General features: G+C 47.3%; 4 protein-coding genes across 5 annotated transcripts in view; 1 reads left to right on the top strand and 3 right to left on the bottom strand.

Moving 5' to 3' along the window:
* The window catches only part of METTL16 (methyltransferase like 16), a 37119-nt gene extending 31628 nt beyond the window's left edge, over positions 1 to 5491 (bottom strand). Inside the window, exons 1-2 of the mRNA XM_026657393.2 lie at positions 5220 to 5491; positions 3931 to 4130 (exon numbers count right to left, since the gene is read on the bottom strand). Coding sequence (XP_026513178.1) covers positions 3931 to 4130; positions 5220 to 5347 — 328 coding nt within the window. The 5' untranslated portion in view covers positions 5348 to 5491. The remainder of the gene's footprint in view (positions 1 to 3930; positions 4131 to 5219) is intronic.
* Positions 5492 to 23557: 18066 nt separating this feature from the next.
* Positions 23558 to 37897, bottom strand: TNFRSF1A (TNF receptor superfamily member 1A). Of its 2 annotated transcripts, none has more exons than XM_024202449.3 (10): positions 37704 to 37897; positions 29721 to 29895; positions 29062 to 29190; positions 28553 to 28699; positions 26553 to 26631; positions 26236 to 26318; positions 25897 to 26019; positions 25538 to 25584; positions 24523 to 24673; positions 23558 to 23947 (listed from the first exon to the last, which is right to left on the bottom strand). In XM_024202449.3, exons 1-10 carry the CDS (start codon positions 37740 to 37742, stop codon positions 23679 to 23681), a joined length of 1242 nt encoding a protein of 413 aa, XP_024058217.1. In that variant the 5' UTR covers positions 37743 to 37897; the 3' UTR covers positions 23558 to 23678. The 2 variants fall into 2 exon arrangements, with proteins under 2 accessions (XP_024058217.1, XP_024058218.1); XM_024202450.2 differs by having other exon boundaries at positions 25547 to 25584.
* Positions 37898 to 47971: 10074 nt separating this feature from the next.
* CTC1 (CST telomere replication complex component 1) lies at positions 47972 to 79297 on the top strand. The gene is made up of 24 exons (XM_026657417.2): positions 47972 to 48034; positions 48162 to 48319; positions 50266 to 50515; positions 57836 to 58035; positions 61391 to 61535; positions 61920 to 62213; positions 62398 to 62526; positions 62912 to 63141; positions 67983 to 68157; positions 68237 to 68437; positions 68721 to 68847; positions 69051 to 69165; positions 70142 to 70604; positions 71021 to 71110; positions 71687 to 71830; positions 72148 to 72218; positions 73952 to 74061; positions 75351 to 75516; positions 75852 to 75938; positions 76014 to 76191; positions 76746 to 76810; positions 77054 to 77219; positions 77351 to 77477; positions 78843 to 79297. The coding sequence occupies exons 1-24, from the start codon at positions 47972 to 47974 to the stop codon at positions 79004 to 79006; spliced, it is 3918 nt and encodes a 1305-aa protein (XP_026513202.2). The 3' UTR covers positions 79007 to 79297.
* Positions 79298 to 83303: 4006 nt separating this feature from the next.
* VTCN1 (V-set domain containing T cell activation inhibitor 1) lies at positions 83304 to 94999 on the bottom strand. The gene is made up of 4 exons (XM_024202436.1): positions 94936 to 94999; positions 90508 to 90855; positions 84591 to 84869; positions 83304 to 83425 (listed from the first exon to the last, which is right to left on the bottom strand). Exons 1-4 carry the CDS (start codon positions 94997 to 94999, stop codon positions 83304 to 83306), a joined length of 813 nt encoding a protein of 270 aa, XP_024058204.1.
* Positions 95000 to 107372: the final 12373 nt, after the last annotated feature.

The following is a 107372-nucleotide window of genomic DNA, read 5'->3' as shown; positions in this document are numbered from 1 at the left end:
GCGCTGACACGTGCGGCTCAGACTCCCTCTCCCAGCGCAGCAGCCGCTCCACTTCTCCCGCCTCCCAGGCTTGCAGCGCCAATCAGCTGTTTGGCGCCGCAAGCCTGGGAGGGGAGGAGATTTAGAGCGGGGGCAGCATGCTCGGGGAGGAGGCAGAGCAGAGGTGAGCTGGGGTGGGGAGCTGCCGCACGGCTCCCCGGGGGGGGACGCGCCTCAGGGCAGAGGGGGAGGGAGCTGCTGCGGGGGGGGGCACCTCCGGGGGGGGGGGGGGCGGGGGGCCGGCACAGGGCGGGGGGGGGGGGCGAGCAAGGTGGAAGTTTTGCCTAGGGCGCGAAACTTCCTTGCACCAGCCCTGATCTTGCTGCTGTGATTTTCGACAGTAACAACAAAGGGGTGTTCCTCCACAAGGCAAAGGATACAAAAGGCCCTGGAATCCCCTCCATTTTGTCTTCAATCCTGCTTCTGACCTCTGGAGAAACTTTGCTAAAAACTGAAGCTCTGAACAAAGGACTGAGGACCCATCCAAATCTGTAGATGTACTCCAGAGATTTGATTTGAGCCTGCAGTTTATTCCACCACTGCTATATGCCTGAACCAAGAAGTCTGCAATGGTTGTATGTATTTGATTCCATTTAACCAATTTTAACTCTCATCTATATTTCTTTCTTTCTATGAATAAACCTTTAGATTCTAAAGGATTAGCAACAGCATGATTTGTGGGTAAGATCTGACTTGTATATTGACCTGGGTCTGGGGCTTGGTCCTTTGGGATCGGGAGAACTTTTTTTCTTTTACTGGGGTATTGGTTTTCATAATCATTCATCCCCATAATGAGTGGCATTGGTGGTGATACTGGGAAACTGGAGTATCTGAGGGAATTGCTTGTATGACTTCTGGTTAGCCAGTGGGGTAAAACCGAAGTCCTCTCTGTTTGGCTGGTTTGGTGTGCCTTAGTAGTGAAGGACCCCCAGCCTTGGGCTGTGACTTCCCTGCTCTAAGCAATTTGTCCTGAATTGATACTCTCAGTAGTGTCCCGCCAGAGACTGCTTTGTTACACTATCTCCAGCTCATTTTCTTGCAAATATTCTCAATACTTGGTACCAGGGTCAAAACTTAACTGCTGAAGAAGAGGAGTTGGCTATGACATGGACATCCAGCAATCATCCCTACATAATGCCAACTATAATAAACTTCAGAGTAAGGGTGAACCATTCAAGAAATATGTTTGCTGATGATGTTTTAAAGAAAGTCACACCAGTGAACTGGTGGAAGTCACTTAAGCACTTGGATTCAGAGTAGGGTGACCAGATGTCCCGATTTTATAGGGACAGTCCCGATATTTTGGGCTGTGTCTTATATAGGCGCATATTACCCCCCACCCTCATCCCGATTTTTCACACTTGCTGTCTGGTCATCCTAATTCAGAGTCTGTTGAAGTGATAATCTCACTTTTAACAGCAGTAGCTTCTTCCGATGGTGTAGAAAGAATGTTTTCTTTCTTTGGACTAATTCATTCCAAATTGAGAAACTGTTTGGGACCTGAAAAAGCAGGAAAGCTTGTTTTTCTTTTCCAGATTATGAACAAACAGGAAAATGAAGGTGAAGCGACTGAGTTAGCTGCAGAAGCCAATATTTTAAGTTTCTCATGTTGACCTGGCTGACAGTCAATTTGATTTTAGTTTTTTAAAATATTTCATTTAACTATTTTAAACAATTTTAACAAAAACAAACCTGATTTTAAAAAAACTTGAATGGTTAACTAAACTCAAAAATTCATATGCTTGTTTTGTTAAAATATTATATGTTTGCTGTTGAATAAAAAAAAAATCCAGAATACACAATGTTGTTGTTTTAGTTAAATAAAACAATTTAAATGTCTGTCTGGTGATGTTCTCCTCCTAATACAGCATGGCAAGAAAATCCACCAAATATTAATGATTTACCTGTTGAATTGAAGATATTTATGAAGTCATTGGGAGGTGAACTATCAATTACCTTTGGTAAATGAAATAACCAATCATTCATTTTCCTGATATAGCTGTAAAACTAATCTGAAAAGTTTTCAAAATAAATCACTTAAAAATGTATAGCAGGGGTAGGCAACCTATGGCACGCGTGCCAAAGGCGACACGTGAGCTGATTGATTTTCAGTGGCACTCACGCTGCCCGGGTCCTGGCCACCAGTCCGGAGGGCTCTGCATTTTAATTTGATTTTAAGTGAAGCTTCTTAAACATTTTAAAAACCTTATTTACTTTACATACAACAATAGTTTAGTTATATATTATAGACTTATAGAAAGAGATCTTTTAAAAACGTTAAAATGTATTACTGGCACGCGAAACCTTAAATTAGAGTAAATAAATGAAGACTCGGCACACCACTTTTGAAAGGTTGCTGACCCCGATGTATAGTGTGTACCTTCTAAAAATGAAACCTACATCTCTGAGTTGTGAAGAATATGTATTAAGGTTATAACAACTAACGAGAATGCACTTTTATGTAGAAATCCATGATTAAATCGAATCTTCCTGACTAGTGATTTAAATCAGTTTGATTTAAATCAAATCCACGCTGACAAATACAAAATAAAGTTAATAAATTGTGGAAAAAGAAACAAGACAACACAAAGACAAGACAAGACAAAGAAACAGACAAGACAACACAGTAACTAGTAAATGCCAGGAGAGCACTGAATTCACTGTTAAGAGAAAGTGAAGTGGATACTGAATTACTAAATAGAAACCTTGAGAAAAGCATGAATTTTAGCCTTCTTTCAAAGATGAAATGCGAAGAGACAAGATATGAATCAAATAATGTTGGATAGATATCCAGAGACCCCATATACTTTTCTCAATTTGGTAACGTGCTTCCTCCAGTGCAGGACTACTTTCAAAAAAGAATTCTTCCAAATTATAGAGGAAAGATTTAACTAATGACAAAACCAAAAAGGAATACAGATGCTAAACTATAACAAAATGTACCTGTCCAGACAGATTTTAAAATATTTGTATAGAACCTTTAAAAACAACATTAAAATCTTTCTTAACTGATTGGATTAAGCAGTAGATAAATCAGTAGACCAAACAGGTTTTATTGCTGGCAGACATTTGACAAATAATTTAGGGAAAGATTTTTTTGTACGTTTGATCTCTATAGATATAGAAAGTCTGAACAGATATCAATATGCAATTTTACTAGTATTTTCCTTGACTTCTGTTTAAATCCCCTTTGTAATTTAGCACCAAAAAGGGCTCTGAATTGAAAAGTCATTTGACACTAAAGAAAGCAAATGAGGCCTAGCTACCTAAAAAAAAATACATGTAGAAGTGAGAATCTGGATTCAAGAAGAGTAGATTGATCAAAAGGCAACACTAAAATTTGTTACTATGCAACATGTAAGGAATCTGATTCACATGTGCAAAAGCAATATAAAGAGTAAAGAACAACACCTTGCACACCTCAACTCAAAGCTAGGAAGCACTGCAATCTAATGTTAAGTTATTTGAATTAAAAGGTTTCATTTGAGTACACTCACAAACTCAAAAGCAGATCTTTTTCCAATTTATTAACCAAAAGCACAATTCAATACAATGAATAATCTAAGTTCAGGAGAGTTCAAGGATGGGAAAGGTGGAAAGCAAAGGTGTTGCATGTCAGAAGTGAGCTGCATTTATTCACAAATCTGTGGGAAGAAGTTTAGTCCAGAAAGGAGCCAACCCCAATAAGGCTAGAGACTGGACAACCAGTCTCTCACAAGCACAAATACTTTTGTTGTTTGGAACATTTAATTCCCCCCCCCCCCCCCCCAGCATATCAATGGATATAAAGCAAAATCTATTAGTTAATGTCATTTCCAAACTCTTAAACTGAAGAACCAGACAAACCTGGTCAAACAGAAAGTTGTCTAATCCCCAGCATATGACACATACCTATGTCAATTCCTCTTCTAAGAGCTTGTTTATCACCATCTTGATGACCAATTAGATCTTCCACCCAATGGATATAGTTAAGCCTCAAGGGAACAGTAGGAATGAGCCTCTCTAATGGTATATCAATTGTAAGTCCAAAGTCTTCTTTCAAGAGAGTGCATGTCAGAGCTCTCACAGCTTCTGGATCCTTGAAATTTAGGCTGCAAGGCATAAAATGCAATTAACAGAAAGAATCCTTGCAGTATAGTTGGCACCAAGCACCATTATTTAGTTTTATGCATTACTGTAACAAGTGTATTGTCAGCATTAATTAAAACTATTGTGAGGAGAAAATCATAAGCCACATATTCAAAACAAGAAATATCTCCTTAAAATTGGATGGTTCTGAAGAAAACTTGTTTCTACACATAAAAACAAAATCCATCAAAAATCATTCAGTTTCAGCAACAAAACTCAAGCTGACTACATAAGACTGTTTAGGCAGTATTCCTTGGAGTCTGAGAAAGAAAAAGCCTTAAGTGCTGGTTCTGGGACAAACCCAACCCCCAAAACACACGTCCTTCTCTGTACCATCTACTGGCTCTACCACAATCATTAGATTATGACAGAATTTATTTCCTCAGTTTGTATTTTAAAAAAGTAAACATCTACATAAGGAAAATGTTGCAGTTGCAAAGGCAAGCACTCAAAATAGGGACACACCAGTACAACCGGAGCTCGGTCCCTAGCGCAGGGGTATTTTGATTGAGTCTAATCACATATTGTTTTCCCCACAGGATCCCCGGCTCATTCCGTGCAAAGTATGGACGGTGTTGTGGGGATGACTAGTGGTTGTGTAGCAAGGGAGGCTAAGCCCATGTCTACACTTCAGAGCCACAGCTGTAGCACATGCCCTTCTCGGTACAGCAACCCCACCTGTCAGAGCTACACCGACGTACGCACTTTTCTGTGGCTCGGGAAGGGGTCGGGGGTGTTTCCCAGCGATGCTGGCTAGACGGCGGAAAGGGTTGTTGCCGGGACAGCGGCGCTGGAGGCGAAGATTGGAGGGGGGCGCGCCTGGCACGGTGATGCCGGCCCACAGGCCGCTGGCGCACGGCGATGGCCGGAGGGGGAATTGGGCTCGCCCGCAGTGGCACAGACCCAGGCCTCCCCCATGTGTCCGCGCCGCCGCTCAGCTGCCGCCGCGGCGCTCTGTACAACGGCGGCGGAAAATCCCAGTCCCCTGCCGGCCGCGCCCGCCGAGACCCGTCAGAGCTCCCCGCGCCCCTCCCCCGGTGCCGGGGACCCACCTGGCCCGGCCGGAGAGGCTGGTCTGCACGTGCTGGCGGAAGGCCGGGTACCTGGACGCCAGGTAAGCGAAGTCCGGCGGTTTATCCCGATAGCGGTTTCTCGCGTGCATAGACTTGTTCAGCGCCATGGCGGGAGAGGGGGCGGGGCGGCGACTCGGGGCGGGGCGTCACGCGCGCAAACCGGGCTGCGGCTCTGCAGCCGCTCGGAACCAGTCACGCGCGCGCTGCGAGGGGAGCGAGCTTCCTCCCCGGACGGGCCTCTCTAACTGCACATGCGCCCCCTCCCACCCTGCACTACGGGCAGCCCGCGCAGCCCATTGGCTGGGAGCCATTAGCCGCGTCTCCGAATCCCTCCCTCCTCCCAGGTCGCAGCTTCGCCCCCTGGGGCCGGCTCCTGCTGGGAGCGCGCGGGAGACTCCGGGCAGATGGGCGGGACGCGCGACTGTAGCTGGGGGCGGAGCGGTCACCGCCTCCCTCTGCCCTGCGCCCCATGGAAGGCGGCACCCGCGCGGGGAAGGGCGGAGTCTGAGGCGCCTCCCCGCGGAGGGGGGCGCACGCACGTAGCAGCTGCGGGGGCTTTGGGAGGGAGTAAAACGGCCCCCTCCTGGAGCCCCAATTTCCGGCAGCCGCCGGGCCCAGACTGACTCCGCCGCTGCTCTCCTTGCTAGAGGCGTCAGTTTAGCTCCCCCCGCCCCGCTCCCTCGCTCTCCTTTCTGCCCCGCCCGCACATTGCCCCACAGGCTTCAGAGTCTGATCATCAGGCGCTTCTTAGGCAGAGGGGGCTGTGGCGTCGCGCAGAGCAGGCTCAGGCTCGTCCCAAGGCAGACCACAGTGATTAGAGCTAGGGCTCCTACACCCTGCTCTCCTCCTGAGAACCCGCTCTGCTCGGCTTTGAAACTGTCCCCACGAGGGGGAGGAGGGCGGCAGGATGGTAATTTTAACCTGTAAAGATGGTTTGTAGGATTCTTACTGGCTCTGTTGTTTCCCTTCACACTTGCAAACCACGTGTGTCTAAAAGAATGACAGATTGGGGGTTTCTCTACGATGCCTGGTGAGATTCCAGATTGTTTTAAGAACAGGAGTACTTGTGGCACCTTAGAGACTAACAAATTTATTAGAGCATAAGCTTTCGTGGGCTACAACCCACTTCTTCGGATGCATATAGAGTGAAACATATATTGGGGAGATATATATACACACATACAGACAGCATGAACAGGTGGGAGTTGTCTTACCAACTCTGAGAGGCCAATTAAGTAAGAGAAAAAAAACTTTTGAAGTGATAATCAAGATAGCTCAGTACAGACAGTTTGATAAGAAGCAAGTGTGAAAATACTTACAAGGGGAGATAGATTCAATGTTTGTAATGGCTCAGCCATTCCCGGTCCTTATTTAATCCTGAGTTGATTGTGTCTAGTTTGCATATCAATTCCAGCTCAGCAGTCTCTCGTTGGAGTCTGTTTTTGAAGTTTTTCTGTTTTAAGATCGCCACCCGCAGGTCTGTCATAGAATGGCCAGACAGGTTAAAGTGTTCTCCCACTGGTTTTTGAGTATTATGATTCCTGATGTCAGATTTGTGTCCATTAATTCTTTTGCGTAGAGACTGTCCGGTTTGACCAATGTACATGGCAGAGGGGCATTGCTGGCACATGATGGCATATATCACATTGGTAGATGTGCAGGTGAACGAGCCCCTGATGGTATGGTTGATGTGATTAGGCCCTATGATGATGTGACTTGAATAGATATGTGGACAGAGTTGGCATCGGGCTTTGTTACAAGGATAGGTTCCTGGGTCAGTGTTTTTGTTCAGTGATGTGTGGTTGCTGGTGAGTATTTGCTTTAGGTTGGGGGGGTTGTCTGTAAGCGAAGACAGGTCTGTCTCCCAAAATCTGTGAGAGTAAAGGATCATCTTTCAGGATAGGTTGTAGATCTCTGATGATGCGCTGGAGAGGTTTTAGTTGGGGGCTGAAGGTGACAGCTAGTGGTGTTCTGTTATTTTCTTTGTTGGCCCTGTCTTGTAGGAGGTGACTTCTGGGTACTCGTCTGGCTCTGTCAATCTATTTTTTTACTTCAGCAGGTGGGTATTGTAGTTTTAAGAATGCTTGATAGAGATCTTGTAGGTGCTTGTCTCTATCTGAGGGATTGGAGCAAATGCGGTTATATCTTAGAGCTTGGCTGTAGACAATGGATCGTGTGGTGTGTCCTGGATGGAAGCTGGAGGCATGTAGGTAAGTGTAGCGGTCAGTAGGTTTCCGGTATAGGGTGGTATTTATGTGACCATCGCTTATTAGCACAGTAGTGTCCAGGAAATGGACCGCTTGTGTGGATTGATCTAGGCTGAGGTTGATGGTGGGATGGAAATTATTGAAATCATGGTGGAATTCCTCAAGGGCTTCTTTTCCATGGGTCCAGATGATGAAGATGTCATCAATGTAGCGCAAGTAGAGTAGGGGCGTTAGGGGACAAGAGCTAAGGAAGCGTTGTTCTAAGTCAGCCATAAAAATGTTGGCATACTGTGGGGCCATGCGGGTACCCATAGCAGTGCCGCTGACTTGAAGATATATATTGTCCCCAAATGTGAAATAGTTGTGGGTGAGGACAAAGTCACAGAGTTCAGCCACCAGGTTAGCTGTGACATTATCGGGGATACTGTTCCTGATAGCTTGTAGTCCATCTTTGTGTGGAATATTGGTGTAGAGGGCTTCTACGTCCATAGTGGCCAGGATGGTGTTTTCACACTTGCTTCTTATCAAACTGTCTGTACTGAGCTATCTTGATTATCACTTCAAAAGTTTTTTTTCTCTTACTTAATTGGCCTCTCAGAGTTGGTAAGACAACTCCCACCTGTTCATGCTGTCTGTATGTGTGTATATATATCTCCCCAATATATGTTTCACTCTATATGCATCCGAAGAAGTGGGTTGTAGCCCACGAAAGCTTATGCTCTAATAAATTTGTTAGTCTCTAAGGTGCCACAAGTACTCCTGTTCTTTTTGCGGATACAGACTAACACGGCTGCTACTCTGAAACCTGTCAGATTGTTTTAGTAGCTAGCTGAGCATATTGCTCTTAAGCTGAGAGGAGATGGAATCAGCCTGTGCGATAATTGGATATTTGTGCTGCTTTGGCATTATCATAAGGGCCATCACGGCTGTTACCACCGCCATCACATGCTGAGACCTAGTGGCTTACAATTTTATCACCAGTTATATCTATCTCACACTTACCTTGTATCGCAAAGTCCTCTAGGGCAGGGGTTCTTAACCTTTTTCTTGCTGAGGCCCCCCTCAACATGCTATAAAAACTTCAGGGCCCAGCAGGGGCTGGGGGGGACCCTTGGGCATAGGCATAGTTTTACTTCTATTTATGGGGACCTCACAGGGTCCAGGGACGGAGTGTCACCTCCACCTCCTGACTCACTCAGGAGGCAACCCAGCCTGTCTGGGCTATGGGGGACGCAACCAAAAAATATTATTTAAAGGAGGGACTCAGTTCAAAAAGTTTGAAAACCACTCAGGGTGCAGGGGATAGCTAGGGGCTGTGTGCGGGCAGGGGGGTAGTTCAGGGTGCAGGCAGGGGGTAGCTAGGTACTACATATGGGGGGCTCCCAGGGTTGCTTCCAGCTTTGGGGGGGGCGATGGGGCTCCCAGCTTCAGTGCCCCCCACTGCTCCTGGCTTGTGGGGGTACACTGGGGCTCCCGGCTTCAGCCCCACACCTCTCCCGGCTTTGGGGGGTGCTGGCATCAGCCCTGTGCTGCTCCTGGCTGATGTGGGGGGGCACCGCCTTTAGCCCTGTGCCGCTCCCGGCTTTGGGGCAGGGGGCCGCCGGCTTTAGCACTGGGGCTAGGGGCCAGCCACGGGGCTCTGCAGACCCCATGAAAGGGCTCGCGGACCCCTGGTTGAGAACCGCTGCTCTAGGGACATGGCTGTTGAATTTTTCATGGAAGGCACTGAGATACAGTGATGGGCACCACTATAAAACTCTAAGATAGAACCCATTGTTGAAGTGAGCATCTGTCCACCTTAGATTGTAAGCTTTTTGGGGCAAGGACCACTTTTTGTGGTGCTAGGCACTGTGAACATACCATGGGACCCCAATCCTGAGTTTGGCTGCTAGACACTACCACGGTGCAAAAAATAACCACTACCACTACTAAACCTTCTTGTTCCTGATCCTGGGGTGAGGGAAGTAGATAGTATCAACTATGTGATGAGTATGAACAGAGTGAATTTAAACATGGGGTTAAATACGAAACAATTACAAATAATTAAGAGACAGAAGAAACACATAGTATTGCATACTCTTCCTTCTCTTTTGTCAATTTAGAGCAATGGCCTTATTTTTTATTTGTATTCCAGTAACACCTAGAGGCCAACCAGGCCAGGGCCCGATTGTGCTAAAGTGCTGAAAGCAGAGATGGCAAGTGACAATGCCTGTCCCAAAAAGTTTATAAATCTAAAGAGACAAGACACAACAGGTGGATGACACAAGTGGGCAAGGGTAGAATGAAATAAAACAAACAAAAGGATAGGCACAATTCTTAGCCAATGAAAAGGGGGGATAGCTCAGTGGTTTGAGCACTGGCCTCCTAAACCCAGGGTTGTGAGTTCAATCCTTGAGGGGGCCACTTAGGGATCTGGGGCAAAAATCAGTACTTGGTCCTGCTAGTGAAGGCAGGGGGCTGGACTCGATGACCTTTCAAGGTCCCTTCCAGTTCTTTGAGATAGGTATATCTCCATATATATATATATATTAGGAAAAAAGTAGTGATCGCCATTTGTCCAGCCATTATCTGTTTGTACTTTCCTGCAAACATTACAGAAGAGGTGAGTTCTGATGAGATGAATTCTGACTGAGCACATTTCCCACTTCCCACAGAAGTGCTTATCAGAGTAGAGAACTGAGTTTTGGGGGCTGGCATCACTGGTAGAGGTAAGACAGACATGAACCTTACTGTAAGATATAAGGTCGGATAGGTAGGGCAGAGTTAGATTGTGAAGGGCTTTGAGAGTACAGACAAGAAGTTTGAGTCTGAGGCCTGGTCTACACTACGGGATTAATTCGGATTTAGCAGCGTTAATTCGAATTAACCCTTCACCCGTCCACACAACGGAGCCATTTAGTTCGAATTAAAAGGCGCTTTAAATCGATTTCTGTACTCCACCTCGACGAGCGGAGTAGCGCCAAAATCGATTTTGTTAATTCGAATTAGGGTTAGTGTGGCCACAAATCGATGGTATTGGCCTCCGGGAGCTATCCCACAGTGCACCACTGACCGCTCTGGACAGCAATCTGACCTCGGATGCACTGCCCAGGTAGACAGGAAAAGACCCAGGAAAATTTGAATTTCATTTCCTGTTTGCCCAGCGTGGAGAGCACAGGTGACCACAGATACCACAGATACCTCAGCTCATCAGCACAGGTAACCATGCAGGCTGATAATCGAAAAAGAGCACCAGCATGGACCACACGGGAGGTACTGGATCTGATCGCTGTATGGGGTGAGGATTCAGTGCTAGCAGAACTTCGTTCAAAGAGACGAAATGCCAAAACTTTTGAAAAAATCTCCAAGGGCATGATGGAGAGAGGCCACAATAGGGACTCAGATCAGTGCCGTGTGAAAGTGAAGGAGCTCAGACAAGCCTATCAAAAAACCAAGGAGGCAAACGGTCGCTCCGGGTCAGAGCCGCGGACATGCCGCTTCTACGCAGAGCTGAATGCAATTCTAGGGGGGGCCGCCACCACTACCCCACCTGTGATCGTGCAAACCGGGTCTGGGATAGTCTCTACACCTGAGGATTCTGAGGATGGGGAAGAGGAGGAGGAGGAGGAGGAGGATCTTGCAGAGAGCACCCAGCACTCCGTTCTCCCCAACAGCCAGGAGCTTTTTCTCAGCCTGACTGAAGTACCCTCCCAAGCCAGTAGCCAAGACCATGACCCCATGGAAGGGACCTCAGGTGAGTTTACCTTTTAAAATATAAAACATGGTTTAAAAGCAAGGTTTTTTAATGATTATTTTGCCCTGAGGACTTGGGATGCATTCGCAGCCAGTACAGCTACTGGAAAAGTCTGTTAACGTGTCTGGGGATGGAGCGGAAATCCTCCAGGGACATCTCCATGAAGCTCTCCTGGAGGTACTCCAAAAGCCTTGCCACAAGGTTTCTGGGCAGTGCCGCTTTATTCCGTCCTCCATGGTAGGACACTTGACCACGCCAAGCTTGCAGCAAGTAATCTGGTATCATTGCCTGACAAAGCCTGGCAGCGTATGGTCCCGGTGTTTGCTGGCATTCAAGCAACATCCGTTCTTTATCTTGCTGTGTAATCCTCAGGAGAGTGATATCGCTCATGGTAACCTGCTTGAAATACGGGAACTTAATTAAGGGGACAGAGGTGGCCGTTCCTACTGGGCTGTTTGCCTGTGGCTGATAAGAAATCCTTCCCTGCAGTTAGCCAAGCGCGCAGGGGGGGGGATTGGCCCAGAGCTTTTCGCGTTTGGCTAGCAGGGATCTTCCCTGATACCAGCTACGCTGTGGGGGGAAGGGTAAAGCGATCATCCCAGGGAATTCATGGCGGGGGGGGCGGGGGGGTTAGTTTGGTTTCTGCAGGGATCTTCCCTGTTACCAGCCACGCAGTCGGGGGAGGGGTACATTGATCATCCCAGGGAATTCATGGCGGGAGGGTTAGTTTGGTTTCTGCAGAGATCTTCCCTGATACCTGCCACGCGGTGGGGAGAGGGATACAGCGATCATCCCAGAGAATTGGATGTTGGGGGGGTTAGTTTGTTTTCTGCTGCTGAAGGTTAACAGGAAAACCTCAGCAGTCAACAGGCTTTGATTGGTATGTTGGAAAGGAGGGCGCAGAAGCCGAAAGACAATGGCTTACCATGGCTGCCTGCAAGCTGAATTCTGTTGCCCGGACCTGCGTCTGTGATCTCTAACACCAAAGCCACAGGCACTCAATAAGATGGAAAATGCGACCTTGTACTGAAATCACATGTGCTATGTAATGTGAATAGTGTTCACCATGAAAGAGTATAAGCATTGTTCTGTAAAATGTATCATTTTAAAAACTTCTCTACTTTTTTTCAACCCTCCCTCCAGCAGCTGCAAATGTTTCAAGCCTCCCTTCTGCGTCCAGAAGGCTATCTCAGATAAGGCGTCGTAGAAAGATGACGCGAGACGACATGTTCACAGAAATAATGAAATCCACCCGCAATGAAAGAGCTCATTTGAATGAGTGGAAGGACACTGTATCTAAATTTAGGAAAGATGCCAGTGAACGTGAGGTCTTGAGGGACGCTCGAGATGAGAGGTGGCAGGCTGCAACGCTGGGGCTGCTGCGTGAGCAAACGGACATGCTCCGGCGTCTGGTGGAGCTTCAGGAACGGCAGCAGGATGACAGACTGCCGCTGCAGCCGCTGTATAACCTACCTCCCCCCTCACCATGTTCCATATCCTCGTCACCCAGACGTGTAAGAACGCGGGGGGGGGGGAGGCTCCGTGCACCCTCTCACTCCACCCCAGGGGACAGCCCAACCAAAAGGCTGTCATTATATTGAATTTGATCAGTGGCCTTAGACTTCCCTCCTATCCTCCTCCCAAACCTCACCCAGATTACCTTCTTGGTTCTCTCCCTATGTTTATAATCACTTAATAAAGAATACATGATTTTTAAACGATAGTGACTTTATTACCTTTGAAAGAAAGCTGGGGGGAGGGTGGGTTGCTTACAGAGAATGAATGAGTCAATAAAGGGGGCTGGTTTTCATGAAGGGAGAAACAAACAGAAATTTCACACTGTAGCCTGGCCAGTCATGAAACTGGTTTTCAAAGCTTCTCTGATGCACAGCGCTTCCTGGTGTGTTCTTCTAATTGCCCTGGTGTCTGGCTGCGCGTAATCAGCAGCCAGGCGATTTGCCTCAGCCTCCCACCCTGCCATAAAGGTCTCCCCCTTACTTTCACAGAGATTGTGGAGCACACAGCAAGCAGAAATAACAATGGGGAGATTTCTTTGGCTGAGGTCAGAGCGAGTTAGTAGCGATCTCCAGCGCGCTTTTAAACGGCCAAATGCACATTCTACCACCATTCTGCACTTGCTCAGCCTGTAGTTAAACAGCTCCTGACTCCTGTCCAGGCTGCCTGTGTATGGCTTCATGAGCCATGGCATTAAGGGGTAGGCTGGGTCCCCAAGGATAACTATAGGCATTTCAACATCCCCAACGGTTATTTTCTGGTCCGGGAAGTAAGTCCCTTGCTGCAGCCGTTTAAACAGATTAGTGTTCCTGAAGACGCGTGCATCTTGAACCCTTCCCGGCCACCCCACGTTGATGTCGGTGAAACGTCCCTTGTGATCCACCAGTGCTTGCAGCACCATTGAAAAGTACCCCTTGCGGTTTACGTACTGGGTACCCCGGTGCTCCGGTGCCAAGATAGGGATGTGGGTTCCATCTATCGCCCCACCACAGTTAGGGAATCCCATTGCAGCAAAGCCATCCACTATGACCTGCACATCCCCCAGAGTCACTAGCTTGTGTAGCAGCACCTCAGTGATTGCTTTGGCTACTTGCATCACAGCAGCCCCCACAGTAGATTTGCCCACTCCAAATTGATTCCCGACTGACCGGTAGCTGTCTGGCGTTGCAAGCTTCCACAGGGCTATTGCCACTCGCTTCTCAACTGTGAGGGCTGCTCTCATCCTGGTATTCTGGCGCTTCAGGGCAGGGGAAAGCAAGTCACAAAGTTCCATGAAAGTGCCCTTACGCATGCGAAAGTTCCGCAGCCACTGGGAATCGTCCCACACCTGCAACACTATGCGGTCCCACCAGTCTGTGCTTGTTTCACGGGCCCAGAATCGGCGTTCCATGCCTATAACCTGCCCCATTAACAGCATGATCTCCAAAGCACCGGGTCCCGCGGTTCGATAGAATTCCATGTCTATATCCTCATCACTGTCGTCACCGCGCTGCTGTTGCCTGCTCCTCTCCGCCTGGTTTTCCAGGTTCTTGTTCAGCATAAACTGCACGATAAGGCGCGAGGTATTTACAATGTTTATGACTGCTGTCTTGAGCTGAGCGGGCTCCATGCTTGCCGTGGTATGGAGTCTGCAGTGTTCACCCAGGAAAAAAGGCGCGAAATGGTTGTCTGCCGTCCGTTGCTTTCATGCAGGGAGGGAGGGAGGGAGGGAGGGAGGGGTGAGGCTGTACCCAGAACCACCTGCGACAATGTTTTGGTCCCATCAGGCACTGGGATCTCAACCCAGAATTCCAATGGGCAGGGGAGACTGCGGGAACTATGGGATAGCTATGGGATAGCTACCCACAGTGCAACGCTCCAGAAATCGACGCTAGCCCCGGTACATGGACGCACACCGCCGAATTAATGTGCTTAGTGTGGCTGCATACAATCGAATTTATACAATCTGTTTTACAAATTCGAATTATATAAATTCGGATTAATCCCATAGTGTAGACATACCCTGAGACAGTGGAATAAGGGAAGCACTCAAAATTAGGAAATGCCAGTGTAACTGTTGCTTTGTCCCCAGCATATGTATATTTTGATTAAGTCCATTATTCCTTTAAGGTGGGGTGGGCAAACTTTTTGTCCCGAGGGCCACATCTGGGTATGGAAATTGTATGGCAGGCCATGATTGTTCATGAAATTGGGGGTTGGGGTGTGGGAGGGAGTAAGGGCTCTGGGGTGGGGCCAGAAATGAGGTGTTCAGGGTGCAGGAGGGGGCTCCTTCTGGGGATGTGGGCTCTGGGATGGGGGTGCAGGAGAGTGCTCTTGTCTGCGACCGAGGGGTTTGGAGGGCAGGAGGGGGATCAGGGCTGAGGCACAGGCGGGGGTCAGGGGTGCAGGCTATGGGTGGCGCTTACCTCAAGCAGCTCCCGGAAGCAGCAGCATGTCCCTCCTCCGGCTTCTACGCAGAGGCATGGCCTGGCAGCTCTACGCGCTGACATGTCCGCAGGTGCCATCCCTGCAGCTCCCATTGGCAGTGGTTCCCGACCAATGAGTGCTGCGGGGGTGGCGCTAGGGGCGGGGGCAGCGTACTGAGCCCCCTGACTGCCTCTACACTTAGGAGCCAGAGGGGGGACATGCCGCTGCTTCCGGGAGCCACGGCACATGCAGAGCGGGGCAAGCCCCCAACCCTGCTCCCTGGCGGCAGCTCAAGGGCCAGATTAAAACGTCTGAAGGGCCGGATGCAGCCCCCAAGCCACAGTTTGCCCACCCCTGCTTTAAGGGAATAATATACAATCTTATTACCTTAAATAATTATTCAGACACTTCACTTTAAACAGATTGGATTAGATAAAACAGTAAAACAAATTTATTAACTACAAAGAGAGAGCTTTTAAGTGAGCATAAATAATGAGCCATAAAAGTCAGAAATGGTTACAAGAAAAATAAACATAAAATGCCTATTAGAGTTCTTTGAAGGGGTCAACAAACATGTGGACAAGGGGGATCCAGTGGACATAGTGTACTTAGATTTCCAGAAAGCCTTTGACAAGGTCCCTCACCAAAGGCTCTTACGTAAATTAAGTTGTCTTGGGATAAAAGGGAAGGTCCTTTCATGGATTGAGAACTGGTTAAAAGACAGGGAACAAAGGGTAGGAATTAATGGTAAATTCTCAGAATGGAGAGGGGTAACTAGTGGTGTTCCCTAAGGGTCAGTCCTAGGACCAATCCTATTCAACTTATTCATAAATGATCTGGAGAAAGGGGTAAAAAGTGAGGTGGCAAAGTTTGCAGACGATACTAAACTGCTCAAGATAGTTAAGACCAAAGCAGACTGTGAAGAACTTCAAAAAGATCTCACAAAACTAAGTGATTGGGCAACAAAATGGCAAATGAAATTTAATGTGGATAAATGTAAAGTATGCACATTGGAAAGAATAACCCCAACTATACATACAATATGATGGGGGCTAATTTAGCTACAACAAATGAGGAAAAAGATCTTGGAGTCATCGTGGATAGTTCTCTGAAGATGTCCACGCAGTGTGCAGAGGCGGTCAAAAAAGCAAACAGGATGTCAGGAATCATTAAAAAGGGGATAGAGAATAAGACGGAGAATATATTATTGCCCTTATATAAATCCATGGTACACCCACATCTTGAATATTGCGTACAGATGTGATCTGCTCATCTCAAAAAAGATATACTGGCACTAGAAAAGGTTCAGAGAAGGGCAACTAAAATGATTAGGGGTTTGGAGAGGGTCCCATATGAGGCGAGATTAAAGAGGCTAGGACTTTTCCGCTTGGAAAAGAGGAGACTAAGGGGGGATATGAGAGAGGTATATAAAATTATGAGTGATGTGGAGAAAATAGGTAAGGAAAAGTTATTTACTTATTCCCATAATACAAGAACTAGGGGTCACCAAATGAAATTAATAGGCAGCAGGTTTAAAACAAATAAAAGGAAGTTCTTCTTCACACAGCGCACAGTCAACTTGTGGAACTCCTTACCTGAGGAGGTTGTGAAGGCTAGGACTATAACAGCATTTAAAAGAGAACTGGATAAATTCATGGAGGTTAAGTCCATTAATGGCTATTAGCCACGATGGGTAAGGAATGGTGTCCCTAGACTCTGTTTGTCAGAGGGTGGAGATGGATGGCAGGAGAGAGATCACTTGATCATTACCTGTTAGGTTCACTCCCTCTACGGCACCTTGGCATTGGCCACTGTCGGTAGACAGGATACTGGGCTAGATGGACCTTTGGTCTGACCCAGTACGGCCGTTCTTATGTTCTTATGTAACTTAGTTGCAAAGCAAACTTTCTACCACATGTTCCAGCAAATTATTGACCAAATCTTCAGGTCAGAACCCTGCCCCCAGAGTCCAATAGCTGTTTTATCTGCTCAGGTGCAGAGGATGAGGTGGACAGGAGGAGAGAGAGGGGTGCCTTAGGGTGTTTCTCCCTTCTTTTTGTAGTTTCAGTCCCCCTCTTGAAAAACATTTCCAGCTGAGACCCAGGAGACAAAGAGTCTATGTGGAAGGATATTCCCTAATGTTTTTTTTCACCTGTTTGAACTTCCTTTGTTTTCCCTCCTGCTTGATGACGCTGTTTACTGCTTAAATACAAATTAAGGGAGGCACACATTCATTTGTTTAGGATAGACCTGTTCGCTGACTTCTACTTGGGCAGGGCTGTGGTGTTTGCAACAGGTATTAATATCATACAGAAAAATCTTATAACTTCACATACAATGTTGTCACACATATTTTATCAGAATGATACCAGCAAATTATGAGTTTTCAAATGATAACTTACAAGGCAGACCTTGTACAAAGATTATTACAATAGCGTGTAGGGTATGAATACAGGGGTGTGTTCTGTCACACCCTCTTTCTCAGAGCCTAGCTACTACTTGGACTTCTTGAGATACAGAAGAACTGGCGATGATTAGGAGAAGATGGTGCTTTTTCTGCCTCAGCCTAAAGGGGGGTTGGTATCAATGTACAGTCACATGCCCCCTACTGTAACTGCTCTAAAAAGGTTTTGTGACTGTTATAAAGCTTCTTAGGGCACCCAGAACTGTGAGACACCTTGTCACCACCTGCCTCCAGCATGAGGGGGCCTTGCTTGTGCTGGCTGGGTGTTGGTCCCCTAACACAATCAGCCTGTCAGCAACTCAAGCACTATCCTCTGAGCTACACCAGCTCTGTCTTTGCCTTGTAGGTTGACACAGATGCCCCCCAGACCATGAGCCCATTCAGAGTGTCCCCCTGTATTATCCATCCGCTGATCATGGGATATCCACAGAAATCTCAGATCCTCTGTTTCCCAAGGAACAATGTACCTCAGTTTCACCTTACACCCTTGCTCCTGTGTTATGCATGGCACTTGAGTTCAGTTATAGAAAAAAGAAATAATAGAGATTAAATTAAAATGCAGTGTAAGAGATGGGAACCTATGGTAAATATAAAACAACATCACAACATGCATTCTAAAGCTTAAACTTAACTAACAAGTTATCTTCCTATCTTAAGAAGTTTATCCCACCAAAAGTTATCTCCAGTGTTTCCAACCAAGCCTGGTTGAAAAGACCTCTTCTCATAAGATGAAGTTTGCTGGCAGCTTGTCCTCACAGATTGAAGAGATCACTAGGGGTTCATCTGCATGCCAGATATAGTTTCAAAAGTTCATTGTCTTACCCCTAAACACGATAACTCCTGCTGCTCTTCCTGTTAATTTCACAATCCTTCATTAACATTTGGCTGCTGCAGGTGAGTGGATGCCCATTGTGAAGCATACAATGCTCAACATGCACATGACCAGCCAGAGAGAGATAAGCATCTTTCCCCCCTCTTGCAGTTACTAAGGAGAATGGGAGACAGTCCAGCAAGGGATCCATTCTCCCAGAGAGCCAGGAGCTGTTTGTAACCTCCGGAGCAGTTCAGCCAGTCACAGAACAGCATCATGGCCAAGCGTGATGCTGGAGAAGGCACCTCTGGTGAGTATGGCAAGTCCAATTAATATTTGGAGGTCACATATTCTTATACTCTGTTTAATTAAAAAAAAAATGATGAGGTACAGTATCTATTTGCTTCCCAGTAGCTGCACCAGGTAGGCAGAGAGTGCCCCATGAAAAAGGTTGTTTATGTGCACAGGGATGGCCCGGGAATCCTCCATAGAGATCTACCATATCTCTTTTTCTTCTGTTATGAATGGTAGCAGATATTGTAATCAAGAAGAGTAATTAAAGAGAAATTGCTTCTAAAGTTGGCATCTTTCAGTCACTTCTCTGACAGTCAACTGAACCATGTAAAATGGCAAATATGAATCAAAAACAGAGCAGGGATGATGTGAAAAAAAACCTTTTATATTGGCTTGAGCAGGCATTAAATGATGCAACTGTAAGTGTTCAGGACTCTGGAAATACACAGCAGTACAGTTAACTGTATTCAGAAGGATTCTGGAGATACATGGCAGTACAATTATAATTTGTACCATTAATTACTTGTACCTTACTGATTACATTAAGCAGTGACCAATGTATTTTAAAATCTAAATGTTTAATATGATTACCACTTTAGATTTAATTCATGGAATTGCAATGCATTGACAATTATGCATTGACAAAAATGTTGGGGTCTGTGATTTGGTTCCCTCCCCCCTTTTCTGGAATGGTCAATGGCATCAAGAATGCATCAATCATTGGTGTAAGCCAGTGGTTCTCAAACTTTTGTACTGGTGACTCCTTTCAAATAGCAAGCCTATGAGTGCGACCCCCACCTTATAAATTAAAAACACTTTTTTATATATTTAACACCATTATAAATGCTGGATGCAAAGTGGGGCTTGGGATGGAGGCTGACAGCTCATGACCCCCCATGTAATAACCTTGCGACCCCCTGTTTGAGACCCCTGGTGTAAGGCATACCTGTGCTTATATGTATCATGTACTAAATGTGATAATGACTTTCACTGTGCGAAACAGTCTTAAGACTGTTCTATGGTACATTTTAACTATTCAGAATATGTGTGTGATTTCTGTTACTTTAATATATTAAGAAATTGTCTTGATGACAACAATATGTGTTTTTTTTACTGCTTTTAGGGCTTTTGGTTTACTTGTGTACTTACCTTAACATCATTTGATTTTAACAAATTAAGTGCATGCTTGGTGTAAAAGAATCTTGTAAAATTCAAAGATCATAGCAGTAGTTGCTTTAAACAATCCTGAAAATTTTCTTTCCCTTATAAATTTTGTTTCCTTGTCTTTGAATATCTAGTGTCATAGAATCATAGAATATCAGGGTTGGAAGGGACCTCAGGAGGTCATCTAGTCTAACCCCCTGCTCAAAGCAGGACCAATTCCCAACTAAATCATCCCAGCCAGGGCTTTGTCAAGCCGGGCCTTAAAAACCTCCAAGGAAGGAGACTCCACCACCTCCCTAGGTAACGCATTCCAGTGCTTCACCACCCTCCTAGTGAAATAGTGTTTCCTAATATCCAACCTAGACCTCCCCCACTGCAACTTGAGACCATTGCTCCTTGTTCTGTCATCTGCCACCATTGAGAACAGCCGAGTTCCATCCTCTTTGGAACCCCCCTTCAGGTAGTTGAAGGCTGCTATCAAATCCCCCCTCATTCTTCTCTTCTGGAGACTAAACAATCCCAGTTCCCTCAGCCTCTCCTCATAAGTCATGCGCTCCAGACCCCTAATCATTTTTGTTGCCCTCCGCTGGACTCTTTCCAATTTTTCCACATCCTTCTTGTAGTGTGGGGCCCAAAACTGGACACAGTACTCCAGATGAGGCCTCACCAATGTCGAATAAAGGGGAACGATCACGTCCCTCGATCTGCTGGCAATGCCCCTACTTATACAGCCCAAAATGCCGTTAGCCTTCTTGGCAACAAGAGCACTGTTGACTCATATCCAGCTTCTCGTCCACTGTGACCCCTAGGTCCTTTTCTGCAGAACTGCTACCTAGCCACCCGGTCCCTAGTCTGTAGCAGTGCATAGGTTTCTTCCGTCCTAGGTGCAGGACTCTGCACTTGTCCTTGTTGAACCTCATCAGGTTTCTTTTGGCCCAATCCTCTAATTTGTCTAGGTCCCTCTGTATCCGATCCCTACCGTCTAGTGTATCTACCACGCCTCCGAGTTTAGTGTCATCGGCAAACTTGCTGAGAGTGCAGTCCACACCATCCTCCAGATCATTAATAAAGATATTAAACAAAACCGGCCCCAGGACCGACCCTTGGGGCACTCCGCTTGACACTGGCTGCCAACTAGACATGGAGCCATTGATCACTACCCGTTGAGCCCGACGATCTAGCCAGCTTTCTATCCACCTTACAGTCCATTCATCCAGCCCATACTTCTTTAACTTGGCAGCAAGAATACTGTGGGAGACCGTATCAAAAGCTTTGCTAAAGTCAAGGAATAACACATCCACTGCTTTCCCCTCATCCACAGAGCCAGTTATCTCATCATCCCTATAGCAGTTGATTGTTATATAGTTGTATGTTTACAAGTAAAGGTTAGGTTGTGAAAAGGATAAAAATGCTTTGTGCTGAGCCTACTAAGGCACTTACGTCGACCTAACTCAAGTGTCTATACTAAAATGCAGCTCTCACCGATGTAACTCACCCACTACACTGACTTAATAACTCCACCTCCGCGAGAGGCGTAGTGCTGAGGTCGATTTAGTTAGATCGACGCAATGTCAGTGTAGATCAGTGATATACAGACAGAGGCTCGCGAGCCACAAGTGACTCTTTAATGTGTATCCTGTGGCTCTTTGCAGCACATGATATTAAGACACGGTGTGATTTAATTATTAACCAATCAGAATCCTTTTACTATTATTAACCAATTGTAGTTGATAAAATAATAATACTTCGTCAGTCATTTTGCTGTGAGAACTATATATATACTGTTTAAATATGAATATGTAGTACTATAGTAAATGAAACAATGAATTCACACTACTTCTTCTGGGTAATGTGATTGATCGCTAATTTGGTTCCTGAACTACTGAGGTCTGAGTATCACTGGTGTAGACACTGTGTTGCTTACACTGACTGTTGCTACTTTTCAGAAGCTATCCTGCAATACCCCACTCTGACAGTTAAATTGGTGCAAGCACTCCTGGTGAGGACACAAGAAGCGTAGTGCAGACATGTAAAACCGATTCAATTACAGCAGTGGCTGTACATCAAAGTAACTTAGGTAAACTTAATTTAGTAGTGTAGACTTTGCCTAAGTTAAGTCATTTGATTAAAAGAACTGGCCCCAATTGAGATGAGCGAGCAGGGCTAGTGAATAGAACATTGGACTGAGATTTAGGAGATCTGGGTTTTATTGACGCACTGCCTCTGACCTGTGCAATGACAAGCAAGTTATTTCACTTCTATGTCCCAGGTTTCCCCCCCTGTAAATAATAATGATACTGACCTTCTTTGTAAAGTATGTGGAGATCTACAAAAATGTGCTATATGAGAGCACATTATTTTTATTATAGAGCTTTAAATAGAAAGGGGATCTTAACATTAACTATAGAGGAGCTGCCTCTTCACTATAATTATTCCCTGTGCTTAATCAAAGAGATTTTACTATTTTTTTAATATTAACTGTCTATTGTTTGCAAGTTCACTTAAAATTTGCTGGCACCTCATTAACAAACTAATCCTCCAAATGTCTTGAGGCCTCCATTCACTCTTTTCCCCACTCGCAACCAGCCAGCTCTCCTCCAACTTCCCCAAGTCTTTGGGACAATTGAATTCTATGTACAAAAGAGGAGATCCTTGATTCCACAAATCCAATGTTCCATCTCTGGCTACGGCCCATGCTGGTTGCTTCTGGGGTCCCCCTGGCTCCTGTCTTTCTCTTCCAGTGGTATGCAGGAGAGGACTAAATGGACAAATGCAGACTGGAAGCAGGGTTACAAACTGGGCTTTTATTTCAGAGCGTTTAGTGTATTTACAAGAGTTTAAAAAAGTCCTCCTGGCCCTCTGCAAGAGACAGAGAATGCACGTTCAAAAGGTGTGAGGATAATTTGAGCCCTTAGCTACTCCACACCTCACAAGGGCTAACACTTGGAAGAATGTAACAGTGAGCGCTCATGGGATGGAGACTGGGAAGTAGTGTGAAATTATTCAGAAGTCCCTAACAAAATATATGCCATCATATTTGCAGTTAAATCAGATTAAGCAAATCATCCAAAGACAGATACACATATGAGGCCACAGTCACGCATGCCTGCCTTGCCTGAGTGTAAGCAGAGATGTGCAGATGCACTCATGCCACCATATGTGCATGCACTTTTCCATTCTCAACCAGTCATTCATGTATGCACACAGGCAAACACATTCAAAGCCACACTCACTCCCATCCATGCACACTTGCTCTTGTCCATGCACACACGCACAGTGACACACATACATGTACTTTGTTAATGCTCTTTTACATGCGTTTTAGGTACAGAAAAGAGCTATAGAAATAGCACCAATCTCACCTGACTTATCAGCACCCGAGAAACCCCATTACTCCCCTCGAGCAATAGAGGAACAGGAAGCTAACTTCTCCCTCTTTCTTGTGGTGGCACCATCCAACCCCTGAACACCCATGACTGGGCCCCAATCAGTGTTCCCTTTCCAGGGCTGGGAGTTTGGGTTCTGTGTTATAGGTTGGCCTCCATGTTTTGGTCACAGAATCAGTCTGTTTTGTCTTTTCGGAGGTGCTCCCCTGTGGCAGTTGCTGTAGGACTTTCTCTTGGTTTGAAGGCATAAGTGACTTTGTGGTTCACTGAAAAGTGATCATTAACCTTCCACCAGCATCACCTGCTGCCAACCCCAACAAACATACCAGAGGGGGTGGAGACGCACAAGAAAGAAAGAGTGGATTAGAATCCTCTCTGAAGAGGAGGGACAGAGCTAGAGAAGGGAGCACTAAAGCAGAAGAGGTTAGAGTTGCCTGTGCAGGAGGTATGAATGGGGGTTAGGGCTGCCCGGCCAGTGCCTCCTGGATAGCCTCGCTGCAACCACTCAGCTCCATCTGGTTGAGGACGTAGCTGATGCGCTCCACTGTGGCACCCTGGCCCATCTGCAGCCTCCATTGTCTCAGCATCTCGTATTGGGCATCCCGCACGCGCCGCTGCTCCAGCTCGATTCGCTCAATCTCATAGTCACTCAGCCCCAGGCGTCGCACAAACTCCTTCCACCGAGACAGCAGCACATGGTCCGCCACAGTATAGAGAACAACAGGGTCTGGTGAAAGAAGCAAGGGGACATCAGCAGCAGGGTCTGGGGAAGTGGAGGGGGGATGCAAATTGCACCAGTGTAGTCTGAGGTGAGAAACATGATGGTGCCATGTAGGGAAGCACCTCCCCCAGATCAGGTCTTGCACCCCTCTGAGCGATCACACAGACACATGTCACATCTGGGTCTGAGCCTATCTACAAATGAATATGGGGGACCCCGCAAGCTTGTTCACAGGAATGGTCTTGCGTACACATGCACACACATGCCAGGCCATTCTTGTAAAGATGCTTGCACTGTGTCACTGCCATACATTCACACAGTAAAGTACAGCAAGCCATAAACTCACCAAAACAAGACTGTCCAAGACTGGACACATGCAACAGGCCACTCTCGGCTGGCCTCAGGCAAACACCAACACATGTGAACTCATATGTACTAGATCTGTTTGGGCACAGGGCTGCAACTGATGTACAGAGTTGTCATGCACATATGCACACAGGTGCACATGCTGCACAGGCACATGCACATCCCACCCCCACGTGCATGCAGAAATCCTGTTTCTCAGGGGAAGCTGCACTCACTGTCTGGGAGTTGAGTCTTTCCAGCAGGTCTGACACAATCTGGTAGCTCCTGTTCAACCATTGACCTTGGCACAGCATTGGCTGTCCACATATTTTCGATCTGGGGTGGTACCGGAGCAAAGGTGGCAGCTTTCCTCTCGTTTATCACAACCTGTGAGAGACAAGTATTTACTCTGGAATCACCGCTGGGGCAGGCCAACACCACTATATCTGAGGGGAACAGCTGCCACTGCACACTTAACAGGGTAAAGAGAGATGTGGATCAGGGACTCAGGAGTTAAAACTTCCCCATGAGGGAGGGGAACCCCCCACAGACACCTTATTTGTGAGGATGGAGTCAAACATTTCTTACTCGCACAGCAAGAGGGTTAAACTTTCTCTTGGCATCAGAAAATGGGGGTCTAAGAGGAAACATCTACAGAACTGAGTCATGCCGGGAGCCCAGCTCAGGGCCCCATGCTCTCAGAGACCTCAAACGAGTTCCAGAGGAGGGAGGGGACAGTCCCTCTTTATACAGTCTTGAGGAGACCCCGATACTGCGCTCAGCTCTGAGCTCCTTAATCCCAGAGAGGTAGCGACAAATTGAAGGAGCTCAGAGAAGAGCCACAGAAATGCTCAGGGAGCTGGAGGGATCAAGTTCTGAGGAGAAATTCAATGAGCTAAATCTTCCAGGCTTGACCAAGCCAGGCATAAAGGATGGATGTGTATGTAGGGGGGCAGGGTGGGACATGAGAGCCATCTGCAAGTGTCTGAGAAGCATGAATCCTGAGAGAGAGAACGGGGCAAGATGAAGCCTGGGGATAGGAACTCAGGAACTATTCCTCACTAGTCGGGGGGTCTGTGAAACTGAGAAGTTGTCTCTTTATATATACAGCCCAGAGCCCTAATGCTCGGGACGTTCAGACGTACGAACCCTGAGAACAGGCTGAGGGGAAGAATATTGCCCTGGGCCCCAGGCAGGTGGAATGGGACTGAGGGGAATGATAATCTGAAGGTAGGTTTCTGCACTGAGTACCTTGCTTACTTCAGATACCGGCTCCTTCTTTGGCTGCTGCGTAGAAACTGAAAAAAAAGGAGAAATTGTTTTCACTTCCTTCCCTCCAAGATATACAGAAAAAGCAGCTCAAGCCCATGGGTACCTCCACAGCTCTGACTTCACTCGAGGGATTGTGGTGAAATGCACAAATCCCAGCAACGAGCTCATGGGAGGGATTCTCATCACAGGCGTGAGAATAGATGCAAGACTGTAAGAACTGCCAAAATCAGGACAATGAGCTCATCTACTCTGGCCGACCCCCATATCTCCCTCCCTCCCCTCCCCCACCCCCCCAAAATCCGCCCAGCCGGTATCACCACAGAGACTGTTGTACTCACCACATGAGTAAAAAATAGCCGTTGTCACTCTTTGACGGTATTGCTTGATCAATTTAACTGCAAAGAGCAGCCCAAGGCTAGCTGCAAGCACAACAACGAGGCCAATGAGTAAGTTGGTATGACCTAGATGAGGGAGAGAGATCGAGTGAGTAACGGAAGGAAGGGGAGAGGGTGGGAGTAAGGACAGGAGCAAGACTGGAAAGGGAACATGTGAAGATGGGGAGGGGAGTGAAAGCAGAGGAAAAGTGGGGAGAGAGGAGGATGGATAGGGCAGTCATAGGGCAGGGGTGATGGGGTTGGTAGTGAAAGCAGAAGCAAATGTTGGAGAAATGCCAATACCCTGCGTACTCCAGTAGTCATTCTTCACTGAGGGGGAACTCGGTATTGCGGCACAGACCTTCTTACATTCTTCTTCATTACAGCTGAAAGAGGGAAACAGAAATCTGAATGATGTGGGGAGTGAGGGCACCATGTATCAAGTATTCCCAGGGACTGCCCCATTTCACAGCTCCTTGCAAATCTGCCTGGTGACAGCACTGGGGGCAGCCTGAGCCTGGAAGATAAGGTTATTCAATCTGCCTGCAGAAGGTCAGTGTCTAATGGAGTCCACTCTCACTGTTGCACAAGTAGGGGGAGCATAGGAACAGGAAACCAACCTGCTGCAAGGGTTGCAGTTATTTTTGTGTAGGAAGTATCCAGGGTGACATACACAGATCGTGTCACTGTCCTTTGCACCTGTAGAGAAAAGAGGGAAATGTCAGTCCCAGGGGAGATGACGGAGAAGGAAAATCCCTCTAGGGTGGGGAGAGGATAATCTCTCTTTGGGGGTAGGGAAATTGTTGTCAGGAAGGTGAATCACTCGATGGCACGGGTGTTTGAGAGGAGATGGGGGCAGGTGTGACACTCCCCGGTAGATGGTGGTTGGGGAAAACTGTTCCAGAGCAGGGGGATCACTCTCGGGCACAGGACAGAGGGAAACTGCTCCAGTGTAGCAGAAACTGGGTTGAAGGATGGAAATAGAGAAGTACACAAGGGAAAATATTCACTACAGAGCAAGCAGGAGGGGAAGGAGAGGGAGAAGTGGCTCCAGAGCAGCAGGCATGGGTGAGGAAGCCAGTCAGGACAGGGGGGGGAGGGGGAAATAACTCTGAGGTGTGGGATGTCATGTGTGGGCAATATCTATAAGGAAAAATGCTCTAGTGTAGTTGTGAGGGAAACTGCTCAAGGGGAAGTCACACCATTTTAGATGTGGGAGGGAGGGAACCAGCTAAAGGCAGGGCAGGGCAGAGAGAGGCAAAACTCACTTGAGGAAAGGAGGGAAAATGGCTCCAGAACTCATAGGGGGGATGGGGAGAGCACTAGGGGGAGGAGGGAGGGAAATAGCTCTAAGTCAGAGGAGAGGGAAGGAAATTGCTCAAGGGCAGGGGGAGAAGGGAAGTCACTCTAGGGCAAGTGTGAGTGTGTGCAAGTGTGAGAGAGAGAGAAGCCGGAATGGGAAGGGGCAGGGCAGAGGAGTGGACTCGCCTAAGGGGCAGGGAAATTCATACCAGGGAAGGTGTGAGATGTGGAAGGGGAAAATTGCCAAGGAGAGGGAGACTAGCTTCAGAACAATTGGGGAGGGAGCTGTACTATGGGAAAAGAAGGAAAACAGACTACAGGAGAAAGGGGATGGAGGGGATACAGGAAGTGAGTCTAGGTCAGGAGGGAGGTGGTGCAGAATTAAGGCCTGGTCTACACCAGAAAATTAGATCGGTTTAACTATGTTGGTCAGGGATGTAAAAAATCCACACCCCTGGCCTGAGTGGCATAGTTAAGCTGACTTAAGTCTCTGTGTAGACAGTGCTAGGTCGATGGAAGAATTCTTCAATCAATCTAGCTACCATCTCTCAGGGAGGTGGATTATCTATGACAATGGGAGGCATTCTCCCATCAACATAGGTAGTGTCTACACTGAATCGCTACAGTGGTGCAACTGTAGCATTTCAAGTGTAGACAGACCCTCAGTCTCTCCATAAGGAGAGGGGTATGGAAAAATCACTCCCAAGTCAGGGAGAGGCTGGAGGAGAGAACTGCCCCATGCAAGGGAGAGGGAAATCAATCAAGGACAGGGGGAGCAGAGGAGAAAGTGTTTCTACGGCAGTGTGGGAGTGCATCACTCCAGGACATAGGAGGTATAAAACTGCTCCAGAGTGTATGTGAGAGTAGGATCCTTCCAGGGCTTGTTGAGGGGAGTGGGAAGACATTGCTCCAGAGCAGCAGGGGAGAAGTATCCACACCAGAGCAGAAGGAAATATTTACTCAGGACAGAGAGGACTGGCTCCAGCACAGGCAGGGTGGGAGGAATTAATATGAAGCAGGAAATTTCTCCTGGGTATATGGAGGGGGGGAAAAGTTCACTCTGTGGTACAGGAGAGAGATATAATCTGTGATGGGGGAGCAAAGATTGCATGGAGGCAAGGAGGAGTAGCGAAGACTGTAGAAGGTGAAATCATTCCTGGACTCAGGGAAATACAGTAGGAGGGAAGGAACAAGAAATTGCTCCAGGAGAGAAATCACACCAAGGCAGGGGATATGGCTCCCCCAAGGCGAGTGGGTGGGAGGAAGGGGTGCTATGTCCTGCCCTGGCAGCAGTAGCAGCTGTCTGTGTTACACTCACAGTTTTTCAGGATGGTCCCGTTGTGGCATGGGCTGCAGTTCTTACATTTGAATAAAGTATTGGGTTCGCTCTGAAATTGGTTGGGCAGACAGCCACAGACTGTATCCTTCTTTTCAGTGCACTTAGACAGTGTTATCTGCTGTAATTCTGAGAGGCGACAGAGAGGGAGAGAGATGATTCCACCCTCTTTCCACCACTGGGTCCTCTTCATGGTGACAGCACAGGCCGGAAACAGACATCATCATCCTCTGTTTTCCCCAACTAAGAGTTGGTACCAAAGAGCCTGACGATCACTCCCTACAAGCTCATGTCCTCATCAAAACACCACCACTCCATTGCAATTACCAACACTGTCCCTATCCCTTTCCTCCACTGTTCTTGTCCCCATCCACCCACCTCCACTCTATCCTCATTCCTCACTGCCGTATCTCCATGTCCACTCCTGCAGTCCCTGTCCCGCCACCACCACCCGCTTCCCCCATCCCCATCATCCCACGGGTGAGACTCACCTGAACGGCACCGTTGGCAACTAATGCATTTCCTCAAAGTGTTATCCGTAGCCGTGAACGTGCCCTTAGGACATGGCATGCAGTTGGGCGCAAGACTGTCTGACTGACAGTCTTCTGCCAAGTAAGTCCCTGAAACAGAATCACCTAACAGGGATCTGACAGGCATAAAGAGACATTCCCCTAGGGCAAATGAGAGCCAGGTACACTGTAGGGGACAGGGGAACCCAGAGCTGAGAGGCTGCTCTAGCTATAGGCAAACTAGACAGTTGCCTAGGATGGCAGCTTTCTGGGGGGTGGCCTCCCATAGCATTGCCACCTGGCATGCTAAAGGGTGGGGTGATTTTGTAGTGGGAGGGGGCAGGGGTGAGGGGCACGTACTGAAGTTTTGCCTAGGCAGCAGATTGTCTTGAGCAGCATCTGGCTGAGAGTGCAGGTAAATGGTATGTTTCCTTAGCCCCAGCAGGGGATGCACTCACCAGGGTGAGGGGACAAGGGGAGAGGAGATCCCATGACTAAAAGTACATGTCTCCTTTACTCCAGGATGTGGCATTCTCACCAGGGATAGCTGGGGAACAAGAGATATTTGGACTGAGAGTTCAGGAAACAGGAATGCCTCTCTGGCCTTAGCAGTAAAGACTCAGTGTTACACTCTACTGTACCTGCGTGGCATCTCATGCAGCAGTGGGTCCTGTTGGAGTGTAGGTATGCTCCCACCTGACACTTTGGCTCCCTCTTCTTTCTCCCCAGGGCTGTCCCATGGATTTGTTGGGTATCTGGGTTTGGGGCTACTCCCAAGCATTCCTCAGCCCACACCCAGGCCAGAGTTAGAATGAGCTGGAAAGGGAAAAGACCACTGTGAGAAAACATTTCCTTGGGTAGAATTCACAGCTGAGCCTAGCACCAGCCTGTCATGACAATGAGACCAACTGAACTGACCTACTGTTTGAAGAGAGACTGTAATGGATATAATGTCTATGGACTAATATGACCCACGTGGAATTTTAAGGAAGGACTGAAATCCCTTCACTTGAGTCATGCAAAAGGCAACCTGATTCCTGATGAAATCTTTTTTTGTAACACATTTCACTGTTTAAAAACTAATATGCTCCAGGACTACAAAGACAGACATCCTGAGACTTTCAAAACTGTCTAGAAAGCTTCAGAGCAATGTAACATCATTACAGCAACTCACTCATCTATAATTATAAGAGTATTCCCCCACCTCTTTATTTTAATGTTTTTGTTTTGTCGGTGTTTGGTTGTGGGAAATTGCTTTAACAGAATAATTTATAAAGCTGTGAGCTGAAAATATTTTTGACTGCAGTCTTATTACTATTTCCATCCGTAAAGAAAAATTATATTTTCCTTCCTCATTTAAAAACTTTTTTACTTTGTATGTTACCTCACACAGATTATTGAGAAGTTAAGCACTGGGCTGTGAGAAAAGAAAGAACACCCTATGTGAAAAGTTTTTAATGCACTACACATCTAAAAGCTAATATTTCGGTGGCTTATATAGGCATAATGAGTTAAATAACATTTTTCCCTTGTACCTGGGGTGGGCTGACTTCTCAATGAGAAGTGTGCTGTGAGAATGTACTTGTTTTGCTTTGCTTCTGTGAAATTGTTTTGATCTTTGTTTTTATAAGTTCTTTGTAATTTTATTTGAGTGCAATGTTTTCCTAACTTGCTCTTGTGAAAGGGATTAGTACCAGTTGCAAAGAAATAGACTTTTTTCTGATGTGAGAACTCTAGCAAAGTGAAAGCTAAACCAATAAAGATAAAAAAGTGTCGTGGTTGTGGGTTTAGGAAAAGATAAGCATACAAAGATGCCTATTACAGCTGTATGCCATCCTATTCCCCTTTCAAAAGTTAGTCGTTTTTAAGAGAAAGTTACACATGTGAAAGCCTTTCAAAACTACAGAAATGGTAGGAAAATGAAACTCTGGCAAACAGGGGGACCTCCTCTCTCCAAAAATGTCAGAGAGCTATGAATTATAAATAACAGATAAGAGACTGTCAGCTCTTTCAGTTGCCACAAAACAGTCAAAGAGAGACAAAGAATGTATTTAAATGCACATTTATGTGATATATTGAACCAGCTTGTGGGTACTCCAAGGCTCAAGTCCAAAGATGTTTGCAAGAGGGACTTGAAAACTGTCAACATCAACACTGCAAGCTGGGAAGATGCAACTAGCAACAGGCCATACTGGAGTGCTACAGTGCACCAGGGACTCAAAGAGGCTGAAGAGAGGTGGTTGAGAGAGGAAAGTACAGCAGGCCTCAAGAGCTAGTAGTGTGCCAACTTTATCTTCTTGCCCTGTGCCTTATACCCACATTATCTGTGGCAAGAATAGTCACTCAAGAATTGGTCTTTTTAGCCACCCACAATGCTGTAGCACGACACATAGTAACTGAACTGCTTTGGCACTCATATCATCAACTTTCAAGATGGACAGTTGCCATTAACCAACTCACATGGAAGCAAGATGGATTCCACAGTTCCAAGGGTAAGCCAGTTAGACAAAAAGAACTGATTGCAGCAATTGATTATTTGCTGGAAAGAAAGTGGAAGAGCATTTATGCAGATGGTCTGATAATTATGAAGCTGATGTTCTAGCCAAAGAAGCAGCTTTCAACAAGATACCATGGGAATTTATAAACATGAACCAAGGTGTAAATAAAGTACATAGTATAAATATAGGAAATACTAGAAAAGCCCAGGCCAAGCATACAGAACACAAGGTCATGTAAGTTGATTACTCTGATACCACATCTTCAGGCATAACAGACAAAGGGACAGGGATGAATCAGATTTTGTGAAAGCAGTTACAAGACAGTCATTTCTAGGTTTTACAAATACATAAAAGGCTAATAAGTTTTATTACTGATCAAGATCTGAGGAATAATAAAGAACTATAAACCAAAGATGAACCAAAACGAATGACTCAGCCTTTTAAAAAGACTTTTACACACACAAAATGCCATGATAACTAGTTCCCAAGAACTATTAAGGACTTTTGTTAATGCATATCCATGATGATTTCTATAGAAGTAGTCATTTAGGAATCCATGACAGCTACCAAGCCCTGAAGTAAGCAGCATACTGGCAAGACATGCATGAGCTTCTTTGAAAGAGGTTGTTACACTCCATAAATAGCAACTCACCAGGACAAGGTTCAGACATCCTTTGCAATCCAGAGAAATTGCTTTCTCTTGGTCAGATTTACAACTTGACTTTAGTGGACCCATTCCACAGATCAAGATGGGATAAGTATATGCTAACTAACACCTGTTTGTTTACAAAATGGATAGAATTTATTCCCCACATTAAACAATAGTTCAAACCACCAAACCACAGCATGTGTGCTGGTGAATCATGTTTTTAGTCACTGAGGCATACCTTGGGGAACAAGAATCAGAAAGCGGTTCAAGCTACAGGTCTGTCTCATCTTACGCTGGGGTTACGTTCCGCGGTCAGTGCGTAAAGCGAAAACCGCGTATAGTCAAAATTACATTGAGTTGAATGGCGGGCGGAATCGCCCGCACTACAGGTACAGTATTAAAATTGGTATTTTTCTCTTTTTTGTTGGTTTTTATTTTTGGTTTTTGCCGACCGCGTAAAGCTGAAATCGCGCATGTTAAATGCGCGTAAGATGCGACAGACCTGTCTGTTTCTGAGACCATGGCAGCTATATGTAAAATACTGGGGATTAAACCCAAAGTTACACATTGCATACCATTTTAGTTATCTAGGCCAGACCCCCTCTACTGTACTGCATTTTGCTGTTTCATCAAGGAGCCAGTTCTAGCTCTCTGTTCCACATTTCTGCCTCCTCAGGTAGCTGTCTGCACCTGTTGCAGTGCCTGTCAGTTGGGATGGGGAGGGAGAGCACATATATATGCCCATCCCCTGCATGTGCTGGTGGTGATACAATGCACAAGCCTCACCCACCACAGCTATAGGCTGGTGCAGGGAGGCATTGAGAGTCCCCCTCCCTGGCCATCTTCAGCCTGGCAAAACCCAAAGCCACCACCTCTGCAATTCACACCCTCACAGGCACTCCTGCCTAGCCTGAAAGTACTGTAGATGTCTGCAAGTGAGGGGGATGTGAGCAAGTAAGAGGAACAAGGTGAGGAAGAAAACAAGAGAGAAGAAAAAGAGGGAGCAAATTGGGGAAGAAAATAAATAGTTGCAGAGGGGAATAGAGGGGCTGTTGGTGAGGACAAGTTGGCTACAGTATTGGAATTAGAAGACAGTGGCTAAAGTACTGAAATAATCATAGGCTAATCATTATCAGTTTGCTGAGTTTTTATCTCCTTCAGGAAGAAACATTTGAGTGAATATTTCAGGGGAAAACAAAATTTTACAACATAGATGCTTTATTAAAATGTAAAGAATAGGTAAGCTCACTTCCTCTATTCTGTGTATTTTAATGTGTCATTCATCTGTGTTATACAATAGTTTGCCCCCAGACATATTCATTCCAGTGTTTTAATGTTTGTGTTCTAGAACAAACATTTGTGTAGCATCTACACTAGAATTTACGGTCACGTTACAGTGTTAAATAACATGTTAAAACAACTAAAAATTCAAGTGTAAACAAGCCCTTATGTGTACAAGTACACCAGCTTTTATGGTATAAATATAGCACATGATGCTACTGGGGACTTTTGGGAGGAGGGGAAATTCAAGCTCATCTGTGGACCCAGCTGCTTGTGCCCCTGCACTTTTAGATTAAATTTTTTCCACTGGCTGTAGGCTAGTTTCTCTGTGCTAAATGTTTGTAAAGCAAGAATACAAATATTTAATTGGTGAACGCAAGCTTCAGTGTTGCCAACTCTCATGACTATTTCGCAAATCTGAGTCACGCAATTACATGAGAATCTCAACTTTCTTTTTTAAAAGAGGGAAGTTACTGGCCCTCAGAACTGCAGAGAAAAAAGCTTGAAAACGTGACTCAAGTGCTCCCTAAAGACTCAAAAGCCAAAAATCAAATAAAGAAACCCAACTTGTATTTTTTTTTAAATATTATGATTTTGGGGGGCAGGAGTCATGATGCTTTAATAACATATCCCCCAGTACCCACTGCCCAAACATGGTGTTAGTGGGTGCTATACTGCACAGAAAACCATGGGTGAGTCAGAAGGGAGCACTCTCTCCTTTGAGTCAGTACTAACTCTCATATATAGGTTTTAGGGGGTAAATGCCACTTAATCCTTCCCTCGGTAAGGCAGTGGTTCTCCAGTGCTGCTTAGGAGAGGAGAGATTCCTTTCTTTCTGACTAATCCCAGCAACTGAGGAGTTAAAGTCTCCAGGCTGGCTGGCAAGTCTGGAAAGCAACTGCAATTCCTGTAAATCCAACCTCTTGCTGAGCCAGGGACAGATTAGGGAGGCAGCTCATTAAAAATGAATTGTTTCTGCTATGCCAGGAAGTCAGGAACAGAGAAGAGAGGCAGCTGCCTGGGGCCCTGGGGAGAGAACACCAGAATGACACAGTAACCCCTAGAGTCACTGAATACTAAAGAATCCTTCTCCAGGAATACTCCCCTGGAATATAAAGCCCTGTGGAAACCCCAAAACACAGCTTCACAGGCCCCCATGGAGAACCCAATTCAGGTTCCCTGGAGATTTCTCAAATTGAACTATCCCTCCAAGAGTCAGGGTGAATAAAGCCAGACAGGGAGCACTGGAGAGGCAGGGGAAACTGGAGGTGCTGAAGGGCATTGACTACACAAGATGAAAGATCAGAGGGCGCCATTTCAGGTTGGGGGGGGAGGGGCAACTTTACGTTGTTTTTTGTAGATAACCTAGAAATTAGCTGATAGGACCACTGTATCTAATTTCTTTATAAAGAAAGAAAAATATATACAAACACCAATTAAAGCCATATATTAAGTTTATATGTAAATTTAGAACAATCAGGGGATAGTACAGCTAGATATTCCCAATCCCAAGCGTTGAGGTATCAGTTCTGGAACCTTAACACAGATATCAGAAACACAAGTTTGATACTTTGTACACTATCTTTAGTAGAGATAAATAAAAATAAATAAAATCTGCTTACTTTCTCTAACAGACACACTCTGTGTTACTGCTATTATCTACTCTATTTTAGTCAATTGTTTTTCACTCCACTAAAAAGGTATTTACTTAATTAGTAACATATGTGATTAAGTTTTTTTCCCCTCTTTTATTAAGAATGCAAATTTATTTTTCTAATTATTTTGGCATTTATGTTTACCAATCACAATCATGTACGTGACTTACTAACATTTGACTCCATCATTACTATCAGACTTGGAACCACATTTATTCTCATATAAATTTTAAGTTATTTTACAAATATAATTAAAAATACAATTTGAAATACTTCATCTGCACAGTGTCTAAAGTTATGTGTTTAGCTTATTTTAAAAACAACTGGCACAGCTAAGGTGAGTACAAGCTAAATTTACATTCTAGAAGGATATTATTTGATTGTACCACTTTAAATAATGAATGACAAAGCACAATATGGTAATAAAAGTAATAATGATAATTACTCCAGCCAGGACAGGTTAGGCATTTTAGAACTCACTACTCAAAGAATTAAATTTAAGCATAAGAGAGAAATAAAGTTATGAAATGCACAGACCAGTCAAAAAAACTAAAATAACAGAGAATAAAATTACAGAGAATATATGTGTATTGCGCATTTCAACAGGAAGTACCAAGTAGTAACAACAACAATGATAATAATAATACAAGTGTGTGAGAGAGTGTGCACGCGCATTGGGGGAGACTGTGTGTTAGTGTCTCTGGGGGGAGACTGTGTGTGAAAGAGTGGGAGTAAGAGACTGTGCATGTGTGTGTTGGGGAGGATTGTAGGGGGGCGACTGTGTGCATGTACCTGAGCTGTCTCTAAGCCATGCACTCAGGAGACTGAACGCTCCCACTCCTGAGCCAGAGGCACCAGCACAGACAGGTTTCCTTTCCCTCCATACCAGCTCAGCAGAGACCCACTCAGGCATGGCCACCTCTAGCATTGGTTGAGGTCCCCCAGCACCTTGCCAGCCATGGATCAGTTTCCCAAAGAAGGGGAGACTGCCAGGGCCATGGTGGCAGGAGCTGGGTGGCTGGAGAGCAGCAGCTGCTGGCCAGGCACCTAGCTCTGGAAGGGGTGGTTACAGAGGGCTAAGGAAAATAGCCACCCACAAGCCCCCCGCCCCCATAACTCCACCCTTATTCGTAAAATTATAATGTGGTATGAAACTGGGGGGGGGGCATGTGCCCCCCCCAAATGGCACCCCTGGGAATGGGAGGGACTGGGGGAGAATTGGACACAGGAAATGGGGCAATAGGAATTACTGAAGAGAATTAGATACATAGGGACAGGAAACACAACATCCATTATCCAAATTTGTGGAACTGGAGGGTATTGGATATGTAGATGGTGGGAGGACTGGAGGGACTGTTAGAGCACTGCATTTGCAGGAGGAAGCAGAGATGTTGTAGGATTGTGGAAGTGACTGGGGAACCTCAGGAGAAGCATCTCCTTGATAGTTGGATTAAGTGTTATTTCCTGTGGTGTGACAGTGGGAGAAAGCAGCCTCAGGTCACTCACCAATCCAAGTGGGATATGGCTAACCTTCAGCCTAGTTTATGTAAGGGAACCCCACCAGAGGAGTGCAAGCTCACGGACTCCCATCAGGTGTATGCAGTGTTATTGTAGCCATGTTGGTCCCAGGATATTAGAGATAAGATGGGTGAGGTAATAGCTTTTAAAGGACCAACTTCTGTTAGTGAAAAAGACACGCTTTCAAGACAAAGCTCTTCTTCAGGTCTGGGAAAGGTAGAAGAGCTCTGTGTGGCTGGAAAGTTTCTCTCTCTCACCCACAGAGAAAAATATATTACCTCTACAACCTTCTCTCTCTAGAACTTATCAAGGACAGGAGCACAGTCTTTCTAGGGCAGAAGTCGCCAAACTGTGGAGTGCACCCCTAGGGGGCTGCCGAGGAACATTGGGGGGGGGGCGCAGCTGGGGCCCAGGCCAGCCCCTACGGGGGGAGCGGCACCCAGCTCCACTCCTGCCCCGCCCCCAGCTGCAAGCCCGGTGCCCCGCTCACAGCCCTGCGCCCTGGATTCCGGCTGTGGGCCCAAGACAGGGTCCCTGGCTACCGACCTCGGCCCCCTCCCAAGGCAACGCTCCCCAGCTGTGGCCCCAGCCTTGTCCCCCTTACTCCTGTCCACGCCCCTCCCTCCAGGAGCCATGGCCCAGCCCCAGCAGGGGGGGTGCAAAGTAAAAAATGTGGGGATCACCAGTGGAGGAGAGAGCAGCTCACGAGGGGAGGCAGGTTATCAGTACCAGCCTACTTCTACAGAGGGGGAAAAGGAGACCGCAAAATGGAAGGGACTCACAAAAGGCACATCAGAAAATAAAACTCAGATGGCCTAACTCTCACTCTCCTCCCAATTTTAACCCACCAGACCCCACAGCCCTCCCAGACCTGGGGATACAACCCAGGAGACTTGACTCCCAGTCTTCCTGCAGTCACCAACCAGACCCACACCACTCCCAGCTCTGTGCTCCCATTAACCCGACTCTCCAGCCTGGTGACTGACTGTTGGGAGTTAGGCACTCATCCCAAGTGTTACTCACCGTAGCCACCAAGGCAGGGGAAGGCTCCGGATAGGCCATAGTTCTGTCGTCTCCTACGTCCCCATGATAAGACCCCCGTCTACAGAGAAGCCCCCCAAGGCCAACGCGAATCTAGCACCAAGAGACCGAACACAAACTGAAACTAGTAAGTTCCGCAACTTCCTGCCAGCAAAGGGTGAGAAAGCAACAGGAAAGGGGGGGGGGCAGACGAGGGAGGCAACATGGAACTGTAAAGTTAACCCTCCCCTACCCACAGCACAGAGACCAAGAGATTCAGCCCTTACCCCATTCACTCTCCCCTCTCCATGGGACAAAAACTCAGTCGTTCTCATTAACGCCAACCCTTCCCTCAGGGTAGCAGACATCCATCTTCCCTACTAATCTTCCTCATTCTTGTGGGACAAGACAGACCCATCCCTTCCACCTCATGGGTCAGAGAGAAACCCAGAGATCAATCCCCAACCTCCTAGTAAACCCTCCACAAGACTGAGAGCTTGTCTCTCTCACCAACAGAAGCTGGTCCAGTAAAAGCTATTACCTCTCCCACCTTGTCTCTCTAGACATGAGACTCAGCTAACCCGTTTGTTAAGAGCAGCATTCAAGAAGCCATTTGCAGTGTAAAACTCTTATTAAACCTACTATGAACAATGCTACATATATATATGCCAGTAATTGGTGCTTTTTATATTATCTACATATATATTTATATACAGGTGTTATTATAATCGAGAGGTTATTTAGGTTATTTTGCACTTTCCATAAAAGATTCTTGCAACTTTTTTTAACAGCTCTAACACCTCCATTATTTGCAGCAGGACTTTGGAATCTGGAAAGGGGGCATGGCTTTGAATAGCACTAGTCATATCGGTGAGCCAGCACTTTGGTGGGGTTTTTTAGGGTGCTTGTTCTCCGTAATCCCAATTTAAAAACAAGAAGTCTTCTAGTTCTTATGGTTACAAAGAAGACCTTCAAAAATATAAAGCAAGTGTAATGCATCCTAATGCAAAATCCTTATGAGCAAACTCAACAACGGCAAAATATAACATTACCCATGTTTGGACTGTGTGATAGTAGGATTGTATTTTCTCAATGGACAACCAACCTAATTCTCAATTACTGAGGGACAATCTTCACTTATTGATATATTTTGCTTTCCACAACCAAATCTCTGTATAACTTTTCATGAGTGATGTACCAAGTATTTGGATTCTAATAACTAAACTGTATTGTTAAATCTATTCACCTAAATTTGGGTTTTGGCTGATTATGTACTCTATGCCAGTGCATATGACTTTTAAAAACAAACTTTGTATTTGTGGATAATCTAGGCACTATACCCAGATGTACAAAACACTCTTTCCCCAACCTATGTATTATATAATTTTTTTAACATTAGCTTTAATAAAATTTTTAAAGATGTGCCAGTTTCTTGAGACAATTAATTAGGAAGTCAGAGTTAAGGTTTTGTGACAGGAAGCAAGTTTGATTAAGTTGAGGTGCACACTGCTTTGATGTATGTCGGACGTACATGGAGTATGTTGCCAATGGAAGTGAATGCCACATGCACTGTATTATCATCACTGAACATGGCAATAAATGCTGGCCTTTTACTTTTATTTCCACCCTTTTAAAATTTTGGGTTAACTGTCATTAAACCACGGTTTGGTTGTATTAATAATCAAGAAACAAACCAAATAAGAAAACCTCCTCTGGTAGTGGAAAGGGGAGTGCACTAACGAGCGGGTCACAATTTTCCAGCTGTGATCACAGAACTCCAGAGTGTTCAGTTACTGGGCTATACTGAGGGTATGTCTACACTACGGGATTATTCCGATTTTACAGAAACCGGTTTTTGAAAACAGATTGTATAAAGTCGAATGTATGCGGCCACACTAAGCACATTAATTTGGCGGTGTGCGTCCATGTACCGGGGCTAGTGTCGATTTCTGGAGTGTTGCACTGTGGGTAGCTATCCCATAGTTCCCGCAGTCTCCTCCGCCCATTGGAATTCTGGGTTGAGATCCCAATGCCTGATGGGGCCAAAAACATTGTCGCGGGTGGTTCTGGGTACATCCTCCCTTCCCTCCTGGAAAGCAACGGCAGATAACCGTTTTGCGGCTTTTTCCTGGGTGAACAGTGCACACGCCATACCACGGAAAGCATGGAGCCCACTCAGCTCAAGACAGCAGTCATGAACATTGTAAACACCTCACGTGTTATCGTGCAGTTTATGCTGAACCAGAACTTGCAAAACCAGGCGAGGAGGAGTAGGCTACGGCAGCGCAGCGACGAGAGTGATGAGGACATGGACATGGAATTCTATCAAACCACGGGCCCCGGCGCTTTGGAGATCATGCTGTTAATGGGGCAGGTTCATGGCGTGGAACGCCGATTCTGGGCCTGGGAAACAAGCACAGACTGGTGGGACCGCATAGTGTTGCAGGTGTGGGACGATTTCCAGTGGCTGCGAAACTTTCGCATGCGTAAGGGCACTTTCATGGAACTTTGTGACTTGCTTTCCCCTGCCCTGAAGCGCCAGAATACCAAGATGAGAGCAGCCCTCACACTTGAGACGTGAGTGGCGATAGCCCTGTGGAAGTTTGCAACGCCAGACAGCTACCGGTCAGTCGGGAATCAATTTGGAGTGGGCAAATCTACTGTGGGGGCTGCTGTGATGCAAGTAGCCAAAGCAATCACTGAGCTACTGCTACCAAAGGTAGTGACTCTGGGAAATGTGCGGGTCATAGTGGATGGCTTTGCTGCAATGGGATTCCCTAACTGTGGTGGGGCGATAGATGGAACCCATATTCCTATCTTGGCACCGGAGCACCAGGGCAGCCAGTACGTAAACCGCAAGGGGTACTTTTCAATGGTGCTGCAAGCCCTGGTGGATCACAAGGGACGTTTCACCAACATCAACGTGGGATGGCCGGGAAGGGTTCATGACGCTCGCGTCTTCAGGAACACTACTCTGTTTAAACGGCTTCAGCAAGGGACTTACTTCCCAGATCAGAAAATAACAGTTGGGGATGTTGAAATGCCTATAGTTATCCTTGGGGACCTACTCCTTAATGCCATGGCTCATGAAGCCATACACAGGCAGCCTGGACAGTAGTCAGGAGCTGTTCAACTACAGGCTGAGCAAGTGCAGAATGGTGGTAGAATGTGCATTTGGACGTTTAAAAGGTCGCTGGCTATCTTTACTGACTCGCTCAGACCTCAGCCAAACCAATATTCCCATTGTTATTGCTGCTTGCTGTGTGCTCCACAATCTCTGTGAGAGTAAGGGGGAGACCTATGGCGGGGTGGGAGGCTGAGGCAAATCGCCTGGCTGCTGATTACACGCAGCCAGACACCAGGGCGATTAGAAGAGCACACCAGGAAGCGCTGCGCATCAGAGAAGCTTTGAAAACCAATTTCATGACTGGCCAGGCTACCGTGTGAACGTTCTGTTTGTTTCTCGTTGATGAAAACCCACCCCCTTTATTGACTCATTCTCTGTAAGCAACCCATCCTCCCCCTTCGATCCCAGCTTGCTTTCAAAGGAAATAAAGTCACCATCGTTTAAAAATCATGAATTCTTTATTAATTGATTATAAAAAGAGGGAGAGAACTGAGAAGGTAGCCCAGGTGGGGTTTGGGAGGAGGATAGGAGGGAAGGAAAACGCCACTAAAAAAGTTCAAAGTAATGACAGCCTTTTGGTTGGGCTGTCCACTGGGGTGGATTGGGAGGATGCATGGAGCCTCCCCCCCACCCGCATTCTTACACGTCTGGGTGAGGAGGTAATGGAGCATGGTGAGGGGGGAGGGAGGTTATACAGCGGCTGCAGAGACACTCTGTGCTCCTGCTGCCGTTCCTGAAGCTCCACCAGACGCTGGAGCATGTCCGTTTGATCACACAGCAGCCCCAGCGTTGCAGCCTGCCACCTCTCATCTCAAGCGTCCCTCCTGTCCTCACGTTCACTGGCATCTTTCCTGTACTTTGATACCGTGTCCTTCCACTCATTCAGATAAGCTCTTTCATTGCAGCTGGATTCCATGATTTCCGAGAACATTTCGTCTCGCGTCCTCTTTTTTTTACGCCTTATCTGAGATAGCCTTCGGGACGGAGGAGGGAGGCTTGAAAAATTTGCAGCTGCGGGAGGGAAGGAAAAAAGGGAGAGAAGTATTTAAAAATATACATTTTACAGAACAATGCTTATACTCTTTCACGGTGAACAACACTATTCACATTACATAGCGCATGTGATTTCGGTACAAGGTCGCATTTTGCATCTTTTAATATTGAGTGCCTGCGGCTTTGGAGTTAGAGAGCACAGACGCAGGTCCGGGCAACAGAATTCGGCTTGCATGCGGCCATGGTAAGCCATTGTCTTTCAGCTTCTGCAGCTTTCCTACAAGCAGCGCCCTCCTTTCCCACATACCAAGCAAAGCCCCTTGAGTGCTGTGGTTTTCCTGTTAACGTGCAGCAGCAGAAACCAAACTAACCCCCCCCCATCCAATTCTCTGAGATGATCGCTTTATCCCTCCCCCCACCGCGTGGCTGGTATCCCGGCCCACTCCCCCCCTCCCCCCCCCGGCCGGCTTCCCCCCCCCCCCCCCCCCCCCGGCTTGGCTAACTGCAGGGAAGGATTTCTTTTCAGCCACAGGCAAACAGCCCAGTAGGAACGGCCACCTCTGTCCCCTTAATTAAATTCCCGTATTTCAACTAGGTTACCATGAACGATATCACTCTCCTGAGGATAACACAGTGAGATAAAGAACGGATGTTGCTGGAATGCCAGCAAACACCGGGACCATACGCTGCCAGGCTTTGTCATGCAATGATACCAGATTACTTGCTACTCGCATGGCGTGGTCAAGTCTCCTATCATGGAGGACGGAATAAGGCTGCACTGCCCAGAAACCTTCTGCAAAGGCTTTTGGAGTACCTCCAGGAGAGCTTCATGGAGATGTCCCTGGAGAATTTCCGCTCCATCCCCAGACACGTTAACAGACTTTTCCAGTAGCTGTACTGGCCACGAATGCATCCCAAGTCCTCAGGGCAAATTAATCATTAAAAAACGCTTGCTTTTAAACCATTTTTTATATTTACAAAGGTACACTCACCGGAGGTCCCTTCCATGGCCTCATTGTCTGGGGGTTGAGAGGGTGCTTCAGTCAGGCTGAGAAAAAGATCCTGGCTGTTGGAGAGAACGGAGTGCTGTGTGCTCTCCGCAAGCTCGTCGTCGTCCTCCTCCTCCTCCTCTTCCCCATCCGCAGAATCCTCAGGCATGGCTGAGATTACTCCCTCGTCGGAATCCGTGGTCAGAGGTGGGGTAGTGGTGGCGGCCCCCCCTAGAATTGCATGCAGCTCAGGGTAGAAGCGGCATGTCTGAAGCTCTGACCCGGAGCGACTGTTTGCCTCCTTTGTTTTTTGATAGGCTTCTCTGAGCTCCTTAACTTTCACGCAGCACTGTAGTGAGTCCTTATTGTGGCCTCTCTCCATCATGCCCTTGGAGATTTTTTCAAATGTTTTGGCATTTCGTCTTTTGGAACGTAGTTCTGCTAGCACTGAATCCTCTCCCCATATAGCGATCAGATCCAGTACCTCCCATACGGTCCATGCTGGTGCTCTTTTTCGATTCTCGGACTGCATGGTTACCTGTGCTGATGAGCTCTGCATGGTCACCTGTGCTCTGCATGCTGGGCAAACAGGCAATGTAATTCAAAAGTTTGCGGGGCTTTTCCTGTCTACCTGGCCAGTGCATCCGAGTTCAGATTGCTGTCCAGAGAGGTCACAATGGTGCACTGTGGGATAGCTCCCGGAAGCCAATACCGTCGAATTGCGGCCACACTAACCCTAATCCGAAATGGCAATACCGATTTCAGCGCTACTCCCCTCATCGGGGAGGAGTACAGATATCGATATTAAGAGCCCTTTATATCGAAGTAAAGGGCTTCGTTGTGTGGACGGGTGCAGGGTTAATTCGGTTTAACACTGCTAAATTCGAGTTCAACTCCTAGTGTAGACCAGGCCTAAGATGTACACAAACCCTGGTTCACTTTGGTTGTTTTTGTGCTGTTTATCCAAACAAGAGTTATTTTAATTTTTTTTTCCATTAAGAAATGAGATAGGACCTGCAGAAAAAACTAGTATGAGATCCAGTAATCAAAGACTGTTGTAAAACCGAAACACCAGGAGGTAGACTTAAGGTTCCCATTAAATCTTAACTGGGACATATTCTGACTTCTGGGTGCTTCATTAGGCAATGTTATTTTAATATATTTTTGGTATGGAATTACGTATGGCTATATTTAAAAACAGAAACTAGAGAAAACTGATAAGTCTCTTCACGATCTGCCTAAACAATTTGGCAAGGAAGCGCAAAAATGGCTAAACGTACTATATCTCCTGCTTTATTTAATGTGCCTTAAGAGAATGAACTAAATGACCTGAAGAAGAGCTCTGTGTAATGTTGAAAGTTTGTCTCGCTCACCAACAGAAGTTGGTCTGATAAAAGATATTACCTCATCCATCTTGTCTCTCTGAACTAAAAGAGAGTAATAAAAAACAGTGGTAAAAAAAGAATATGAAAACAGCATGGTTTAAGTGGCTAAATGATAAAGAACTCTCTCATTTAGATGTTGTCCCTTCAGTTTGTAAGTTCTTTGAGACAAGGCCCTTGTATAAAAGTTCCTTTCTTTACTCCAAACTGGGATCATGCTTTCTTTGGCCCAAGGTTTATCAGGGTTGGAAGGGACCTCAGGAGGTCATCTAGTCCAACCCTCTGCTCAGAGCGGGACCAATCCCCAACTAAATCATCCCAGCCAGGGCTTTGTCAAGCCTGACCTTAAAAACCTCTAAGGAAGGAGATTCCACCACTTCCCTAGGTAACCCATTCCAGTGCTTCACCACCCTCCTAGTGAAAAAGTTTTTCCTAATAGCCAACCTAAACCTCCCTCACTGCAACTTGAGACCATTACTCCTTGTTCTGTCATTTGCCACCACTGAGAACAGTCTAGATCCATCCTCTTTGGAACCCCCTTTCAGGTAGCTGAAAGCAGCTATCAAATCCCCCCTCATTCTTCTCTTCTGCAGACTGAACAATCCCAGTTCCCTCAGCCTCTCCTCATAAGTCATGTGCTCCAGCCCCCTAATCATTTTTGTTGCCCTCCGCTGGACTCTTTCTAATTTTTCCATATCCTTCTTGTAGAGTGGGGCCCAAAACGGGACACAGTACTCCAGATGAGGCCTCACCAATGTCAAATAGAGGGGAATGATTACGTCCCTCGATCTGCTGGCAATGCCCCTACTTATACAGCCCAAAATGCCATTAGCTTTCTTGGCAACAAGGGCACACTGTCGACTCATATAGCTTCTCGTCCACTGTAACCCCTAGGTCCTTTTCTGCAGAACTGCTGCCTAGCCATTCGGTCCCTAGTCTGTAGTAGTGCATGGGATTCTTCCGTCTTAAGTGCAGGACTCTGCACTTGTCCTTGTTGAACCTCATCAGATTTCTTTTGGCCCATATGATATGCTCAGCAGGAAGAAAAAAGCAGGGAAAGCTCTTCCCAGGTTGCACCCAGCTGACAGTAGAGATGGAAAAGGCACGTTAGGTCTTGTCTAGCTTATCTACTTCTTTGAACATGGCCAATACAGGATTGTTCCCCACAGAAAAAAATTCTAATATACTGATGTAATAACTCATGTGGACGACGAAGTCACACCCTCATAAAGAAAAAAAATCACCAAGTTTTTCTCAAGTCATTATGGTAGTGGATGAGGTTTACCCCTACTGCCCTAGACGTCAACCTCCAGAACCAATAGATCTCCCAAGATCCATGCAGATTTCAGAGGATTCCCTAGAGCAGTGGTTCTCAAAGAGGGATACACGTAAACCAGGGGTTATGCAGAGGTCTTCCAGGGGTTAAATCAGCTCATCCAGATATTTACCTAGTTTTATAACAGGCTACATAAAAAGTACAAGTGAAGTCGGTACAAACTAAAATTTCATACAATGACTTGTTTATACTGCTCTATATACTGTATCAGCAGTTCTCAAACTGTGATTTTGCTTTATTGGGGTTACCAGGGCCAGCGTTAGACTAGCTGGGGCCCAGGGCAGAAAGCTGAAGCCCAAAGCCCGAGTTTTTAAGTGAGGTGAAACTTGGGGTATATAAGGCAAATTAGACTCCTGAAAGGGGTACAAGTAATCTGGAAAGAACCACTGCCATAGAGGCCTTCACATCAGCAGTCCCTCCCCCCTGCCCCACCCATGCTTTAGCTTTCCCTGATTGTATCTGTTCCTGGAAACCCCTTTAGAGGTTGCTTATACAATAGGGCATAGGGGGCCTCCATACAGTTGTTAATGCAGCCTCAAGATGCACTAACTTCCCAGATTTACCACTGGGTGGGAAAACACACCTTCTCCCTCAGCCTCTTCCCTAGATCAGCTGCCAGCCCTCTGTGGAATGGACTCTGCTGGACCTTCAGAGTCTTCTGACAGCTTGGCGCAACAGAGGAGGGGTCACAGAGGGGAATGAGACCAACACATGAACCCTGGGGAAGAAATATCTTCTCCCTCCTGCTAAGCATTTGCATTTAAAAATAAAGTCACCACTTTAAAGCACCACCAGGAGAATCACCAGATCAGACACCTTTTCCATAGACCTCTCCCCTGGCCCTTTCTCTCTCTCTCCCCCCAATTCCAGCTCTCTGTATAGGACAGGGGTAGGCAACCTATGGCACGCGTGCCGAAGGCGGCACACGAGCTGATTTTCAGTGGCACTAACACTGCCCGGTCCTGGCCACCGGTCCGGGGGGCTCTGCATTTTAATTTAATTTTAAATGAAGCTTCTTAAACATTTTAAAAACCTTATTTACTTTACATACAACAATAGTTTAGTTATATATTATAGACTTATAGAAAGAGACCTTCTAAAAACGTTAAAATGTATTACTGGCACGCAAAACTTTAAATTAGAGTGAATAAATGAAGACTTGGCACACCACTTCTGAAAGGTTGCTGACCCCTGGTATAGGGCATCAATGGGCAGAATGGTCCCAGAATCCCACACTCCCTTCCCAAATGGGCCACAGATCTAGCCCTACTCCAATTCACCTGCCTGCTGTGGGACACTATTTCTCATTTTACCTTCCACAGAGGTCCAAGTCCCAATATGACCTCCCCCCCCTTTCATGTATGCAGTGCAGCTGTAGCTGTGTCCATCCCAGCATATTAGAGACAAGGTAGGTCAGGTAATATCTTTTATTGGACCCACTTCTGTTGGTAAGAAACACAAGCTTTCGAGCCACACAGAATTCTACTTTTCACAGACCTGAAGAAAAGTTTTGTATAAGCTTCAAAGCTTGTCTTTTTCGCCAACAGAAGTTGGTCTTCAGGTCCGGGAAAGACACTCCCCTTCATGGCAGAGATCCCAGCAGTTCTTATTTTGACCTCCACATGTGGCTGAGTCCATCTTAATTCCTGGCCTTTGCTATAGAAACAAAACTAGTACACGCATTTCAGCAGCTAGCAGACACAGTGCAGCTGTACCAATGATAGCAAGGGTGTAAGTACTCGCATAGGGCAGGAGCAAGCAGGTTTTTGAGGTGAGATAAAAATGCATGCCCCTACTAGCAGCTTGGCACCAGTGCAGCTGCCATGTTATTGGAAGACAGGTATTAGCTTTGCTAGGGTAGATGCACCACTGTGAGGTGAAGAATCCCATCTACCCCAGCCATCCTCCACACAGAGGCTCTACCCCTTAACTTCCTTCACGCGCTGCAAGACCCTACCAGTCCCTCGCCATCTCCCCCCCTCGGGCCTGCTTCGCGCACCCTAGTCCGGCCTGGGCTGGGATTTTCTACCGTAGCCCCGCGGCTGCGGGCGAGTGACACAGGGGTCGCGGAGCCACACAGCGGTGTAGCCCGCTCGTCACTCCCTTGCCCGCGTGGGCCGCGCTGGTTAACGGGGCCGAGCTGGCGGGGGGACGGGGGAGAAACTCCCCTCGCCGCCTCAAGCGGCTCTGTGAAGTCGGAGCCTGCCCCGCCCCCCATCTGGCAGCGCTCAGTCGCTACCCGGGGGCGGAAGGAAACTCCTGAACGGCGGCGCCGGCTTGGCCGGCCGGGCAGGCCCCCGCATCCGGTCCGGCGCTCACGCGGCAGCTGCCAGCATCGAGCGAGCGTGCGAAGGGGGGGAGGACCCGGTCTGATTGGGCCGGGAGCCGGCACTGCCTGTAACGTCATACCCGTGATGTCCCGCGGCTTCCGCCCCCGCGTTCCTATGGAGACGCCCGGCCGGGCGGGCGGGAGCCGCACTGTGTGCATGGAGGAGCCTGGTGGGGCTGTAAGTGACCCACGCGCGCTCTCTCCCCCTCCCTACCCCCCTCGCGCGCGCGCTCTCCCCCCCGCCCCCGTTCCCCCTCGCGCGCCCTCCCCCGCCCTGCCCTGACGCTCCCCCCTCTCTCCCCCAGGAGCAGCGGTGGTCGCGGGCGGCCCGGGCCTTCGTCTGCGAGACCCTCTGCCCCGCGGGGCCGGGCGGCGGCGGCCCTGAGCAGCTGGCGGAATCGGTGATGCGGTGCCTGCGGAGCACGTGGGGTGCGCGGAGCGGGGAGCTGCCGCTGGGCTACAGGTAACAGGTGGCAGCGGGTCCCTGCCCGCCTCAGCTGCGCTCCCTGGTGCCCGCGCCGCCTGCCCCGGCACAAGGGCTGGAACTGGGGGCGCTGCCGAAGCCCCGGGCTTGGAGCGGTTTCCATCATATCCAGGCTTTACAGTTTGGTTCAGTGGCTCTCAGCTCCCCCACTGTATGAAGTGCCCTGGCGGGGCTCGTGTCTGTGCTACCCGGGGCTGCTGCCCCCCCCACCCGGAAATCAGATCCCTGCTCTGTCCCCACCTCAGTGCGGAGCATCCCCAACTCCCTGCTACACGTGGGGAACTGCAGGTCCAGGGCCCGTCAGCCCTGCTCCCGCTGCCATGATGTAACAGAGTTCAACTGGAATGATTATTTCACAAGGTCTGGGTCTGGCTGACTGGCCAGTGACAGCACTTGGCCCTTCAGGAGAGTTTGCTTCTCTGAAGTTGCTTGGCTTGTCAGACTCCAAAAGTGTAGACTTCTCTTGGACAACCCTACACGCCTTCTTGACTTAGTTGACTCCCACCACTAAGGCCTGCTGACCTACACCTGGAAGTTAGGACAGCCTAGGTGCATTGCTACCCTGTACAACGTAGTTAGTTTGACCTAGGCCCACACAGCTAAGTGGATGGAAGAGGGGGGTGGATTTATGGCTGTAGTGAGTGTCTGTGATACAGTGATACGTAGCGTACCTGCAGTTGTGCCATTGCAGCACTTGTGTAGACATGTCCTAAGTCCCTGTGACTCTACAGTGCTGCTAACTGCACTTCATCTGCACTTAGTGGGGTCCCTAGTGTAAACAACATTCCAGCATCACCACCCTTTCCAAAACTCTGTCAACGAACTGCTAGGTGCAAGTCCTGAGAACGACAGCTGGAGCGCTGTCTACACTTGAGCTTATAATGTTGGTGATGCTGGTGTTGACACTGGTGGGAACTTTTTTCTGAAATTCCCTAATGTAGACAGGGCCTATGCCTGTGGTGTGGGTATTGTTATTGCTAGGCACATATATTAAAATTAGCTGGGTTGGGAATGTACTGACAATGCTGCCCATGTCTCTCATACTTAGTGCCTTGATCAGTCTCAGCATTGTAGAATCTAGCTCACGTCTTTGCTCATTAACAGTACCTGATGGCGTGCAAAATTTCTCTTTATCCAGTCTTTTTTAAGCTTGGATACATTAAGCTTGGCTGCATTCTTACAGTTGAAGAAAAGAGCCTGAGACCTCTTTGATTTGGCATCTCTCAGCCTCACATCCTTTAAGCAAGGCCTGTTAAGATGAAGATTTAACTCTAAGGTTGGCAGCATTGTTTTGATCTGTCTCCCCATAAGCAGCACAGAGACTACAGTCAGCCACTCTTCTAGCTACAGGTCAGCACCTCCAAGCGCTTTGCTGGGGAAATGGGATCAGTATTGATTTAGAAAGGAGAGTGCCCCGTACAGAGTCATCCATATCACTCACTCCACGCTGTTTCCTTGGTCTTCTCATGGAATCTCCCATTAATATTCTGCCTAAACTGTGGGATAAAGCCCTCCCACATCTCCTAGAAAGGTTGTTCAGATGAATATATTTTTCAGTCTCTGTTCCTAAATATTTCTCCACAAGTCCTGTGTGTGCCCAGCCATGTGACCACAGTCCAAAATGGGTTGTGCTTCCTCTGAGGTACTCACGGGTAAATGTGCTCTCAGGGTAAATGTGGAAATAGATTGTGTTCCTGACACACTGGCCATTTCAGTGTTGAACCCTGTGTCATGCCATTGAAGTGAGTACATTCACCCCCAAGATTTCCCATATGGTGGCACAATCTTTCAGGGGACAACATTTAAGGCTGCATAACTGCACCTGTGCTGAGCCTGACCTGCTGCAGCAAAATGTCTAAATGTCCCTCTTCCTCCCCAGCTTCAGCCTCATCCCTTCATATTATCATTCTTTCCCTTTTCTCTAGCTTCATCTCCATCTCTGACCTCCAGTGCCAACAACGCACACCCTGCTGTAGTCACATGACCTGGAGCACCAGTGACTTCAAGAAATGGGCTCACCAAGGTGAGGTCATCTTGCCCAAACAGTGTGTTCTGCCACGGACTCACCTGATCCTGATTGGCTACCTGACGGATGGAAGAAGGCCGAAGGGGAAAGAGAAGCTAATGGATGGCAACCTATATGTGCAAGACAGCACTGGTTCAATTCCCTGTGAGGTATGGCAACAGGCAGCTTGAGGGATCCTGCTCTTGGTAACATTTCTGAGGGACCTTGCAGACAGCAGGAGGATTGAAACAATTTGCAAAAGATTGTGTAACTTGGGAGATCAAACATGTGTCTTGCGAGGGGAAGGCAGTGAGTTCAAATGCCAGGGAGGAAGGGTGAAATATGTCAAACCTTTCATTGCTAAAGAGCTAACTGTCAAACTTACTGGACTAAGGAATGACCGGAGAAGAGAGGCAGGGGAAGAAGGTTGTTCCTGTCAATTACCATTGAAGTGTCGTTTCAGTTACTAATTAAGTAATGGAGCAAACACTTTGAGAGAGAGACTCTGAGAAACTGATGGGACCAACAGCGGTAAGCTTGCTTGAATTACAGGCTATGGAGCTGAAATAACTGCAACAGGGGAATTATGCTGGGCTTTCGGTGAAGCATGTGATACAGTGTATCAAATCTTGGCTTGGATGGGGTGCTACCGTGCTGAGGCCTGCCTGGAGGATCTTGAATAAAAGAGGTCTAGGTAAATGGCAGCATCTGGAATTAGGGACAGGAGGTTGACACTAGTGATGGAGGCCCAGAGCTCTCTGTTTTGCCACTTATCAATAATCTAAGAATGGGGGAAGAGCACGTTAATTATATTCACAGAGAACACTGCATTGGGATGAGCTTCAAACACCGGTGAAGACAGAGAAGATTAGAAATATGGTCTGGAAATACCAAGCACTGCCAAAACTTAGGAGGCTGTAAATGAATCCCCACCAGACCCTGGAAGGGGAGAAACCTGGGCCCAGGGAATGCTATTCCTAGTGCCCAGCAAATTGCTACTCCTGGTGCAATTCTGCACCACTGCACATGTGCAGAAACACGTCCCCCCACAGATTCTCTCTGCTTTCCATAGAAAAATGCTTTTTGTGGGGGAAGTAAAGAGAAGCTGCACCAGTGCTCACTCACCCCTCCTGGCAGCATGGGCATGTCTGTTTGGGCAGCCGGGGGAGCAGTAAGTAACCACAGGAAAGAGGGTGGGTGTGTCTGGGGATGCCCGGGAGGGGGCGGAGGAAGGAGGACAGAGATGGAGTTCCCAACGGAGCTGCTGGGGTTGGTTAGATCAACCCACAGAAGCCTCCCCTGGCTACAGGAAGCTCTGCACTGTGGGGGAAGGGGAGCTTGGTGGTGGGGCCGTCTGGGTGCAGGATGTGAGGCTCAGTGGGGTGGAGGTCCCAGATGCACAGGGGTTGGGCAGACAGGCGGAGCAGCTCCCCGTACAATGACCCCTTCCCCCACTTTCTGGCTCCATCGCTCCTCAGCCATGAGGGATGAGGGTGTCACTGTACAGGGAGCAGCTCCCTCTGTCTGCCCAACCCCCGTGCATCTGGACCCCCGCACCCAACCTCCCTCACTGAGTCTCACCTACCCAACTGAGCCCCCCCATCTCAGGATCACCCAGACACCCCCCCCCCAAGTCTCCTGAACCCCCACTGGGCCCTCCTGCACCCAACTCTCTCTCCCCTCCCCCGAGCCTCACCCCCTTCATCAGGAGCCCCCCACACCCGGACTCCCACCCCACTGAGCCCCAACCAGCTGCACCCTGACCCCCCACCCACGAAGCCCCACTCCTCCAGCACCCAGACACCCCCGCTGAGTCCCCACACCCAGACTCCCCCCGGTGAACCCTAACCACCTTCACCTGGACTCCCCTGCAGAGTCCCATTCCCCCTGCACCCAGGACCCCACAATGAGCCCCTGTGTATCCAGATCCCACCCACACACCCCCACCAAGCTGACCGCAGCCATGTTGCGCCACACAGAACCCTGGTACTCTTGAGGGAATTCCACACCAAAAAATTAAAAAAATTTAAATTCTTCAAAGTTCTGCATATTTTATTTGTCAAAATAACACAATATAATCACACCATTTTCAATTATTTTGGTAATTTATTTCAAAATATTTCTCAGCAAATAATTGAAAATGGTGTGATTATATTGTGTTATTTTGACAAATAAAATATGCAGAATTTTTTGGCACAGAATTTTTACTTTTTTGGCACAGAATTCCCTCAGAAGTAAAATTGCATAGGAGTTTACAAGGCTACGTACAGTTTGGGGTTCTCTCTTGGAGCAAAAAGGGGTTTATTTCTCTACAGATCAGTCACTGCCACTGCTTGGGGAGCAACAAAATGTGCATCTTTCTAGGAACTCTGATCCCTGCTCTAAAATGAGCTGTGAGAACTTGTGCTGTGCGACGGGAAGGCTGGGCTAATGCTGTAAGTGTCTTAGGCCTGGTCTACACTATGAGTTTAGGTCGACTTTAGCAGCGTTAAATCGAATTAAGCCTGGACACGTCCACACGACGAAACCCTTTCTTTCGACTTAAAGGGCCCTTTAAACCAGTTTCTTTACTCCATCTCTGACGAGGGGATTAGCGCTAAAATCGGCCTTTGCGGGTCGGATTTGGGGTAGTGTGGACGGAATTCGACATTATTGGCCTCTGGGAGCTATCCCACAGTGCTTCATTGTGACCGCTCTGGACAGCACTCTCAACTCAGATGCACTGACCAGGTAGACAGGAAAAGCCCCGCGAACTTTTGAATTTCATTTCCTGTTTGCCCAGTGTGGAGAGCACAGGTGACCATGCAGAGCTCATCAGCACAGGTAACCATGATGGAGTCCCAGGATTGCAAAAGAGCTCCAGCATGGACAGAACGGGAGGTACGGGATCTGCTCGCCATATGGGGAGACGAATCAGTGCTAGCTGAACTCCGTAGCAGTAAACAAAATGGCAAAATATTAGAAAAGGTCTCAAAGGCCATGAAGGACAAAGGCCATAACGGACGCACAGCAGTGCCGCGTGAAAATTAAGAAGCTAAGGCAAGCCTACCACAAAGCCAGAGAGGCAAACGGAAGGTCTGGGGCAGAGCCACAAACATGCCGCTTCTCCGCGGAGCTGCATGTGATGCTAGGGGGTGCAGCCACCACTACCCCAACCGTGTGCTTTGACTCCGTCAATGGAGAAACGCAACAGGGAAGCGGGTTCGGGGTACGCGGAAGATGATGATGATGATGATGAAGACAATGAAGATAGCTCACAGCAAGGAAGCGGAGAAACCGGTTTCCCCAACAGCCAGGATATGTTTATCACCCTGGACCTGGAACCAGTAACCCCCGAACTCACCCAAGGCATGCTCCCAGACCCTGAGGGCACACAAGGGACCTCTGGTGAGTGTACCTTTGTAAATATTACATATGGTTTAAAAGCAAGCGTGATTAATGATTAATTTGCCCTGGCAATCGCGGCCAGTACAGCTACTGGAAAAGTCTGTTAACGTGTATGGGGATGGAGCAGAAATCCTCCAGGGACATCTCCAGAAAGCTCTCCTTCATGTACTCCTAAAGCCTTTGCAAAAGGTTTCTGGGGAGGGCTGCCTTATCCCGTCCGCCATGATAGGACACTTTACCACGCCAGGCCAGTAGCACGTAGTCTGGAATCATTGCATAACAAAGCATGACAGCATATGGTCCCGGTATTTGCTGGCATGCAGACAACATCCATTCCTTATTTCTCTTTGTTATCCTCAGGAGAGTGATATCATTCACGGTCACCTGGTTGAAATGGGGTGATTTTATTAAGGGGACATTCAGAGGTGCCCGTTCCTGCTCGGCTGAACAGAAATGTTCCCCGCTGTTAGCCACGTAGTGTGGGGGAGGGGTGAAGTGATCATCCCAGAGAATTGGGTGTGTGTGTGGGTGGGGGGTGGGGGGTGGGTAGTTGGGTTTGTGCTGCATGTTAACCCGGAAACCCCAGCCCCTCCTTTTACATTGCAAACCCATTTTAAATGGCCATCCCAATGGGTCCTTAGTATGGGAAATGAGGGCGCTGCTGTTTGAAACCATTCCCACATGTTATGAAAGTTAAAAAAAACAAAAGACTGTGGCTTACCATGGCTGCCTGCAAGCCGAATTCTGTTGCCTGGCACTGCGTGAGTGATCTCTCACACCAAACCGGCAGGCCCTCAATATAAGAGGAAAAATGCGACCTTGTAACAAAAGCACATGTGCTGTGTAATGTGAACAGCAAAATTTAACGTGAAAGAGTGTATGCATTGTTCTCTAAAAGTGTCTTTTTTAACCACCTCTCCCTTCACCACCACCAGCTGCAAATGTTTCTCCTTCGCAGAGGCTAGCGAAGATTAGAAGGAGAAAACGGCGGACTCGGGATGATATGTTCACGGAGCTCCAGATGGCCTCCCACGCTGAAAGAGCACAGCAGAATGCGTGGAGGCAGTCAATGTCAGAGTGCAAAAAAGCACAATATGAACGAGAGGAGAGGTGGCGGGATGAATCGCGGGCTGAACAGAGCAAGTGGTGGGCTGAAGATGATAGGTGGCGTCAGCTTGCAGACAGAAGGCAAGAGTCGATGCTCCGGCTGCTGGAGCATCAAACTGATATGCTCCAGCGTATGGTTGAGCTGCAGGAAAGGCAGCAGGAGCAGAGACCGCTGCTACAGCCCCTGTGTAACCAACAGCCCTCCTCCCCAAGTCCCATTGCCTCCTCACCCAGACGCCCAAGAACACGGTGGGGGGGCCTCCGGCCACCCAGTCACTCCACCCCAGATGATTGCCCGAGCATCGGAAGGCTGGCCTTCAATAAGTGTTAAAGTTTTAAACTGCAGTGTGTCCTTTTCCTTCCCTCCTCCCCCACCCATCCCGGGCTACCTTGGCAATTATCCCCCTAGTTGTGTGATGAATTAATAAAGAATGCATGAATGAGAAGTAATAATGACTTTATTGCCTCTGCAAGCGGTGCTCGAAGGGGGGAGGGGAGGGTGGGGTGGTTGGTTTACAGGGAAGTAGAGTGAACCGGGGTGGGGGGGCGGAGGGTTCATCAAGGAGAAACAAACAGAAGTTTCACACCGTAGCCTGGCCAGTCACAAAACTGGTTTTCAAAGCTTCTCTGATGCTCACCGCGCCCTGCTGTACTCTTCTAACCGCCCTGGTGTCTGGCTGCGCGTAATCAGCGGCCAGGCGATTTGCCTCAACCTCCCACCCCGCCATAAATGTCTCCCCCTTACTCTCACAGATATTGTGGAGCACACAGCAAGCAGCAATAACAATGGGGATATTGGTTTCGGGGAGGTCTATCCGAGTCAGTAAGCTGCGCCAGCGCGTTTTTAAACGTCCAAATGCACAATCCACCACCATTCGGCACTTGCTCAGCCTATAGTTGAACAGGTCCTGACTACTGTCCAGGCTGCCTGTGTACGGCTTCATGAGCCATGGCATTAAGGGGTAGGCTGGGTCCCCAAGGATAACGATAGGCATTTCAACATCCCCAACGGTTATTTTCTGGTCCGGGAAGAAAGTCCCTTCCTCCAGCTTTCGAAACAGACCAGAGTGCCTGAAGACGCGAGCATCATGTACCTTTCCTGGCCATCCCACGTTGATGTTGGTGAAACGTCCCTTGTGATCCACCAGGGCTTGCAGCAGCATTGAAAAGTACCCCTTGCGGTTTATCGGTGGCTTGGTGCTCTGGTGCCAAGATAGGGATATGGGTTCCGTCTATCGCCCCATCACAGTTAGGGAATCCCATTGCAGCAAAGCCATCCACTATGACCTGCACGTTTCCCAGAGTCACTACCCTTGATATCACCAGGTCTTTGATTGCCCTGGCAACTTGGATCACAGCAGCCCCCACAGTAGATTTGCCCACTCCAAATTGATTCCCGACTGACCGGTAGCTGTCTGGCGTTGTAAGCTTCCACAGGCCTATCGCCACTCGCTTCTCAACTGTGAGGGCTGCTCTCATCCTGGTATTCTGGCGCTTCAGGGCAGGGGAAAGCAAGTCACAAAGTTCCATGAAAGTGCCCTTACGCATACGAAAGTTTCGCAGCCACTGGGAATCGTCCCACACCTGCAACACGATGCGGTCCCACCAGTCTGTGCTTGTTTCCCGGGCCCAGAATCGACATTCCACGCCATGAACCTGCCCCAGTAACACCATGATTTGCACATTGCTGGGGCCCATACTTTGTGAGAGGTCTATGTCCATGTCAATTTCCTCATCACTCTCGTCGCCGCGCTGCAATCGCCTCCTCGGCTGGTCCTGGTTTTGCTTTGGCATGTCCTGGCTCTGCATATACTCCAGTACAATGCGCGTGGTGTTCATAGTGCTCATAATTGCTGCGGTGATCTGAGCGGGCTCCATGATCCCAGTGCTATGGCGTCTGGTCTGAAAAAAGGCGCGAAACTGACGGAGGGAGGGAGGGGCGACTGACGACATGGCGTACAGGTACAGGGAATTAAAATCAACAAAGGTGGCTGTGGATCAGGGAGAAACACAAACAACTGTCACACAGAATGGTCCCCCCAAAGATTGAACTCAAAACCCTGGGTTTAGCAGGCCGTTGATTTCACGCAGGGAGGGGGAAGCAAATGAATACAAAACAAATCTGGTCCATCTATTTTTTACATCTTAAGCTGGCAGCAGACGGTGCAGCATGACTGATAGCCCTTGGCATCTTCTGGGTGCTTGGCAGAAGATACTGTACTACGACTGCTAGCCATCATCGTCAAGACGGTTCAATAGGACTGCCGGCAGGACTGAAGACAAAGCATGTCTGCCCAGGTGCCTCTGATTGAACTGGAATACGACGACGATGGATACCAATTGTAATACACCATCTACTGCCAAAAAGCAAGGGGCTGCTGCTGTGTAGCAATGCAGCCCCACATCTGCCAGCACCCAGATAGCCGATGAAGGCTACCAGTCATGCTGCACCATCTACTGCCAAAAGGCAATTAGCTGCTGCTGTGTAGCAATGCAGTACCACGTCTGCCGGCACCCAGATGACATATGGTGACGGTGACCTGAGCTGAGCGGGCTCCCTGCTTGCCGTGGTATGTTGTCTGCACAGGTAACCCAGGTAAAAAGGCGCGAATCGATTGCCGTTGCTCTGACCGAGGGTGAGGGGCCTGACGACATGTACCCAGAACCCCCCGCGACACTGTTTTGCATCATCAGGCATTGGGATCTCAACCCAGAATTCCAATGGGCGGCGGAGACTGTAGGAACTGTGGGATAGCTACCCACAGTGCAACGCTCCGGAAGTCGACGCTAGCCTCGGTACTGTGGACGCGGTCTGCCGACTTCATGCACTTAGAGCATTTTATGTGGGGACACACACAATCGACTGTATAAAACCAATATCTATAAAACCAGCTTCTATTAATTCGACCTAATTTCGTAGTGTAGACATACCCTTAGTTGCGGAGTTGTATTATGAATAAATCTCAAATTGCAGCACCTTTTCTCTTTTGGTTTAGCTCCTGCATTTTGAATCTGAGTGGCTGGAGCTACTGTTTCTCTTCCCCAGCTGGGCATACATACCACAGACGAATCAGGGCTCAGCTGGATATGTGGAAATTCTGGCAGACCCAGTGCCAGTGGATCCTCGACCAGAGAGAGTGGTTGACACCATCCCTGTCTTGTACCCACCAACAGCTGCACAATTGCTCAGCACGAGGTAAATACTCAATGCTCTTAATTCAATGTGTGCAGCTGTTGCTACTGCCATTTGTCACAGGTTCACTCTGCATCGCAGCAAGAACCTGGCCTGTTCAGGGAGATGTTGATTGGGTCAGATCCATGCTGAATGCGTGAGAGAACAAGTGAGTGGATATAAAACTAAATGTGTATATTAAATCATTTAAATCAATGAATAACCTATACTCCAAAAATTTGTTGGGTTTGCATAACTTGGATAAGATACAGATTCAAACTTTCATGACTCCATATATTTTATTAACCAAAATAAAACTTAGGAAATAATAGAAAAGATATGAAGATGACAAAATATGCATTTAATTTTAAGTGACAGCTCATTTAAAATAGTGAATTTAACACAAACAGGTAGCTCTTATGGAGTAGTGAACCACAGTAATCAAAGTCACAAGTTGTGGGTAGGTAATTCTAAATGTAAGTATTGAACTAATATATATCACAATTCAGAACCTTATTAGATTGCTAATTAAGATAAAGGCCCATTTAAGCTAATCAGAATGTCTGTCATCTAAACCTAGATAATCTTTAAAGTTTATAAATTTGGAAACTAAGCAATAAATTTAGTAAACACAAATTCAGGTTTATAATTTCAGATTACATTGTAGATAAGTGGTATGTATTTGTGAAACCTTTTATCTCTTTCACAAAGACAAATAGGCTAATTACACCAAATATGCAGAATAAGTCAAAAGCTTATAGTTTCTTTTGACTTTCACCAGTAAGTGAATCACAGTTAAAATATTCTATATCAGGCTAGTTTAAACATTTTTATAAGCAATGGTAATCTTTTTAGCTAAAAGATTAGTCATTCAACAGGACATATAGAAAAAAAAATATTTTAGAGAAAGCTGTAGGCTGGGTGAATCTTAGCTTTTCTTCTGATGTCTGTTTACTTTAAGCTTGCATAAGTCATTAATAGATTTTACTGCTGTAACAGAGCAGGCTATCAGGAGATCTTTATATTGAGGTTGTAATGAGCATACCAGTGTGTCTTAGCTACTTTAGTCATATAATTATTTAAAAATATTTCTAAACAAGTTGAAATGTATTAGTAGTGACTAAGACAAATTGTCCATTTAAGTCATATACAAGTTTTATAAGCCAAAGTATGTACTCTTGAGAACTTGGCTTAACACGAGCATTTGTCATTTGCATAAAAGCACATGCATAAAAGGAGTCTTTGATACACAACACCAAGATACATGAAATTTTCCAGCAACTTGTTATGGTTCTTCTCAAGATGAGTGCATGTTCACCATGGCCTTTGGTTCATGGTGGTACTTTAGATAGTAGGCAGCTATCAATCCTTTCTTCTCTGGATCTTGCTCATGGGTTCTTTCTCTTTTCTTTTCTTGGATTCAGAAAAGATAGTGGCAATGCATAACTTTGGCAAGTTTTTTAGGGTTTACCTGATCCTGGATCTTTCAGATTTCTTTGATTCTTCTTAGCGTATGTGCAACATGCCTCAGGTGGCACGTGACCAGGATTCATTACCGAATTTGATCCGCTGCTTGGATCATTAGCTTTCCCGGCCCAGGCCAGGTACTGATTGGGAGTGCGACATGATGGTGGCCAGCCATTTGAGTTTCCAACTCTCTTTTGTCCAAGTGATGTTCTTTGCAGATTATGTTATTTCTCCTTCCTCAAAATCTGCATTTTTTTTTTATTTTATTTTATTTTATTTTTGGTAGCACAGTAGCACCTAGAGTTACCAACCAAGATTTGAGGTCCCATTGTGTTAAGTACTCTATGTACATTTAGTAGGAGACAGTCCCTGCTCCGAAGAGCTATCTAGACAAGGTAAGCAAAGAGTCTGAGAAAGGAAGTAGTAAAGTGGCTTGCCACTTTACAGATGGGGAATTGAGGAATAGGGAGATCAGGTGACTTGATCAAGGTCCCATGGGAAGCCTGTGGCAGTGCAGGGAACTGAACTCAGATGTCCTGAGCCTCTATCCAGTGATTTAAATGCAAGACCATCCTTTCTCTTATCCAGTTTCAATCTGACATCACCACATTGTCTCATTCAGACACCTGATCTCTTGATAAATAGAGAATGTTATTTATCTCTGTCACTTTCAAAATGTCCAATCAGAAACCTAATATTTGCATGTTTAAATGTTTATCTGTTCTCTATATCCGCTTTAAATTAATCTGCTGGTCACTGGTACCTGATCATCTTGCCAGATTCTTCCTGTTCTTTATAACTGTTTCCTGTTGTAGAATTCCTGTGTGAGTGCATGCCACACTTCTTGGGTCAAGTCAACTTTTGAAGTAGCAGAGATTTGTTTTATGATAATCTAGACTCTTTTGATCTTGTAACAATAAAGATGTAACATACACAACTTTTTAAAAGTTTCTATGAGTCCTCCTGTCTGTATTCTTAGTCTTTTTCTTATTGCTGTGTATCTCCATCTTTGAATAACATCTCTTACCCAGAATTCTGCTATAATCCTTCTGTTGCTGACTCTGGAATTTTCCTTTTGTTCTGTCAGAATATAAAATTTAATATTCTCACTGTGTATTACATGTAAAAAAAACTATGTTAAAAGAACATTATTTCAGTTGCAAAATAAGCACCTGAAAGTTAGGAAATGCCAGATTTATGCCTATGCAGTTATAATTCAGCCCCTTTGAGCACCCATCCTGTGCACTGAATGAGGCAGTGGTCCTGTGGAAAATTGTAGGTGATCATGTAATTAAGCACCTTATCATAATTTTGTTTTGCATCCCTCACTCTCTCTTGTTTCTATTATTTCTTAAATAAACCTTGTTTTATTACAAGTGCTGTATGGTATATTGGAGCGATGATTTAAGGTAAACTGGGACACACTGCTCTTTTAGGGGCAGAGGATTGGGTTTCTGTGAGTTGCCAGTGTCAGGGGCTGGATATCACAGGGGAACGTTTCAAGGGGACTTGGGGACCGGGGTGCACCTATTGTTAACCTACAAGGTGAAGACAGGGCTGGCATAGCCTGGAGGAGCGTGCTTAAGTGGATAACAGGCTGCTGGTGGTAGGGAGCTAATGCCTAGCCACCACAAGCAAGGCTACCTCTCGCTAGAGCCAGGGGGTAACAAGGTGACTCTCAGTCTGGGGTATCCCGAGACCCATTACATAGTTGTGTGGCTTGTCGTTTTTGAAAATCTCATCCCCGTCCCTAGGAAGAGGGAGAGTCCACATTACTCCTTTGGGACCTTTTCCTTCCACGAGTAGTACATGCTGCACCACACGTGTGCCTTGGCTTAGTTGTTGGCCTAGTTCTGAGTTCTGCTTCCATTTCTCCTCCCCCCTTCACTTCCTTGCCCCCAACTTCCCATAGGGTTCCGTGTCAGAAAAGAGCAAAGCTCAATGTGGCAGGTGAGCTGGCCAGACTCAGCACCCTCCTGTGCATCCACCACAAGATGTTTTTTTTCCTCTTTCTGAAGTGCTTCACCTCTGCTGCTTGTGTCCCAGTGCTGGTGCAGGTGAGTCCTTGGGGCTTTGTGTACCCCTGTGCTGGTGCTTTTCAGGCCCTGCCATGAGGTCAGCCTTTTCCCATCTTGATTCTTATTTATCCCTTTATTATTCACAATGATCTTGTATATTTCTGGTACCTTCCATCCCAAAGGGTCCCATAGCACTAGATAAACTGCATAGAAGGGTCACTGCAACCTGCAGAAATGCAGCCACCTTTGAGGTGATACACAGCTCCATTGCCCCAGCAGGATTCAGGGGCTTGGGCTGGAGTGTGGTGCAGTCCTGGGAGCAGGGAAGATATTGGTCTGCATTTCTAGGGACACACTGGCTGTAGGGAAGATTCTTCTCCAGTGCACTGGATGCTGATGTTGACTATGCTTTCTCTGCTCTAGAAACCTCCCCAGCTAGCTTGGCACCACATGCTCCAGTTGGGCCATGGCTATGTGCTGACAGCATTGAGTGTGTCCAGCCTGAAGGCATCGGGGCACAAAGTATTCGTCACCAGCTTCTCCTCCTGCCTCCTGCCCTACTGTGCAGAGCAGGTGAAGGAGCAGCCTCTGGAAATTGCCTGGCGGGGAGGACCAATTCAGCCAGTTTCCCCTGAGGCCACTGTGCACCTCCCCCTGGAGCTGACAGATGAGAAGTTGCCAGTGCCAGCCAAAGAGTCCAAGATCCTGTCATACATGGTAAGGAGTTATCCCTTGCCTGCACCCTATTCCTGCTTTCAGAACTACGTCCCCCTGAATTTCAGCTCCTGCCCTGCGGGGCCCATGGGCGCCATCTGCACTATGGGATCACATTTTCCCCCAGGTCCCAGTGCCCTCTTCACTCTTTGTAAACTCACTACTTTTCTCTGTGTTCCTGCTCCAGGGGATCATCACCCGAGTACTAAACGCCCAGGCTGGCCTCTATGAGCTTGATAACAAGATCTGTCTGTGCCTTGCTTACCAGCAGCTGTTGAACTCTGCCCGTGGACTCCGACCAGGAGCATGCGTGGAGGTGAGGTGATGTAGCTGGGAGTTGAAGCACACCAGGAAGTAGGGGTGGCTGAGACACAGGCCTGTGGGTGGTGGTGTGTGGAGCAAGCTTGGTGTGCAGGGTGGGGGCAGGAAGTACTCTAAATCTTTCGTTCAACCAGGGGGGTAGTCCAGAACCCAGCTAAATCAGGGATATGGCTGTGCCTGGGCCTGGCCAGAGGTGGCTGATAGTAGCTATTTGCTCCCCGATTCCCACATAGGTGGCAGCAGATCATTGAAGGCCCCTTGGGGTTGATGAGAAATGTAATGGAATAACAAAGGGCTTTGTGCGGGATGAGAGGGACTTTGGGGAGGGCCAGCAGAGTGGCCACTTTCTCTCTATTAAGTCACGTGTTTGTGTCTCTCAGCTCCGAGACGTCCACCTCTTGCAGAAGCCCCTGGCTTCTTTCCCCTTTGCTGTTGTCCTTGGTGCCTGTCTGCACAGCATTGTCCTTCTCAAGGGTTTCTCAAGGCTCAGCACCTTCCACCAGCCTGTAGCCTTCTCTGGAAATCTCTACATGCAACTGCTCTTCCGGTATAACCTAGGCCTGCCACTCTATCTGTGGCTGGTGAGCCTGTTGGAGATGCTGGAGCAAAGGTGAGGAAGCACCTTCCCCAATCCCATTGGGAAGTGGTTGTGTAGGCCATTCAGCGCTCTGCCAGATAAATCCCTGTCCCCCTTCCCTTCCACCCCACACACTTCGTGTCCTTGATGGTTCTGCCTACGCACTGGTTGCTTCACTCTTCTCTCCCAGGGAAGTTGTAGGTTGGTTTCTGTGATTCACTACTGGGTTCTGTTCCATAACATGGTTTTTGTTCTGGAAAAGTTAAGGTTGCTCAAGTACAACTGCCAACCTAAATATTAAAAAATATGACATGCAGTTATGTCAAACACCCTACACAGCAGCCAATCCACAGCGACTTACAGAAAGTGCAGTCTTCATCTGTCCCCATTCAATACATATCTATCACATCTTCCGCTAAAACAACCTTATAAGTGATGCTAGCTACAATCTTCAGTTCTTTGTTCATTTCTTACCTAGAGTCCTGTTTTAAAAAACATTCACACAATTAAGGATGTTCATGGTCCTGTCCTTACTTTTAAAGATTTGTTGGTTTTGAATTTAGTGATATTTTGGGGGGTATAAGAAGTTCATAGATTATAGCTGAGGGTATCTTTAATTAAAAAATTATGTATGTATAATAAACATACCACTGTGATATTCCCAACCTTCCCTTCATCATCTGTATTCTCAAGACCTCTAATTATATTGTACTTTATGGAAGCTGTAATATTAAAATGTAGTAAGAGACATTCTTTCAGTAACCTTTGTTTTTTCCATGTAATTTCTATAGTCTGTATTTTGAGGTTTGTATGTACGTTAGCAATGTGTACTGTTGGTATATGAAGTGTTTAAGTAGTCGTACATGGTTTATTAACAAACAGTGGTGTACAGACTATCTATTTTAGGGACACTAGAACCTCGGAGTTATAAACACCAGAGTTATGAACTGACCAGTCAACCACACACGTCGTTTGGAACCAGAAGTACGCAATCAGGCAGCAGCAGAGACAAAGAAACAAATACAGTACAGTATCATGTTAAATGTAAACTACTAAAAATATAAAGGGAAAGCAGTATTGTTCTTCGGCATAGTAAAATTTCAAAGCTGTATTAAGTCAATGTTCAGTTGTAAACTTTTGAAAGAACAACTATAATGTTTTGTTCGAAATTACGAACAATCTCCATTCCTGGGGTGTTTGTAACGCTGAGGTTCTACTGTACCTATATGGCTCCCTTTACCGTAGTATCTGAGTGGTAGGGAAGTACTGTTATCCTCATTTTACAGAACTGGTGGATAAGTGACTTGCTCAAAGTCACACAAGAGGTCTGTGGTGGACTCAGTTCTTCCAAGTCCTAAGCTAGGGTTCTAACCATTGACCCATCCTTCCTCTCCTGTTGGCTTTTGGCATGTTATTTGTCTATATATGAATTTAAGTTTATCTTTTTGTGTAGATTTAGAGATGACCAGAATTTTGTGAACTGCAACCAAAAGTAAAGTATTCTAGTGGGTTTTGGTCACTGATGGCTTGAAATTGTTTCTAATGGGTGAAGAAGGCTGGTTCACATTTCCTGTTTTTCAGATCTTATGCTTGCATCACTACAGGGCCATAGTTATGGTTATCTTAGTGGAGTGTTTGTTTATGAAGGTGATGGAGGATGAATAGGGCGAAGTGCAAATGGACTTGTTGCTGTGTAGTCTGCTTGACATAACTTATGTGGATTTCCTAGTTTTTTAATGTTTGGGTTGGTAGTGGTGGCTGGCGGGAGAGGGAGTCCTGTTGCCTCAGACACAAACATGGAGCCAGTCCAGTTATAGTGTTCTCTCTGTGTGCGGATAATGGAGTGATCTACCAGTAAGAACTCTTGATGCGCATGTGATGTTCCCCTGGTGTTAGCTGGACCGTTGATCTGCTAGGTCACTCCAATCCTCGACTCTGGGAGCCAGCCTTACCCTGCTCTGCTGTGAGAACCCCCATTCCCGGGCAGTCCACGCACAGCCTCTGGCATGTAAGCTGCTCCCAGCTACGTGAGTGAGCACTTTTGGCCAGCCGCTGCTTGGATAGTGCAACCGAATGACGCTAACCAGTATCTCCAGTCCCAGACACAACCCTAGGAACCTCCATTTGCAGTGTCCAGTTATGCCCTCTGGACGCTGCAAGCTCATATGAGTTTGTCAGTTTAACAAAGAAATTGATATGTACCAAGCTTGTTATCCCAAAGGGAGTCTCTGACATGCTTCAAACCAAACACACTGCTTCAGGTAGAATAAACAAACACATTTATTAACTACAAAAGATAGATTTTAAGTGATTATAAGTCAAAGTACAAGAAGTCAGATTTGGTTAAATGAAATAAAAGCAAAACGCATTCTAAGCTGATCTTAACACTTTCAGTTCCCTTACAAACTTAGATGCTTCTCACCACAGGCTGGCAGGTTGCCAGCCAGGCTCTCCCCTTTGATCAGCGCTTCAGTCGCTTGGTGGTGGTGTCTGTAGATGGAGGTAGAAGAGAGAACATGGCAAACGTCTCTCCTTTTATCATGTCCTTTATTCCCTCTTGGCTTTGCCCCCCTGCCCTTCAGAGTCAGGTGAGCATTACCTTATCGTAGTCCCAAACTGACCAAGGGAAGGAGGTGACTCACTTGAGAGTCCGACAGATACTTTGTTGCTGCCTAGGCCAGTGTCCTTTGTTCCTGTGAGGCTGGGCCGGGTTTGTCCCATGCCTGCCCTGATGAGGTGTGAACTGCCCCTCTGCTCTTGGAGAGTTTTTGCCTGGGCTTGTTTTAAGCCATGAGGACACATTTTCAGCCTCATAACTTTATACATAAAATTACAACCTATAACATTACTATAACAACCATGCTCAGTGCATCATGAGCCTTCCAAAGACACCCGACATGACAAACTTTGCATTGATATCACACAATCATATTATAAGGATGAACATGGGGGTACAGGGTGTTCCCCCGAGGTACAGAGCGTCACAGCGCGTGTATAGTCTCTTCTGCTCACTCATTCCAACCAATGCAATTGCAGCGCACGAATTAACTTGAGAGGAGTGGTTGGTTGATTTATAGATTCCTGCATTGAAGCCAATAATTTGTGGTTGAACACTAGAGCATATCCTTTAGAAAGGCATCCAGTTTGATCTAAAGATTTCAAGTGATGAGGCATCCTTGGTAAGCTGTCCCACTGGGTAGTTGCCTTCACTGTTTAAAAACTTGCACCTTTGGATTTATCTAATTTCAACTTCCAGCCAATGGATCTTGTTATGGCCAGTATTGCCAACTCCAGGCATTCAAAACTCACGTTAGACCTCCCAATGAAATCACAACATGTATTTAAAAACAACAATAACGAAAAGATGGAATTTTTTAATTTGCCTTCTGATTTTTTGAGCCTTTAGAGGGGAGCCACACATACCCAACTTATACATGGGTCATTTCATGTTAAAAATTAACCTTAAAGGCCCTTACAAAATACAGGTCCCCTGATTGCAGGGGGATTCCACTCTGCCATCTCATAACCCCTGGGTTTTAGGGAGCTGCCATTCTCTCCATCTTGACTGTCTCTCTGCTCCCTCTTGTGTCCCCTAAGTACGCCTGCTCCTCACCTCCTCCCTCTCTACCACCATATTTCCTTCCTATATTTTCCTTAGTCTCATGCCTGCACCTTACATTCATACATAACTGTGACACAAAGGCTCCTTGGCACCAGCTTGCAAAGGCTTCATTGTCCTGTAACAGCAACTCCTATCAGGCCTGACAAACACCATACCTAGCACATTGTTCTCATAGTATTTGTCTATGAAGAATGTCATATGAGATCTTATATGAAAGCCAGGATCACACTGATCCTCATAAACATTCTGTGATATATGCATGGATTATATTTAAGAAGTTATGTATATGTACTAAACATATGTTTTAAAGTCTAAATCAAGGCAGGCTTGGCAAACAGGTTTTGAGTCAGGCAAAGGACATTGATTCACCTGTCATGCAAACAGGTTTTGAGTCAGGCAAAGGACATTGATTCACCTGGCTATGTAAATTAAGCACTGCAAGCCAATACAATGGAACCCAAATCTGCATACAGAGTAAACAGAGGGATGGGAAGACACTGGAGACTAAACCACAGGGGGTTGTCCTGTCGTGGCAGGAATGAACTTTGAAGAACCTAAATAAATAGAATGCAAGGAGACGTTTTGTTCATTCACTGAGGAAACCCCTTGAAGAGTGGGTTGGATGCTTGGATCCTGGTATGACTGAAAACCAGCTAGCTCTGCAAAAGGCTGGATCTTTGGGAGGAAATCTACTTTATTAAATAGGAAAAGTAACCATTGATAAGTGTGGACCCAGGTTTGCGTTTTATGTTTTTGGTTTTGTTTTATATGTAACCATTTCTGTTTCCATTATCCTTATTATCTCTTAAATCTTAGTCTTTGATAATAAATTTAGGATTGTTTTCACTATAAATGTATCTCAGTGCTGTGACGATCTGAAGTTTTACTAGTCAAGCTTTGTGTGTTGTATACTGTTCCCTTGGGGACAGCAAACCAGTCATTTCTGAGAGTGTCCAGTGACAGGAGCTGGATATCACAGGGGAACGCTTCAAAGAGGATTGAGGTGCACTGATTGGTTAACCTTCATGACAAAGTGAAGGCTGGCAGAGCCCTGAGGAGATTGTTTGGGTGACTAACAAACTGGTGGTGTCAGGGGGCATCCTGTTAAGCATGAGCAAATCTTCCTCTTGCTGGAGGCAGGGGGGTCCTGGGCACCCCAAGAAAGTGTCTCAGTAACATCCTTGTTCTATATGCAAAATTTCTCCTTCACTACGGGTGAGCTACTAACGCCTGTATCATTCCTCCTCCTCAGGTTTTGCTGTTTCGTTGGGCGCCGGCGGCTGTTCATCCGCTCTGTGCCTCAAGGCCCTGGAGTAGCCGAGAAGTTTCTTGTCCCCATTCTGAACGCTGTGGTGCCTTCTAAGGCGCGAGTGAGAGATGTTCATCATGAGATCCTAGCAGAAATGCACCATTGTCCCCTGCAGCAGGTGGGGTCCTGCTCCCTGAGCTCCCTGTTTGTCTGAGAGGAGGAGACTCATTTTGTTTCTTGCTTTTTGTATTGTTTAGTATCAGCCCCTGGAGCCCCCATGCCAGGCCCCACCTCTTTCTCTGCTGCGCTCTGTGGCTGAGCAAAGAAGCAAGGAAGCCTTTAATCCATCGCAGCTGCTGTCCCCCTTGGAGGCTCAGCACATGGGCACCCAAGAGCTGAATCGCAGACTGGCTTGGTCCTATGATACATTCTCAGCAAAGAGCTTCCAACCCCAAATGGTACGTGCTAAACTCCCCTTGCTATCTGACCTACAGGAGCTCCCCTCCTTCCTCCCACCTTGATGCATGTGGGGGTGGGGCTGGGGCTCCTCTCCTCTTGATTGACATGTGGGTACCTCCAGTCGGGGTGGACCCTGCTTTCCCTGCCAGTGATGTAATGAAAGAGGTGGTGGTGGCAGGTTGCTGAGGGTATAATAAATGGTTTCCATTACAGACACTTCAATCCCATGCCCTTCAAGCTGGGGACTGGTTGATTCTCTTCACAGCTTCCTTTCCTTTGCAGGTGTTGCTGGGGGTGTTGAGAGCTTCCTGCAGCAGCGGCTCCCTTCAGCTGCGGGACAAGAGTGCTTCGATCCCCTGTGTGATCTCCCGCAGGGATGGGAGCCCCTTCGCTGACACGGCTCTCATAGGTGCGGCCCACTCCACTCCAGTAGGGGATCCTGGCTGCTTTGCCTGCTGGCCCCAGGGGGCAGGCGGGAGGTGGGAGGGAAGTGGAGGGGCGCTGAGCTCTCTCACCGCCTTGCCTGCTGGCTTTGGGAGCAAGGACACTGAGCTTGCTCTCTCTGCTTTGGCCTGTCTGTTGGCTGAGCTCTTCTCTCTGATATGTTTGCAGGGTCCCTTTTGCAGGTGGAAACCTACCAGCTTGTGGTGGAGCGATTCCTTCAAAGTGACTTTCCCTCCTGGGAGCAGCTGTGGACCCTGGAACATGTGAGGGGCAGAGAAACAAGGCAAGTGCCCCTTAGCCTGTGCCCAGGACCATAAGGCCTTGGTCTCCCAAAGGGAGGAGTAAAGAAGTTAAATGTAAGTGGGGAAATGATCCCCTAGCCTGGGCCACAGTGACATGTGCCTACAGCTAGATGCATGGGGCGAAGGGGAATAATCCCAAGAGCCTGGAGAACAGTTCCAGACCCCTGGCTGGGAGGGAGAGTCACCCTGAAGCCTTGGATGGGTAGAGGTAAAGGGGGGAGCAGCCTAGTGCTCCTCAGCTTGTGCTCTCACTTGCTGTTTCCTCCTCACTCGCTTGGTCCCAGAGTAATGGAAATGCGTGTCTGCCACTGTCCTTTACCTGAGATGCAATGATTCAGACAGGTCCCTGGTGATGTGTTTGAAGGTTCCCCTGATGCTGTTGAACCTCTTGGCTGTTCTTTTTTCCTCCTCTGGCACCAGGCTCTGGAGTTCCCCAACGTGTGCTCCCATTAAATCACCCCCCCACACACACACACCTAACTTGTGCGCACACAGTTTCTCTCTGTGGAATTCAAGTTGCTGGTGGCTGCTGTTTTGAGGGGGCCATTCCTCTTCTCATATAGTTCCTCTCTATCCTTGTCAAATGCAGAGCCAGAGTGACACTGAGTCTGTGCTTCCTGCATCACAAAGCCCCTGGGTGGTGAAATACCCCTGCAGTTCCACGTCTGTATAGGTATTTATAAAGTTGCCCATTAACATGATATCCCAGTGCCTAAGTGCATCTCCTATGCTGCCTGCATGAGGAGGGTTCCTCTATCTGGGACAAACCCACCATCTCAGTCTATCCTGGATACACTAGGTCCAGCAGTCTTCAGCAGGCCTCCACTCCATCCGTTCCTGCTGTCTGAGCCTTTGGCCAAGGCTCCCTCTGTCTACTGGCCACCTAGTTTGGAACCTCCCTGCCTACTAAGTTGGAGCTGCACTGATATCTCCTCTTGGCCCCTCTTCTCACTCCAGGCTGTATGTGCAATTCTGCTTTGAAGATGTGCAGATTCTTCACACGCCTGAGGTGCAAGTCCAAGAGGGTCCCACAAGCAGTGACAGTCCCTCATTGGGGAAAAAGGATGTTCGCAGCTCAAAGGTTGAGCTGGGATCTCCAGCGGCAAAGCTGCCAAAGTTGGAGGGGACCAGCCCAGGAGCTGGCTCTGAAGAGGGCTGTGATAGAGGCCAGAGCAGTGCCAGAGAAACCAGCTGCATGTCTCGTCTATTCCTGGTCACCCAGAAAGAGGGGCTTATGTCACGCAACTACCTGCCAGCTGCAGAAGGAGATGGAGAGGGGCAGGAGCTGCAGCTCAGCTTCCAGGCCACTGTACTCTGGATGGACAAATCTCAGCTCTGGGGGCATCCCAGGGAAATTGGGAACCTGCCAGAGCTGGAGCAGACCAATCATCAGAGGGAGGACAGCGAGGCCCAGCAGAGGGTAAGGGAGGGCTGGAGGAAGCCATGGGGGTGGCCTTCTGGTTAGGGTGTGAGCTGGATGTTGGTATGGGGAGCCTGCCTGAGGGTCAGGGGAGCCAGGTCCACAGAGAGTGGGAGGATGGTTGTCTCTTGACCACTGATGTTTGTGAATGCCAGGGGCTCCCTCCCAGCCCACCAGGAAGAGCTCCACTTACCCTCTCTCTCTGCCCTGCAAGTGCACCCCTTCCCCTCCCCCACAGGGCACACCCCACTGTCACTTTGTAATCCAGCCTCTCCCTGCAGGGCACTCTGCCTTCTACCCACACCCTGGGAGGCTGTGCTCTCCCTTCCCTTTGCCCACTCCCACCATGGTGAGCTCTGCCTCCCACCTCCCTCACCAGTGTCCCTCCCTCATCGGCTTCTCTTGTCCCATTCCAGGTGCTGCTGCTGTTTATGGGGAGATCACTTCGATGGTTCCCATTCCTGCATCCGGATGGGCTGTACCGGCTTATTGTGCCCCAGTGTTTGGTAAGGAGGGGCCTTGGTGCTGCCCCCTGCAGGGCCCCCTGCCACAGTGTGGGACTTCAGACTGGGGCTTGCTCTTCACCCACACCTCGTCTTTTCAGCACTCTCAGAATAGCTTGTCACTCTTCGGCTCACCAGAGGCATTTCCTGCAATTGAAATCCTGCTCTCCCTGTGGCCATGAGAGGGTTAAGGGAAGCACATTAAGCCAACGTCCTGCTGGACTCAGTGTTGTGCTGTTAGTGACACATCCACGTCCCTGAATGACAATGGAATGGCCAGGATGGTGCTGTCCCTTGCGCCACCTACAGACTCAGCAGTGGCTCCCTGGAAGGCAAAGAGTCATAGCAAAGGAGACTAAGCACCTTCTGGCTTTGGGGCTCATATTGCTGCCTCTACCCTGCCCATGGGTCAATCTGCTTCACCTCTGTGTTACACCAAAATCCTCAGGCATCTCTGCAAGGGCTTTTCTGCTACTGCTCCCTGGCCCCCTCCTTTTCCATCTACCCTTGAGGCCCTCTCCCCTGCTGATCTCTCCTCGTGCCTCCCTTGATGTGTCTCCTGCGCTGTTGTTCTCACAGGACTTTGGGGTGTTTGAGCGGCCCTGTCTCTCGCCGTTGCAAGAGAGGCTTCTGAACCAGTCGGGCTGCCCCTCGTGCCTGCTAGTTTCAGCTACCTGGCACCTACAGCATGAGACCTGGATCTCCTGCCTGGCTCAGCCCCAGGTATGCAGCATCTTATAGCTCTGGGTTTCCATGGGTGACTAGGAGTTCTTCCCTGGGGATCTGGCTCAGGAGACCATACAAAATACCCATGGGCACCACGGGGGGCTTTGGCACTTCTCACAGAAGTGTAGAAAACACTCCCCAAGCCATCCTGCCCTGAAACCAATGCTGGGGAGTGGTAGCCTCTCAGCATTGCACAGTTCTGTGCTTCATGGCCTCAGGGATGGATGTGGTTATGGGCTTTGGGTGGAGCTGGTCCATATTGGTGGTGGGTGCATATCATAATCCTGTTAAGTCCGTATCTCCTCCTTTTCCAGGTGATCCCAGGGTCAGAGCGGGCAGGAATGGGGCAGACAGTCTTCTCCATTCCAGAGCTACTAAGCAGCAGGTATGTTGGTCCTTCCTCTGCTGTGGTGTTAGGGTCACTGAGACATGACCACCACTTGGGAAATGGGGTCAGCGCTGGCTCCTAGTGAGGAATGCACTTTACTCAGCCACCTGGGCCAACCCCTGCAGTGCAGTGAGGTTTCTTTGGAAATCTCCCTCATGCAAGTATTGGCCTGGCCTGACCCTATCTAGCGTATAATATGTGACAAGATCACAAGTGAGATACCTTCCGAATGGGACCCCAAAACAGTTCGAGCTGTTGGGGGTGTGGAATTGGGTGCAAGAGGTCTCCACTGAATCCCTCTCAGAGATTCGGGGTGGGGGGTGTCTTGTTCAGAAAGTCTGAGTGCTACCTTCTGCTGCCTGTTCAAAGGCTATTGAATGGGGCTGAAATGCTGATCTTTTCAAATATCAGAGGGGTAGCCGTGTTAGTCTGGATCTGTAAAAAGCAACTCATCTTTTCAAAGTGTGTTTAAATATGAATGGAGTGACTTTGTGCAATGAAGCCCTTACCAGGCTCCTACAGTAAGGCTGATTCCCCTTCCATCTCCTAACCTGACCAGCTTCTAACTTGGGTATATAAATCCTCTGCTTTTCCAAAACCTTATTTAGGTAAGTTTCTAGGGCTTGCCTTCAGAATGTCTCCTACCTGACTCACACCACCCCAGGCTCTGATGCCTCCCTTCCCCTACTTTCCTGTTGCTTTTGCTCCTGCTTCTCCAGATCCAGCAACAGGAAGTGTGTGCAGGGAACCATGTACTCTGCTTTTGTGGGTGTAGGATTGATCTGAACTAGCTCCACAGAAGCCTGTATTCCAAGTTCTGTCTGCAGCCCACATGCTGCGGCCCCAGGAGTCAGTCCCTCAGTGGGAGCCAGGTGTACTGCGCCCTGCTGTATACTGGCCCCACTACACACTGTCTATAACATGGCTGAGAGTTGTGGCGTCTCCTGGTGGGGTTTATCCCTATCGGCCGCTAAAGACCTTCCACTCCTACCATGGCAGCTGCAGTCTTGAGTCTCTTGAGCTTATGGCCCTCTCCTAGGTTTATTGCAAAGGGGCTGGTGCATGATCTGCTCAGGACTGGGCGTCAGAACATGCTTCCCACTCTGTCTTGACCTTCAAACGTGCTATACGCACCCATTGTCATCTCAGGGATTCCCTGTGAATGGGAGAGCTCATGGGGAGAGGTGGGTAAGAATCTTACATGCTGACAGCTTGAGTTCCTAGCCCACTGTCTGGCTGGTGCAGGAGCAAAGTACAGCTGAGTTGGATAGGCCCCGATGGAAGGCAGATGAAGTACAATTGTTGAACAACAGTGATGCCTCTCCTGCAAAGGGCTGTCATAAATCCTCCCTGCCCCACTTAAAACCCTGTCCTCACCTCTCCTATCCCAGCTCTTATCCTGCCACACACCCTTGTCTATTGCTCTGCCACATCACTTCCCAAGCTAGACAACATTCCGCATAACATGGACCAACACAAACACCAACAAGAGGCCCAAAGAATCATGGGGCAGAATTCAGGCTGTGTACATAATGCCCTGATGTGGTCGTGGCCCTTACAATGTCCAGGGGGCCCTGGGACAGATGAGCTCAGGTGAAGGTGCTGAAGCGGCTGCGCCTTAAGTTTCCTCTGTTGCTGGAACCTCAGAACGGGGCATCTCTTCAGCCATCAGGCTCTGCCTCTGGTCTCTGTGACAGGACAGAGCCCCTGATTCTTTGCTCTGCTCTCAGTTTCACAGGCTCCCTTGTCTCTTTCTCTGGTGAGATAGTGGAGCGGACCTTGTGTGCTTCCCCTGGGAATGAAAAGCTCTCTGTGCCCTGCAGCAAGCGGCGGCAGAAAGGTCAGCACATGCCTGCCTCTGGCGATGCTTGGTCCCCTCTGCACTGTGAGGAGATAAGACATTAAGCCCTATTCTGTGTGCGTATGCTAGGGGTGAGGGGGAGCGTGCCAGGGTGCTGCAGCCCTGTCTGTGTGTCAGAGGGCCAGAGAATTCCACCCTGTGCCTCTGTGCATGCCAGGGTTGGACACCATGCCCTGGGGATGGGGGGCGGTGCTGCTGTGTCCCATTGGGAGGGATAGCTCAGTGGTTTGAGCATTGACCTGTTAAACCCAGGGTTGTGAGTTCAATCCTTGAGGGAGCCACTTAGGGATCTGGGGCAAAATCAGTACTTGGTCCTGCTAGTGAAGGCAGGGGGCTGGACTCAATGACCTTTGGGGGAGGAATAGCTCAGTGGTTTGAGCATTGGCCTGCTAAACCCACAGTTGAGAGTTCAGTCCTTGAGGGGGCGATTTAGGGATTTGGGGATTGGTCCTGCTTTGAGCAGGGGGTTGGACTAGATGACCTCTTAAGGTCCCTTCCAACTCTGATATTCTATGATTGTGAGTACCTGTGTCAGGGATGGGATGGGACATTCTGCTTTGGTGCCAGTGTGTGCCATGGAAGGGGGTGCTCTGCCCTGGTACATGTGTGGGGCTGGGGCACCGTGTCCCATTTCCTGTGATGGAGGCACAGGCACCAACATTCCTTGGCGCCGGTGGGTGCTCGCGCCCGCCCTGCCCCGACTCCACCTCCTCCCTGCCCCACTGGACCCCTCCCCAAATCCCCGCCCCGACCCCGCCTCTTCCCCGAGTGCGCCGCGTTCCTCCTCCTCTCCCCTCCCTCCCAGCGCTTGCCGCACGAAACTGCTGTTTCGCGGTGCAAGCGCTGGGAGGGAGGGGGGAGAAGCAGGACGCGGTGGCGCGCTCAGGGGAGGAGGCGGAGCGGAGGTGAGCTGGGGGGGAGGGGAGGGGGTTCAGGGAGCTGCCGGTAATTTTTCCCTGTGGGTGCTCCAGCCCCGGAGCATCCACGGAGTCGGCGCCTATGGATGGAGGGACCAGGACTCTGTCCCTTGGGTGTGTTGGGAGCAAGTGAAAAGGTCCTTGGTCTTGAGGTGAGTGTGGGGGAGGGAAGGTGCATGGGCCTATGTGTACAGGAGGAAGCAGGGGACACTAATGTATGATTGTGGGGACCGGGTGCTGGCTGGTATGTGGGGCAGGACTACTGAAACTAGCCTGTAGCAGGGCAAGCTGGGAGTGGGATAGAGCAGCTGCTGGTGAGCTCATTATGTCCTTGGCCTTCTGCATGCCTAGGGACCCTCCTGCCCTGGGATCACAGTGTGAAGCTGAGTGTCTCAGCTGCTCCTGGCTCCTCTGTTGTGCTGGATGTTTACATAGCAGTTGCCTACCTTCAGCATCTCTGGGGGTTGCTGCCTGGGGCCAAGATTCTCTTCCAGAACCTGCAGCGCAAAATCTCCAGGTACGTCTAGTCCCTGAACAGCTTATCAGCCCAGATCTAGACCCAGACACTCCCTTTCCCCAACCACACAGGTACACGTCTCCCTGCCACCATCCACCTTGGCCCATGGTCTTGTGACCTGTGATCTGACCTGGACTCAATTGGCTGCATCCTGCTCCGTGTCCTCATCTCATGCCCCCCTTCCTTCCTGATCTACTGTCCTTTCTCCCTTCTTCCTGTTCAGCTACTACCCCCATTCCCATGGACCATGCCAAAGGCAAAAGGAAGACCCCCAGCCCATCTAGACAAAGGGGCCTCCTAGAGCTGCCTCTAATGTTTGCTTTTTTATGTTGCAGGTTCCACAATGTTTATTGCACGTACATTGCCTCCAGCTGTATCAGCATCCTGGCTCTGCCACCCACCTGCTTGCTCCTTTCCTCCAAGTGAGTCTGGACTCTGCCTCGCTCGTCTACAGGGGAGTTTTTCTCCATGGCGAGTTATTCATTCTTCTTTTCCAGTCCTGCAGGTATAGCCTCCAAGTCTCCTGCAGCCACATCCCCCTCGCTGGTGTTTCTGTCCAAGCTGCTGCTTCAGCCTCACAGCCTGTCCCAGGGCCAGATCCTCTGCCACTTATCCTGTGTCCTGGCTTTGTCCCTGCAATGGATCTGCTCCGTCTGCAGCAGCATCTTCAGAGAGGTGCCCACAGGGATCACTGGGGAGGAGTCCTCCTGGGAGTCATGTGCTTTCCACTCAGATGCCATTAGCTGTCTTACTGAGTCTGCCCTCTGCTCGCTGGGAACGTAGCCCTTGTCAAATACAGTGTAGGAGAAATTGATGTTTCCTGACCTTTCCCAATGCCAGAGCCTCCTTCCCAGTGTCTAGCATTAATGCCTCTCACAAAATAGTGCCACGACAGAAAAGGGCCCAAATCACCAGTTGCAGAGATGCATGTGACTCTGATGTCTGGCTTGGTCACAGGCTGGGCTGGCTCTGGGCTGAGTGGGTGGGCTGTGCAGGAGAGAATCCTGCAGTGTGTTAGTGCTCTGCCTTCCCAGTGCATACTCCATTCCTGCGGGAGGGTTTCAGTCCCACCCAAACCCTTAGCCCAGGGACCCTCAGCCCCTGGGGGGCTCCTTCCACTTGAGACACTGTCCCTGGGACTGTAGTTAACAAGCTCTTGAACTTGGGGAGGCACAGGGAGCGTTGGCTCCTCCCTCCACTCCCAGCTCTGACTTCTGCTCTTGCTTCAGGGGAGGTGCAGCCGACACAGCCCACCCTGCCCGTCACAAACAGGAGTGAGTCAAGCCAGCGCCAAGTAAGTGCTGGGGGGGCAGGGAGTGGGAAGAGGTAGGTGGGAGGAAGCAGAGACCAACACGGTAGGGGAGTGAGAGTTGATCCAGTGAAGGCTGGTTGACAACAGATGACATGAATGGAAAACCAGTTAAAACTCTGTGTCACTTCCTTTGGCGTGAGCACAACCCTCCTTCCCCCACTGAGCCCACATGTGCCTGCTCTTCACGCTTGCCGTTGTCTCTGTCCATCTGTGCTTGGCCTGCAGGATCCTGGTGGAGGATGGAACAGGTGAGGCTCTGGTGCTGTGCAAGAACCAGCAGGTGGCTGCAGTGTTAGGCCTGAGCCCTGTGGAGTGGAAAGCTGTGCAGAGCAATGTGCAGAGAAGGGGCAGCATTTTCATTCAGCATGGAGGAGCCAATGCAAGGCCTGGGGTAAGTGGCTTATTCTGGCAGTGGCTGCGGTGCTGGGCCTGAGCCTTAGTTGAGAAGGAGTCCACTGACTCCTATGTAGCCATCTAGCTCACCCCACAGGTTCACTGACAGTACTCTGGTTCCTCCCTCAGTGTGTGGAGGAGCCTGAAGACCTTGTCACCTGCTACCTGAAGAGCCTGTGTAGGAGCCATGCCATCTGCCGGCCCATCCTGCTGGCTTTCAGCCTCGACAGGAAGTCCTCAAAGATTTCCCAGCCAGGTGCGTAAGTGCCCTCTGCTATCACCATCAGCTTCAAGTGCTGCTTGACTGGACAAGAAAAGAGTCACCTTACCAGATAGCCGGAAGAGGGCTGGGGAAGAATCCTCCCAGCAGCCAGGAGGAGGAGGAGGCGGATGTGCAGGGCACCTCTCTTGAGCTAGCCCAGCGGAAATCACCCAGGCTGTCAGTCCTGCCAGTATCCACAAAGCAAGGTCCTCTGACTTCAGCCAGGCTGTGTGGAATGTTGATTCATGTGCTTTGGGAAGGGCTATGGCATGGCTTGGTGGATTTATGGTTAGAAAAGTGACCATGCTGTCTCTCAAAGGTCAGACTGCTGGGGGAAGGAACATGGTGCTGCCATGTTCAAGTTCTGTCCATGATCCCAGAAAAAGTGGGATTTTTCTGCTAAAATTTTTAGCAGGATAGTTGTCACTCTTAGACTTCAGTTAAAGATCTGGGGAAGGAGAAGAGGGGAGTGTATCTGCCTTTGTTGGCTTCTTTCTGATGTAGAGAGAGACTGAAAAGGTTATTGCTGAGAATTGTGTGTTTACATGAGAAACATCAAGTCTTGTCTTCCCTTGCCTTATTGGAGAGCTCTCTGGAGAACTGGAGCTGCTTCTTGTGGTGACTTCTGCGTATTCTCACTCCTGGAATGAGTTTCCACTTCTCCAAGTTCCTAACACACAGATCTGCCTTCTTAGAAAGCTGTAAGATCCTGACATCAGACAAGAGCAGGTCAAATCAAGACTTGGATTGGAGTTTGCTGGCAAGATCCCAGAGTGCATAGTGCTGGCACCTCATGGAGATCTTCCACCAATCAGTATTGATCCCAATGCCACACTGGTGCAAGGGGGTGCTGTGCTGCTGGGAGACTCTCCTCTATCAGTTGGCACTGACCCCAGGGCGTTAGGGGTCATGCTGCCAAAGCGGTACTGTGCTGCAGTGTGTGGTATGGGTGACTCAGTGAGGGTGCTGTCCTGCTGGAGATGACATCTTTCACGTGAGATGTAAATTCCTTGTTTGTAAAGCTGGTGCTGGCATTAGTGGGAGTAGATGCCTATCCCCATACACCTTCCGGGTGAGCAGTGCATAGCTCTTAATTCTTACATACTGACTTTAGTCATAAAAAGCAAAAATGCTCTTTCCCTCAGAATGAGAGCATTGGTTTCCATAGCCCAGCATTCTGCCTTCCTCAGTCTCTCTGCAGTTGGTTGGTTACAGTGTTCACTTCTTGTCCTTCACTGCTGAGCATCTGTTAAACAGCTGCTGCAGCCCACCTCAGAGACTTATGTTGCCATACAGTGCTGGGTGAGTGGATGGAATGTAAGTTTATCAGTGAGCTACTTGTATTTTCTTTCTCCTTAGATTCACTGCAGCTGAGAAGGTTTCTGTGTGGTGAGATGGAGTTTGTGTCCCGAGTGGGAGCTCGACTGAGCCTGACGTGCCTGAACATCCAGGAGGCAGATCCCAAAGTCTTGTGCGGTCTGAGCAGCAAGAGGATCAAAACATCGATCGGTCACTCAGCTTGAGGCCTGGTCTCTCACCTCTGTCCATAGGGAAGGAATGAGAGAGCCTCTGATACAGCTTGGCAACACATGTGTTCTGGCTGAGTCTACAGGCTGTGGGCTGCGACTGGAGTGTTTGTTGTTAGGGCTTTGGGGTCAGTGACTGAGGGATGGAATTGATTGTGTGTTTCTTGAGGGAGGTCATTCTGAGACTCTTGACACGGCCAATCGAGGGCTAAAAATCTGGGAGTGACCTGGGCTCATCCCCTCTTATCACTCAGCTGTGGGCTGGACACAATACAGTTTGTGTGTATTTTACAGTATAATATCTAATGTAAATAAAAGTATTTTTAACAAAATTTAAAGAATGCCATGGGTGTTTGTAGAGAACTTGGGCAGAAGATCATTTGTACCAGGTTTAAGAGCTGGGCACAGAGGTGCCTAGATTGGCTTGCCTGCCTGAGAAACCAAAGAGCAGTAATGGGGAGGGGCACAAAATCAAAGCTGAAATTAGCAGCCCCCATAGAAAGTGGTTTGAAAAGCATCTGGGTCTAGATTCAAAGGGGACTTAGGCAGTGCAGTGCCAATCATAGGCACCCTGCTACCCAGTGGAATTCTGAGCCCCAAGACAGGCTCCCCTTGCATTGTATGGGGCAGTGAAGCACCTAAGGGAGGGCTTTTCGGCAAGCTGAGCCAGGAGCTGCGTAAGGGTGCCAGGAGTGAAGTGCAGAGGAAGGGGGTGGACTGGCTGGGTGCCTTGCTTTCCTCGACCCATGGTTATGGTCCTGTCACTTGCATGTTTGGAGGAGATATTGCTGAGACATGTAGCTGGGAAGAGTAAGAAGTTAATTTATATCAATGAACAAAGAGGCGAGATGTGATATCAGTTGGCCAGACTGAAATAGGTTTTAAAAAGGCACATGAACATGAATTGAAGCAAAACAGTCATACAAATTTAAGTCCACATAACGAATGCTATGGCCTTCTGGCTCTTCCCACTAGACTCAGTCAGATGCTCCAAAATGGCGGCTCTGTGTCCGTCTCTTACCCCTCCTCAAGCTAACATTAGCACTGCCCACAAAATGCAAAAAGACCCACTTAGGGATCATCTTAGAAGAACGACTCTTTTCAAGGGTTATATAGAAACATAAAAACCACACAGAAAAAAGTCCACACAATAAAACTGACTAGTAAAGTTAGGGAGAAAATTCAAAATGCTACTGGGTGCAGCATATAGCCAACATCTGCAATTCACTCTCCAAGGCAGTCAGAAAGCCTAAAACTAGAGAGATGTTATGAGGCCTGAATAATTGTATGACCAATAAAAGTATTTGTGGATCTGTATGCTGATGAGAGCTGGTAGAATGTTATTGCCATTACTGGTTGAATGATTTATTTCATAAATAATTTCTTCAGCATTTGTTGGCTCTATAACTAGTTAATTACTATATGAAGAATTACTTAATATTCTTGCTATCCATATACAGTAAAAGCTGTTTTATCCGGCACGTTGAGGGAATGGGGGGTGCCGGTAAGTGCAAAATGCCGAATAATTAAGAGGGAGGGAGTTTGGGTGCGGGAGGGGTTGCAAGGTGCCGTATCCGGGGGTTTCTCACCTCGGGCGGGTACTCGCAAGTGGTGATCTGTCCCGGCTGCTCCTAGGCAGAGGCGCGGCAGGTGGCTCTGCACGCTGCCCCCACCCCGCTCTGCAGCTCCCATTGGCCAGGAACCTAGGAGCAGGTGGGACAGATTGCTGCTTGCAGTGAGCTGCCAGAGGTGAGCGCCTCCCAGATCCAGCACCCTGCACCCCAACCCGCTGCCCCAAGCCCCCTCTTGCACCCAAACTTCCTCCCAGAGCCTGCACTCCCCACACATTCTCCCATGCCCCAACCCCCTGCTGGCCCTGCGCCAACTGGACTATAAACCGGAATTTCACCGAAGATCAGAAATGCTGGTTTATAGAGCTTTCTGGTTGGTGAAGTGCCAGATAAAACAGCTTTTACTGTAAATATCTACAGTATCTTTTTTAATCCTACTAAGATCTCACCCTCGGTATTCTGTAGCAGTAAGTTCAACAATCCAGTTACGAACTCTCCTTTTCACCAGTTTTAAATTTGTCACCTTTCAATTTCATTGGGACTGTTCTCTAGTTCTTGTGTTATGAGACAGGATAAATAGGAGTTAGAAATCTGTTGTCTTTAGACTATTGCTTATTTTATATATTTTTGTGTCCCCTCCTATTCGTTCCTTTCTAAGGTAAACAATCCTAGTCCTTTCAATTTCTCTTCATGTGAGAGTTTTTCAGACTACAGATCATTTTTGTCACCCATCTGTGAATAGGGCTGGCCGGAAAACAAGATTTCTGTTTGCGAAAAATTTATCAGTTTCAACATTTGTGTTCTGATGCAGAAAGAATCCAAGACTTTTGAAAAGCTTTTGAATAAGATCTTCCCTCCCAGAACAGCCAGGTGGTTAGAGCACTCAGCTGGGATGTAGGAGCCCTAAGTTCAAGTCCTGGCTGTGCCTGATTCCTACAACCGAGGTGTGTCCCCTAACCACCAGGCTATTCTGGTGTGGTGCTCTCTGCTTTTGATCAGAAATCACACCCTGGATCTGAGAAACCTTCCAACCAAAGTTTAATCAAAACTGATATTTCTGCAAAAAGTTTGTTTCAATAAATCAGCATTTTCCGATGGAAAAGTGTGTTGTCAAAATGTTCCTGACCAGTTTTCATCTGTGAACCCCCTTTACTTCTCCTACATCTTTTTTGAAATCGGCTATCCAGAACCCAACACAATATCCTAGATGACTTTTATAATAGCATTATAATGTTCTCCATATTATTTGCCTTCTCATCCTTTCTATATGCTAACATTTTGTTCACTTCTGCACATTCAGCAGAGATTTTCATTGAGATGTCTGCAGTGATGCTCAGGCCTTTTCCCTGAATTGGCAATTATTACCTCCAATATGCATTACTTTCCATTTGTCAACCCTGAATTTTATCTGCCAGCATGTTGCCTACTCACTCAGCTTCGTTAGGTCCCTTGGTTCTTATTGGTATTGGTAACCTAAATAGAGTTTGGGTCATCTGCAAATATTGCTATTTCACAACTCACTCTATTTTCCAAATTTATATATATATATTAAACAACCAAAATCCGAATATAGCACCCCACCATTCACCCTTTGCCATGATGAAAATTCATTTATTCCCAGCCTTTGTTTTCTCTCTTAGTCAGCTTCTCACATCATGACTATATAGCTTCTTTAGTATGGGACTTTTAAAAAGCCTTTGACAAAGTTCAAATAAATTGTCAACCAGTTCTTTTTCATCCACTGTTTTATTGACACATTCAGAGAATTCTGATAGATTAGTGAGGCCTGGGTAATCAAATGTTATAGGTCATTTTAAGAAAAAATACACAATTTGCATATTATAATATGCTGAACTCAAGGCACCAATGATCTGATCCAATGTGGCAAATCCTTTTTCCAGCTGTGTGATCATGGATAGAGCCTTCATAGATAGATAATACCAAAGTTTTGATCACTACGTTATCTAAGTAAGAAAATGTATCCCATTCCTCTGGTTAGGACGTCTTCCTTCCCACTTAATCTTGCCTGGTATCCTTGTGGAATTCTTCATCTTTCAGATACAAGAAAAATTAATTAACATCCCATCACACCTGATTTTTTTTTTTAAAACCCAGGTCCATGAACCAACCAACCCACCCAGTAACAGCAGCAAAGCCCACACTAATCTGATGCTGCTGCTAATCAGTTCCCCTCTATACTCCCAGGCCTGGAGGTGGCCATAGTGACAGTTCTGAGTCCAATGGGGAAGATAAAAACTTCAGTATTTTTCAGACTCAGCACAGCTGTGGTGTCTGTCCTGTAGGGAGAGACCAAGGGCTATTTATTTTAGTTGATTACCTGTTGCTATCCCCTGCTGCACTGTTAAGCTTCTGACCCTGCAGGGAAGGATGTGCGGCAGAAAGGGTTGAGTGGAAGAATGAGCATTTGGGAAGAAGGGAGAGAACATAGGGAAAGAATCAGAGAAAGTGGGGAGGACTGTGGGGGAATGAGGGAATCCAGGAAAGGACACATCTGTAATGCTAGCTTCAAAAGCAGAAGGCGGCGGGGGGGATTCAGCCAGCAAAAAGATCTATTACCATAGCCACAGAGGTCTAGGATCCAACCTGTTGCTTTAATAAGGCTCAGTAATGACAGTCTCCACACACTGATCTGTCCTTTGCAGTTCTTCCAATCTTACCTCCAGTTCCAACTCCTCTTCACATTTCTTTATGGAGATCAAGCACTACAAAGCCATCAGGTACAGGAGAGACAGAAGTATCCAGTAAAGGGCAAGAGGGGATAAGGAGGCTGATGCCATGTTCATGGTCAATAGCTGCAAATGAACTGTCTTCTTGATGCTGGAATCTGTAAAGGAAGAAAAAAGACTGCCAGAATGAAGGGCACAATTATCTTATTCATGTATTTGTTCCCACCACGGGGAAGATGAGCATCCAGAGTTTCCTTTCTTTAATGTCCATAGGTAAAGAATGATCCTGCTTCCCACCCTGGAGGCACACTGCTGTGAAATTCCCATTGTGACAGTTCTGTGGACCTCAGCATGGTGAAGAGTAGGAAAATTTGTCTGAGTTTATCTGAAAATTTCCTTTCTTCAAAACAACAAGGTCCAAAAGATGCAATCCACTTTTGAAACAAACGGAACATCTGCAGTCAGCCAGATAAAGTTGCTTTTTTGTTAGAGGAAAGTATCCCCATGGAGAGCTCATCAAACTGTTTCAAATTTCAAAATGTTTTCACTATAAGCTCTATTCCCGTGCTCTGCAGCAGGGGAGAGAGTTTGACTTGTCAAGCTATAGTGAACACAGTCTCTAATGAGAGACCGTCAAACGGAATGATCCCAGCTATGGACATTCTCAACTGTCAGTACATTCCCCTAGTGTCAGTGCCTGACAGGTCCAGTTCTACCCCCAAATTACATGCAGGCTGAAGACTCATCACAGTGGATCTGTGGACTTTATTACTCAGTGAGAATATTTTCAGGTATGCTCGGATAAATTTCCCTTTGACTAAGACCAGGTCTACACCACAAACTTACATCGGTATGACAACATCACTCAGAGGTGTGAAACCCCCCGTCTCCCCAGGTGATGCAGTTACACCGACCTAACCCTGGTGTAGACAGCGCTATGCTGACGAGAGAGCTTCTCCCATCAACGTAGCTACCACCGTAATCACGGGGGTGGATTAACTACACCGACGGAAGAAGCTCTCTCATCTGCATAGTAGCAACTTCACTAAAGTGCTTCAGCGGTGCAACTGCGCAGTTGCAGCGCTGTATGTGTAGACAAGCCCTAAACTAGGACCAGATTTAGAACAAGCAACAGGGAGGTGAAAGGTCCCATAGTCCCCCGGAGCCATCCAGCCGACCCCAGCTGAGGTCTGGATTAGAACCAGCATCTGGAAAGGCTCTATAGCTAACTCCAAATTCCACAACACGTGAGCCCACACGCAGTAGTTAACACATCTTCATCCCATGTCTAATGCCTTTAAGTGGTGCTGGAATGTACGGTACCTGTCACTCTGATGTCTCCTGTAGCTTTGGCAATGTCATTCTTGATTACACAAGTATAGGTAGTATTAGCTGTAATGTTGTGCAGAACAGATACCACATTCATAGTCACATTCTCAGAGTTCAGCTTGAAGCTGGTGTTGGAGACCTCAGATAAGTTGTCCCTTATGTTATTGTGTGAGGTCCAAATCACAACAGGTTGAGGGAACCACCGGGGAGCCTCACACCGCAGGGTGTCCATGCTGCTGTTGTAATCCACATGCATCTCTGGAGAGCTGAAGGCTGTAGAATCAGTTAAAAGAGAAGACAGGTGAACAAAACTGGAACCTCTAGGCATCAGGTATAAAATACCTGCTGTGCCTGTCTTCTGTATCTTATTTCTAGAGTGACTATCACTGTAACATCTAAGCACTGTACCTACTTACCCTGAAACCAGAGATTCAAGTACCAGTCTTCATCCTTCCATGGCAGGCAGAGTTCCAGGCAGTTAGCTTGATGAACCAAGTTGCTCAGGTATAAGGAATTCTACATTCAGTCCCAGACATAGTTAACAAGTTCCGCTCAGGCACCTGCAGTGCTAGTAACCCTGAACCTTACCACATCTGGGCCTGATCCTGTGAGAAACCAGGCATCCCCTCTGAGATACTGAGCACCCCCTGAAATCAGTGGGAGCTAAGTGCTTAGCCCCTGACAGCAATGGGCTCTCTGTGAGGGTTCACAAGGCTTGTAACCTCCACTGTGGAAGCAGTACGTGTACAAATTGCTGCAGCTTGAGGGAGCTGTGAGGGTAACATTTTGTATGTGACACTGGGAGGACCTTTCCCAGACCTGAAGAAGAGCTCTGTATAAGCTAAAAAGCTTGTCTCTCTCACCAACAGAAGTGGGTCCAATAAAAGTTATTACCTCATCCACCTTGTCTCTCTCATATCCTGGGACCAACAGGGCTACAACACTCCATACAATAATTAAAGAGACAGGCAACTTAAAAAAAAAAAAGACAGTGGGAGTTTCAGAGGTGCTTACATGAGTTAGGAGCACCAATCCCCCTGTGTTCTTACCTCAGGCACTTTTAAAAATGCCATCCAAGCACTTCTCTCAGAACACTTTATTTACTGTTGTGACAAGGAACTTCTATGATTATTGTACCCAAAAGATTAGAGGGGAAAATATTTTTCTTAGTTTTCCAGTTGGCACTTGATTGAAGTGTAGAGTCAGGGTCACTGTTTCCCCTTTAGTCAACTGGCCACTTTCCCCTCTTCTGAGAATCTTTCACATAACAACAGGGGAGAGAAAATATATTCAAGAAAAATGGGCAAATGTGCTTGTAGAACTACTTTGGCCACCCTCACCACACATTCCTGCAGCATACCATTTACAGCAGAGGTCTTTAATCTGGGGGCACTGAGTAATGTTCAGAGTAATGTTCGGTTGGGGCCAGGACCAGCCCCACAGGGGGCAGGGACGGAACGCCACCCAGCTGTGCTCCTGGCCGCAGCTCCCAGCCCCGCACCTGGGGATCCGCTCCTGGCTGTGGCTGCCAGCCCCACACTGAGGGGCCTGGCTGAGTGTCCACTCCCACCTCTGCCCCCAGCTTGTGGCCCCAGCGTTGACCCCCTTACCCCTGTCTGCATCCCCCATTCCCGGAACCATGGGCCTGCTCCTGGGGGTGCAGACAGGGGTAAGGAGGGGTTGCAAGGTAAAAAGTTTGGGGACCACTGATTTATAGCATCACAAATTTCCACCACTGCAGAATCCACAGAAGATTTATTGACACCAAACTGGTTATCAAGTGACCTGCACCAATCAGAGGTAGCCAGTTCCTCCAGGCCAATTGCCACAAGCTTCTACACAGACAACAAGGCTCTCATCCTGATACTCTGGTGCTTCGGGGCCAGTGTGAGCTCTTCAAAAGAATTCCAGAAAAGTGGCCTTCCTTATGTGAGAGTTCAGAACCACTGCTGCCCAGCCTAGGTCTGAAGAACAATGTAGTCCCACTATTCTGTGCTCTTGGGCCTGGTCTAATAATATTGCTTGCCTGCGTGCACGTCACCCGCCAGAAGCCCATCCAGCCATTCACTCAACTAATTATAACAGGCCCATTCTTCTTGCTCAGTTCCCCATTGTCGGGCTGTCAGCTGGTAATGCTGCCACCCCTGCTATACTGGAGGTGACAGCTTTTGGGGTTGTGCAGCCTCCATGCTCCAGAAAGAGCATTTGCAGAGTAGTCTCTAAACAAGTTGGCCTGCAACTGGGGCCCATGTGGTTGGGCTGGAACTTTTTTAAAAGTTGGTGACTTCTGGACCCATGATTATCATGGAGCACCAGACCACAAGGAATTGGGGGATTCCCCCCCAACAGTGATGGGTGGTTGTGGGGGAAGGGTCCTCAAATTGTGAAAGCTGCAAGAGTTTGACCTCTCCTCTCACAATTCCCCTGGCTGCTCACGAGGGTGTCCCCAAAGGTCATTCACAATCATCCTCAAAGCACTGCAAGGTGGCTGGGGTCTGGGAACTCTGGAATGCATGCCCAGAAGACATTGCCACTCATATGGCTGAGGGCAGCACTAGTGTGGGTGTAACAGCAAGCACATTAAACATGTATGGATGCCATGTGCATGTACTGATTCATGGTAACTACATCCAGTGACGTACAATCCATATAACTCTTTAGTGAAATAAGCTCATAAAACAAATTCAAAGATGACATAAGCAGGTGAAATACTATTGACTTCAGTGGCATTGTGCTCATTTATAGTAGCGATAGATTTGATTATTATGGCAGAATTTTCAGAAGCGCTCAGCACCCACAATTGAAAATTTAGCCCTAATTGTGAGTGTTGAGCGCATTTGAATGCGTGGTCTTATGTAAAATAGATACATATATCAGATTTACCATGCCAATCATAGTTTGTCCTGGGTTTTTTCATTGCTGTGTGTTACCAGGAACAAAGTCAAGTGGAATACATGTTCAAAATGATGAACAGTAGCTGGAGTGCAGAGAAAAGTCAAATGAGTGTAGACTCTCTCAAAGCTGTTATTTTGCTCAAAGTGAATGTAGTGTTTCACCATAAACTAATTCAGAATACTAAAGTACTGAACAAATATTCTCCACGCCAAGAATTATGTTTGTGCTACTGTTTAGTCACAAGCTGGCAATACCAACACCAACACGCATTTGTAAAGTGCATTTTTGCCTTTTCTATAACTATTTTGTGACCCTAAAAATGTCACCACAACGTCCCTGATTTTTTATTTTGAAAATACAATTATGCTAGTCCCATGTCTTCAAAAATATTGTGTCTGGTTAGCTTGAAATAGTTCTGAAAAAGTCTCCTCCAGCAGGAGAGCACCCCTAAGACATTCTAGCGAGAAAGTGTGTTTTCTGAGGAAGGTTAAAAACAAACAAACAAGCTTATCAAACTAGTAATGGAAAGCTAGTTATAACTACTGCTAGGTGAATACTGTGAACTTTTGTACGATTAAAGCTGGAGATTAGCTGCAATGCTATTCACAACCATGCTAATTCACTTTCTGCAAACGTGGCTGGATTAAACACCACCAGATAGGATGAATGTAACTAAAATGTTCATACAAAGTAAAAAGTGTCACAAACACTCATGTGAATATTTGATAGTGCAAAGGCTCGCCCTGGAAGAATCTGCATGACCATCTTCAACATGATAATGTTTTAATAATTTAAAGCCTATTTTTAAAAAGTTTCAGGCCTCCAATCATGGAGCAGAAACTATAGCATCACTAGGTGAACAATCACAAGGATCCACTAGTAAACATCTGGAATAAAAGCCATGATACGACCAATCCATTAGCACTAATGTTAGAATAAATATTTTTCTTATTGTTTTTGAATAATGAACAAATTAGCAAAGATCAAAGTTTGTGGGAAACTGGCAAACAGAAAAGGGCTACAGGTGTGACAATAAATTCTTTGCTAGAAGTAGTTCACTCTGCTCTAGTTATGATCTGAGCTATGGAAAGAAAATGCAGTCACTCAATAATTAATAAAATTTAATTATTATTACACAAGAGCCAACTGGATTCCTATGAAATCACTACCAGGTAGATGGTTCAATCCTATAAATAATATGCATGTCTGAAGTTAGAATCAGGCCCTTTATGTAGTCAGCTGCGCAACCAAGAAAAGCAAAAACAGTCAATGGAGGAAAAGTTAAATTATGTTTCTAAATGGGGCATTTAAAAATAATTTTATTTCCCAGAGCAAAGACATGGAAAGGGAGGGGAAGTCCCTGAATTTCTTTGGAAGCTTCAAGGAAACTCTTCTACATTCATTTCTCTTGTTTACTTTCCCTACCCTCTTATCCTTTGACCTATAGCAATACACTTCTGGCCACGGATAATTCTAGATGCCTCATTTTGGCAGAGAATGGAAGGAGGTTGCTGCAGTGCTTTCAAATTTTCCTGGAAGCAAGGGGAAGTGTGGACAGATCACAGTGGGTGAAATCATCCATTAGAGATCTATAATATAGTCGAGTGGGAGCACAAAGGGGACAGCAAACTGCTGCACAAATTCATTCTGATATGTCAGGAATACCCGTCAGAATGCAAGAATGTCACTGATAAAAGAAATATTTTCTCTACAAGAAGTTTGCTCCAAGTACTGTAACTTAGCATGATTTTACAAATCTACAAAGTGAATTTGAACAGTTAGCACAGAGAAGGACTAATTAAGGCCAGAAGGCCAGATTCTCTGTCCTGATCTGCCCTGAGCAGGGCTGGCTCTACCATTTTTGCCACCCCAAGCAAAAAAAAAAAAAGCCGCCCGGACTGTGCCGCCCCAAGAATGGACAGAATGCCGCCCCTTAGTATGTGCCGCTCCAGGCACGTCTTCCTCCGCTGGTGCCTGGAGCCAGCCCTGTCCCTGAGTAGCACAAAGGGAGAGGAAACTGGTTGTAACTCCCTTTTTGAGACTACCCTTGACATGGCAGAATCTGCAGGAGGTGTCATGCAAAAATCACAGGGTAGACAAGGCCTAATAAAGCTCCTTGTGCAGTGTTAAAAGAAAGCAACTCTTTCACTAGTCTCACATGACAGGCAGCATTGCTTCCACTAGGAGCAGAGTAACCGGTCAACTCCCAGGTCTCAAACACCTGCCAGTTTCTGAAGCAGGAGACAAACCTCAGATTCCCCACAGTGAATTACTTAGCTAGTCCCACGTTTCTCCTTACTCAAATGTTTTGCTAGAGAACCACAGGGAAGATGCAGCAAGTCTCAGGAACAGTTGAGACAGAAGGAAGCACAGAAAAGGACTGGTACATTTGGGAGATATGCCTGGATTTACCCTTGTAGTTCCAAAGGGCTCATCAAAAACTCACATAGCTCTGGAAGCTGAATTCCAGAGTTGGCTGTAGTGTGACTTGCCATCTATCTCCAGAATCCTGGATTCATTTTATTGCCCTACAGGTACCAGTGCAAATTCACAGGATTTAGCACACTGTCCTTGATTGCTTGAAGGTGTTTGCCCACATCACAGAGTGATTTGTGGCAGGAGGCTCAGGAATGGAATAGCAGTGGCTGATGCAGGTTAGGACTGAGGAGCACTGGCAGACCTGTAGTGGTGGAGTGGCCCCAGCACTGGAATTAGCAGTAGGGCTGTAGGTCAGGAGTGAGGGACTTGACAGAGGTGTACAATGTCCAAGGACTGTTAGAGAAGGGGGTGCTGCATGTTTGGACAGAAATGAGTTGGCGGAGCTCGGGGGGGACCCTGGGCTGGAATAGAAGAGGATGCTAAATGTGAGGATTCTGGTGTATGAGCAGAGCCGTGCAGCTCAGTTTGCATGGTGCCTATCTGCATTAGCCGGGCCTGTCACAAGTAACAGAATTCCGGAAACAACTCCTTCTGGGTTTGGTTTGGTTTTTTGGCTCTCTCACTAGGTTTTCCTCACCTCCAGTCTTATATTCCAGCCCTGCTTCTCCATTCCCTTTGGATGTGGTGACAGAGCACCTGTAAGCACCAGCGTCGGAGAGCTGCACATCTCTCAGCATCAAGGAGGCATTCCCACCAATCACCTGCTCTGCGAATATCGCCGTCCGGCCCTTGAACACTTCATCCTGGTCATTTAGATGGTCCTTGCCACCTTTAAACTCATGCACCATCCCAGAGACCCCAGTTTTAGCCCACCGAATCTCTATGTTGCTGAGCTTGATGCCAGGTTCAAAAGTGCAGCCCAAGATGCCATCTTCCCCGATGTTCCCAGCGGAGGTTAGTGTGGTGACGCTGATGGAGCGTCTCCCTGCAATGAAAGAGCACACGTTCAGTGCCAGTGCCATGACAACGTGATGTGTAAAGGACAGCAGCAAGCCAGAACACCCTGGGCATTACCAGGCTCTTGCTACAATGTGAATGACAAAGGCAGAGGCAGAATGCCTTTAACCACCTCAGAAGGGCACTAGCAGCTGGCTACTGCAGATCCTGGTGTGGTTAGTGCTACTGGAGTCTGGTTCTTGAGTTGTGTTTCATAAAAAGACTTTTTACAAAGCACTTTGGGGTGTTTATACAATGTACCTTCCCATTCTGAAAAGCAGTTCCTCCCAAAAGGACAAGAGAAAATCGTTTCTATAAAGGTTATAAAAGCATGTTCTCTACTAGCTTGATTCCCTTTCTAGGGGATTTTTCTCACTGCCTCTTTTTTAAAAAGTTCAGATATAAATGGCTTTGATAAAAGCTTTTGTTGCTCTGGGTCTCTTTATATTCCTCCCACAGGTGTAGGTATTTACAAAAGATACTGCAAACAGCAAACTCCTCATTCTACAGAGATGTAACATTCAAGAGAAAAATAAAAAGGCCAACATACATTCCACCAGTAGTGGGATCTAGCAAATCAGCATTTGCCTTCTTCAGGCTACTGCCCTCCAGTACAGAGGAACAGATCTCCACAGAGTCTCCAGCTTTTGTCCTAGCAGATCACCTTGGGAACAAACTCCTTGCCTGAGCCAAATCCTCTTTCTGTGCAATACTCCTCTACAGGCTCTCTCAAAAGTACCCTAGGGAGACAGCAGGAGGTTTTTAATGAGATTATTTCCCATTATGCTCAGAAGCAGGGCTGAATCTCCCTTGCCTATTGATGGCCTGGCAGCCCAGTGAATCCCTAACTCAAGGTCTTTCCCTTCTAGAACAGAACTCTCCTATTCTGTTTGGTTCACACCCAAGGCAACCTGGCAGGTTGGGTCATCCTGTATCCAGATGAAAGAAATAAGAGAAGGAAGGAGACTGAATTTAAAAAGGAGGAATAGCCAGGCAAGTACTAACAAGGCAAGTACATAAGGCAACAGACCACAAGCACTGTCAGGCAGTTAAGCCCCTCTATTTCCTTTATTATTATTTTCATTTGTACTACATTAGCTTCTAGGGCCCCCAAATGAGATGACATTGTGCTAGGTGCTGTACATACACATAGAGAGAAGTTAAAGAAAGAATTGATAGTGGGAGAGGACAGAGAGATGGGAAATTTGGAAGAAGAGAACATAGAATAGGAAGGGAAGAGAAGGAAATAGAGAACAGTTATATGGAGAGGAAAATAGACTGAGAAAGATGGAAGAAAAGATAACCTATGGAGCAGAAATAAGAGAAAAAAAATCAACTAAAGGGCATTAAATGGGGAAAGAATAAATGCAAGTGAACAAAGACAATTTAAAAAGGGTTTATATAATGGATAGTATATACATACCAAATGACACAATCAATAATATTCATAACACTTTTGAAAAAGGGATGGGATCAAATGTGCTGTCGGAGTGGAGATAGACATTTGCTTAGGGCCATCCTGGCTGGCTATCTGGCCTCCCAATTTTAATTGTATTAATTGTAAACACAATTCTTCCTCCTGATTCCCCTTAGTTCTTTCCTATGGTTGTACAGAACTGGACCTCTGAATGGGACACAGACAAGCAACCTGTTCTATCAACATCTGCAAGTAGCATGTTCTATCATCTACAGCTAGTCAGGAGACTGTGTCCCATCCTGGCGGATGATGACCTGGCCTCATAATAAATGCCTTTGTCTTCTCCCATCTGGACTATGGCAATGCCATATAGCTTGTCAGGAAGCCCTCAGCTGTCAGGAAACTCCAATTAGATTAGAATGCAGCAGCATGTTTACTCAGCAACACTAACTACCGTAAGGATATCAAACCTGCCCTTGCTCTTTACACTGGCTTCCTACAGAATAGCAAGTCAAGTTCAAGGCCTCGGTCCTCAACAGTTTGGTACAAGGATACCTAAAAGATTGCCTAGAGCTCTGCAATGAGGATGCTGGTTGACAACTCCATTCCTCAGGCACAATGGAATTGTCCACACAATGCTAGAGCTCATCTTTGTAGAGCTTTCGCAGAGGCTGATCCAAATCTGGAACAAACTCACCCAAGAAGCATCACAAAAAACTCACCCCCTTCCACTCCCAGGGGCATTGCTTCAACCTGCTGTCTTGAGTACACATAGCAAAGTGTACATATTACATTATTTGAAACAAAGTAAAGCACAAAGCACACACAGTCTCCGTGGGAAGAGGAAGAGAGAAAGAACAATCACACATGACAGATGGCTAGTCATCTCACCTTATACACTTTTAGATAGTACTACAGTACTGAGGGCTGTATAAAAAGCCGAATAGAATCATAGACAAAATGGATCCTTCTATCCCTCCTCCATCCCACACCACCAGATCTCACTGGTCATGGGGAAGGTGCACTGGACCAGGAGCCAAAACATCATAAGATTAAGTTTCACTTCATCCACTCACCATGTCTTTCACAATGCACATTATGGAACAAGGCTTCACCCCCCCCCTGAGATATTAGAGCAGAACTAGGAACAGAACCTAGCACTCTAATTTGGTAGCTCTATTTAGCCACACTGCTTCTATGTACTTGGCTATGCTGACTGTAGAATGGATTTTCCTTGCATATGTAACCCACTGTTACAATGTATTATGCATCCAGCAGCAGCTGGTCCATAGAGTATAGCAGCCTGTGCCTGCTGCCAGCTAGAAGAGCTGCCCAGTTAGCGCAAGTTGCAAATGTGCTGCAGTGTTAAAAGTTGTGAGTGCAAATCTTCATAATAATGTGTAAGAGGTGGTCATGATAATTGCTTATAAATAGAGTTTGTTTTTTCCTTTTTAAAACCCTAGGAACTTATATACAAAACAAACTACATTAAAAGAATGCTATTAAGATTCCAAAGTGAAACCCTCAGAAGGCAGGAAATGACAGAAATAAAGTGGCCTGTGGAATCTTAATTCTTCCCTCTTGTGCGTACGCATTATGACAGTCTCTAACTACGTGATCACATACTGTTTTTTTCCACAGAGGGGGAAAACTGACATAACAAAGTGACTTGACAGAAAAGGACTTCTGCAGAAAAGGACCTGGGGATAACAGAGGACGAGAAGCTGGATATGAGTCAGCAGTGTGCCCTTGTTGCCAAGAAGGCCAACAGCATTTTGGGCTGTATCAGTAGGAGCATTGCCAGCAGAATGAGGGAAGTGATTATTTCCTCTATGCGGCACTGCTTCCAGTACTGCGTCTAGTTTTGGTCCCTCCACTACAGAAGGGATGTGGACAAATTGGAGAGAGTCCGGCGGAGGGCAACAAAAATTATTAGAGGGCTTGAGCACATGACTTACGAGGAGGGGCTGAGGGAACTGGTGTTATTTAGTCTGCAGAAGAGAAGAGTGAGGGGGGATTTGATAGCAGCCTTCAATTACCTGAAGGGGGGTTCCAAAGAGGATCGAGCTAGGCTGTTCTCAATGGTGGCAGATGACAGAACAAGAAGCAATGGTCTCAAGTTGCAGGGGGGAGGTCTAGGTTGGATATTAGGAAACACTATTTCACTAGGAGGGTGGTGAAGCACTGGAATGGGTTACCTAGGGAGGTCGTGGAATCTCCATCCTTAGAGGTTTTTAAGGGCTGGCTTGACAAAGCCCTGGCTGGGATGATTTAGTTGGTGTTGGTCTTGCTTTGAGCAGGGGATTGGACTAGATGACCTCCTGAGGTCTCTACCAGCCCTAATATTCTATGATTCTATGACAGATACTAAAAAGCATACTAGGGTCTGAGCTAGTATTAGAATGCAGGACCCCAGACTCAGTTAAAAAAGTTATCACAGACTCACCCCAGTACTGAAATATTCTGAGATTAACAAGAAGCCTAAAATTTCAGTTGAAGCAAACTCACAGGGCCGGGGGACAGGGGAGTCCATCCTTCAGCAGGATAATTGCCCAGCGGCATGTGCTTCCAAAACGCCAACTAAGATGTAACAGAACTACGCTCAGATTGGGAAAAAAATGCTGCCAGGAAGTAATCCAAGTAATCACATACCTGAAACACCAAAGCCGATGATCAGCACAATCACTGCTACCAGGATTATGATGATGGTGATCATGCTATTTAAAAAAAAATAAAAAATTATTTAACAGACTCTCTCCTCTAAATCATAACATTATCACACACTTGGGCATAGTTCTCAGTCTCTGCTCAAGGAAAAAAATCAGAGCTGGGATAACAGGGGGAACTGCAGGTCTAAAAGTGAGGTGGATTCGCATCGTGGTGACATTTGCAGGACTGGAGTAGCAGTGAGCTGTGCAGGCCAGGAATGCGGTGCACCAGCAGAGCTGGGGGTGGGCAGTCAGGTCAGGACTTTTACAGCGAGAAAGGCTGGCTCATCTCATTCATTAGTATTTCTTCCCTTTGTTGACATATCTATTCTATATAGGTTCTTATACTGGTCTGATCACTGCAGTATCTGAGCATTTTCCCGTAGTGCATTAAGCAACATGACTAACATCTGTCACGTGTTGTTTGTTCTCTCATCCCCTCCCTGGGGGAAAAAGCATGTGCAGTGGAGGGAGTGTCTTGTATTAGCAGGGGTTTCCTGGTTGGTTTTTTGGTTTGGTTTTTAATACTCATGTTGTTCTATGTTTATGTCAGAGATGGCAAAGACAACGAACTGCACCTTGCCCTTGGAATGGGAGGTGGATGAGGTTTATGATGGTCCCTGGTTCTTGGGGAAGATCCTTCCACCGTCTCAGACCAGTGAGATATCCAGTGAGTGTAGTAAATGGAGCCCTTCCAGCTCTGAGGGTCCCTCTGACACCTTAGCCTGAGTTTTGGGGACTTGATCCTGCAAGGTACTCAGCACTCTGTCCTTGGGGCAGTAACTCACTTACGCACATTTAATTGTAAGCATGCCAGGAGCCCTGCTGAAACCCATGGGACTACTCACACACATGTTTTGCTGTGTCAAAACAGAGAGCTCAGCACCTTGCAGGTGTAGTAGAGAAAGAGCCTGGAACACTGGGCCTGGTGCAAGACCTGAGACATGAACCAGAAGCTGTGACCAGAGTCAGGCCATGCATTAAAGCAGATGCTCACAAGTTCACTGCCCAGTACATGAACTTGGCAAAGTTGCTGCTAGCATTGCTAAAACACAGGCGTTAGCAGGCACTAAATATTTACCTAAATACATTCCAGAAGGCTAGTACAGACGCTCCCCGGGTTTTGCAAGACCCGACGTACGCAAATTCGCACTTACAGGAAAAAGTTCCATAAGCCAGAAATAGGATTTTCAAGTTGCGGAAATTTTTGCGTAACGTATGGGTATACGTTTCCGACTTACGCAAAGCTTTCCGGAACAGAACGATTGCGTAAGTCGGGGGGCGTCTATACAGATAAACCATCTTATCTTGTACTAGACCGGAGTGTAACAAAATAATGAATAGGGATGTATTGTCTGGGATATCAGGAACAAGGTACAAGGGGAGGTAACAAACAAATGTCATAAAACACGTAAGATGGAATGTAAGTTGTTTATCCCAGTTGTTTGTCTCAGACTGCTCACAAACAGCCTCCAGCATGCAAGTCATTCCCAGTTTGGTCTCTGTGTGCTGCAGCCAGCCACACGTTGGCTTTTACCAGCCTGGTTATACTGCAGGGTGACCCCAACTTTCAGTCCCAGATTTCCCCCCAGAGGTATATGTCCTGTACTGCCCAGCCCTCTGTGGGACAATACAGATTTATATAGGTCTGTTAGTTCATCAATGGAAATAATGTGCACAGATTTTATCACCTCAAATGGAGCTTCCCCAAACACTTCAATGTAAACACGCTGGATTAGACAAAACAATAAAACAAATTTATTAACTACAAAGAGAGAGATTTTAAGTGAACACAAGTATTGAGGCATAAAAGTCAGCAATGGATACAAGAAAAATAAAAATATGCAACTGGGGCCTATCTTAAACTATGTTAAATTCAAAGTAGAGTTTTTATCATCTAGTCCAACCCCCTGCTCAAAGCAGGACCAACCCCAACTAAATCATCCCAGCCAGGGCTTTGTCAACCCAGGCCTTAAAAACCTCTAAGGATGGAGATTCCACCACCGCCCTAGGTAACCCATTCCAGTGCTTCACCACCCTCTTAGTGAAATAGTGTTTCCTAATATCCAACCTAGACCTCCCCCACTGCAACTTGAGACCATTGCTCCTTGTTCTGTCATCTGCCACCACTGAGAACAGATGAGCTCCATCCTCTTTGGAACCCCCCTTCAGGTAGTTGAAGGCTGCTATAAAATCCCCCCTCACTCTTCTCTTCTGTAGACTAAACAAGCCCAGTTCCCTCAGCCTCGTCTCGTAAGTCATGTGCCCCAGCCCCCTGATCATGTTTGTTGCCCTCTGCTGGACTCTCCAATTTGTCCATATCCCTTCTGTGATGGGCAGGGCCGGCTGCAGGCACCAGCCGAGCAAGCTCGTGCTTGGGGCAGCACATTCCAAGGGGCGGCATTCCGGCCGCCCTTTTTTTTTCTTTTTGGTTTGCCACTCCGGCTGCCCTGTAGGGGGCAGCAGCAAGGAGGAGGGGAGCGCCCTGCAGCAAACTCGGCAGGGCAGCCCGCGTCCTTCCCTCCCAGCCGACCAGAGCGGCGCAGAGCCCTCCCGGCAGGTGGAGTGGCGGGAGGGGCCACGTGGCGAGTGCCCCACTGAAGCCCTGGCCGCCCCCCTTCTCTCTCTCCCTCCCGCTCCCTCCCCCTCCCCCCCGCTAGACTGGGCACGTACTCCGCTGCACGTCTGCAGCACAGGGAGTCCCCCTGCACCCTGGCTCCAGCCGCCCTGCAGGGTTGTTGTTTTTTTTCCCTTTGCTTTGCCGCTCTGGCCACCCTGCAGGTGTTTTTTTTTTTTTTTCGTTGCTCCGCCCCCCCTGGTAGTGGGGGCCCCAAAACTGGACGCTATACTCCAGATGTGGCCTCATCAGTGCCGAATAGAGGGGAATAATCACTTCCCTCGATCCGCTGGCAATGCTCCTACTAATGCAGCCCAGTATGCCGTTGGCCTTCTTGGCAACAAGGGCACAATGTTGACTCATATCCAGCTTCTCGTCCACTGTAATCCCCAGGTCCTTTTCTGCATAACTGCTGCTTAGCCAGTCGGTCCCCAGCCTGTAGCAGTGCATGGGATTCTTTCATCCTAAGTGCAGGACTCTGCACTTGTCCTTGTTGAACCTCATCAGATTTCTTTTAGCCCAATCCTCCAATTTGTCTAGGTCACTGTGGACCCTATCCCTACTCTCCAGCGTACCTACCTCTCCCCCCCCAGCTTAGTGTCATCCGTGAACTCGCTGAGGGTGCAAATCATCCAGATCATTAATGAAGATGTTGAACAAAACCGGCCCCAGGACCGACCCTTGGGGCACTCCGCTTGATACTGGCTGCCAACTAGACATTGAGCCATTGATCACTACCTGCTGAGCCCGACGATATAGTCAGCTTTCTATCCACCTTATAGTCCATTCATCCAATCCATACTTTTTTAACTTGCTGGCAAGACTACTGTGGGAGGCCGTATCAAAAGCTTTGCTAAAATCAAGGTATATCACGTTCACTGCTTTCCCCATACTCACAGAGCCAGTTATCTCATCATAGAAAGCAATCAGGTCCGTCAGGCATGACTTGCCCTTGGTGAATCCATGTTGACTGTTCCTGATCACTTTCCTCTCCTCCAAGTGTTTCAAAATGGATTCCTTGAGGACCTGCTCCATGATTTTTCCAGGGACTGAAGTGAGTCTGTAGTTCCCCGGATTCTCCTTCTTCCCTTTTTTAAAGATGGGCACTACATTAGCCTTTTTCCAATCATCTGGGTCCTCCCGTGATCGCCATGAGTTTTCAAAGACAATGGCCAATGGCTCTGCAATCACATCAGCCAACTCCCTCAGCACCCTCAGGTGCATTAGATCTGGACCCATGGACTTGTGCACGTCCATGCACCACATGATCTCACCACCTGCACTCAACAGACCCCTTCTGGTGTTTAATGGCTGCTTCCTTTTTTTCTTATAGTGCAGTGAACTGATGGACAGAGAGTGAGCAAAGAGGAACAGGTCCCTTGGGGTGTTTCCCCTTTCTTTTTATAGTCCTCTGCCCTCTTTAAGAATAGAGTGACCATATTTCCCTATGCTGAATATGGGACACCTGATAAAATTACTCTTATTAAAGTGAGTTCAACAGCAATCAATCAGAACTATGCAGTACAAACTTTCAAATTAACATCACGTTGACTGAGCCCCTGTTAAACAGAAATACTGTGTAGTTAGATTCTTTTTATTTACCTTCTTATCTTTAAGGCTTTAGGGTTTGCACAAGCAGGGGTGACACACACACATTTATGTACACCTCTCTCACACGGGGGGGGTAACCGACTGACCTGCCCCTCCCTGCTCGGCAGTCTCTGCCCTCCATGCCTGTCTGGGCCCCCGGGACAGACCTGCCTCTCCTGGTACCTGGCGCTGTGTCTTCCCGAGGCAACACATGAGGGAGGACGCAGGGTCACATGCCCCCCCACCCAGATTTCTGCCAGGGTTCACACCGGAATGTGGCCAGCAGCAGCCTTTCGGCACTGTGTGGGAGAGAAGGGATGGGAGCTGCTTCCAGCCACAGGGGAGGAGGAAAGGGAATGGATGACCTGGCCCGTGTCTTTGCAGAGTTTCTCTCTCCCTCCCCCGGCCCCAGTGTGGCTGGAAACAGATTGTCCCTTCCTGCCCACACAGTGTTGAAAGGCAGCTAACACCTCCAGGCTGCTGCTGGCCACCGACGTAAGCCAACCACCTCCAGCTACAGCATGGGCAGGAAGGGGTTAATCCCTAAAGATGCATTGTGCACCAGAACCCAGGGAACCTGACTGCAGGGGCTTCAGAGAACCGGGCCAGAGAGGTGGCTCAGCAGGGGTGGGTACCTAGAGGACAGAGCAGTCCTGCACTCCTTGGGGGCAGGACCCAAGATGGGGGGGAGGGTTGAAGAGGGTTGCTAAGCCCCTGCCTGGAGGGGATGCTTTGGAGCCTGCATGAACAGGCATGAACAGACTGGAAATCGCTTCCCGCCCCCACCACTCCAGAGTTTAGCTGAGGGGCGGAGAGGTTTCCCCATGCCAGTGCTGTGCAGGGTTTTGGCACATGCAGGCAGGGCCGGCTCTAGCATTTTTGCCGCCCCAGCACAAAAAAAATAAAATAAAAAGCCGTAATCGTGATCGGCGGCAGCTCTACCGCCGCTTCATTCTACGGCGGCAATTCGGTGGGAGGTCCTTCGCTCCGAGAGGGAGTGACAGCCCTGCAGCCGAATTGCTGCCAAACGGCCGGACGTGCCACCCCCCTCTTCATTGGCCGCCCCAGGCACCTGCTTGCTATGTTGGTGCCTGGAGCCAGCGCTGCATGCAGGGCTCGGCTCCTTCTGGCCAGCACCCCAGGCAGCAGCTCGGGGCAGGGGGAGAGGCACCTCTCCCCGGCTGCAGCAGCTGAGCAGCTCTGGTGGACCTGGGCTGGCAAGGCTGGGGGAGGTCCGTGCTGGGGCTGGCAGGAGGGGGCGCCTCTGAGCACCTGAGTGGGGCTTAGTAGGCAGCTGCGCGGCTAGGCGGCCGCACAGTTTAGAGGGAACTTAGGCTAGTTCAGATGCCAGGCAAATCCTTAACTGGTTCAGCGGTGGCTCGTGTGGCTCCACAGACCTGTTTGTGTAACAAATGGGACAAACCAGTCAACTGGTGTACAGTGCCTCAGTTCTAGTGTAGAGAAGGCGATGGAGATAACAGTCAGGACAGGAATTGCCAGTCTATTACTCAATGCCACAAAAATGACATCAGTGTCAGGCCCGCACCTGTGCCTTTCAGAAGTCTCTTGTGGGGAGCAGACTGGCTGATGAGGGGGGAACCTCAAAAGGTTCAGAGTTGGGGTTAATGTCAGAGAAGTACTCAAATGTTTGGATGCTTCTTCAAAACACATTGGCATTGTCCATACTTTTTGCTTGCCCACCTCTCCCTCCCGATGCCATTCAGTCCAACCCTCCTACTCCCCCATTCCCTCCCACAGGACCTGGCTTCCCACTGCTTGGTGACAGGGCTCCTTTGCTCTGCTGTCCTCTGCATTCATTCATTCTTCAGTTCAGGGGAGACTGGACAGTCACTTCACTGCCTTCACAATCTCTGTACTCCCGCTTCTGGGGACACTTCACTCCTGCTGGGGCCTTCAGGGCCTGGCAAATAATGTTCCTGCACAGTAGACCCCCCTTTGGTGCAGGAGACTGGGCTGTGACATTCCTCCTCTCACCGCAGACTGGTGCATGTTGAACCCCTCTCCAAAGTGCAATTGCTTGAGTGTCAGTTAAAATCACCCGCCTGCTCAGCTCCTCATGGCACCGAGCCATGTAAAGCCTCCTGCTAGTGAAATCAAAGGCTTCTGACTACTACCTGTGGGCCAAAGAGCTCTGACAGACTCCAGCTATTTATCTCAGTGCTATTTGTATGCTGGTAGCAGGGATTGGCCTGTCAATAGACCGGGAGTTGGTTTCACCTGTAATTGTTTTCCTGGCAGATGAACAAAACCTATTGAGATACCCCACTGGAATATAGAAAATATAGACAGAGTTGAAACAGAGTCACACCTCGATGTAGAAAGGGACCCAAGTCAGGTGCACTGAAGACATACAGGCAGCATTCAAAACAGGAACAGATTTTATGCAATCAAATTTCCTGTATCATGTTTTAAAATGATTGTTGTAGAGGTCAGGGAAGAATTTCCTTAACTCTCACCCTATCCCTATATGCTTTGCACAGAATAATGAGCCAGGAGTATTATACAGATTTCCACCTTCCTCTGAAGGCCAGACCCTGGCCATGGCTAGAAACAAAAAGGAAGGACTAGATGGACCAGTGGTTTGATCTGGACTGGCAGCTGTAGACAACCAGATTAGATGGACCAATGATCTGACCCAGACCAGTGGCAGGACTTGAGATACTAGTCTAATGGTTTCATCCAGTATGACAGCAGGAGGGTTCAGTGGTCTGATCTGGTAGGCAGGATATCAGACTAGAAGCAGTGGCCTGACCAGAATAGTGGAGTAGATACCATAAACGAAAAGTTCTGTTGCGGTACATTTGTAAGGTTGCAGATGGCAATTCCAAACAAGAAGTACCATCATTAAAAAGACGCACACATTACAAAATAGGAAATCTTAAAGTAACACTGGATATCTTTCTAACTGAGATATTCTAGTTCAACCACAAGTTACTGAGCTCTATGCAGAAATCACTGGGTGAAATTCTATAGTCTGTGTTGTGCAGGAGGTCTGACTAGATGATCATGTTCCTTCTGGACTTAAAAATGTAAGAAAAACTATGGAAGTAGTCACCTGGGAAATAGTCACCATTCATTAACAACACAGAAATTTTCAGCAATGGTTACAGGTGCAACAGATCGAAACCTAACTGTACCTCTCTAGTAATGGCAGCCTCCAATCTTTTCTTTAGAATTCTTTCAATATTCTGAGCCTAAGCCCATAAATATTTACACAAGTGATTGAGGTTGGCAAAATGAAGACCCTATATTATCAAATGTTTTATTTGGGGGTCAAGTAGTTTAATAAGGGCTTTTAGAAATTCATAGATTATGGTTGTGGACACCTTAAATTATGAAAGTCCATTCTACTGGCACAGTGACCATAAAAGTGCCAGCCACCAATTTTTCCTTTGCCATTGTTGTCAGCAGGGCTTTAAGCATTGTATGTAAGCAAAAATCATAAATTAATTAGATGCTGTCATTATTTCCATATATAATCATAGTACTGGAAGGGACCTCGAGGGGTCATCTTGTCCAGTCTCCTGCACTCATGGCAGGACTAAGTATTATCTAGACCATCCCTGACAGGTGTTTGTCCAACCTGCTCTTAAAAATCTCCAATGACAGACAACCTCCCTAGGCAATTTATTCCAGTGCTTAATGACCCTGACAGTTAAGAAGTTTTTCCTAATGTCCAACCTAAACCTCCCTTGCTGCAATTTAAACCCATTGCTTCTTGTCCTATCCTCAGAGGCTATCGAGAACAATTTACCTCCATCCTCCTTGTAACAACCTTTTACAAATTTGAAAACTGTTATCATGACCCCTCTGTGTCTTCTCTTTTCCAGACTAAACAAACCCAGTTTTTTCAATCTTCCCTCATAGGTCATGTTTTCTAGACCTTTAATCATTTTTGTTGCTCTTCTCTGGATTTTCTCCTATTTGTCCACATCTTTCCTGAAATGTAGTGCCCAGAACTGGACACTATACTCCAGTTGAGGCCTAATCAGTACAGAGTAGAGCAGAAGAATTACTTCTTGTGTCTTGCTTACAACACTTGTGCTAATATATCCCAGAATGAAGTTCGCTTTTTTGGCAAGTGTTACACTGTTGACTCATATTTAGCGTATGATCCACTATGACCCTTCCTACGCAGTACTCCTTCCTACGCAGTCATTTCCCATTTTACATGTGTGCAGCTGATTGTTCCTTCCTAAGTGGAGTATTTTGCATTTGTCCTTATTGAATTTCATCCTATTTACTTCAGACCATTTCTCCAGTTTGTCCAGATCATTTTGAATTTTAAGCCTATCCTCCAAAGCACTTGCAAACCCTCCCAGCTTGGTATTGTCTGTAAACTTGGTAAGTGTACTCGCTATGCCGTTATCTAAATCATTGATGAAGATATTGAACAGAACTGGACCCAGAACTGATCCCTGCAGGACCCCACTCAATATGCCCTTCCAGCATGAATGTGAAACACTGATAACTACTCTCTGGGAATGGTTTTCCAACCAGTTAAGCACCCACCTTACAGTAGCTCCATCTAGGTTGTATTTGCCTTGTTTGTTTATGAGAAGGTCATGTGAGACAGTATCAAAAGCCTTACTAAAGTCAATATATACCACATCTACCGCTTCCCCACTATCCACAAGGCTTGTTATCCTATCAAAGAAAGCTATTAGGTTGGTTTGACACAATTTGTTCTTGACAAATCCATGCTGACTGTTACTTATACCTCATTATCTTCTAGGTGTTTGCAAATTGATTGTACTGATAATGTTGATTCCTCCCTCAGTCATGCTATGAAGTGGCTTGAGTGGATAGATTGTCCTCTGGAGCTACAAAATGTTTATGGTGTCGGTCTATGCTGGAATGGTAGAATCCAGATACTGGGTTTTTTTTTACTTTGAAACTTAGTCACATCTACATATAAGTAAGAATATATTTTTGCAAGTTCACTGCTGATATTGTCTTTAATATGATAGATTTTCAAAGATGAATATCCTAGCAGTAGAAACTTTCAGCTAATGAATAGAGCTGGGTGACGTTTTTCAACCTTTTTGTTTTTTTATGAAAGATGAAGATTTGGCAACACCAAAACATTTCAAGAATTCATGTACATTTCACTGAATTGTTTTGGTCTGAAAAAAAATAAACAAATTCCAAAACATTTGAAGCATTTCATTACCATATTTTCTAAATGAAACATTTCCATTTTTCAATTCAAAATGACTTTTCATTTGGAAATTTCCTTTAATTTAATTTTTAAAAATAAAAAAGGGTTTTAAAATATTCAAAATCAGAATGAAACATTTCATTTGACCTGAAACCAATTTTGAAAATTTCAATTTACTGAAAATTTCATTTTCAGTTCAACAGAAAACAATATATATATATATATTTTAAGACTTGCCAGCAAACTGAAAAATCCATTATTTGCTCAGCTCTACTAATGAGATAATTGAAAATTATGTTTTGTAACTGAGGACATTAAATGTTTATCCAACATGGATTACAAATATCACTGAACACAATGTGCTGAGTTTTGTAGTTAATGTCAGTTATCATGTTAGCCTAGTCAACGAGGACTGCAGAAATGGTAGGTTTTTTATTTTTTCCCAAAATAACTGAACTTTTAATATTTGCTAATGTGGTAACATAAGAACCATATTTTACTTATTGAGCACAAGTTCAAATGTTCTAACAGGTAAACATAGGCGCTGACTTCCCCTCTGCCCAATGGGTGCTCACCCCTGGCCCTGCCCCTGCACCGCCCTCGCCCCACCCCCATTCCACCCCTTCCCCGAAGTCCCCACCCCACCCTGCCTTTTCCCACCGCAGCCCCACCCTCTTCCCCCAAGTCCCCACCCCTGCCCTGCCTCTTCTCTGCCTTCTCCCCTGAGCACTCCGTGTCCCTGCTCCTCCCCATCCCTCCCAAAAAGTCGTAAGCACTGCCAAACAGCTGTTATGCGGAGAGGGAGGGGAGGAGTGGGGGAGGAGCGGCGCGCTGGGGGGGGGGAAGGAAGTGAGGAGGGGGGAGCTTGGCTGTTGGTGGGTGCAGAGCCCCCACTAATTTTTCCCCATGGGTGCTCCAGCCCCAGAGTACCCACGGAGTCGACACCTATGCACGTAAATCTAAATGTTTTTTTCTCAAACATAAGAATTAGCGGTGGCTCTTAATAATCTAAGTAATACAACGAAGTCTTGTTTGGGAAATCACTGTTTGTTTTTTTTTATTTTATCAAAAGTTCCCCTCAAATTTGTTGTTTAGACACTGATAGAGTTGGACAATTGAAACATTTATAGTTAATATGCTGTTAGAAATCATAAGCTTGACCCCTGCCAGTGTCCACAGACCTTCACCCAGTGCCCCTTTCTACAGTTAGTTTTTAAAAATTGTTATTACTATTCTGGTAGAGCCTAGGAGCCCTACTCATGGACCAGAACCCCACTGTGCTAGGTGCTGTGCAAACACAGAATAAACCAGTCCCTTCCCCAAAGATCATTCAATCTAAGTGATAGTTCAATCTAAGTCAAGATAATTAAGTTAGATATAGTTTAGAGTTTAGATAGAATTTAGAGAACTTTTCCTCTCCCCACCAGGGTTTCGCTTGGTGCTGAGGTCATGCCCAGTCCAGAGTGCCAGAAAGTCCAGAGTGCCACAACGTGAATCATGTTCCTTGATCTTTCCAGAGCCTAATGCCTCATGAAGTGATAGGCCTCTTCTCTCCAGGGGTGTCCCACTCTCCAGCCCACTGCACAGCTTGAGCCCATCAGGACATAGCGCTCTGGCTCTGGGGCCACCTCACTGGAGATGTCTTGAAGACAGAGGCTGAAACTTCAGGGGCCAAGGTTCCACACAGGGCCCTTAAGGGGAATCCAGGGTACCAAAGCCAACAGCCACCCAGTGAGCCAAGTTATTAGCTCCTGCTCCAACATCTGCACCAGACTCTACATGGAGTTTGAGCATGGGGTCATCTAAGTCCATGAAGTCCACAGTGGGGACATAGAAGATCAGGAAGCCCCAGGGACCACATTCACCAGTGATCCCTGCCAAGACCCTTCCAGTCCTCAGACTTGGCACCCATGTTTGGGACATCATCCCATCAGCCCCAAACAGCTTCCAGACTACTCCTGTGGTGTCAACCTTCCTGCTCCCCCAGGAAGGATCAATAGTGAAGCCCAACACTGGTAACTTGGCACTATCACTATCCTCACCCAGCTGCTCCTGCCACTCAAAAGAAAAAGCAGCGCCGGCACTGTTCTAGGGATGATGCACCAGAACTGACCTCTCCAGCCTGAGTGATGGTGCAGGGGTCCCCAGAACCACCTGCAGTACACACTTCCCCCATTTTGCATCCCACTGACTCCCTCCACATTGAGACTCTGTGCCAATCTGCCCTTTGAGATGGAAGCCTCCTCCTCTAGCCCAGAACCGTCACCATGCCCTCTGGCATGGGTATCTTTGTTCTGGGGCTGGCAGGAGTCACCCTCACTTACATGTGAAGTGGGCTTTGAGGGTCCTTGGCACAGGGAAAATGCTGCCTGCTACTGTTCCTCAGGGTAGCTGTCCCCGCAAATGAGAAGGTTTTGTGCAAGAGCTCCTCTAACTACTTTTGAAGCCCTATATCAAGGCCATGGACAGAGGGACTATCTTTCCACCTGTAACACAAACACCTCCCCCTATGGCTTTGGAAGTTGTCCCCTCATCTCCTGTATCTCTCCAGGTAGTCCAGCCTCAACTACCAGTACATGAGGAGCAGGCTCCACCACCTCCTCCTACCCCCCAGTGAGATGACTTTGGGGATCATCAGATTGAGCACGAGGACAGGTCCGAAGGGATCTCCCGAGGGAGATGTAACTCTCCAGGCAACAACATTGGCTCTGTAACTAGGTGCCATCCCTGGGTGCCCCCTCATAGCCATAATCCAGTCACAGCCAAATCTTGGAAAGAATATTCCCCATCTCCTGGGGTCTAATTTATTCAGCATTGTTCAGCTCCCATCAAAGTTCCTTTCTGGTCTCTCCTCATAGTTAGGGTCTCACAATTCTCTCTTTCTCAGGACTTTGGCTTTAAGTTTTAGCCCCCCCAACCCATAGTTCATCCTTCAAGTCTAGGGTCTCATGGTTCTCTTTCATGGGACCATAACTTTAAGTCCTGGCCTCCA

Source organism: Terrapene carolina, unplaced genomic scaffold (genome assembly GCF_002925995.2).
Source record: "Terrapene carolina triunguis isolate 2854851 unplaced genomic scaffold, T_m_triunguis-2.0 Scaffold242, whole genome shotgun sequence".
Lineage (NCBI taxonomy): Eukaryota > Metazoa > Chordata > Testudines > Emydidae > Terrapene > Terrapene triunguis.
This window is presented reverse-complemented; position numbering and strand designations above follow the sequence as displayed.

Bases quoted from the DNA above. Each gene is read 5' to 3' on its own strand.
- TNFRSF1A (XM_024202449.3), bottom strand. From the start codon at position 37,742: ATGGCCTATCCGGAGCCTTCCCCTGCCTTGGTGGCTACG. The intron at 29,896-37,703 runs GTGAGTAACACT...TTCCCTTTCCAG, and splicing joins CCCCTGCCTTGGTGGCTACG to CTCATTCTAACTCTGGCCTG. The intron at 26,319-26,552 runs GTTGGTTTCCTG...TCCCTCTTTCAG, and splicing joins AACTGCAACCCTTGCAGCAG to CTGTAATGAAGAAGAATGTA.
- CTC1 (XM_026657417.2), top strand. From the start codon at position 47,972: ATGGAGACGCCCGGCCGGGCGGGCGGGAGCCGCACTGTGTGCATGGAG. The intron at 62,527-62,911 runs GTGAGGTGATGT...TGTGTCTCTCAG, and splicing joins GACCAGGAGCATGCGTGGAG to CTCCGAGACGTCCACCTCTT. The intron at 63,142-67,982 runs GTGAGGAAGCAC...CCTCCTCCTCAG, and splicing joins TTGGAGATGCTGGAGCAAAG to GTTTTGCTGTTTCGTTGGGC.
- VTCN1 (XM_024202436.1), bottom strand. From the start codon at position 94,999: ATGATCACCATCATCATAATCCTGGTAGCAGTGATTGTGCTGATCATC. The intron at 84,870-90,507 runs GTGAGGAAAACC...CTGATTCTACAG, and splicing joins GCTGGAATATAAGACTGGAG to CCTTCAGCTCTCCAGAGATG. The intron at 83,426-84,590 runs GTACCGTACATT...CTTCCTTTACAG, and splicing joins AGGAGACATCAGAGTGACAG to ATTCCAGCATCAAGAAGACA.